The following is a 144,179-nucleotide window of genomic DNA, read 5'->3' on the forward strand; positions in this document are numbered from 1 at the left end:
AACAAGTGCTTACAGATTTTAACAACAAAGAATGAACACAACCACAGTTGTAAATTTCGTTTCGTTTCGTCCGAAATGGACGAAACGTTTCGGTTTCGTCCGAAAACCGGAACGAAATGACGAAAATTTTGTTTCGTTCGGGATTTCGGCCGAAATTGACCGAAATCGACCGGAATTGACTGAAATTTACAGAAATTTGACGAAATTTACAGAAAAGTTTCGAACGAAATTGTCCGAAATTTTCCGAAATTTTGTTTCAGTGGCCAAAACGAAATGGCCACCGAAACGAAATTTACAACTATGAACACAACTAAACAAAAGTATCGTTGAAATTTCATTAAAAAACCATATAACATTTTAAGCTTACACTGCATACATCAGGTATATATAAAACCATAGTTACCAGTTTGGGAATTAAATTCAGGAAGTGAAACGTGAAATAGAAGCGACATAGGGAAGAGAATAAAGAAATAGAAAAGCGATAGGAAATCATATGAGAAACATCTTAGGAAATGCATTAGAAACATTTAAAGATGATCAAGCACTAATTTTACAGATGATCAAACACGAAGTTAACCAATGCATGTAACATAGATTAATGAATAAAAAAGAGATAAATGATTGAATGAATATTCTTACTAATACTTGATATGATAAAGCATAAGAAATTTAAACATGGATAACGAAGTAAAATAAACAAATATGAAGGAACATGTAAAAGAAAGGTCGGATCTTCCCCAATCCTTGTGATTCCGCCGTTCTATCGTTGATCACGAATCCGACACAAATGGAGGAGAAGCGGGTGAGGGTAGGCCGTGTGAGCCCTGTATGATGTATGAAGTCGATGAAAAAACATTAAAATTGAGAGCTTGGTCTCCCTTTGTCTTTTTGCAAAAGGGGTGAGGTGAGAGAGAAGAAGATGCTTATCTTTTGAAAAGTTGGCGTATGAGAGATTAGAGCTTTTGTGAATAGTGATAGCCGTGTAGAAAGTGAGAGAAATGTGAGAGAATCATGATAAAAGAGATTTTTTTATCTCTTTTTGTAGAAAATGGGTGAGAGAAACGTTTGAGTGCTAAAGTTTCCTATCTTTTTGAATTTTGTGTCTTGTACTTCTAGGCATGAAAGAAAGATATTTTGGGTGCGCATCAATCAAGGGAAACATTCCCTTTTTAGCAACAAAATCATCTTTGTGTTGAACATCTCGGTGTTGGAAGTTCTTCACTGCACCCTCCCTCACAGAGAGAGCAGTTATCTTCTCTGCCTCGCATGACTGCACTAGGGTCTTCAACTCTCAAACCCTCACGTTCTTTGCCTTTTCTATGGCCTTAGGGCAGATGGTAGAAACCAAGATTCGTGTTACAAAAACCAAAATCAGAATGAGGAATAAAAAGAAATCGTATAGAGAGAGGTGAGATGATTTTGTTGATAAAAGGGAATATTTCCCTTGATTGATTTAATCTCAGAATATCTTTCTCTTACCCCCAAAAGGAAGAGAACACAAAATTCAAAAAAATACGAAACTTTAGCCTAAATATTAGCACTCCTCAAACGTCTCTCTTCTTCATTCTCTATAAAAAGAGAAAAAAATCTCTTTTCTGAAGATTCTCTCTCATATTTCTCTCACTTTCTACAAGGCTACCACTATTCACAAAAGCTCTCCTCTCTCATACAACCACTTTGCAAAAGATAAGAATCTTCTCTCTCACCTCACCCCTTTGCAAAAAGAAAAAGGGAGACCAAGCTCTCCATTTTTATACTTTTTCGTCTTCTTTACAATCTCATTGAGGCAACACATCAACCGCCGGCATCCGTTCCGATCTTCACACAAGGCTACGTGGCCCACCCTCACTCGCTTCTCCTCCATTTGCGTTGGATTCGTGATCAACAATCGAACAACGGAATCACAAGGATTAACGAATATCTAAACTTTCTTTTACCTATTCTTTCATATTTATTTATTTTACTTTATTATCCATGTTTAATTTTTTTTTAATGGTTCCATGTATAAATTTCATATGCTTTATCATATCAAGTATTAGTAAGAATATTCGTTCAAGCATTTATCTCTCGTTTATGCGTACTATATTACATCTACAATTCATGCTTGATCATCTTTAATTTTTGTTGCGCCTTTGGGTGGATCGCATTTCAGGACAAGATCCTAACGGTAGACCATCTTCGTAAGTGTAAAATGTGGATAGTGGATCATTGCACTTATGCTTGAAGAATGGCAAAACAGTAGACCATTTGTTCCTTCATTGCCCTTACGCTAGGGATGTTTGGCGACGCATTTTAAAAATGTTTGGGGTATCATGTGTTTTTCCTTATCAGTCGGACTTGTGACTCTTGAAGAATCCTTTCCAATTCTGTAAAATGAAATTTCAATAAAATAAGGAGTCTCTGTCTCGTTACCGAGGGTTTCGTTTCAAAAAAATACGTGATTTCTTGGGAAGCTGGTTCGCTATGCGTTGGCCTTCAAAAGGTTGTTTCTTACGGAGAGAATCTATGCTACCAACAATCTGGATCCTATGGAAGGAGAGAAATGCCAGGCTTTTAAGAAGTTGCACAAGAGGCCCTCTATTTTCATTCACTAATATCATTTCCCACGTCATATCTTGGGTGAGAATTATCCCTTTCTTCAAGTTTTATTCCAGCTCTATCTCAATATATGCTGGAAGGAGATCTGTTACAGTTCAGAGAGGGTTCTCCTATTTGATCACCTCCTGATTGTAGGTGGCTCAAGTTAAATTTTGATGGGTCTACCTTTGGCAATTCGAGCCCGACCGGGGTAGGAGGCCTTCTGAGGGACGAGGGAGGTGTGCCTATATGGGCTTAAAATGGTAACCAATTATATTAAAGATGATCTAACTTCTCGAGACAGATAAAGTCTATCCTCAATCCAACTCTACTAAATTCAGCTAAGTTTTTTTTTAACTTGAGATGAAATTTAACTTGAGCCACCTAAAGTGAGATAAATCATAGCTGAAATCAAATCTAACTTCTGAAGACAGATAAAGTCTATATCCTCAACCCAACTCTATTAAACTCCAATAGACTTTTCTAAAAATCATATGACAATCATGATACATGCCTTGGCAGACGTAAAAGTAAGTTAAATCATCAAATTATGAAATAAATATCAACCCACAAAAGAATTTGATGTAAATTTTTAACACATTATCACTCTCATATTCTACGTGTCTAAAACACATTATCACTCTCCCTCCCTCCCTCCCTCTCTCTCTCTCTCTCTCTCTCTCTCTCTCTCTCTCTCTCCTACGAAGATGGTTTTAAATTTCGACCGAAATCCAAAATTTCGGGTTTCGTTCGAGACCGAAATCGGGTATAACTGAAACGGTCGTTTATTTCGACCAAAATCTCAGAATTTCGATCGAAATTTCGGAATTTCTATGGAAATTCGTTTTTCCTGTCCGAAATTTATGGGATTTCATGCTTTAGACATCAAGATCCTTCTCATTCGTGAGCTATTCCTATCTTTTTCTCACCCACACGTAGCTAGATAACTTAACTATCCTATTTTTCCTCACTACTAACAATTAAATAAACCTCAATCTTTTTAACCAAATATGTACTGTTTTTATTTAACCGATAATAAACAGATGAACAATGCTAGATAAGCAATGCATAACAGTATAATCCGAATTTTTAGGTGAAATTTCGGTAATCTCACCCAAAAATCTGATCGTTAATTTTTGTTTTTTGAAATGGAAAGCTGATCGCTAATTATTTAATAGTTTCCTGGAATTTAGGCCGAATTTACCGAAATTTCAGTAATTTCGACCAAAACTATGTACGATATAAAATATTCTATTATTTGATTTTGTTGTATTTCGACTGCAAATCCGGCCAAAATTTTGGTTTCGGAGAGGACCGAAATGCATTCCGAAACTGAAATTTGAAACCATGCCTATGAAGCAATGTGTGAAGCAGACGCCTCAAAATTTCTTATAGGGGTGCAAGTTTGGCCCAGTCAGCCCTGACCCGCCCTGAGCCCGAACAGGGTCAGGGTTGGATTTTCCAACCCTGAGGGCGGGTCAGGGTTCATATTTTTAGACCCTGACTCGGGTCGGGTCGGGTTCTGGGTTAATGCCTCGGGTACCGTGACCCGGCCCGACCCTAAGTTTTCTATTATAGAATTGAACCATCTATGCATGTTTCTTTTGCTAATGTTTTCTATTATCTTGGATTGGTGTTTCTTTAGATTATTTTTATTAATTGTCTCTGTTGCCCGTCATGTTGTTGAATTCATATTGTCTTATTTTGTTCCCTTTCTTTGTTTATTGATCATTTTGTTCCATATGATAAGTGGTTGCTTTATTTTTGGCACTCTTAACAGGTGCACTAGGGTCAATTAGTGCCGGCCCGGCCCTGCCCAATCAGGGCGGGCCAGGGCCAGCACTGAGCCCTGTAGGGCGGGCCATGGGTTGAGGTTTTTCGGCCCTGACTCAGGGTCAGGGCCGAGATAATGGGATCCAGGATTGGGCTAGGGTTTTGAAAAACTCGAACCAACCCGACCCTGTTGCAGCCCTAATTTCTTATTTAATAGAACTAAATAGAAAATATAATAAATTACACAAAAAGAAAATAAAATGGAAAATATGCATACAGAAGTGTATAAACGAAAAGATAGCACCCACTAATACCATTTAAAAAAAATCAGCCATTAAGAGAAGTCTCGTCGACACTAGCACATGGGGCAATGATGGTCGGTCATACCATAGAATGCTACAGTTTACAGACAATCAAAACCATACTTGGTAAGGAGATGATATTTCCACTCCCCCTGCATTACTTGCATGCTCCCCTTATAACGTGATTTGACGTCAAAAAGCGTTAAAGTTGCCCACTTTTCAAGTCAAATCATGCTATAGGGGAGCGTGCGCGTAATGCAGGAGGAGTGAAAATATCATCGCCCTACTTGGTATTCCTTATATCCTTTTTTTTTTTTTAATAGTTGTATCCCTTAGATCCTAAACAATTTGTTTCTTCGTTAAAAAAAGATCTTCCGTAACACCAACTAGGATTTTATTAGCTAAATAAAGACAAATAGTAAACTAGAAAGAGATGTTGAATAATGTGGAAGAGTAGTTTAGGCATTACCTGTATGTTAAGAGGGTAATAGAGTCTTTGTACACATGTTGCCCTAGCTGAGCCTATCTATACATCATGTATATGAGAGAGCCCTTAGTGGAGACACTCCATATCTCCATTCCTCTTCTTCTTCCTCCCTAATTCTAGCCTCATTTCTAACATGATATCAGAGAAAAGGTCCTAGGGAAAGAAGGAAAGAAGGAAAGAAAGAAGAGTTCCACATCTCCATCTCTGCAAAACTTCCTCTATTTCGAATCTCACTTTGACGCCAATGCCAACCCATACGGCTTTGCCGTAATATCTTGTTGTAATCCCCATGATTTCTTTCATTCCCCACAAATCCCTCAAATATCTCTCCGTTAATCTCTATGTGTTGCCGTAATCACCCTCTCTTCCTCCTTATCCACTTTGCGCAATCTTGCACAATCTTGTGCATTGCGCACTACGTCAAACAGAGAAAAAACCTTCCATCGCCCTTTTCGAAATCTCTCTTTCATTCTTACTCTCTCGTATCTCTCTATTTTGTGCAAAAACCCTTCTCATCCCACAGCTGCGCCGTAAACCCAAAATGAAACAAAAACACACAAAAAAAATCTCATATTCCCTTCTGGGTAGCCGAAATCTCCCAAAAACCATTTTGGGTTACTGTAAATCCCTTGTTGGCGTGTCTTCCTCCCTTTATTCCCTCCCCAAAACCCTTTCCATCCCTAAATCTCCACCCCAAATCCCTTATTTTCTATTTTCTATATTTATATGGCCTTTGTCTTAATCTCCAAGGTACACCCCAAGTATTTGATAAAATGTCTGAGTGGGATTTTGTGCCTTGCGGTCTTCTCTTTTGGTTGCAAATTGAAGGCCTTTGGCCTCAACTTGAGGGGGAGTGTTGTCATGTAGTTCTTCGTGCTGTCTTTTTTCCTTAGTGTTGTCTTGTTGTCATCTCCGGTCTCATGTAGTCTCGCCCAAGGGGGAGTGTTGTTGGTGATTCCTTTATGTTCTTCATCCTCCTTGGTGTGGTTGGTTGGTGCTTGTATTCTTGTTGTGGTTGGTTGGTGGTTGTTCTTCCTCGTCTGTCGTGTTGTCTTCTCTAGCTGATGTATTTCATCATTGTTTGGTCGTTCAGTTTCTTCTTTGTATTGTAAATTCTTCGCATTATTCGTTGGTTTCTTCTTCCTGTTCTTGGCGTAGTTTTTACTCATTCATCGTGGTTTGCGTTGCAATACACTGCTTATTGTCCGGCTATATGCCCAGTCGTTCGCGTGGCTATAGACATTATCTCTTCATGCGACAAGCTGTCGTCGGCCTTGTCTTCAGACGACGGTGCCCCCCTGTCATTAGGGGTGTTCATTATTCGGTTATAACCAAATTGGTTTGGTTGATTCGGTTCGGTTTTTTTACTTTTCGGTTCGGTTTCGGGTTTTTTTTTTGGAAATTTGGTTATTCGGTTTCGGTTATCTCAAAAAAAAAATCGGTTAACTGAATAACCGAAATTATGATAAAAACCATTATTTTTTCAAAAGAAAGTGCTATATGGGCACTCTGTAGGATGATCAAAACCGTCCATTTGATTGATCACAACTTAATTAGGTTGTGCTCAAAAATCATTTCGATAGGATGATCCTAGCCCTCCGATCCAAACCGAGATTTTGCTTTTCCCCTCTTTTTCACCCACTATTCGGTTATAACCGAATTTTTAATCGGTTCGGTTTCGGTTCAGTTTTTAGAAATTTTGGTTCGGTTATCAAATTTCGGTCTATTCGGTTCGGTTATAACCAAATGAACACCCCTACCTGTCGTTGGTTGGTTATCTCTTCAGGCGACCTGCTGCCGTCGGACTTGTCTCAAGACGACGATGTACCCCGTCAATCATGTCTCTCCGGATGACGTTGTCCCCCATCTTTGGTCGGTTATATCTCCAGGCGACGATGTCCCCTGTCAACCATGTCTCTCCGGACGACGTGATGTCTACCATCTTCGGTCGGTTGTCTCTCCAGGCGATGGTGTCCCCCCAATCGTTGGCTGGTTATCTCTCTCCAGACGATGGTGTCCCCCAACGTTGGTTGGTTATCTTTCTCCATACGATCAAAAGCATTATGTTTGGTTTATGATATTCAAAATAATGGTGAGATATTCAGATTAACCACAATTTTTTCAATAAAAAAACAAATTGGGGCGACCAAAGATGAGTAAGTAACCTAACATTGGTTTTAGGTCCAGTATGTAAGATTGTAAGTCAAACCAGATGTTTTATCTTCCTATGTCATAAATTATGCTTCTGGAATATTACGTGGTATGCCATGGATATGACCCGAGTATGGATTTTACACCTAATTTTGAAGTTCCGGACACTGATTTGTTATGGATATTTTATACAAGAGCGGAAATTTTGCTTCCATAGTCACCAAATTTGGCTAGAATTTGAAAAAATCATGAATGATGAGCTATTTTTCACTGTCTTTATTGAAGAGCCCTCAAGAGTACTGAAAAATTCATAAAAATCTTCAATAAATAATGATTTTTTTATTGAAGCATGAGGTTTTCAAACAAATTGCAATTTATTCAAATGTCTAGTACAACTGACAACAATAAGCATGCAATTAAAATGAATTTCAATTGTAAACAGCATCGAATTCAGCCATAAATGGTATTATGATGTATTTTCATTTTAAGTTAACACCATCTTAAATAACTGTTGTAGGAACCAGTGGCAAGACAACAGTTAGTGGCACCAGGTCAAACAAGTTGTTCCACAGGTAAGGGATGTTCAACTAGCAGATTTCTAACAAATGGTATGAATCCCTAAAGTGAGGAAACTTTCAATTCAACAAAGAATTTAGATGATGGAACTCACATGGTCACCTAAAATAGCTCCCCACTACATGGTCATTCACCATACAATAAGACGGTCAGTTATCCGAATTGAAATACATTATGGAACTTTCATGGTAACTTCCATAGCATAAAAATGTTTTATCAGAAAAAATAACAATCCTAGTTTTTGCACATAGCATTACAGTCACATCAATGGTTTACTGGATTTTACCTGAGTACTGCTTGAGACAGGTCGAAGAAGTGCACCTGCACCTGCAACTCTTGCTCTAGCATTAGCTATGGATGGAAGACGAGATCCTAAAGCAGATGCAGAGCGGTAAACAACATTTAAGATTCTTGTGTGCTCAACTTGATCTCTTAGATCATTCAACCACGATGATGCTATCACCTGCATAGAATACTAGTAAGAATTTATAAGTTTCTCAAAGTAAAAGAAGGGGATAATTTTATTTCTATGTTTCCTCATCATTTTCCTTCCCACCACCAATTTCTGCAACAAAATTTGATTTTTTTTCCATATCTTTTGTGTTTGTTTGAGTTGTTTTGAAGTTGAGCTGTTTTGGTATTTGGAGTGTATCACAGTTATGGTGCACTGTACTATTGTCATTGATAAATGGCAGAAAGAAGGAATTTCACACGAACATATGCAATATATGGGTTATATTCGCTAATCTTAGTTGGCTGATGGTTGGAAAATGAAGCCCGTATAAATTCTGAAAATTTTGATAATTATCTTTATTTTTTAAAAACTACTAATTTTAGAATTCAGGAAACTTGAGAGGCTTACACCTCACATAACAAGAGGGGTGAATGCCTCGCCTCGCGCTTCCACTTTCATAAACACTGAAATAACGAATGCAATGCAGACATGTAGGTACCATTGATATTGGTACCTGCATCTCTTTACAATTATTGTAATGTTTAACAGGAAACATGAGGGTTTATACAAGTTTGTCAAAGTTTTGCTGTAAGCATATTAATATCTCCAAATTGTGACAAGTACATGGCAAGGGTGAGTTGTCTTCCGCAATTCCACTTAGGATGCGTTTGGGATGCCGGAATCGGAATTGTGACCGTGTTCCATTCCAATTCCTATCCCCCTGTCAATCGGAATCGTGATTCTGATTCTATGTTTGGGTAAATATTAAGAACAGGAATCCCGGAAACCAGATTAGGGATTAAGGTTCCAAACCCAGCCAATGGAAGAAAAAGCCCTGCATTTTTATTTTCAAAGGTAGGTTAGCAGAAATGAATGAAAAAAGCTTCAAATGGATGAAAAAAGCTTCAGCCAGTCTTCTATTTAATGTGCAATTGATTATGCAACCGAACATTCTCAACCCTATAGCCATTAACCCCATAAATGGATGAAAAAAACTTTAGCAAGTCTCCTCTAAGATGAACCCAACCGAGCATTCTCAACCCCATAGACATTAACCCCAAAAATCAATCTAAAAAATGAGTAGCCAATAACCTCCCCTCCCCCAAAAAAAATAAATCTCTCTAAAATCCGTAGCCATTAACATCTAAAATAAACCCAACCTAAGATTCTCAACCCTTCTTATGGTAGATGGCTACGCGAGGTCGTTTTGCGAAAATCTGCATTCAAATCGTCAATGACATCGAGGATGAGGTTGAAGGTCCTATAAAAAAAAAGGAATTCCAAGATCAACTTTTCAGCTCTCAAATCGGACTAACTGGAAGCGGCACAGAGGAGGAGTTTGTCAAAGATATGGAAAGGTCTCCTAATAGGGAGGAAGGTCCTTCAAGTGCTTACACCTCTCACCTATCGAAGTTCTGTTCAAAAACCTCATATCGGAACTTGTATAGAGAAGGATTTCCCGTGGCGAAGCAGTTCTTCCATACCTTTAGAGTCTGATAGGTCGCCAAAGGAAGCAGTGAAGCAAAGGGACCTGACAACCCATTCTCAACCCTTTCTCCAAATCATCTAAAACAATCATAGGAAGACCCAAATGCAGTGCTATTACGAAGGAAAATCTCAAAAATGGATAGCCATTAACCAGGTGAAAAAAAAAACCCTGACCATGGTTTGTGAGAATGGCCAGAAGTCTTATTGTTAAATGCTGGTGAAGGATTTGGGCGAGAGAGAGAGAGAGAGAGAGAGAGAGAGAGAGAGAGAGAGAGAGAGAGAGAGAGAGAGAGAAGAGAGAGGGAGAGATTTTCAGAACAAGGGCATTGATGAAAGAGGGAGAGGCATCTCAATTGGAAATATTGAGAGATTTTTGGGACAAGGGCGTGGAGAGAGAGAGAGAGAGAGAGAGAGAGAGAGAGAGAGAGAAGGGGGGAACCAAGAACACCATCTCCAAAGGGTAACAGTGGCCTTCTAGTACCCCTCTATTCGAGTTTCCGTTCAACCCCTAATCCCCTATGATGCAAAGTCTACACCTCGCAAGTGAGTTGTTCAATTATTCTTCACATCTTCAGCAGCTCACCTTGGGGGGCATGGTTTTGCCTTTCAACTCACAGGCACAGGTGATCATCACAAATCTAATAACTACTTCGGCTCAGATTGGCTCAGAGACCAACTCGACATAGCAGAAGTGAAGAACCATATTCAAGCTGATCTGATCTAGCATATTAAGGGGGGAAATTCAAAGAAAAATAGCGAGAGAGAGAGAGACCAAAATGGCGCTTGCTGTCTATACGACTAGCATGGGATGCAGAACCTCATTTTTCCTTGTTTTCTTCAATCTCCAATAATGATGCCTATTACAGCCATAAACTCCTTTTATACTAAAGTAACCCTAAAAGCAATCACAAACTTGAAACAATATATCTCAACCCGACAAAGCCCTCTTACATGAATAACTTAAAAGACTACAAAGTAATAACTTAAGTTGATGGTCCCCACCCCTTTAAGTTATTAAAAGACTGACTTATTACTTAAGTCAATTTAAAATATGGCCTAAGCTGATGGTCCCCACGATTATAACAGTACTCCTACATCATTATGATTTATGACTCGGATATACACAATAGAGAGTCTTAGTAGGAGGAAACCTAATACTGCAATCAAAAGGCAAATGTTACATGTAACTCTACCTAATCAGTTAAAGTAGATCAAGTAATCAGTCGAGAAAATTTTCAATGGCAACGTAAAGTGAAAGAAAAGAATTGCAGCACCTCGGAACGAAGATCATCAATAGAAGCAGTTGAGAATGTGGGGACCAGATCCGAACTATTGATGATAGTGGTAATGAAGTGTTTGCCTGATTCTGCTAAATCCCATGTCATACAGGCAGCTGCAGAAAGCCAACATCATTAGCATTTAATAAAGAACACACTGTCTACCAAAATAAAAAAATAAAGCACAGATAGTATTAGCATTGTGGCGGAAGGTTGCCATTCCAAATATCACTAGTAAATAGACAAGATTGTAGAAATGCCATTTGATCTGAGCCGAAAATATATATATATATATATATATATAAAAATATGCATTCTAAAACAAGAAAAGACTGCTTCCCGTTATAGCATCAGCGCAGGCCATGAACTGAAATGATGCAATGCAAAATTCAAGTCAAGCCTAGTTCAGACATACCTACGTTCCAGAGGGCATAACTTTGTGCTCAAGTATCCACTTTAAGCAAATTATCATTTTTATTTTTTTTGAATGGTAACAGATTTCATTAAAGAAAAGGATAAGACTGAGAATATCCACCCACAAATTACAAAGACAAGATTAAAGAAGCGAGGAAATACAATCCAACCACCAAGACCCTAATGGCCCATCAAGGTGGTAAAAATCAACTTTAAGCAAATTATCCTTTTTCAAATATCACTTTTAGGCCTCAAATCTCTACTTCCACATAATTTTCAAGATTCCACCATTCATACTGACCTTCCAGAGGGAAAAACTTTTTGCCCAAGTATCCACTGGAAGTAACTTATCCTTTTCCATATCACTTTGAGGCCTAAAATCTCTATGTCCACATAATTTTCAAGATTTCACCATTTCAAACTTTAAAATAATAAACAGATCCAAAATCCTTGTTTTTTAATTAGAGTTGTAGAAGTTAAGTAAAGGGTAATTCGAGTTAACATGAAGGGCTAGAATTAGACCATAGTGAAGGACTGAGATTAAAAGTGGCTTTAGGAGTTGTTTTGAAAGTACCTACATTATGTTTTGAGGGATTCTTAGTTATCCTATTATTATGTTTTCTGAATTAAAGTATTGAGAGGTTTGCTCCCTATTTGTGAACATTAATCATTACTTTTGTTGTTTTCTTTAATTTCATTACATGAAATTTAGCACAAATACACACTTACAAAGTATAAACCATCATATAAGAAGACGACCAACAATAATGGTTTAAGAACATCGAACACCAAGTGACATTATTTGTCACGAATGTCTAATAAATACATACACTACATTTAATATGTATGCATGGTACATAAACATCATATTTCCCATGTAATTCTTATAAATATAATTTTTTAACATATATCAGTATAGTACCACGTAATACAATAAATAGTAAAAAATGTCTTTATTATTTTTAAAAATTTTGCTAAAATTTGAAAGAAAAAAACAAATACTGAAAAAATATATTATTAATTTTATGTATAACTATAGCTAAATCTGCACATACCTTTTGTTTACTCTATTGAAAGTTCATATTCTTTATTTTTTAATAAAAATATGTTTTTGAATGGTGATAAATCTTATTAAAAAGAAACCAGGGAAGAACCCCGATGTCCGAGATGATCAGTACAGGAAACGGAAAAGATAGGAAGAGGATACATAAAATCACACTAAGATGTTCCCAAGTTTCTGCAAAAACTTCAATTTGCAAGGCTGAAATAAAACCGAAATGCACCAAAACTGCCAAAATTTAAACCAAAATTTTATACTTTGTAGAATACAAAGTAATTTTGTTTTGGGAAGTGATATTTACGCCCCTTTTGATCACCAGGGACACCCAGCGCCAGTGTACGGGGCAATCAAACCCACTGGATTTTTCTGACGTCAAGTACATTAGCCCCCCTTTACTCATTGATACACTAGCGCTGGGTGTCCCTAGTGATCAAAAGGGGCATAAATATCACTTCCCTTTTGTTTCATGACTCAGGGAAACCGAAATTTGGTACATGACTTATACAGGCTCCTATAGTTGATCATTTGAGTACAGTACGTCGTGTCCTGAGACATCTAAAGGCAGCACCAAGCCGAGGAATTATATTTAAGAAAAATAATATGAGTGAAAAGTTTTTCTTACGCCAATTGAGTAGGATCTCCCTTTGGCATACACTCGACTATACATTTGTTGGAAGGAATCATGCTTGGAAAGCAAGAAACAAGAGTAGTCGCACGCTCAAGTGTAAAGGCTAAGCAACGTGAGATGTTGCAAACTGCATGTGAGATGATGTGGTTGAAAACTCTTGAAGAAGAGATGGTTTGTAAGATCAATTTGCTAATGACAATATTTGTGGTAATCAAGCTGCCAGCTAAATAGCTAGTAATTCAATGTTCCATGAGAGAACCAGAAATATTGAAGTTGTCGCTGTCACTTAGAAAATGAGAAGCTTACTAGCAAGCTAATATTTATTTCATGAGTGAGGTCTAAAGATCAGTTGCAGTTGCAGACATACTTACGGAGGAGCCTCATGGTTGAAGCCAGTTTAGTATAATTGACTCCAAGTTGTGCATGAGAGGGCGAGCCTTGGCGCAACGGTAAGGTTGCTCCATTGTGACCTGGTGCTCAGGGGTTCGAATCACGGAAACAGCATCTCTGCAAAGCAGGGGTAAGGCTGCGTACATCTAGCCCTCCCTAGACCCCGCGCAATGGCGGTAGCCTCGTGCACTGGGCCGCCCTACTCCAAGTTGTGCATGGATGATATACATGCTCAAGCTTGAGGGGCTGTTAAGAATTAGGATATCTTTTCCGTTATATTTATGATGTATTATAATAGGGCCCATCGCAAAATGAAATTTTTGTAGGTAGCGAAGATTGAATAATGTAGAGACAGACTACAAAAGTACGGGGTTTACTTTAAACCACCCAACTTCTTATTTCCCCGTATTCTCTTCTTGTCAGTTTACTGTTTTCTTCTCCTCTTCTTCATATACATATCTGAGCTGATTACATCAAGATATTTTTCCACTTTTAGATTAACAAATATAAGAAATCCTTTTAGTGTTTCACAAGAAAATTTTCCGATGACCATGAGAATTTTATGGAGTAGAAACTTTCTAAGAAACTAAAATTTGATGAAGGTTTTCTCAGCATTGGAAATGTGATGATGTTGTTATTAACTCGGAATGATGAGAAAATAATGCGTAAGAACTAGAAACGAAATCACGTTAAAATTAGATTGGATCTCCATTTCAAGAATACAAATTGGTGCAAAAGATATTTTGCAACGTTTGTGCTCAAAATTAGTTTAAAAGAATATGAAAATCTCGGGTCTTTGAACTCAAAAATGACTTTCCAATCAAGAGGGAATGATGCAATGTAAAATCAAAGTCGATCGAATGCCAAACATTCTAACCTTCCAGAGGAAAAAACTTTGTGCTTGAGTATCTGTTATATGTGACCCCTATCTAGTTTCAAGGATCACTTTGAGCTATCCCTCTTCCCCCTCGTGGAGAACACCTGCAGCAAGACCATGTTTGAGGCCTAGTAAGCCATCCATGTGCGAATCTATTATTTCTTTTCTTTTCAGCCACAACCCATATCACCCTTTACTTTTCCCCTCAACCTTAACTCATTAGCCCTATATCATATTAGACTCCTTTTTGGTTATAGTTAGACCTTAATTAGTAGATTTGATTTGTTTGATAGATTGCTATTGAGATATGATTGCCATGATTAATTAGTTAATTTCATTTTTATTATAACATATTGTTGAACTTTTATTTGGATGAGTTGAATTCTACTAATGAATTAATTTTGAAGCTTTGGATCTTTAAAAATTCTAGCTGCATTGATTATATACGGATTTGTTTTAATTTTATTTTAACTTTAAAAAAAATTATATACGTGGATTTCTTTTTTGAATGATTGTGTATCATGTTTATTTTGATTTGGGAATGTAAGTTTTTTTTTGGTAGGTAAGCCGGGATTGAACCATAGTTCCCAAGACTAGGAAGCGAGTGCGAGAAGTGAAGCGGGAAGCGAAAGCAGGAAGCGAGGGGTTTAGAAAGAGAAAATGCGGGAAGTGAAAAGCTCTAAAGAAAGTCAAGAAAAAAATATGTACAAAGCGTCATTGAAAGTCAATATGAGGCTTGTAAGAAGCCTCATTGAAAGTACATACAAAATGTAGGATTGTCGTATGTTAGGGATGAAGGGTTCATAGAGGTAAGGATTACAAGTAGAAAAGAAGACTTCAAAACTAATTAGAATTACAAGTTTTAAGAATTTACAGTTTCACATGTTTTGTTCATGTATATTTAATGTTAAGTTTTTGGACAACGATCGACATAATTTGATTTGAAACTTAAGGTGAGTTTTCAAGTTTTAATGCATTCTTTTTTTAAGTACATTCCTTAGCATTATTATCAAAGGGGGAAATATTCTTTGAGGAAGATACAATCACCACAATAGGAAGCATACGCTTAATAAAGAGGAAACACGTAGGAAGCGTCTGGGAAGCGCACTTCCCCTAAATTAGGGATGAGAGAAGAACTTAGCTTTTGAAACCAGTTTCGGGAAAGCGAGCTTCCCATCCAACTAGGAAGTTTACGGTAACTAAGGATTGGACTTCAATTTGGGAAAGCAAGTTGCCATACAATCCCAACATGTGAACTTTATAGAAGACAATACATTATAAGTTGTTTTCATAAACAATAGGCCAGCCACATTTTAAACATAAATCTAGAAATATAAATATAAGCTCCCTAGTAACCCATGAGCATACCATCACCAAATTAGTGATTAAAACGGATAACCACTGTTCACCAAAACTTGAAGACATAGATGTCTCTTAACAAGAGTTAAAGTTTTCATCAATTAACTTCCTATTCCAGTTTTTTTTTTTTGAACGGCAACTTCCTATAAACAATATTCCACGTCATTGATGTAATAATGTAAAAGCTAACACCCTTTTTTTAAATGGGAAAAGCTAACACCCTATAGCATGCATATAAAAAGTTTGAATCCTATTTGGCTATTTTAATGCTTAAATACAGGCATAGATACTTTTCCACATAAACATCAAGACCTACATTACAAGTTCTTAAAAGTTCGAATGGCATCTATTCTAAAAGCTCATTTAAGAAATTAACAAGATCAAAGATATTGCTCTGTTTCAAATGGTTTGATAGAAGAAAATTCAGGAATAAGTTCTTCACACCCAGATTTGATACATAAAAGAAAGAGGAGTGCTAAGAGGACGGTGGGGAGGGCGGTATCCAAGGGACTGCCACCCCCTCCAGGCCCTGATGTGGCAGTCCATAGGGTGCCGCCCTCCCTAGGCATCCTCGAATCATTTTCCTAAAGAAAAGTACATGAAGTGCCGCTTTGTAAGCAAAACTTCCAAATTCCAGCTAGATTGGCAATGAAAGGTTAGAACAAAGAATATTTTAAGAGACATCACTTAAGATCAGCATTTTAACAGCATTTAAACCAAAATAAAAGCGCAACTCAAAGTGCACGTGCCTGGAGCAAATGCAACACAAGTGCTTGAAGAGAACTCTTTACGTTCTCGAAGAATATATGTCAGGAGTGCAGCAGTACCACCACCCAATGAATGCCCGACAATCTGAAAGTGAGAAAGCACATCATGAGTTACCTTATCCTATGCACAGAAACAAAATAAAATCATATTCTTTGAAAACTGTATGCAGAAATTATTGATTCAAATCAAAAATGCATAATTAGGATACAAAATTAATGAGAAAATGATAAGCATTAAGGCTGAGTTCATTTGAATCAATAACTTCATATTTCACCATCTTGAATTGTTTTGAACAAACTGATTCTACTAAGTTTACATATATAAAATAGACATTCATCTTCAGGATCTGAACGGCCTTCAAAGGAGTCGTCAAGGCCTAAATCGTGGCTACCGACCTCACCTGGCACACGTGGATGTGGTAGGAGTGTAGGACTAGGTGTCACAGTGCATCTGGGAGGTACCAGCCCTACATGCTCACTGATCTGGGTCAGTGCAGCTCTAATATCACCCAGCATGTTGGAGTGCAAATCCAATGTGGCGTCGTGGCCTCCGTGTTCTACTACTAGGCCTATCCGGGCTGGGCTCAATCTGGACCTTGATGTGTAGCATTGGCCCCATTAGTCATGGATGAAATGGTGTGACCCGACGTTCTAGAAACAACTGACTCCTAAATAGAGATTAAGACGATCCTAGACAATCAAGATAAATGGATGGAAATGGAAGGAGGGCAGCAAGGGCACTAGCTGTAACAGCAAGGTGGTTTGGAAGCGGGTGAACTGCTGTAGCAGCAGTTGCACACTTGCACTAGCTAGTGCAGGGTGCAGTGGCAGAAATTACAGGGATAGCAGCATGGAAAATGTGAGACGGAGGGGAAGAAAGGGAATAGGACCTGATGTTTTGCTGGTATACAGCAGAGATGGAAGACAGCAGCTACAACCGCCAGCTGTCACAAAAAAAGGGAGGTCAGATCAGCAAAGTTGCTGATCATAGAGTGCAGGGAGAAGAAAATAATGGTTGTCAGGTGCAGCTAGAGAGAAGTGCTAGCCGACAGCAGCTGGGTAGACCAAGGGAAAGGGAAAAGAGGTAAGCAAGGAGAAAAGATGAGAATGGTAACTGAGGATGTTGGCTGAAAATTAATGGGGGGACTGCCTGCCGACAGCAGGGCTGATGAAGAAAAAAGCACAGGACGGAAAGTGGAGGAAAGAAAGGAGAAAGAAGGGCAAAGAAAGAGAGGAAAGAGAAGAGAGGAAGGTCTAGGGAAGAAGAGGAGAGGGGGAAAAAAGAAAATGCTAGTGGGAGAGAGACAGATAGGAGAGCACCTTGCAGCTGGGTGGTGGTGGTGTGTGTGTGTGTGTGCGCATGTGGCTGCTCCATGATTCCAATAATTGGGTTTTTAGTGTCTGGGTTGGGGTTTTATAAGGGATGGTTGGATTTTAAGTGGTTGACCTTAAAGTCCATCAATGAGATAAAAGAACATTTTCAAAAAAAATGAGAAAAAAGAACTCACTTAATTGATTTAAGTGAGGGTATGTGTGGGCCATAATGAGTGACTTAAGAAAATGAATAAGGGGTGTGGGTAGGCCGCTGTGTGAGCTAGGGGATCAAACGGAAATAAGAGGGGAATGTGATGTGGGCCCTGGGTGATGTAAACAGCCCGACAGATAGAAATCCCAAAAATAGAAATAAACCAAAACTAATCAAGTTTCATATGATAAAATTTGTTGAGAGAAGGAGATGAAGAAGTGAATGAGTTGAGGGACTCTCCCCCTCACTCAAGTATTCAAAAAACATTACAAAATCTTACCTTGGTCTTGGAATTTCTTGGATCTTCAAAAAGAAGACTTTGTAAGTCCGTTTTAGGGATTGGCGACTTCCCCATTCAATGACTTTGGCACTGGACATTCCCAAAATGGGTACTATCGGGTCGGGTGAATTAGATAAAAGGCGAGCCCTACTAATACAATAGTCTACGGAACTAAACGAACTACTTACTCAGCTATTGAGAGACAAAAAAGATTCGGCTCGTAGGCCTAAGGGCATATCGGTTGAAGTATATTCTTCTTTTTTATCAATAAAAACTAGGGTTGCAACTCGGGTCGAGCGGGTCGGGTGAACCGTACCCTACGCATGAACTGATTCGGGTCGGGTCGGGTTTATTTTTTTTTAAACCTGAGATTCCTAAACCCGACCCTACCCGAGATAGTTTTTCGGGTCGGGCTGGGCCGGTTTTTTCTACAGTCAATACATGCATCCTAGAAATTTAGAAATAAAAAAAAAGGCATTCTTGAAGCCAAGAATCAATGTCCATGAAAGCATAATGTAAAGAAGAAATGATACCCCATACACTAAGGTAGTCCGATTATCTTGCTGCTGTAGATTGGATCGCTGGTAAAAGTTGCAACAGCAACACAACAAAGGCAAGGAGTAATACCTGCAAAGTTCAGAGACAAGGACTGATTCATGAAAGACTGATTAATGTCTAGCAAGAGGCAATATCAACCCTTTGTTTTTTTGAAGAGGAATATCAACCCTTTGTGTTATATCAATGATCTTTCTTTTTTTTTGTACAAATACCATTAACTCAAAGGGTGGGGAGATTTATAGAATTTCAGCCAGTGGGCATAGAGGTCAAAAGAACTACAAGTATTGGAGTCCATCCTGCATATTGTCCACGGTGATAAGCACCTTTCAGGGCTGCTAGATAGCCTTCGATAACATGCCAGATACCAGTGATAAAACTGTTGGAAACAGCTTCCACATCTCCACTCATAGATTGTGCCTTTGCTTGATGATCTTCAAAACAGAGTCTTCAGGCCAGTCAATTTTCAGACCATCTTTGTTCATCTTCATTCTATGAATTGTTTGCACTATAGAAGCAGATTTTCTAAATTATCAGAAGTTGAGAATATAAACCAAAATAGCTCTGAGAATCTATAGACCTCCTTCTAGCCCGAGTGAATGGCCACATTTGTGGCGCCAGTATGCATTGACCTAATCTACGCTGGGCTTGAACTAGGAGAAAAAACGAACTGAAGATTGAGAGAGAGAGATAGAGAGAGATGTTTCTAAGGCTTTCTGTGCATAATAGTGAGTTTTGGAGAGGAGACTAAATCGAAACGATGGGAGTCTTGTTCATGCATGTGGACCCCACTTGTCTATGGGAAATTGGGAAAGGCGAGAAAATGGTAATTTTGACACGTGAACAAGGAACTTTCCAATTTTCTAGGCTATATTTTGTAGTATTTTATAATAAAAAGACGGTAAAAAAGTAACATTGGATTCTCGGTTTTTCTGCCATTAAACCGGTACTCACGAATGCGGGATAAAAAATATAACTAATAACAAGATTTTCTCGGGTTTTCAGGTTTTTCCTTACTAAACCCGACCCAAACCGAAAAAACCTCTGGTTTTGAAATCTTATACCCGACCCAAGACCCACGCTCTTTAAACCCGGCCCATGCATTCTTTGGGTCGGGTTGATGCGGGTCGGGTAAAACCCGACCCAAGTTGCAACCCTAATAAAAACCCCTTCCCAAAATATTTTGAGTGGAGAACTCTAAATTTTTATCTTAGAAAAAATATCAATATACCTGGACCGATATGGATACTTGGGACCAATACCAATAAAAATACTAAGAATGGAATTAATGATTATGAAATAATTAGAGAAACATACAATGACCACTATGCACTTATGGCATTACACGCACAAAAACATACTTCTAACACTCCCCCTCAAGCTAGAATGTAGATATTATGCATTCTTAACTTGTTACAAATGCCATTGAACTTAGCTTTGCTCAAGGGTTTGGTGAAGGTATCAGCTAGCTGATCTGCTGATAGAGTGAAGATAGTGCATAATTCAACCTGATGGATCCTGTGACGAATGAAATGATAGGCCGCCTCGATGTGCTTGGTACGCTCATGAAACACCAGATTGTTTGCAATGTGGATAGCCGCTTTCTTGTCACATTACAACTGGGCTGGAGAAGGTGAAGGGAATCCAATCTCAGATAGGAGAGAGCGCAGCCAGATAAGCTCACTACAGGTATGTGACATAGCTTTGTATTCTGCTTTACCACTATACTTAGAAACATCATTTTGTTTCTTACTGCGTCGGGACACTAAGTTACCCCTAACAAAAGTGCAATAGCCAATAGTAGATCTCCTTTCAGTTGGTGACCAAGCCCAGTCAGCATCACAAAAGGCTTCCAACTTCATATTGCTATGTTTCTTGAAAAGTAGCCCTTTTCCTCAAGCATTTTTCAAGTATCGAAGAATCTGAATCACGGCTGCCCAGTGTGAAGTACGAGGGTGACTCATGAACTGACTAACAACCGTTACTACATATGAAGTAATAGGGCGAGTAACAATGAGAGATATGAGCTTCCCAGCAATTCTTCTAGATCTACCAGGGTCCCCTAATAAATCACTCACTTTAGAAAGAAGTTTTGTATTTGAATCCATTGAAGCATAAGCTGGTTTTATTCCTAAGGATCTAGTCTTATCTAGGAGATCCAACACATATTTCCTCTGTGATAGGGAGAGAGAAATACCCGAGTAGGACACATCAATCCTTCAAAAGTTTCGGAGGCGACCAAGTCCTTTGTATAGAATTCTTTTTGGAGAAAATTATTCAACTTTGTATGCCACATGAGTCACTCATTGTAATGATAATATCATCCACATACACTATGAGGAGAACATGGCCAGCATCTGACTTGTGACCAAGGTTCGGTTTCGAACCCTGCCGAAATCGATTTTTTTCTTTTACATTTCGGTCATTTAGGCAAAAATGACCAAATTTCAGCCGAAATTAAACCCGAAATCTGAAATTTAAAATTTTCGATCCAAACTGAAATCCGAAATTTCAGTCCGAAATTTTGGATTAAAGCCAAAATTTAAAACCATGCTTGTGACTAAACATTGAGTAATCAACCGCACATTGCTTCATGCCATATCTCATGAGGGCATCAATAAATTTCCCAAGCCAAGCTTGGGGGGATTGTTTTAGGCCACACAATGACTTGCGAAGGCGATAAACTGAGGTGGTCAACTTCCCATGAGAAACAGAACTAGGAGGTTGCTCCCTAAACACCTCCTCAACAAAATCACCATGGAGGAAAGCATACATTAGGTCAAGCTGGTATAATGGCCACCCACAGTTAATTGCCAAAGAGAAAAGGACACGCACAGATGGAATTTTGGCAACATGAGAAAATGTCTCAGTATAATCAATCCCATAAGTCTGAGTGTAGCTTTTTGCAACCAACCTCGCTTTAAGATGCTCAACCGTCCCATCAGGAAGGTATTTGAAGGCATAAATCCACCTGGAACCAAAACGATGGGTACCCAGCGGAGGAGTCCCTATATCCCAAGTGTGATTCGCCTAAAAGGCGGTCATCTCATCATCCATAGCAGCACGCCACCTAGGGTGAGCAAGAGCTTCCTGCAAGGACTTAGGCAAGAAAAAAGAAGACAATGATGACAAAAAGCTGTGAAATGTAGGTGCAAGATGGGTCATAAGAGACATAGAGGAGATCGGATGAGCCGTAGTACGCGAGCGTGTACGGGATACAATAGGGGAATCTAAATGGCTATGACATGAAGGAGGCAATACCTGAGAAGTGGACGCCGGGACCTCAGGTGGGACCAAGGTTTTAAATTTCGGTTTCGATGTCTGTTTCGGTCACCACCGAAACCGAAACGTTTCAGTTTGGGGCAGAAATTTCGACCGAAATCATGTAAAAATATAATTATGATTTCGTTTTTTTTTAATTTCGAAGTAAATTTAGGCTATTTTGACTGGAAATTTTGGCTATTTCGGTGAATATTTAATAAATTTCTGTCGGAATTATAACATTTGGGTGGACTTTTTTTAAATTTAGATGGAAATTGTGTAAAAAAGGCTAAAAACAAAATTTCAACCGATGACATTTCAGTGAAATTTCGGTGACATTTCAATGAAATTTCGTCTAAATCTTGTAAAGAAATGAATTCATGTACATTTTGTTTCGGTCGACCGAAATATTTCAGCCAAAACGTTTAATTTATAACCATAGGTGGGACGATATGGGCTCAGGAGTAGCTTGAGGAGTAGCTTGAGGAGCTGTAGGTCGAGATCGGCGCTGATATACCTGCAAGGGAGCAAAGACCTGAAGAGGAGCAGGAGAGGAAACCAAGGAAGCACGATTCGTTCCCTGGACTGGGGAATCGCGATACCGTGGAATGCGGATCCGATTCGGGAATCGGTTCGAATCCCCGAAAATTGGGAATCGGGGTTCGAATTCGTCGGAACCTCAATTCCCAATTTTGGGAACCCAAATTCCCAATTTATGTGAACCCCGATTCCCACTTTATGGGAACCCCGATTCCCAATTTTTAGAACCGTGATTCCCAGGCAATTCCCCGCGAATCCCCGACGAATCCCAACTCCCCAGCGACTCCCGACGAATCTCCGGCGAATCCACGATTCCCGCTCCCAACCATCCCCAGAGCCTTCGATTCCCGCTTTCGACTCCCGCCCTGGCAACCTTGGGGGAAACTGACTGATCCTGCAATGGGAGGGACAGAGGAGCGATCTGGTCAGGGAGGACAGGAAGAGGAAGCAGAACCGGTGACTTAGTAGTGGGAGGAACAGAACTAGTAAACTATGAGGCAGATTCGAAGAAGGTGACATCGACGGAGACAAAGATCCGACTAAGTTTATGACTGCAACGCTTGCAGCCATTCTGGGCACGAGAGTACCCCACGAAAACAAACATTGATGCACGTCAGTCTAATTTGTCCACACCTGGACCCGGGTTATGGACAAAGCAAACACACTCAAATAGCCGAGGAGTAATAGGAAAGGGTTCTCCCTGAGGTTGTAAGACCAAGAAGGAAGATTGGTTTCCTAGTACGGAAGAGGGAAGACGGTTAGCAAGGAACCAGGAGGTGAGAATGGCATCGGTCCGATACACTTTAGGAACATGCATCTGAAAGAGTAATCTGCGAGCCATGTCAGGAAGACATCTCAACTTCCTCTCGGCTACACCATTTTGTTAAGAGGTGTATGCACAAGAGGATTGATGAATGATGTCATCAGTGGCTAGGAAATCCTGAAACCCATTTGTCGTGGAAAAATACTCTCACAATATCAGTTCGCAAACACTTGAGAAGGAAGTCATATTGATTAGTAATTTCAGCATAAAAGGTGTGAAAGGCAGTAAAGACTTCAGATTGATTTTGAAGTAAATACACCCATGTCATTCGAGAAAAGTCATCCACAAAGATAATGAAATATGTATATCCAAAAAATGACTTGGTCCTCGAAGGACCCCATACATCAAAATGGACCAACTCAAATGGTCTCAAAGCTCTACTAACAAGCCTAGGAGGGAACGACACACGATGGTGTTTCCCAAGTTCACAGGACTCGCACTGAAATGGATGTAGGGTAGAGGAGACAATGGAGGTCTGCTGGAGTCGCTGGAGAGAAGGATGACCAAGACGACAATGCCACTTATAGGCATCGACGGAGCTACGCAAAATGGTGGGAGATGGATGGCACTGAAGGTGATAGAGGCCGTCCAACTCACGACCCAATCCAATCGTCGCCCCAGTCGAGAGATCCTGAAACAGACAGTAAGAAAGGAAAAATGAGACAGAGCAATTCAGGGCTTTAGTAGGCTGACTCACAGATAACAAGTTAAATGAAGATGTAGGAACACACAAGACCGAATATAAGGTAAGACCAGAGAAGCAGGATTCGTACCTGGAGTTGGGGATTCACGAATCCCCGAATCGCGAATCTGAATCGTGATTCGATTCGAATCCCCGATTCTGGGGAACCCCGATTCCCAATTTATGAAAACCCCGATTCCAAGGCGAATCCATGCGAATCCCAACTCCCCACGACTCTCAGCGATTCCCCGACAAATCCCCGTCGAATCTCTGGCAAACCCACGATTCCCGCTTCCAACCATCCCAGGAGCCTTCGATTCCCGCTTTCGATTCCCGCCTTGGCAACCTTGGGTAAGACCCTCATGGGGTGAAAGAGTACCAATACCAGAGATGTGGGCTTTAGTCCCATGGGCAAGAGTAACAGAACGAGAATGACAAGGGAATGACTGAAAAGGGGTACGGGGATGAAGAGTTACCAGTCACATGGTTGGATGCTCTAGAATCAATGAACCAGGTGATGGAGCTAGTGAGGAAGGAAGCAGGCGAACTACCTGACTAGGCAACACCCGCAGTGGGTGGGCAGCTGTTAAGGCAAAGGCGCTAGAGCTCCTCATAATCTGTTCTGGTGAAGTGAAAAGGATCATCTGGAAGGCCATGAGCAGAAGTGGCTGATGTGAAGTGAAAAGGATCATCTGTAAGGCCATGAGCAGAGGTGGCTGATGTGCCCTCAGGAGGGTCAGTAACAGAGAGATGCGCGGCCCAGGATGAACGGAGCTCAGGGTGATGGCCCTACCTCTGACAATGAGTGCAAAATGGGCGTCCACGGCCACCAGTACCACGACCACCGCAAAAAATACGGCCACGGCCTCGACAGCCGCGACCACGACCAAAGGAACCAGAGCCACGGATGGAGGTATCCCCATCATCATATGTAGCAAGGGTCAAGCCGTCACTAGGAAGAGTAGTAGACAAACAGGCAGGAAGACACTGCTGGACATACGAGTAAATCTCTGTGAGAGAGGGGAGGGAGCCCAAGCCGATCAGTTGCTGCCGAAAAGGTAAAAACTCCAGGCCCAAGGACTCGAGATAATGGACCGCTCTAAGCCGGTCCCTCTGACGAGCAGGTATGGCCAAATCAGAACTGAGGGGCATAAAGGCGTCCAACTGCTAGCAGAGAGGGAGACAAACCGGCAGTAGTGGGTGGAGAGAGATAAATCCCAGGCTCAAATTGAATCCACTCTCAATATGTGAGGCAAATACGAGTGAGGATATCAACCCCAGAGAAAAGAATAGGAATGTTGTCCCAAATATCCTTGGCCGTCGCCAAGTACATCATCGGTCAAGCTGGCGCCACCGGTCATAAGTCGGGTCAATGGAGAGGGGAGGACCACGCTAAATCAAAGAAACCCTACCCCGAACAAGGAGACATGTCTCAACAGCCCGACACCGGCCAAGATAATTGGAGCCGTCGAGGTGCTCTGAAGTTATCTGAGTAAACGACTACTAGAGAGAGTAAACAGTCGAAGTATAGCTCGAAGAAGGAGCCGATGGTGGAGCAGCAACACTGTCAGCCGCCGAGGGGCTGGCAGGAAGGTTCGAAATAACCGGAGGATCCATCTGACGAAGAGAGACTCACACCACACCGGAAAGGGAAAGAAAAAAATAAAAGATAAGGAAGTCACAGAGTGGACCTCAACATGATGCCACGGCTCCGATGAGAAAAGATAATGGCAAAGGCCATAAGAGGACCATCTAAAGGAAGGTGAAGAGAATGAGGCTGGGTCAAAAACACAATTCACACATCGGAGAAAAGGAACATAAACCGTGGAGGGAGCTTGAGGTGGAGGACGTGGTGGTAGGTTTAGAAGGTGAAGGAGGTGGAGAGAGAGAGAGAGAGAGAGAGAGAGAGAGAGGCGAACGATAGGGGAGAGGTGAGAGAGAGTGGGGCCAAGAAGAGAAAGAGAGAGCCGAGAGGGAGAGAGTGAGGGCAGAGAGAGAGAGAGAGAGTGAGGCGAGAGAGAGTGCTGAGAGAGAGGGTGAGGGCCGAGAGAGGGGGTGAGGGCCAAGAGTGCGAGAGGCGGGAGAGAGTGAGACGCGAGAGAGAGGGGGAGAGAGATAGGAAGGGGCTGCCGAGGGAGAGAGGGAGGGAGGGAGGAGAAGGAAGGGGACGGTGAGGTCTAGGGCATGGTTGGGGAAGATAGAAGGTGGAGGGGATGGGTCTTCAATGGAGGTCCCTAGGGCACACTAACCCTAGGGCTCTAATACCATGCTGATAGAATGAGATGAAGATGTGAATGAGTTGAGGGACTCTCCCCCTCACTCAAGTATTTATATTAAGAGAGAAAACATGCAATGACCACAATGCCATTATGGCATTACATACACTAAAACATACTTCTAACAAAAGTAATATGAGCTCCTCAAGTCTAGGTGAAAAAATATATCGATCAATCTTCGTGTGGTCATGTTCATTGTTCTCAAAGTAATTAATATGAATTATGAATTGATCCCATGGACCCCTGAATAGGATCCTTCACTAAAACGTGCAGTATGGAGAACCACAAAGAGAAGTCCTCCTCCATGAACTCATTGCAAGTTCTAACAATGAATTTCCCTATGGGAGAAATTGCAAAGAAATTCAACAAAGAGTCATCCTACAGGCGAAATCTTTCCAAAGAAGTTGAACAAATACTCTCCCAGGTGGATGCATTCCAAAGAAGGTCAATAAGAATCCTTCAAGTTGACTCTTTTTCAGAGAAGTTCAGATACCTCCTAAATTAGTATTAACATGCAACTGCAAAATCATCTTTAACATTCACAAAACCTAGAGCAAATACATACTAGAAAATGAATGAGAACTGCTACAGAAACTAAAGTGTGAAACAACCAATTACTCCAAAAGCTTAAGCTGATGGAGATGGAGTTATTTAATCTCACTCCCCCTCACGTGTAGCCCCTCTTTCTAGGGTTGGCCTACACATGGCACATGTAACCCCTCTTTTGGGTTTGGCCATTGCATTTGGATTTTTGCTATCCGTGAGTTTTGAACTCAGGACCTTTGGCTCTGATACCATGTGAAACAACAAGTTACTCCAAAAGCTTAAGCTGATGGAGATGGCATTATTCAATCTTTTATACTTGAACATAAAGTTAATCAATTTAAAGTGGCTTACAATTCCTAATGAACCTTTAACTAACATAAGACATATAAATCAAACTAACAAGTCTTCAACTGTATTTGATACCTAAAAGAGAAGCATAATTTCGTGAAACTAGGTCAACCGTCCAAAAGGGGGATCTTCGAAAGGGGTTCTTTCTCATAGAAGCTCATCGTTTAGTGCTAGTATATCGTTCGGCAACCAAAAACTCCTCTGAGCCACTTCTCCCGTATCTGCACCTAGCTAAAAGACTTTGGAATATGCCCCAAGTATCAAAACCTTTCCACAACTAGTCCTTTTCAACTTTGAGTCGGAACTCCAAGCAAATCGGATTCTTGATAGAGGAAGCAGCGCCCTCGGTGACTCCCTCTCTTCGTTGAAACCCTGGAACGCAATGCTCACCTCGACCATGGAGGCCAGATGGATTAAATTCTATGATATCCCGCTAAATGCATGGACCCCATCAACAATTGAGGCTCTAGGGAAGCAATTTGGGCAGGTAATCGAAGTTCAATTGACGAGTAACCATGACCATTTTTATTCTTAAAAAAAAAAAAAAAAAACCATGAAAATTGCATGAATTATGCTTCTGCAAATGTATTGTCCTCGGAATGGAAGTATCAAATTCCCTTCATCCACCTTAAGATAGGCTCAAGAAGCTTCTTAATAAGTACTGAGGACGTAGAAGAATGAATGATAGCCAATGATAACCAGTGCTCAGTAATCAACGAAGACATTTCCAGTTTCTCTAAAGTAGAGGAAGATAAACTCAGTTAAGGCAGACAACAGCCAGAGAAAAACCATTCCGCGAGAGCAAAGGAAAAGCTTTTCCGTAAATGGAGGAAGGGAGGAAAAAGAGCCGTTGGTGCAATCAAGGATCAAATCGCAGAAAACAGGGACTAGTACATCGAGTCAAAAAAGAAAAACAGTTAAATCTAAACGAATGGATTTTCATAACGTACTAATACCTCGAATAAATGTCTTACACTCGAAGGCTATCAGTATCGTACCTTGGAAAGAAAAGAACACGCAATCAAGACCTTTGATGGGCTCAAGGAAACCCACTGAGAGCCCCATAAAGATAATAAAGAAAATTAATAGGGCCAGGAAGGATATGCGTCAATACTGAAGGAAACATGTCTCCTAGCTGCAGAATTTGAATAGCTGCCGTAAAGGGGAAGTCTCAGTTTTGAGAAGTGGCGTTCAATCCCAAAAATATAATCATTGCCTCAAGCCTCCGACGCTTCGGGCCATTAATGGAGGTCTTTCAATCTTTAAAAGGATGCTCCTGGGTCGCAAGAAAACAAGAAAGAAAAAGAAGAAGAAATTTCCTTTTGAAGTTCTAAGTCACATGGAAAACCCAAACTCATCACGTAAAGGCAATGAAGATGACAAAATAAGGGAAGAGGAAGATTGAGTAGGACGAACTTACAGATGACTAAAAAATCACCCAAAGTTAAAGAGAGAAGACTTTATGAAGGGCCCCCAACTCCAAGGGAGCTTGAGATGGAAATCTTAAAGAAGGATTGGAAGCAATTCAAGGCCGACGCCAGAAAAAACATAGAATAGTTCTTTCTTCCAACTGGATCGAGACACGTAAAAGGAACCTGTATCCTAAAATACAAGCTACTGTTTTTTAAGCAGGAGAGAGAGAGAGAGGAAAGGAGATTGCAGTGGGAAGCCCGGCAAAGGGCGAGAGAGAGAGGGTTGACGTAATTCCTTCTGGGAAATTGTCGACATGTCAAGCTGAGGAGGAGGTCAGTTCATGGGATGAATCAGCCGACTTCCTGGCTTTAGGGGATGTGTTTGGGACTCGGCAGGAAGACCAACCAATAACGGAAAAAGACAAGGAAGAGGACGAGGACAAAAGTTGGGTCCAGGAAAAGGATGGGTTCCCTAATCCCAGTCCTGAGAGAATTTCTCCCCTCCTTTTGCTCTTGTAGATATCTTTTTGGTTTATTCTTTTGTGTTTCCTTTTTCTGCTTTCTGGTTTTTATGTCTTCTGGTGTGAAATCCTGGATAGGATCTTGACGAGTTTTTTTTATGGTTTCTGGATTTGGACGGCTTAGCTTTATGGTCTTAAGAGGCGTAGGAGTTTCAAGGGATTAGAGAGGAGTTTTATTATCTTGAAAGAATAGTTGTTTAGTTGGTTCATTATACTCTCCAGAAGAAGGTATTTTCTCAGGCTGTTAGGTGTTGTTGGGGCTTACTTTGTTGGGTCGCTACATTTTATTTGATAAACAGAATTTGTTAAGGGCAGGGTCCCGGCAGTTTTTCTTGAGCAATAGTTTTAATTGGAAGATAGTAAAGGGACATCAAAGTGGGCTTGAGGAACCTTGTTCTTCGTTGCTTGGGAAAGCTTTTCCTGGATGTATATTCTTCCATGTTCTGAGTTACTAGATGAGCAAGGTGTGTGTACGAAACAATGCAGACGCTCGACTAATTTCGAACCACTTATTAACTTGCCATTGCTGAAGGAGCCCTTTTGATATAGTATGCATTGTCTCATCTAATTGGAAGAAGTTGATGGAGATTGGGATGGGTAAAGTGGATTGATTGGGTTGGCACTATGATGGAGATGTATTCAAGATCCCTATTGGAGATTGCAAAGGAGTTAAGTGTTGGCTGTTAAGGAATGACCAGGAATTTGGACAGATAACATCTTTTGACTTTGTTTAAGGTTTTCTTTTCTGGACATTGGAGCTTGTTCCAATGTTTTTCATGCTTGTAATCATGGGGGACTCCTGATCCCTTTCTCATGTAATTATAAGTATGATTTATAAATATTAATGTCAATTTAAAAAGAAAGAAAAAGAAAAGAGAAGCATAATTTCCAGCGGGTGAGATGGTGATCTAAAGAACTGCAAAAAGTAGCAAGTTACAGGAAATTTATGGCCCTCATATTGATCAATAACATGACATTCACCTTGATTTTGTAGTCAGGATAATCACCAACAGCTTTAAGAAGGCAAGGAGTAGTAAGCTTTGCAATCCAACGAGCTGCAGCAACCATCCCACAATGTGCATAGCCCAAAATCAAATTGCTGACACCACCTTCATGTAAAAGTAAATGGTGGAAGGGAACAACTGCACCGGTTGCTGCCGTCAGTGTGTCCTTAATGCTGTGTGTGCCCCGAATCAATAAAAGAATACATTTTGAATGTCGATCACATAATATCGCGAAAGCAGGCTTCAGAAGCTGCACAAATGAGGACAATGATTTTCACAGCAGTACTGTAATTTTTATTTTTATTTTTGAACTGGTAAAAATCGACTTTTCATGGCAGTACTGTAGATGTAAGCACCAAATGATGCAACAAAGTGGTTTTATTACTAAATAAATCATGGATACTACCCCTATTTCAAGAGGAAGAATAAATCTAGACAAAGAGTGTTTCTAACAATACGTACCCCTGCCTTTGGTTCTTGAAGAAGAACATCTTCTTGGGAAAATCCAGCAGACTCCAAAAACACAGGAAATGGCTTCTTGGAGAACAGAATGCAAAGGGTCAACAACCTTACATGATGATTCAACTCGACAATAATTTCAGCGCCTTGAAGTTGTACACAACCACTTCCAGCATATACACTTGCAACTCTAAGGTTACCCTGCAACAGTGTGTAACTCAATCTTCAACATGGGCTCAATATAAAATTTAAGCAAATATCATTCCCCTAAAAAATATTGTAGCATTATAAATAAAAGATTTGGGCTACTTATTTTTTATTTTTTCCTAACCTCTTCATCATAGCAATCAGATTTGGGCTACTGATTGGCACTATGTTTTGATAATTGCACAAACTCAGCTTGTCTGTAACAAACTTTGACAGACGCTTAAACAATAAAGACAATATGGGTAAGTGAAATTATCAATTTTTAATTACTCTAAGTCTGTAACAAACTTTCGCAACTGCTTAAACCATAAAAGACAATATGGGTAAGTGAAATTATCAAAATATGGTATTGCCAACATCAGTAGTCAAGATTTATCTCCACTTTCTCGAGGAGGATTACAGACAAATAATACATGTAACTATCAAATCATTTATCTACCCATCATAAGCTATCCGCCAAGAAGAAACCTAACAAATTAAGCAGAAAAAGAGAACCAATGAATAAAAAAAAAGGAAATTTAACAATCAGAAAACACCCACATCAAAGACCATAACAAAATTCTATTACCTGCCTCCGCATGAGATAATTGATACCGAAAGCCAAGTCACCAATCGGCCATTTACCTAGGGTTTCAGAATAAGTAAACCGGAGAGTCTCCGACAACGTAGCCATAGATTCCAACCACGTTGCCGGAGCCTGTGCCGGTCTCCGGCCGATCTTCCTCCTCCCTGACCGACTCAATTTCGAAAAATCCCCTTCCCTCTCATCCTCTCCATCTTTCATCGATAATTTCTTATTCAAAACATAATACAGAAGCATCGCGGCACCAGCAGCAGTAGCCATGGTAGCTGTTGCCATCGAGAAACCCAAAATCCCCGATCTATCTCGATATCTCATGAAAAAACCCTAGAAAAAGCCCTAGAATCGGAGATCTTGAGAGGGAGAAGCATATGCGTAAGATAGGAGGCAGGAATAAGATCCATTTCCTGTAAAATTGACGGGAAATGGAATGGGAAATGGGAAATTTTCTGAGATTTGGGGATTCGGAAAACCTGAAATTGAGAATCGGAAAATCCACTATCGGTCATGAAAAAACCCTAGAAAAAACCCTAGAATCGACGATATTGAGAAGGAAAGGTATTTTTGTATGAGAATGGGGGGAAGAAGAACCATTTCCTGTAAAATTTTACTGTAAATGAAGATGAATCTTGGAAATTTTTTCCGAGATTTGGGGATTTGGAAAATCTGAAATTGGGATTTGAAGAGTCTGTGTTAAAATCGAAAGCGTTTTGGCTTATTTTCTTCTCTATTGAGATTCTGTTGCTTCTCCTTTTTACTATACGCGCTTATTCGATTGAGCAAGAAAGGTCAAATTACTAAAATATCCCTGACTTATAACTTATTGACGAAAGGATCCAATGATAACAAAGATGACTTTGGAATAAGAATGGGCCCGGATTAGTTAAGAATGCAGACCAGCCCAAGACCACTCTTGCTCCGTAATTTTATTTAAGAAAAAGTATTTTATTTTTTCTAGGGGAATTGCTAGAGTCCATAGCAAAAGGCATTTTGTGGCCGGTTTGTCGCATGTCAGACCAGCTACCTCGTGAATGGAGACAAAAGCACTTGTCTTTATTCACGAGGTGGCTGGTCTAACATGCGACAGACCAACTTCGAAATTTTGTGATGGACCCTAGCAAAACCCTTTTTTCTAGAGGCTGTTTCACTTCCACCACTAAGTGTGTCACTCAAAAATGAGTCTCCGGCTACTTTTCAAAGGGCTGAGATGAATCTTCATCTCACTGAACATTCTTTTAATCCCAATCATTCAAAAAATAGTGGAAGGCTCATTTTTGGACTGTGCTCTTTAGTTGCAACGGATTTCTCTAGGGCATGAGATATGCTTTAGTGGGGAGCATAGGGATCTTTCCTTGCCCTAGGTGGATTCCCCCTAATCTGGACTTGTTCAAGTTGGAACTTCAATGGATCGAACTTGGGTAATCCATGGTCATCGGGAGTTGGAGGCCTTTTCTTAGAGATGAGAGTGGTGCCAAAAAATGGGTTTTATTTGGTCTAATTGGTAGAGCTGATTCTAATGGAACGGAGCTTAAAGCAGTCCTCCAAGGTATAAGATTTGCCGATGAGAGTACCTCGTCTTCGTTTGGTTGCTCAAAAGCTCGGCGGCCGTCGGAATTTGGTTTGGATTTGGCATGTCATTCCACATTTGGTTGCCAAAATGCATTGGACTCCCATTGATTCCCTTGGATTTCTCTCATGTAATAATTGCTTGCCTCTTTCTTGTCCCCTTCTTCCAAAAGCAAAAAATTATGATTGAAGTTTCTAGGGAATAATGCTCTCTCTATCTCTCTCTACCCTCTCTCTCCTCTCTCCCTATTTTGATAATGACACCCCCTACTTTTTCTCCTACTCTCTTACTATTTGCCGTAAAACCAAACACTACTACACAATTTTCCGAGGTAATTCTAGGCAAATCCAAATGCTTGTCTCCTACCTTTGACTTCCTATTCCATTACTCTCTGGGCCACTCCAAGCAACCACACATGTTATTCAATGATTGATCAGAAGTCATCCCCTTCCTTGGAGGTTTTTTGCATCCGATGGATGAGATCCATTACATAGTTGGATCTCGTTCTATTACATATCGCCATGTTAGAAGAGCGGCAAATAGTGAGGCTAATTCTCTTGCTTGCTTGGGGGTGCATAGGCCCAGTTTGGAGATATTTGATTTCCTGTCCCAATGGTGCTAAAAGGTTTATTTTGATATATTTGTTTCCTTCCTTTCTATTCTAATTAAAAAAAACAGTTACAAGAAAGAAGTGGTATATTGAGCCCTTTTTCCCGTGGGTCAGCCCCCTCTAGTGTATTTATGACTCCTGTTTACACTACAAGCGGGTGGCCCAAGGAAGAAAATGGAGTGAATATATCATTTCACTTACAAAAGTTCACAATAAGTAGATAATAAGAAAGAGGAAAGTGTTCCAGCTCAGCTGTGCCGGGAGCTTCCTTGCGCTTAAGTGGCTTAAAAAGCCTCCCATCGGCTCGTTTAGTGGGTCCACCTTTGCGGGTCCACAAAAAGTGATCAATGGGAGATTTTATAAACCACTCATGCGCAGGGAGGGAGATCCCTGCCCACACTTTTCTCAATAAGAAGGCCAATTTTTTGTATTTTGCAAAATACAAATACAAAAGGGCAATTTGTGTTGATACAAGATTAGAAGGAGATAAGTTCAGCTGTTTAAGGTTTTATGAGGAATGCTAGCTGCAGATGCATCTCCTACAAACGTGTAGCTCACATAAATCACACACAATTATAGAAAATTAGTATATATGATTTATTTAGATAATAATACGCAGAAAGTCACTTTTATGCTTCTTCCAAAAAGACACTCCATTTCTACAAATTGGGGTTGGGATAACCTCAAGCGGATGATTCTACGCCCTCGATCTATCAAGCCTTAATATTTAGGGTTTCTCCAAGAAAATTTAAACCGTTGATTTTAATAAATATCTAATCCAACGCATGGGATGTTCGTTTGGATGTGATCAAGACCATGTTGGTCACCTCGTGATGTTATGGAAGATCAACGATCTCGATCTCACATACATGCCCCTTATGCCCCTCTTAAAACCTAAAAATTGCCATTTACCGTCGATCATAAAAGTGACTTTCTGCATATCATTATCTAAATAAAAATATCATGATATTGCAATAATGGTTGTGATTTACACCCGAAATATGGTCTCCATTCTGGTAGGTTTGCAAAGCTAAGGCCAACCTACTAGCTTATGGGCCACAACATAAAGTGTACAGGCCAAGCCCAACATGAAAGCCCCCATCCTTTACAAAAAATGGGCTGGGCCTTAACATTCAATTAATCTACCCAACTCCACCCTACTGAAAGCCCTAACTCATAAAAGGGTACTTTAGTGAACTAAGAAATTTATGGGTAGCCTGTGTGAATTTAAAATGGAGCTTTTGGTAAATACTTAGGACCATTTTGTAGAGAAGAAAGTTAGAAGTGGTAAAGTAAGGAACATAATAAGGGCTTGTCAAATAAAGACAAAATTAGGGAGTGTTTGGATCAAAAGTGCGAATATAAAATAAAACACCGGTCCTTTTGTGGATAGTCTAAGTGGACTCCCCATGTAGGGAAAGGGAAGGATAATAAAAAAAAAGCAACGTTCACATGTGAGGGATGACTGCAATGGGCTGATGGAGCCCACCCACATGACGTGGACTATTTATTGAGTGGGGCCCATTCTAGAGATGCCATAGCCAACAATCAAACTCGTTGGATGATCCTAGCCGTCAGTGGTTTCTGAATACCCCTTTGTGAGAATTATGGATCACCATCCTCTCCATAGTCCCTTGGATGCTAGGGAAAGAATGAGAAGACATTTTTGTTAGGATTAAACCTAACCTAAAGTGGCATTAGCAATGATCTTAGCCATTGATCTGTTAGTGGGCCAGCTCCAATTGGCCTCTCACTGAGGGAGATAAACATGATGTTTATCATGTTGGAAATGTGAGCGAAGGGAGAGTTTGAGAGGGAGGAATAGTCTCTCCTTACCACTTGCAAAGGTCCCCTGATCATGCACATTCATTTTGTTTATAAAGGAGAGAGGCAGTGAGATCTCCTCTTTCATTGTATCACGGGCCTTTTTCGTTTTCTCGTAGATAAATCCCCTATGCGCCCTAAATCTTAGAGAAAAACTCCTTTTTTTTTCCTGTTTTTCCTATCAGAGGCTTTAAAAAGTAAAAACCAACCATATTTTTTACGTCCTGCAAACCCAGAACCAAACCGAACTGAACCGATTAAATTCGGTTCTAGTTTTACCCCAGAACCGAACGAAACTGAACCATGTCCACCCCTAATCTAAACAGAGTATACACCCTCTAACATGATTGCTTTCTTGCCCATTTTATCACAACTTTCCCCACCTGTCATCTCCCCTGGCGCATGTGTCTTCTTTCGGTGCGACAATCTCTCTACTTCAGAAGACCACCTGTGACTTAGTTAGGACAGTTGCATAGGAAGAAACCCTACCTCCTTTCTCTTTTTCTTCATTGAGAGCATGGATTGCAGGATGTTGTAAAATTGGTTCCCATTGATTAGCAAAATAGGCCTCCTCGGTACAAGGAGGTCTACCCTACAAATAAGGTATGATTCTTTAAATATAACAAGCTTTTATCGATATTTTTGACATGTATAATAGGACCTAATAAGATTATTGACCTTTTTGAGGGATTTTTCTTATTGTGATAGTATAGCTAAGTATGTATATTAGATCTAGCATTTTTTTTAACTTCTTCCTATATCAGAACCTTTGTAGAGCCGAGTTTGATGGTTATTGTGATGGTGAACTAATCAAGGTACTCCTAAGGAGTTTGATGGTTATGCGAAGGTGAGCTAATCAAAGTATGCCTACGCCCATTATGTTTTGATCACGGCTTAAGATGTGAGTCAAGCAAATCAGATTGAGACCATACCTAGGTTTCCCAAACTTGGGAATTCCATGCTAAAAGAGCATTTATCTACATAGCCTAACATTTCTATCTTTAATAATTGTTCAACAATTCTTTTGTCAAGGTTTTTAATGTATCCTGAAAGACCCCGCAATTTGATCAGAGATTGAGGATGTATGTATGTTGAGATATTAGCGAAAAATATACTTAATCCCCAAAAGATCAACTGTGCCTGTTTTTCGAAATGAGCAAACTTCCTGATGATGGTAACCAGCTAATAATAAAATAAAAAAGATTATGAATGTCAGCGGTCGTAGACCTTGTAATTGAAACTGGTAGTTGCAGCTATTTCCTAAATCTTATGAGTGCAGCTATTTCCTAAATCTTCACTACGCGGCTAGTTATCTGGTCTTTGTTTAGCATTTACATGCATGCCATGCTATGATATTGAGAAGATGTCTAATGGAGCCTTATGTCGCAAAATACCTTAGTCGCAAGTGCAACATTTTTTACTACTAGACATAATTTCTAGCTAGCTTAACAATACAACCCAACAAAATCAAATCACTCAGATACTCCATACGAAAATTTGCAGACAGACATTCAATATGGCATCAGGTTCTTACCACAATACCACCCGCCTTTTTTTCTCATCACCAAGTTCATAATTACCTCAAGGGCCATTTCCACAAAGCAAAGATACAAGCTTAAGAGAAATGGTTTTAATCAGATAATTTGACTTAAGAATAAAAAACAACATGTTTATAAGTAGATGACTCTGGTTTTAATCACGATTAACAATCATAAGGGTTCAATTCAAATGATAGTCATAACAACAATTTTAGAAATTAATCACTCAAAGGACAGACTCAAAAACTATGAGTATATAAATTTTATCAATTAGAATGTGAAGAAATATAACATATTCTGAAGCAGAACAGAAGATGGCATCAGACAATATGCATAATTGCATTCCACATATGAAAGTTGTTGGATAAGATCATTTGCATCATCTGCCTTAACCAAAAGATAAGATTTTCATTCACATAATGCAAAATTATGAAATAATATATTTTTAACTAGACCTGGCAAACCGGGTGGGTCGGGTTACCCGCGGTTACGCGGGTGTGGGTCATGTGGGTTGTAGGTCCAAATGACCCGCATTCCTACGGGCCAGCAACCAGGTGACCCGTACCTAGTGCGGGTGGGTCAGGTCGACCCGCGGGTTACCCCCATTTTTTGCCAATTTTTTTTGCCAAAACAATGTTTTTTTTGGGCGGTGATAAATTCACCCCCTTCTATGTATGAATTCACCTCCTAATTTTCAAAATGGAAGGTAGAGCCTACACCATAGGATGATCCAAACAGTCCATTTGATAGGGCCACAACGTAAATAGATTATGCCCCAAAAATTATTGCCATAGGATGATCCCAACTGTCTGATCTATAGAAGTTTCCATATTGTGAGTCCCTCTTTAGATCGGAGGGTTAGAATCATCCTATGGTAATGATTTTTTGGCACAACCTATTTACATCATGGCCCATCAAATGCACGGTTTGGATCATCCTATGGTGTGGGATGTACCGTCTATTTTGAAAAATAGGGGGTATATTCAAGCTTAGTAATGCCCTCTTTTAAAATAAAATATTTAAAAAAAAATCCAAAAAACCCTCGGATGCCCGCAGGTTGACCCGACCCGATCCATGTTTTTGCGGGTTGGGTGACCCGAGGTTTGATTTTGACGGGACACTAAAACTCGGACCCATGCCCGCAAATTTCCGGGTGGGTTGGGTCGACCCACGGGCACGGGTCGCTTTTGCCAGGTCTATTTTTAAACCAGATGCATAAAAAAGTCTTTGGGTATATTAGAGTGTACACAATAAACTGGAATCCCGACCAAACACAGAAACTAGACACAAATCGCAACAAAAGGCACGATCAAAGCCATCATCTTCTTTCACAGTCACCATAGTTCTTCCATTCATCTTCACATCAAAGTCAAATTCACTGAAGCTATCGATCTGCGTGGTGTTTGTGACATGTAGTTTGAGATCATATATAAGTAGTTGGGGTTGGAGACCTATAGTGTGACGAAATGCAAGATTTCCTAAATAAAAATTTGGATAGAAAAATTCAGAAACAATTATTCATACCCTAACAAAATTGAAATTGCAGCAAAATAATTGTATAAATAGAAATGTATATAATTGTATTGAATGTTCACAATACAAACATGAAGAATGTTAATTACAGAAAAAGAAAAAAAGCTAATTAAGGCTCATTAGGCACCTTCGGTATTGGAACTAGACTTTTCTTGTATACTATGAAGTCTTCAAAAAAGTCATCTTCTTTGAAGAGACCAGGAATAGTTGTTGGGTATATATAATATAACCCATGTATGTTCTAATATAAGCCCAATAGGTAATGGACCAGGTGTAGTGGGCCCATTTGGATTGGAGCCCATTAACCTCTCATAACCCTAGTGTATCTCTATATATAGGGGCTGGAGGCAACAAACTTGGTATTCCAAACTAGATACCTTGGGTGTAATGCTTTAAGCATCCTTCCTTAAACCCTAATACTCTAACAATAGTCCCTATCAGGGAATTGGAACTCTCTTAACTCTCTTGTCTCCGGATCATAAGAGAAGATCATCAATCCAAACCAAGACAACAACACCTTTTCACCGAAAATTGCTGGTCTTCATTCATGACCCATACCTCTACAGCTTCGCTGCCTGTTATATAGTAGTGAAAGCAAGCTTACCTTCCCATTCTCCAATCGCATTCTTACCATATAAATTCATCGACCGGCACGATTTCCATCGGGTCGAACTCCACAATATTGGAATATCTAAGTTTCCAATACAAATGGCCTCCTATGTAAAATGATTGAGAATCAAAATAAAATGTCTCTGAGAAGAAGTTGATGCTCGCTCTAGATATCTCCCACTTGTTTGTCTCGGAAGAGAATACTATGAAGTGCATTTCAGTTGAGTTGTTATGACGATCGAATTTCTGAAATCTAAAGTAAATATGATCATGTATTTTGGGAAGTGATATATCCACCCTCATCTTGTTTTTGTGGAAAAATTGCCAAGAGGGGATGCCAAAATTCAAGAATTGCCGACGGGGGATAGAGAGGGAGAATTGCCCACTGTGTTTTTGGAAGTGTTTGGATTCGGGTAAGGGCCCACATTATTTGGATGATCTAGAACGTTCATTTGATGGGCCCTGACAAAGATAGGGTGTGCCCAAAAAATCAGCTCCATCGGATCATCCTAACCCTTCAATCTGTGGATTAACCGTCAACTAAGGAGGCCTACCTTATACAGTTAATTGAAACTAAAGTGTATTTGTCACGTTTTAAACTAGAGGAGTAGAAGTGGATGTGCCAAAAACTAGAGGGGGTGTAAATGTAAATTTCCCTTAAATAAAAAAATGTTTTTCTTACAAGAGATATGAGTTTTTTGCTCCCTGTAGGATTATAGGCTCCCGTGAATTGTGACCAGACTTTAATGCTTTTTGACGTCAAATCACTCTATAAAGGTGGCGCATAATCATAAAGGGGGTGAAAAAATTATCGCCCTTCTTATAATCGAATGAGAAAAATTAGTTTTGAGGAATGATAGAATGAAAGGCGCGCCCCCATTGGTCAGTTTTCAGCAGAGTTAAACCCAGTAGTATTGCAAAAAGTTTTCATGTCTTTCGATCGAGGGATGGGCTATATTGCATGTGAGTGCCTACTACACAGGCTCACTTTTCAACAGGTCTTATTCTCCGAGGTGGCTGCTCTCTCATGCAGCAACAGGCAGCAAAATGCCTTCTGCAATGGTCACTAGCAAATTGCAACATATAAAGTTAAAAATTGGGGAGTGATACCGGTGGGGACCGAAACCGAAAATTTCCGAAATTCAATTTTTCGCCATTTACCAAATTTCGGACCGAAATTTCGGACGGTTTAATGACATTATTTATTAAAAAAAAAAGGTGTTACAAAATTTCGTAATTTCAGTCCGAAATTTCAAAATTTGGGTCCGGAATTTGGAACCAAATTACCAAATTTCGGACCGAAATTTTGGTTTTTGGTGGGGTCTGAAACGGTTACCGAAACCGAAATTTTAAACCTTGGGGAAGAACGTAGGTTGTGTCCTAAAAATCATTTCCGTTGAATGATCCTAGCCCCTCCGATCTATTGAGGTTTCCATAGTGCACAGTCCCTCTCCTCTGGAAATGAGTTTTATGCCATAACTTGTGGCCCAACAAATGACGGTTTGGATCATCCTACAAATTGGGTCCTACTGGACTGAACGGCCACACCCATATAAAATCGTAAATACCAATTCTCATCCAACACGTATCACGCACACAGAGAGGGAGGAGGGTGGGAAGGAATAGCCGACAAGTGATCGGGGCTCATTTATTACCATTTTTATTTCTATTTTCTAGGTTTAAATATTTTGAACTTGAATTTTTATATGGTGTAAAGACCTTATAGTGCCGTATTTTTCAAAAAGTACTGTACGTACCACATTATAGGTTGATCGAGACCGTCCATGTGATGGACCACAACGTAAATAGGTTGTGCCCCAAAAATCATTTCCATAGGATGATCCTAGACCTCAGATCTATAGAGGATTCATAGTATATGGACCCAGGACTGGCACCTAATGGTGTTGGCATTTATGGGATGGTTATGAAAATTAGTGATCTGATCCGTTGATCCAAACATAAAGCATAAATGCCAACTAATTGGGGTTGGGATAACCTCAATTGGATGATACTGGGCCCTCGATCTATCAAGCCTTAATATTTAGGGTTTCTCCAAGAAAATTTAAACAGTTAATTCTAATAAATATCTAATCCTAAGCAAGGGATGTTCGTTTGGGATGAGATCAAAACCATGTTGGTCACTAATTTGTGATGTTACGGACGATCAACGTTCTCGATCTTACGTAGAAGCCGTCTATGACCCTCGTAAAACCTAAAACTTGTCTTTTGCCATCAATCATAAAAGTGACTTTCCGCAAATCATATATTCATATCTAAATAAAAATATCATTTTAGTAAAATAATGATTGGTCTTTAAACCCCAAATATGGCCTCCATTTTGGTGGGTTTGCAAAGCCAAGGCCAAGCCACTAGCTTATGGGCCACAACATAAAGCCCATCCTTTCCCGAAAATGGGCTGGGCTTAAAATTAAATTAGTCTACCCAACTCCACCCTATTGAAAGCCCAAACCCATAAGGGTGCTTTAGTGAGCTAAGAAATTTAGGGGTGGCCTGTGTGAATTTAGAATGGAGCTTATAGTAAATAATAATCACGAAAATGATATATTCAACCCCTTTTCTTCCCTGGACTACCAGCGGACCAGCCTGTACCTGTACGGCTGTACTGTAACAAGTGTAGTAATAAATACACTAAATAGGGTGGTTCGGAGAAGGAAAGGGGGCGAATAAATCAATTCCCAAGATTTATCATAGAAAAGGCAAAAGGTAGATGGGATTTGGTTTGAATTTAAGTGGGGTAGGCTAAAGGTGACAGGAAGAACACACGTTGGGCATCATTTGCCCTTTTTGACATTTTGAAGAGAAGAAGGAACTTATTAAAGGCTTGTCGAATACAGACAAAATTGGGGGGTGTTTGGATCAAAAGTGAGAATACAAAATAAAACACCTTAGTGTGGAACATCTACGTGGAGTCCATGTATGAAGGATAATTAAAGATTTCTGCGCCAGTGTTTTGATAAACATGCACTCCACTAGTTTGTCGTGTAGTATTTAAAGGGATGTCGAGGACACTACAGTACTCAAAAAGCTCTTAAAACCCTCTAAATACTACACCACAAACAAGTAAGCGCATGTTTATCAAAACATTGGAGCGCTGAAATTATTTCCCAAAAATAATAATAATAACCACTTTCAAATGGAGGAATAACGTCCGCTTGAGAGGGATGAACAACAATTGGCTGATGGAGCCCACTAGCATGACGTGGACTATTTATTGAGTGGGGCCTACTCTAAGGAACGTCATAGTCTCATAGCTAATGATCAAACTCGTCGGATGATCCTACCCGTCAGTTTTTCTTTGAATATCCCTTTTGTGAGTTATTATGGACATTGTTTTAAATTTCGACCGAAATCGGACTGAAATTTTGGATTTTGGTGGAGACCGACACCGAAATCACTCAAAAACTGAAACTGTATTTTATTTCGGCTGAAAATTTGAAATTTCAGGGGTCCTAAACCGAAATTTTAAACCATGATTATGGATCACCATCCTCTTCATAGTCACTTGGATGCGACGGAAATAATGAAAAGACATGACTGTTAGGATAAACCTAAGTTAAAGTGGCATTAGCAATGATCTTAGCCATTGATCTGTTAGTGGGCCAGGTCAATTGAGCTGTTACTAAGGGAGATAAACATATATTTATCATGTTGAAAACATGTGCAAAAGGGATAGAGTGAGATCTTCTCTTCACGGGCTTTTCTTTGTCTCGTAGATAAACTCATGTGACGACTCAAACATACGCATATGCTAAGTCCTGCCTTTTCCGTACAAGGCTCTGAAGGCCTTGCACGTCCAACACCACCTGATGCTTTATATATTCCTGCGTTCTTCAAGCCTTTCGTTGTGCTACTAAGCTGTTGGGTATATCATATAACCCATGTATGTTCTAATATAAGCCCAATAGGTAATGGACCAGGTGTAGTGGGCCCATTTGGGCTGGAGCCCATTAACCTCTTCTAACCCTAATGTATCTCTATATATAGGGGCTGGAGGCAACAAACTTGGTATTCCAAACTAGATACCTTGGGTGTAATGCTTTAAGCATCCTGCTTAAACCCTAATAACCCTAACAATCTTAAAGCATTAAGAGCCCTAATTTTCCATCGCTTGATTGGCCGTGGGTTTTCAAGATTGGGCGTGGGTTCTTCTCCAAAATCAGCCGCCGGAAGAATTTCTTATTTTTCGACGAAACAGACGAATCACGCTTTAATTTGGCAAGGGGATTCATCGCTTGACGTTTCACACAGAAACATAGATTGTTTTGGGTGTGAGCCTTTTGTAGGAAAGTAAAGATCATATACACCAAAAATCGGTGTGGCTTGCTACCTGCTTTCGGTATCCGCTTCCTGGTTGGGATTCTGAGAATTGATTTTGAGCCCAACTCGGTTTCCAACTTTATTTTCCAAGATCGTTTTGGGAGTGGGTTGATTCCTCCGGAAGTTAGTTTCTTGGGAAATCACCTGTGGACAAAAAAAAAAAAAAAACCTTAATTTTGGAACGTTTGTCTCTCTCCTACGCTCGTGGTTTTTTCTTCTCGCTTGTGGGTTTCTTCCATCCTCTGTCTGCCACTCTCTCGTAAGAGATTTTTTGATTGCCTAATCTTGTGATCAAACAGATCTCGCCTCTTTATTGAAGTTTTTGAGCGGATCCCCATTCCTTCTGTAATTACGATAACTGCCCTCAATCTTAGAAAATAGATTACTCACTCTCTCACCGCCTATTGGATGCATTGGTTGGAGAGGTGGGCAGAGCTTATACGGGATAGTAATTCCCAACTAGTCCTTCGGCAGCCTACTTGCCTAAGAAGGAGTTCTGAAGTGAAAATTTTGTCGGGGTAAACATCTTGGTGGTGGAAATTTTTTGGGCGTGGATCTGGGAAAATCTGCTCGAGCAAGAAGCGAGACAGATTTGGGTGTGGTTTTATTCCACACAGAGACAGATTCGGGCGTGGGTTGTTTTACCCACGGACACGATTTGCTAGTGGTTTCGTCTCAATCCAAATTCTGTTTTGGTCATGGGTGGTTGATTTTTTCACTCTCATCTTGGTGGTCGAAACCCATCTTGCAGTTACCCTCCTTTGCCGAATCCTTTGGGGTTGTTGGGTGCTGACATCAAGCCGTTTGGAGCTGAATTCCGTTGGGGCTGATTCCTTTGGTAATCGTTTCTCGATCGTTCTTCGCGGTTCGGTTCGATTCAGTTTTTTTTTGGATTGGGTTCTCGCGGTTCGTCAATCAGGTGCACTCTTTCCAATTTTTAATTTCACTGAAATATATAATGGAAAAGATTTCTATGCCTTTTGAGATGGTCAAACTTCACTCCTTTGGTGGATCTGAGTTTACCTCATGGAAGCGAAAGACTCAATTCAGTCTAAAATACATGAACTGTTTCTACACTGTTTTGAGTACCTTTGCTGAGACGGATGAAGACGTTGATGAATCTCAATGGCTTAGGAATGAGGATTTCTGCAAAGACTACCTATTGAATTGTCTTTCAGATCGTCTTGCAGAAACCTATAGTAAATTTAACACTGCTAAAGCAATATGGGACAACTTAGATGCTCAATTCAAGAAGGAGGAGGAATTGTCCAAGACCCATCTGGTGGACAAATTCATGGATTTCAAGTTTCAAGAAGACAAGGAAATCACTCCTCAAGTTACTGATCTAGAGAATTTGAGATCTAAGTTGAATAATGAAAAAATAGCAGTCTGTGATTCGTTTCTTGTGGGTGCAATTATATATAAATTACCATCTGCATGGCATTCTTTCAAAACCGAGATGTATCGGAAAAAGGTGCAAGTGGGACTGGATGATCTCAAACGATTCATTCGAATCGAAGATGAGAATCGAGCTAGGAATAACTTGGAGATGGTTAGACAGCAACAGTCTGCTGCTAACGCGGTAACATATCCCAAGAAATTTCCTCGGAAATCCAAGTCACCTAAAAGTGACCATCCCAAGTTGGAGGCCAAAAAGACTATCTTTCAGAAAAAGAAGGGCAAGTGCCACAACTGTGGGAAATGGGGTCACTTTGCTGCAGAGTGTAAACAACCTAAGAAGGCTAAATCTGACACACCACAAAAGGAAGCTCATATGATGGTGGGCAGTGCTGCGCCTAAGAGTTTTATTGCCATGTTAGGCAATGGTAAGGCCAGTACTTCTTCAGACTGGTGGTTAGATACAGGAGCCACCTGTCATGTTTGCAACTCGAAGAAACTACTTACGGATGCTGTTGGCGTGAGAGAGACCGTTACAGTGGCTAGTGGAGCTGAGGCAGAGGTGACTCACACTGGAACTGCGAACCTGGTCCTTTCTTCAGGTAAAATACTAACTTTAAAAAATGTTAAAGTAGTTCCTGCTATTCAAAAGAATTTAATTTCTATTAGTCTTTTAGACAATGCTGGCATGTGTTCATCTTTTTTAAGTGGTAGAGTAACTTTAACTGTTAACTCTTATTATTTTGGCTGTGCTTTCTTAATCGATGGTATGTATAGACTGAGTTTAGCAAATGAAACCGTTAGTCAGGTTAGTTCTACTTTGATTGATCCTAAGTTGTTACACACTAGATTGGGACATGTGAACTATAGGAAAATGGTCACACTTGCTAAAACTTATAATATACCTTTAGATACATCGATTAGATTTGACAGGTGTGAAGTGTGTGCACAAACCAAGATCACTAGAAAACCTTTTTGTTCGGTTTCTAGGAGCACACAACTTCTTGAGTTAATACATTCTGACCTCTGTGACTTTAAAAGTTTCACTACTCGAGGTGGTCGGAAGTATTTAATCACATTTATAGACGATTTTTCTAGATATTGTCATATTTATCTCCTAAAATCGAAAGATGAAGCTTTTGATAAATTTAAAATTTTCAAGAATCGTGTTGAAAATCAATTGAACTTGAAAAGTAAGCGATTTAGGAGTGATAGAGGAGGAGAATACACTTTGACAGAGTTCAAGGAATTCTGTGCCTCTAAGGGCATAATACTTGAAACTACTGCTCCTTACTCACCTCAATCTAATGGCATAGCTGAACGTAAGAACCGGACGTTAACTGAAATGTTAAACTCTATGTTATTGACAGCTGGCATGCCTACTAGCTATTGGGGAGAAGCAGCTTTAACTGCAAATCACATCCTGAATAGAGTACCACACTCTAAGTTGCCCTCTACTCCTTATGAGTTATGGCATAAACATCCTTGTAGATATGACACTCTTAAGACTTGGGGCTGTATTGCTTATGTGAGGATACAAGACCCTCGGAGACCTAAGGTAGGACCTAGAACCAACACTTGTGTTTATCTAGGTGGTGCAGAAGATAGTGCTGCTGATCGGTTTTTGGATCTATCTACCAATTTGGTTATAGAATCTAGAGATGCAGTATTCTTTGAGAATAAATTTCTCAGAGATCATGGCTTGAACCTACCTGGCGATACTGAAATGGTTACAGAATCGCATGTAGAGTTTGAACAGAATACTTCTGACACCTGTCCTACACTGATTTCTACATCAGAACCTTTAAGAGTTTCTACAAGAGATAGAGTACCCAAGAACTTTGGTGAGGATTTTGTGACCTACCATGTAGAGAATGATCCATCAACCTATAAGGAAGCGATGAGATCTAGGGACTCTTTGTTGTGGGCAGAAGCCATTGATGATGAAATGAGCTCTCTGTTACAAAATCAAACTTGGCAGCTAGTCGATTTGCCAAAAGGGGCTAAGACTGTAGGCTGTAAGTGGATTTTGAAGAAGAAACTTAATCCTGACGGATCCATAGCTCGGTATAAAGCACGTTTAGTAGCTAAGGGCTATACTCAAGTCAGTGGGATAGACTACTTTGATGTTTACTCACCCGTCTGTCATTTGGCAACGATAAGAATTCTTCTTGCTTTGGCTTCTATTGAGAAGTATGTTGTGCATCAAATGGATGTAAAAACGGATTTCCTTAATGGAGACCTCACTGAGGAAATCTACATGAACCAACCTGAAGGGTTTGTCATGGAAGGTTTCGAGAACAGAGTTTGTAAGTTACACAAATCTTTGTATGGTCTTAAACAAGCACCTAAATTGTGGCATCAAAAATTTGACAAGGTAGTAAAGAGCTTTGGTTTTCAGACCAGTTACTCAGATAAATCCCTTTACTATCGTTCTGTGTCGAATAAGGTTGCGATTATTTGTTTGTATGTAGACGATATGTTGATTCTTGGTTCCGATCTCTCTGTAGTGAGTGACGTGAAAACCACTTTGGCTCAAGAATTCGACATGAAAGATCTTGGTGTGGTTGACACCATTCTTGGTATGAAAGTAAGTTTTGAAAGGCAAGGGATTACTCTTAGCCAAGCCCATTATATTGAAAAACTACTTTCTACATGGGGATACAGTGAGTGTAAACCGATTGAGACACCATTTGATTATACCAAGAAGCTGATCTCTAATGGAGGAGACAGTGTGAATCAGTTAGATTATTCTAAACTGATTGGTAGTCTCATGTATGCTATGAGTTGCACTAGACCGGACATAGCATTTACAGTTGGCATGCTGAGTCGTTTCACTAGTAATCCTGGCCATGAGCACTGGGATGCCCTTATGAGGCTGATGAGATACCTTAAGGGTACTCAAGGATATGCTCTATGTTATACTGGCCATCCTCCTATCCTGGAAGGGTATTCTGATGCATCATGGGGATCAGAATTAGGAGACAGTAAATCTACCAGTGGTTATGTTTTTACACTGGGTGGAGCCGCTGTTGCATGGAAGTCAAAGAGACAGACTTGTATTGCTCTGTCATCTATGGAATCGGAACTTTATGCTTTAGCTTCTACAGGAGATGAAGCAGAGTGGATAAGAGATCTGATCCTGGACATTCCATTGACCCATTTAAAGATTAACTCTTTAAGTTTGTTCTGTGATAATCAAGCTACAATTACGATTGTGAAAAACTCACTCTTTAATGGTAAGCGGAGACATGTCAGGCTGAAACATGCCACGCTGAATTATCTTCTAGAACAAGGTATTATCACTTTGGTTGATGTGAGATCGAAGGATAATTTGGCCGATGCTCTTACGAAGGGACTGAACAAATATCGAATATTCAAAACTGTGGGGGAGATGGGGTTAAAGACAGTGTAGATGTGTCTTAACCTACATTCATATTATTTTGAATTTTTCGAATCTCCCTATCTTGGCCAAGATAAGCACTTGATATGTTTCAATGATGTTTACAGTTATCTTTATGTCATTCCACATTTGATGACATGTCCTTCTTGGGAAAGGTTGTTTCATTCCAAACTTGATGATACAACTTAACTCAATTTGGATATGATGCCTGTAACATTCCAAATGGAAACATGGAATGGTTCTTTGTAAAGAAACTGTTTAGGTCTGGTTCTTGATTGAAACTTGACATTGATGCTTATTGATATTGATATCTATTTTTCAGCCATTATGAAATTGTACTAAGTTCTTCTGGTAGAACTAGATACTTTTAGTAAAATACACAAATGATTGGATTCATTTTTTAATGAAATTCATATTTGATAATTTACAGGAATTGGCGAAAATGGAGGAGATTACCTCAATTTGGATCTTGATGAGGATGACTTACTTGATGAGTGAATCCTTATAGAGCAGTGGAAACTATTATTTTCTTTTCAGTTGATTAAATAGTTCACCTACATGTGAAACTGCTTATGTTTGAGTTTAGTTTATTTCTAAAACTCTTGGATATTCTTTAAAGTAATTTTGTTTTCAGTTGGATTACAAATCTTTATTGATATGGTGATATGAATGATTCAATAATTTTGTTTGGACATCACATTAAATATCTATTGGATTGTGCTATATGTAGAACATAGGAGGAGATTGTTGGGTATATCATATAACCCATGTATGTTCTAATATAAGCCCAATAGGTAATGGACCAGGTGTAGTGGGCCCATTTGGGCTGGAGCCCATTAACCTCTTCTAACCCTAATGTATCTCTATATATAGGGGCTGGAGGCAACAAACTTGGTATTCCAAACTAGATACCTTGGGTGTAATGCTTTAAGCATCCTGCTTAAACCCTAATAACCCTAACATAAGCTGCTCTCTTGTCATGGCCAATTCTTATGATCAGAATGCATCATAAGTCGATTGAACAAAAGGCCCTCAGGCCAAGTGCAAGTTCATCCAGTGCAGGGGTGGAGTTAGGAATTAACACTTTTGGTGGGGGTGCGGGGGTGGGGAGCAGACTAATTTACACTTGCCTGCATTGGTATTTTTTCTTTTTCTTTTTTTTTTGTTTTTGTTTTTTTGTTTTTTTGTTTTTTTTTTTTTTTGGGGGGGGGGGGGGGGGGGGGCATGGCGTCCCTGATGCTATATGTGCCTCCACCCCTGATCCAGTGTGAGGTATATCGATGTCACACACTAATCTGCCAAGTTTCATGGGTATATAGATGTCATACACTAACCCACCAAGTTTCACGGCCTGGCAACTCAAGGCATAGACCTATGTCAAGAACCAATCCACATGACTCAAGGGCAGCTACAACCATCTAGAGGCAAGGCCAGGTTCAACCACACTCCGCTCCACCAAACCCAAAGACGTAGGCGCTCACACCACAACATTGAAAGGTACGAGTCCACTCTTTAAAGCCCACTAAGGAACGAGTCATTGAGTTCACAACGTCCAAACCCGCAAAACCCGAAGGCATAGCCCTCTAAGGAACAAGCACACCCCATGGACCATGAACACATTGAAATCCTGGTCAACCCACACGACGTATCACAATGTAGAGGCAAAGTATAGTAGTAGGCTCACACATCGTCTGTTGATTGTGATATTAAATAACCGCAAGTGTATGGATCGAGTGTAGTCACGGGTCGAACTCAGGGAAGAGAAATCTTGTTTGTGAATCCTATTCTTGTATCACTTAGAATATAAACTCTGATATATGTTGTCTGGCATTTACTCAGGATTTTCGTGGACGTACCTCGGAGCCAACAATATCTATAAGTTTGTATTCTAAACAATCTAAGAATCGAACACAAATAAGATTGCGATTTGGAAAAAATTTATTTAGGCAAAGTGCACTAAAGTTCTAATGATCTCTTTTAACTACTTATCTAATCTAATTAGAAAACCAAAATTCTAAGGGCCTAAGTTACTTGAAAAATTACAAAAATAATTTGAAATAGTATAAAAACCTTAATTCAATATAAAAGATTACTTAGGGTTAGAATCCACCATGGTCTTGGATTAGATTATTAATCAAACCAATTTTTACATTGGATAGTGTATTTGATAAATCCAGTCAATGGGGAATAAGATCAATAGATGTCATTTCCCATGAGTGATTGATCAAATATATTACTCAATTTTATAGATTATATAAAAAATTATATTTGTTTATCGGCAATTACTTATACGACAGGGGAAAGCCAGTGACATAAGTGATTGGGATCCAACAAATACAAACCCTTACATAAGTTGTTATATAAGCCACTGGTTTTAACTACTTTTCTTTCTCCATGGTTTCATCTAAACCCTAAGTATAGTAGGTTTAGCTACTCATGGAGAAGGAGAAAGATACAAAGAAAAAGAAAAAAAATAGAGCAATTTAGGACTTAGAAAAGGAAAAAGAGACAAAAATAACTTATTCTCTAGTCTTGAATTATCAAAAAGTACACTGAATTGTAATTGAAATAGAAAAAAAAAAAATACTTATTCTTTTCTTTTTCTTAGCGATGGTTGAATCTTGATCGCCTTCCTTGAAGCCTTGATCTTGCTTTGGATCGAGCCTTGATTGAAGAGGAGAGCGAGCATGATGATGAAAAAGTAAATGAGAAAACTATAAAAGAAAGAGAAGAATAGTTGGCCGAAAATTTCAAGGTTAGAGAGTAAGATAGAACGAAAATTGGAAGAAAAACTAAGAGAAATTAAAATGTAACAAATAATGATGCGAGAAAAGGATGGGGGTGAGATGAGACAGAGAAAAAGAGAGATCTTCGTAAGTGAATGACAATAAAAATTGAAAAGATATAGAAACATGATATATAAATTAAGAAAGTGGGCTGTGAGAAATTTAGAGAGTGGAAAGATGAAAATTAGGAATGAAATCCAAACCGTTCTCCTTCTTTCATTATAGGCTGTCAGAGATGAAATTGGAATCAATTCCAACTTAAGCTGCTTGCTATTTCTAATTAATGATGGACCATGTATAACATGTGTATGAACCACCTCATATGTATTGCGTCACCATGGAGGGGGGGGAGAAAACATCATTCGGTCAATCATAAACCGATTTCTATTTGCACTTATACATTGATATTGGCACCACCATGGTAGAACTACACCATTAATGTAGGTCCCACTTGTTGTTCAAAGCTCATGCAAAAACCATTATTGGAAATTTGGGTAACCCCTACTTATTGCAGCCGACACCCCATCTTTGATTGATCCGAGCCATTCATTTAATTGGGCCACAACATAAATTGGTCGTTTCCCCAAAAGCTACTCATGGGCTTAATCCAAAAATTATTTTCAATGAATGGTTCTAACGGTCCAATTAGTGAGCTGTGAAACAAATTAGTTGTGGATCGAATAAAATTTCCATGGGATGATAACTATCCAATTTAGTGGTCCATCATGTAACTTGATTGCACCCCTTAAATAATTCCAATAAATGATCCAAACTGTTAAAATCAACCCAACTAATGCATCTTCAACTCGCCCACCAAGGTATTCGAATTTTCTTGGAAATTAGTTGTTTTTCTTTGATTTTTGATCTCTTTAGCTTATTTTCCTTGGAATTCTCAAAATATTTCTGAAACACCAAAAACACACAAAATACCTTAGTAGCACCGCTTTAATCAATAAAATATGCTTGTTTTTCCTACCTACAATTCACACATAAATATGCTCATCATCCGTACAGGCAATGACAGTGGTAACCCAACCTTGCATGCATTGTCTTTGGACCCCATCCTCAACCAAATAAACTAGACCATTTCTCTAGAAAACTCATAGTCTGCACCCAAAGCTCTCTTAGAGCACGCCTATAAGCTGCAAGATGATTTTTAGTTGTGCTTCACATGCAGGCGAGTCATCGCACAACTCTTCAACAAACCACAAAGATTTCGCCCCATAACCTGTCGGGCTTAGGGGGTTAGTATATCAGGGGAAGCCTAGTCCCATAGAATAGGGGCAACTCGCTTGCTTAGACAGGAGTGCCTACCAACCAGCTTTAATGCCAAACAGACATTTGTTAACATACCAACTTCTCCAAAAGCTTAGCTTAAGCTTAAGCTAAGCTTTTGGAGAAATTGGTAAGTTAACATGGTATCAGAGCCAAAGGCCTCAAGTTCAAACCTCCCGGATAGCAAAAATCCACATGCGATGGTCGGCCTAAAGTGGGACCACATGTGCCACGTGTTTGCCAAGTGGGCCACACGTGCGGGGGAGTGTTAAAGTATAAAAGATAAATAACGCCTTTCTCCAATAGCTTAAGCTTTTGGAGAAGTTGGTAAGTTAACAACATTAATCTTAAATCCGTGCAGACACCTTAAGCCCAAATTCTAGCCCATATATCTGAATTTGGAAACACTTTTACGAGCAATTTTATACAAAACGTTCCCATGCCAATTCCTTAATTTCAATAAAAGGATACCAATCAACGTTCTATATTAAATCTCACCAAACTTGTTCGTACATTGACCATTACATCTCGACCCTAGACTATAATGACTGAGAAAAATTAAAGCTCAAGTCACATGGATACTTGCAAGTTCATGTGCATACACTAACAATTATTCCCTAATTATAAATTGAAAATAATATTTCTACCCCCTTCCCAGCATTTTCAATCTCTTTTGCCTCTCCTTTTCTTAAAATATTATTGCATTAGGAGTAAAACTCTCATTTTTTTCATTTTAATTAGTTGATAAAATGGCAAATATTCCGAATAACTTCTTAATATAAGATTTTATATGGTTTGTGACCGTATTGTCCAATCTTTTTCAAGAAGTACTGGACGTCCCACTTTATAAGAATGATTCAAACCGTTCATTTGTTGGGCCACAACATAAATAGGTTATCCCGCAAAACTAATTTCTATAAGATGATCCAGACCCTTTGATCTATACAGAGACTCCACATTATGTAAATGATTTTTTGGGGAACAACCTATTTACATTGTGGCTCAACAAATGAACAGTTTGGATCATCCTATGAAGTGGGCCGTATAGTACTTTTTGAAAAATACTGGACCAAATGGTACACCATATAAAATATCTTATAAATAAAATATGAGGACTAAGACCCCTCTAGCCTCCTCTTCAAAAAAAAAAGACCCCTCTAGCCAAAAGGTGAAGTTTATTAAATTTCGATTACGGATTATCTAATTACTCACACGCTCATGCAGTTATGTTGTTAGAAACTTTTTTGCACATAATCTTTTCAAATTATATATATGGTACATTTGGCAACCATGACAAAATAATTCGTGGAATACTTGTTCCCTGGCGTAAGAGAGAAAGATTTGAGGAGGTGGTGTGACCGGTGAGCATGGTTTTCAAATTTCGGTTTCGGAATACGTTTCGGTCCTCACCAAAACCGAAATTTCGGGAAAATATTAAATAACTTAAAAAATTGAGATTTGTGGTTGATTTTCCGTAAATTTCGGGGAAAAAACCAATTTTCGACTGAAATTTCGGTCGAATCATGTAACGTTTCGGGTATTTGCGATTTCGGTTTCAGGGTTGAACGAACTGTCGAAATTTAAAACCATGCTTGTGAGTAAGAGACAGGAAACAGGAAACACAAAAAACCTCTTTTAAACAGAATTTTTTCTCTATTTTTCAACCCATCATATTATTATATCTTCACTCGCTGGCCTCAAAAGTTTCTCTCTCACCCATAGTTAGCAAAACATGAATAGGCGAAAAAAGAAGAAGAAAAGAAACGGGATGGGAAAAATTCAAGTTTAATACAGTTTTGGTTCAGAAAAAACATACTAAAAAACGGAAAGACAAAAAAAAAAAAAAAGGATTTAAAATTGAGAGATGATAAATTCGCACACGTCTAAAGTTAAAAGTGTTAAAGTCTGCCACATACTTTAACCTTAAAGGGGTGCAATCATCCTAAGGTGGGTGAGAATTTATCATCGCCCCTAAAATTTTGTCACTTAAAAAATATAGTGGGGGTAAAGTTGGAAAGTTGACCAAAAAATGCATTTTAAACGTTTTTCTAAAAAACAACGTTTTAAAACGGACTTTTGCTAACTATGCTCTCACCAGCCCTATCTATACTTTCTCTCACCTGGGTAAACAAATATTCCATGGCATATGCCAAACATGTCCACTCCTCCATTCCTTGATCAAACACTCAATAATGTAACATGTGTTGCTAGGGATGCAAGTTTGGCCTTATGAACCCAGCCTGCCCTAAGCCCGAATAGGGTCAGGGCGGGCTTGGGTTCTTTTTTTAGGCCCTGACTCAGGGTCAGGTCGGGCTCATGGTTGATACCTCTAGCCAACCCAACCAGACCCTATTTACACTTTACCTTGACCTGGCCCAACCCGACCCTATTTACACTTTACAGTATATGTGACTTACCAACCACAAATGGTCTTAACTTATGATCCTCCTATTTACATGACTTTAGGGGCATGCCCCATTTATATTGGGGCGAATGACTTGTATCTTCGAATAAGGTGGCCTCCACTACATTTTTATTTTTTTTGTACGGTTTGGCCTCCACTACCTATTTATGTTGTGGCCCAACAAATGAACAGTTTGAATCATCCTATGAAGTGGGTTGTACGGTACTTTTTAAAAAATACTGGACTATACAGTCACACACCTTATACAATTCCGCTTTTATATTTTGGACAGCAATGTATTTGCACTAGGGTCAATCCCGGCCAGGCCCAATCAGGGCGGGCCAGGGCCGCACTGAGCCCTGCAGGGCCGGGCATTAGGTTGAGGTCTTCTGACTCAGGATCAGGGAGGGTCAAGGCCAAGATAATGGGATCCAGGGTTGCACTAGGGTTTTGAAAGACCCGGCCCTGTTGCAGCCCTATGAGTTGCCATTGTATAATAGTAATAGAGTGCAAAGGGAACACATTGCTAGAAATTCGGCGCCACCTCATTTAATACAAAAGAAGAAAAGGTATACAGATTCTTTAGATTTTTAAGGAAATTCAAATCGTGCAAATTAGCTTGTACTTGGAAAATTGAAAGCCGACAAAGAGTGTCATGGCGACCATATAAAGCTAATAAATTCGCACCCCTGCAGGATAATTTGCACCCCTGAGTCACCCATATCATTGTCATTCGAAGTGGCTCAATCGATTGAAGTTGGCTTCACAACCAACGAATATCCGTCATTGTTGAGAAATCAAAGACTTCTCTAACATTGTAATTGGTCATCTAATTGATAATTATTATGCGACACAAGCCTACTCTTTTTATAACTTACTTATGAGTTGAGATATCAATCACTTCTTCAACAAACCCTACATATTGGAGTTTTATTAGTCACACCCATCAATAAGCGCGCCCCTTTTCATCAATTGGGACACTCAGCTGCAATGTACGTGGCAATCAGGTCCGTTCAATCTTTCAGATGTGAAGTACATCAGCCCCTTTGCAGTCATAGATACACTTCTGTACCTAGGTGTCCCAAATAATTAAAAAGGGTGCATTTATCATTTCCCAACTTCAAAATATATCAGATTTATCAAAATGTCATTCGAAGTGGCTCATTTGATTGAAGTTGGCTTCACAACCAACGAATATCCGTCATTGTTGAGAAATCAAAGACTTCTCTAACATTGTAATTGGTCATCTAATTGATAATTATTATGCGACACAAGCCTACCCTTTTTATAACCTACTTATGAGTTGAGATATCAATCACTTCTTCAACAAACCCTACATATTGGAGTTTTATTAGTCACACTGTGGACCCCGATCCCGAGGACGAATGGGCGAGGGACACGAGATCCCACGCCGATCCTCTAAGATCTCCACAATGTGAATGAGAGCTCTACCAAGGAACTCTCGAAATGATGCCACTCACAGCATGAGTGGCGATATAAATGAGATACCTCTCGATTCAAGGACCAGTCCGGAACCAAGATGTACCTATAACAAAGAAGAGTCTCCATCCAAGGAAGTAGGCCCTGGATCCCATGAAATACTCTGTTGCAACGGATAACCAGAGATACAAAAGTCCATGCCTGATGACGAATGGGGAAGGTATTAAGTGCCCCCAATTCGCCCAAGTGCAAGCACCTGGTCTCTTATGCCATTTTTAATTAATTTTGAAGAGTTTTGGGCTAAAATCATGTGAAATGGGAACGAGTACCCCCGAAGAAACGCCTATCTAAGCATGCATGACTCGGGGATGGGCAAAAAAAAAAACATCCAAATCCCAACTCACCGCATCTACTCCTAACCCATCACATCTAGGAAAGCAATAACATCCGCATGCACAGCTACAGCTAAGCAAGTAATAGCAGATATGATAAGCAGAAAAGCAGTAAATATCTACAACTAAGCATGTGAAACTAAACGCACAAGGAATAAGCAAGCTGAAAGTAAACACACAAGGAACCAAAGACAAACACACGATAAACTAAAAGATGCGAGGGAAGAAAGGAATAAGAAAATAGACGGTATGCGCAAACCCAAAATGCCAAGGAAAAGAAAATGGGACATACGATAGACTCAGGGAGCGATTCTAAAGGAATCGAGCTCAGTGATCCTGATCCGCTAAAGATCAGACAAGTCTCGCGATCGTCGTAGCCTATCGTTGGGCTCAGTGAGGACAATCCCTGTGAAGGGGCCACGCTACGTCGTCACCCATCCAAAACCCGATAAAACGTCGGAAAACCGATAAAACAGGCAAACCACGATCAAAATTGGAAATGAAATGAAAAGAAGGCTCCGAGTGACCTGGCAATCACCATCCTTGTCCATTTTGGTTTTTGTATTTTTGGGAAAAGCTTGAAAGATATTTTTAGATGCTGAAATGATTTTTTTGAAGGGTTTAAATGATTTTATTGAAAAGTTTGACTGAACTTGGGATGAAGATCCCAAGCTGCCTACGTACCCTGTAGAAAGGGATCAAGCCAACGTAGTTCGACTCAGCTTTTCGAAAAACGCTTTGAGAGCTTTTGAATTTTTGTTGTTTTTGTTATTTTTATCCCTTTTGATTGAAAGGGGGTTTTGGCTCAAGAGGTTGCCGTCTGTCATCGCCTAAAACCCGACAAGATGTTCCCAAAATCGATGGGATCCCGAAATGCAAAGAGTATCCCAAGGAACGTGCAAAGAATAATCCCGAAAAGAAAGGAAAACCCGTCAAACCCTGTAAAGACCCAAAGATAGGGAAAAAGATAGGAAGGGCAAGGGGTTGGCTCAAGAAAAATTCTGTCATCGCAAAACCCGACGAATTCCGAAAACCCAAATAAGATATTAAACATTGGTAACAAACCCGAACTCTAATGAATATCCCTAAGACAGGAGGGAGCTTTAGAGATCCAAAATGAAACCCAAACACTTGACACAAAAATCACTACAACCCTGTTTTCATCATGGCAAGGATTATAAACCATTGGATTCTCAGATCAAGTGCTCATTTTCTTTTATGTAATACCCAAGGTTACTTTCAAATATGACATGCAAGTAAAGAAGCTACTATACTGATCTCATTTCTTACTTGATTTCATTTACTCTAGACAAACAAACACAACTCAGGTGATCAATCAATGAAACTCTTAAACCAATCAATGAAAGTGATAATTGGTTGAATACCTGTCAAAAATCGTTGCCAAAATTGCTGACGGAAAATGCTCACTGAAGATGATCGACGGACCCGAAACCCGAAACGGCTGAGGGTGGTATTGGTTGCTATGAAGGAGGACCACATAGAAGGGAATTAAAATGGGCTTTAAAATTAGCAGAGATGAACAAGAGGAATGGGTTTGGGATCTAGAAAATGGTAGAAATGGGCTTATGGGTTAGGGATTGAGGTGACCGGAGTTGGGCGGAATCGCCAGATTTAATCGGGAGAAGAAAGGGCTGAAATTGTTCGGGTGGAGATGCGGGTGATGGTCAGTAATGGAGGTTGTGATGGAGACCTTGAAGATTTTAATGGCAAAGATGGTGGTGGCTTGTGGGTTTGGGAGTGGCTGCTACTGGGAGAAAATCCAAGTGGGTTTGGTGGGGGAGACGAAGGTAGAAGATGAGGAAAAGGGTAGATGAGGTGGCTGATGGTGGTGGTTATGATGGTGTTAGTGGCTGAAATGGAAGAGGGTTTGAGGGTTATAGACTTGGGTTTTAGAAATGGGTTTGGGGTGGAGATGGGTTTCGGTTTTGGAGGTGGTGGTTGGGAAAAATGAGGGTGGAAGAGGGTTTTCGAAGTGTGGAGATGGGTTTCGGTTTGGTGGTGGTTGGAGAAAACGAGGGTGGAAGAGGGTTTTGTGAAGGGTGGTGGTGGTGGTGGTTCGGTGGAGGTTGATTGCGGTAATGGAGGTGCAGAAAATGGGTTTAGGTTTTGGGGGTTGAGGAAGGTGGAGGTGGAGGAGGGTTTTGTGAAGGGTGGAGATGGGTTTCGGTTTGGTGGTGGTTGGATAAGATGAGGGTGGAAGAGGTGGGTTGCAGAGGTTGGAAAGGGAGATGGGTTTTGGTAGATGGTTTTAATGGTGGTTGGGGAGAGTAAGTATGTGGCGAGAATGGGGTTTTGAGGGAGGCCGGTGGTGGTGGTGGCAAGATGGAGATGGGTTTTGGGTTTCGGGTTTGAGGCCGGATTCCGGCAAGCTTGCCGGAATCAATGGAGATGGCGGTCTCTCCCTTGGTGGCTGCTGTTGGTGGAGGTGGAGGTGAAGAGAGGGGGTAGATGGATTTGTGAAGGGTGGTGGTGGATGACGGTGGTGGTGCCTCGGTTCCCTCTCTCCTCTTCCTCTGGATTTTTCTTGCGGCTGCCCTCCCAAAAAAAATCCCCCCTTTTTCTGAAAATGGGGCTCCTTTTCTAAACCCTAATTCGATCCCTTTTGTTAGGGAAATGATATATTCCACCCCCTTTTGCTCCTTGGACAACCCTCTTCAAGTGTATTTATGACTACTCTTTTTAACTACGAGGGGTCGTCTGGGTAAAAAATGGGGGGGGGGGGGGACATTTAGCTCTTATTTGTTTACTACCCATGGGGTTGGTATTAGCACACCCATATTGGATATTTCACCTCCCTCCTGCTTGATTTTGTGATTAAAAAAAATGGATTAGAGTGCAACTTGGGTTAAATTTTCTCAGAGTCGGGTTGGGCTATTAACTTAGGATCATGTCGGGTTCGGATATTTTGGGAAACTTTAAATTTGGTTCCGGACTTTAGGTTTCGGGAACTTGAGACTTGATTCGGGAAGACAGTGAGTTTGGTTTCGGACCTTAGGTTTCGGGATTTATTTAAATTTTATTTATTTATTTATTTATTTTTTTTGGGAAATTGGGGCTAGGTCAAAATGGGGTGTCTACACACACCCATCAATAAATGCGCCCCTTTTCATCACTTGGGACACTCAGTTGCAATGTACGTGGCAATCAGGTCCGTTCAATCCTTCAGATATGAAGTACAACAGCCCCTTTGCAGTCATAGATACACTTCTGTACCTAGGCGTCCCAAATAATTAAAAGGGGTGCATTTATCATTGGGAGGCGAGAAGATCGAGAAATGGAGCATTTAAAACCTTGGCCCCATTTGCAACAGCAATCGTCTAGCGATCTTTCAGACAGATTTAGGATCAAATTTAGCTTCCTCTCATGCATTATTGTACCGACTTCATGAAAGAAAACAACAAAAGAGGGCTCTACCAAGCTCAATGATTTGTGATAGAATGAGGAAATCGTTGAAAATTCAAGATGACAAACTAGAGCTATCCATACAACTGTTACTTTACATACCAAAAAAAGTTAATATGTTGTTCTCATCTTGATGAATGAAAATGACTGTTATCTAATAAACATGTGGCATATGTACCATCACAAGGTGACCTAGTAAGTCTAATCGGATGCAAAAGGGAGATCCCTCATTCGAAAGATTTGAGTCATGCAAGCAAAAATCAGTGTCTTTTTTCATCAAAAGTATAGAAATATTTGATGAGAATGGTATGAAGGCAATAAACCGAACTTGTGATGGTCAACAAACTATACAAATGGCAGTGGGTCTATGCCGTATATGTTCATTTTCATTCAGGATATGTTTCTTTCAACGTACAATGGGCGTAACAACAAAGTTTATGGGTATGGTCATTAGCCATTTTCATTGAGGCTTAAAAAAAAAGACAATGTACTTGGACCTGATCCCCATATATAATAAACATGGTAGTGGGTAAATGCATTTTCATTGAGGCTCCGTAAACTTTAGGCCTATTTCTAATCTTTCGAGGTAAAAATGGATGTAAAATTTGTTTTATATTGTAAAAACGAACATAAAACAAAAGTTTTATGTTCATTTTCACATCGAAAGAATCCGAGCCTAAATGAAAAATGGGCATATAATTTTGTTTATGCTATATCAAAAGAAGTGGAGCCTGAGGAAAAGAATGCTAGTAGTAAGAGATGATTATTTCCTTTCTCAATATATAGGGGGAAAAGTACAAGTGAGGACTACTTGATCAGTGATCCAAAACTTTTATCTGCAAGTAAGGGTGTTAATGGACCCACACGGTCCAATGGATCCAAAGGATCCGAATGTTAATAGACAAGAATTTAGGCAGAGCAAGTGGGTCTGATGGCGTCCATTGGATCCATATCCTAAGGTTTGAAATTATTTAGGATCATGACAGACAGGTCGAAGACTTAAATCAGGATTGGTGAAATGTCACCATGGTTGGGTCCTCTCAAAGGTATCCTTCCTGGCAAAGGTGCATGAGTCGATACTTGGAGGGAGTGGTCAAATAAAACGGCAGATCAAATTTAATAATAGGTGAATATGAGATTTTGCATTATAAGTGGGGCCCTCATGAATGGATGATCTAAACCATTCATTTCTTGGTCTCCGCCGTATCAACGGGTTGGATCCACATGCCAAATCCAAAATTTACCTTGTAGTCGGATCTGATTCAGATTCGGGCTTTTCATTCCCAAGATTGAATCCAATCAATTGACACAGCTAAGGATGCGTTTGGATTTGCACGAATCAGGAATCGGAATCGGCATCCTATTCTGATTCGCCAATAAATGAAATAGAAAAAAAATAGAAAAAAAATAAATAAAAATTTCATTCTATCCTGAGAGTAATCAGAATACCACATCTTAGGACATGAAATAGATTATGCTATTTTCCTCCCATTTAATTACGCCCCTGATTTCATCTTCGCCCTCTTGATTCCATCTATTTTTTAAACCAAATGCCTATACGGACTTGGAATGGGATGCTGATTCCAGTGCCTGATTCTGGCAACCCAAATGGCCAAATGCATCCTAATTGCAGTGGGACCCTATATCAATAAAAGAGAGTCCAATCACATTTACAATTTTCAACTTTTTAGACCGACATTTTAATGTGGAAAGCTACAGATTGTGCCGCGACACCAACTAGTTATGGCGTGTAGCTTAGTTTCCACGTGCAAAGGTCCTATCTCTTTCAAAGTACAATGGGGGTAAAACAAATTTTACACCCATTTTTACACTTAGGCTTCCTTTCTTTCAATGTAAAAATGGAAGTAAAATTTGTTTAATGTTCATTTTTACAACATAAAACAAAATTTACGTCCATTTTTACACTGAGGCTTCCTTTCTTCCAAGGTAAAAATGGAAGTAAAATTTGTTTAATGTTCATTTTTACAACATAAAACAAATTTTACGTCCATTTTTCCATCAAAAGAAAGAGCCTTAGGCTCTGTTCACTTGTTTTCTAGCAGCAGGAAAAGAAAGGAAAGGAAAAGAATCTGACGTGGAAAACTGGAAAAGAAAGGAAAAGAAACTGTGAGAAAATTCATTTTGTGAGAAAATTCCGTTGTTCACTTGGCCGAGAAAGGAAAAGAAAGTATGCAGGCAAAGTGGTTTTCTCAGGAAAGTGATTTTCTCACCTCTAAAGGGAAAGTGCAAGAAAGTTCGTTTTCCACGTCATTATTTATATTTTCTACTTATGTAATTATGCTTTCCCGAGAAAACAAGTGAACAGCAGAAAATGTCAAATCATGTCCAATCACGGGAAATTTTGGCTTACTTTCTTCTCCTTTCTTTCTCAAGAAGGCAAGTGAAGAGAGCCTTAACGTCTAAAGAAAATGGAGCTTAATAATAAGAACTTTGAACATATACTAAAAAACTTAAAATTCCAACCTTGAAGTTGCTTGATGAAGAAAGCAAGAGAGAAGGAAAAAAGGAAGACCAACTCCAACCACAGGCCAAAAGTCTTATCCAAAAATCAATCAATCAGCATACTAATAAGAGATTTATTCCATTATAAATCAGTAACCATAGGCTAAGAGCTTATCCGAAGCAATAATTAGATGGAGCCCATGCTATTGATATGTTCATTCAGCCTAAATCCCTATGAATCGTCCATAACTCTCAGCCATCAATATGCACACGGTTGGGTGGGTTTCAGTCAATCTCAATATGGTGGCTTTGAGTAGACTTCACCTTTGCAATTTGAATGCCAGGAGATTCACAACCTGGCATCCTTTCAGAGGCCTTTGTAAGCTCTGTTTTGGGTACAAAACAGATTTTACGCCCATTCCCATTGTCATTATGGCTATGTTCCTTTAGTTATTAGATTTATCACTGCCCATTTTAAATGGGTAAAATTTGTTTTACACCCATTTTACTTTGAAAGAAACAAAAGTTACACCCCTTTTAGTTTATTTTACTCCCATTTTACGTGGAAAGAAATGGAGCTTCCATAGCTTTCATGTCCTAGTAAATTCTATTTTCCATGGAATACATTGGGATCAGCTATCCCACTTTATTAAAAGCTATTTTTATGAGGATCGAGCCGAGCAATACAAAACTGTACAAACTTAGATAATCTGATGCAAGGGGAACACCCATCCTTGGTATAACCCACTATATCGATGGTTCTCAATCGCTGAACCATGGACCCAAGCTCTAGGATTTAGCTGGCCAGAGCATGTTAGGAACTCACTGTTTTAATTTCCGTCGTTTATTCCTCCATTAATTCTCTTGTCCTGAACTTGGGCCAGGTTGGCCAGATTGATATGCCACCCTCTTAGCATATTTGCCATAAATTATATGGGTAGGAAGAATATTGGTCTAGAAGATACATGTACCAATTCTGTATCCAAGAGGAGCCATTGGAAAACTATACATGGAAACTTAGTGTATATACTACCACCTCACTTTCATAATTAGTGGACACTCTATTGATCTGGATCCTCCAACAGCAGAGATCGACAAGTCAGGTGAGATCGATGGGAGAGATGGTTTATACACAAAGTTTCAGTGTATACTAGAAGACATTCCTCACTATTAAAATATTAATTAATGTCAATTTAGTGCAGTTTAGCATTTATATTGAATGACACCCCAATCATTGATACATCCATGAAAGTCGTCATGCTTTTCCTCATCTTCCATGTAGCTCTATACCCCCATTCCCATCACCCATTTATCTTGGACTCTAATAGTCAATGCCTCTCAAAAAGCCAACACCCTCTATAAAAGCCCAAGTTTACACCAAGAACACTACAATCAACTTTCTCACAAAAAAACCCAAATGAGAATGGCCAAGCTGTGTAGAACTAGACTCTTTTCCTTCATGACTATCCTTGCCTTGGCTATAACCCCATGGTCTCATGGGCTAAACCCACAACCAAAACAACCATCTTCCCTAGTTCCTAGCACTACCCAACTTCTATACCACAAGGGTCCTCTACTAACTGGACCTAGAAGCATCAACATCTACCTCATCTGGTATGGAGCCTTCTCACCATCTCATAAGACCACCATCTCCGATTTCTTCGCGTCCTTCAACCCCTTGACGGATTCCACTATCCGTGGAAAACCCACCGTCTTGACGTGGTGGAAAACCACCCAAGCATACAAAGACATGACCCGAAAACCAATTTCCGGCACAGTCAAACTCGCCGGCCAAGTCTACGATGCCGTATTTTCATTAGGGAAGAGTCTTAAGCGAACCCAGATGGCTACTCTAGTGAAAAACAACATAGCAAAACGAGCCTTCCCAATCGATCCCAATGGTGTTTACTTCGTATTAACAGCTTCTGATGTCACCGTAGAACGATTTTGCATGGACTCATGTGGTTTTCATGATACCATATCTGTCTCTCCAAGGCAGAGGGTGGCTCTAGCCCATGTGGGCGACCCGGGCACCCAGTGTCCAAGCCTTTGTGCATGGCCATATGCGGTTCCAGTATATGGACCGCCCGGACCAGCACTTATAGCACCCAATAGTGTTGGCATTGATGGGATGGTTATGAACATAGCGACGATTCTTGCAGGGACTGCTACAAACCCATTTAAGAATGGGTATTTCCAAGGTGATGCACTTGCACCATTAGAGGCTGTCACAGCATGTGCTGGAATATTTGGAGCTGATGCATATCCGGGGTATCCCGGAAAGTTGATGATTGATCAGAAGAGCAAGGCTAGCTATAATGTTTACAGTGTAAACAATAGGCTGTTCCTTCTCCCAGCTATGTGGGACCCTTTGAGTCGCATATGCAAAGTTGTTGCTTGATCATACAGTGAAATCAGAGGGGACAGAAATCTCTTCAAGTAGTTCTGTAATGGATGCTTTAGAATTTAGAACTAAGGTCAGGAGTTATATACTGTTTCTACTTGAAAGTTGGTGTTTTACACGGTTGTACGTTTATAGCTCTTGGTATATCATGCAAGGGTATATGGAATGAAGAAAATTAGAAATGTACAAGAAAAGGTTCAAATTCTTCTTTTATGTGGGAGATGGCTATCATCAGTCCCATGTTTTAATATTGCCAGAGTCCTGTTTTGGTCTGAATTTCTCTCTACGGATTATAGATAGCTTTTTTACCGCCCTACCCCTATCTCACCACTATGGAGTCACCGATTTGTCATAAAATAATTTCCTGGTGGCGAGACGTGCCATAAAACGAGGGAGGGCGAAAATACGTTGATTTGGTGGGTGGCCCGGGGAAGAAAGGGGGCGAATATATCACTTCCCTTTTTAATTCGTCCAATCACTTGCAGCCACAGATGCCCACTCTCAGCGGGGTCCACCAGATGAGCCTTCCAATATCCAAACACCGTACAGAGACTGCCAGCACAAGATAGGTTTCCCTGCACTCATAAAATCTCTGCACTAACAACTTGCTACGGTCCTAAGTGGGGGCCTGCCTAGGTATGGTACTAGGTGGTACCCATCCTAGTATGGGACATGTTTAAAGGACTAGCCTAACGTGTTCCATCAACTCTGGAGCTTTTGGTGTATTGGTCGGGTACCTAACACAACTTATCTCTTTATCTTCCCCACTTTTTTTTTTTTTTTTTTTGAAAAGTGACATATTTCATTAATATTCAGATAGCAATCGGGACCAGGGGTCCCAGCCTGCAATACAAAATATTAAGGTGAATTGGCACGGGCATACCCGAGACCAATTCAAAAAGTAATCAAAATAACCAAAAATTACAATAGAAACCAAGCATTCCTTTTCTCTATTCTGCTGAGTGCAATCTTTACATTTTCTATAACCATATTTAAAACTATCACCCATATCTTTTCGAGACTGCGAATAGTTAAAGAACTCCTAAACAAAACCTCTTAAAACTTCAAGCTGAATGGATCATCAGAAACTACCAAAACTTGCCTCCAGGATCTCAAAGAGTCCAGAAGAAAAGAGAAACTTTCAGGAAGATATAGCAAAGCTAAAATATTCAGATAGGAAAGCCTAAGCGAAAGAATGAATCTCTCAAACTATAGCTATGGAAAAATGACAATTTCTGGATAGTGACAGACAAATCACAGTGCTATTAAACGATAGAAATCTTGGAAGAATATGAAAGGGATTTAACCCTAGAAGACCTATAAACCCAATTTGAAACTCCCTGATGAGAAACGAACCTAAATACCACCAAACGCGCTAGATTGAAATTCTTACTGAATTTCCCTTTTGCCAACACTTCTCTGTCTATTCCATTACTGTTCTCTTCTTCCTCTTTTTCCTTTTTCCTTTTTTTTCTTTTCTCCTTCACGTTCTCGCCTTTTTTTTCCTGTGGCTGGAAGGCCTTTCATTCAGGGTTACTACCCTCGGCCCCCTTTTCCTCACCTTTCTTCTCAATACCAACCTCCCTTAGTTCTTTCAAATCCCCAATAGCCATTGACCGAAACAAATTCTTTGTGGCTTCCAAATCATCGTCAAAACCTATTCCGAAGACATCCCCTATAGCCAGCAGCTCATCCATTTCCTTAGAGGGAATAACTCTGTTTTCTTCTGATTCCACAAAATCTATCAACCTTGAATCCACCTCGTCTTTCCAGATCCTCTCCCATCCAAGTCCGAACCTCCATGCTGACTTCCCGATCCAAGGAATCCCGTGACTCCTGAGGTACATCAACTGAGTAACCATCAATTTCTCCAAACGCTCAATCTCTGCCGCTCTAACCTCCGCCCAACGTTGACGACGGGCTCTTCGCTCCTCTTCCAGGGCTTCCTTAAAGAAAGAAAGTTTATACATTTTGACAAATGTCTCTTTTGGGTCAGACTTCCTGATACCTTTAGAAGGCTATCCTTGTTGGCCAGTGCATCCTTCTTAAATTGTTTCCACTGCCTCTTCCAAATTCCCATGGAGATTTCCTTAGGTGTCGGACATAATTCTGCCGCTCTAACCTCCGCCCAACGTTGACGACGGGCTCTTCGCTCCTCTTCCAGGGCTTCCTTAAAGAAAGAAAGTTTATACATTTTGACAAATGTCTCTTTTGGGTCAGACTTCCTGATACCTTTAGAAGGCTATCCTTGTTGGCCAGTGCATCCTTCTTAAATTGTTTCCACTGCCTCTTCCAAATTCCCATGGAGATTTCCTTAGGTGTCGGACATAATTCTGCCGCCATCGCTTCATCATATTGCAAGGCCCTAAGAAACTGTAGATCATTTATCTCAAATGTGACCGCCTTCCTCTTCTTAGATGAAGAACCAGAGTCGGTTGACATAGCAACTTCTTATCAAAATCTTTGAGGAGGCGGCTAAACTTAAAAGCTAGGTTAGATTTTCTTGGCTCTTCTTTTCTTCGAGAACCCAAGAGGTCTTTTTATCTTCCCCACTGAATAAACCGGAGCTACATACATTTGTAGGAATGATAATGGACCCAAATCCGAACGTCAATGGACAGGATTTGGGCACAACAACTGGATCTGAACCTGTTGGATCTGAACCGTGCCCATTGAATCCATATCCTAAGGTCCAAAATTATTTTGGATCAATGCACAGCTGTAGCCAATAAATCTGACAGAGCATCCTAGATTCGAATGGAGGGCGCCTATGTAAGAAAATAACCTTTATATTTTCGTTCATTTATGTCTATTCATGAGGGGTATTTTTTGCAAGATTTAAAAATCCTACTCAAAGCAACAGACAATTATATTTTCTCACTTAATTTTGACCGAGTTTCTTCCCACCCTAACCGTCCTAACTGTGTAAAACATAAGTGGGAGCTAGGACAGCCCGATGAATGGTCCGATTTGAAATAGATTTTGGCCCAGACTTAGAAAGTAGGATCCAACAAAACCCTAAAATGATCCGATTGATAAGGGATTCAAATGGATCGTGAACAAGACATAGGTGGATTCGATCTGAAGTGGATCCATTGACACCCCTCGTCAGATGATTGCTAGCTTCAACCCTGTTAACCTTGTTATGGTTGAATTACAGCAGCAGAACACGAATTGTCTTCAAAATAAATCAGCAACACACAAAAGGTCGAGCCCTAGTACATTTTAAAGTTTCTAATAACCAAAATTCAAGTTAAACCATCAAACAGACGCAATGCTCTTTGTTATCAACTTTTTCTCCACTGTCCATTTTTGGGCTGATCCGATGGCTAATATAGTCTCTTCACGACAAGTTTTTGGATACGGGACACCCACATGGTGGATAATTGGATAATGATCCTCTGATTAGTAGACACATACTGTGTATGGTAGATATGGTATATGCAACAAGTCGTAGTATACAATGTCTTGCGCAAATTATGACAACGCAGATTGAAACCAGAAGGGTTGACATGGATGATTTAAACCTAGGTATCGAGGATAGCTTTTGACTGTGTTTTGATTGTGCTGAAGGCCTTTTGGTTTGTTTATGGGTATTGAAGTCATATCTCGAAGAAAAAATGTGTATTTTGGTAAATAGGCAAATGTTCCGTGGTATAGCATAAACCATCAGATCATGATCTAAAGGTGATAATACGGGGATGACGTATTTGCTAATTATGGCCCCACAAAGCAAGTCAGGAGAGCATCTGAACAGTCAGATTGTAATCATGCACATTACATTTACATATCATAATCAGTGTATATGTTTTTTCTTCTTCTTTGGAATGATAATAATCAGTATATATGTTATGCATTGGAACATTCTTCTTAGAGTGGAGAAAAAGAAATAAGTAAAATCATGTGCATATCAGCTTAATTGACAATATAAAATTAATCATTTCTCTGTGAATGATAATTATTTTACTGAGGCTACTTCATTGTTTGTTTCCCGTTAAAAGAAAGTGCTCTGTTATTTTCTGTTATTAACCAATCATACTGCTAAGATTATGGTTAATAAACTGGAATAAAATTAGACATACTCATTGTAAATGTCGCAGAATAATCATGAAAAAACATTGCCAAAGAAATCACACCTTTATTAGCTTCTGAGGATTCTTTGTTGCCGCCGAATGCGAAAATTCGGAGATGGGTGCAAAAATGGAAATACAGGGAGATTGGCTCTAGAGTAAGATAAACTGGGAAGCTGTGCTAATGAGCTCATTAATCGTTCTGCTTTCAGTCGGAGGGGCCAATCATCTTCTCAGGCACAACTAGTTCATCAAATTCTTGAGATGTGAGCACTTGAAGGTTTAATGCGGCTTCCTGAAAAAATGTTGATAGTCTTCGGATTATTGCATACTTAAGGATGGATTTGAATTTTGTTAAATTGAAACCCATATAAAGCAGAACACAAAATTGATGATTTAAACACCAATCACATAAAACATGAAAAACACCTTTTTTTGGTAGGTAAGCCGGGATTGAACCCACCCCGATCTCTAGGTCAAAGAACAAAGCCTTGAATACACAAGCAACACTTGTATAATTCTTAAGCTATTCACAAGTTCCTATCTTGGATAGTCCAATTTACAGACAAATACCAGTAATTTTCCTTTTCCATCTGCACACCACCTGGGATTTATTGAAGTTTCTGTAGCACCAGTTCAAGGATTTCCAGCAACATAAGATCAACTAGTGCAGAAAATGAAAACAAGCCATTCCTTGTTTTCTGTGCACTGCAATTGGAAACTCTCATACAAGTATACACCACTAAAGGAGAAGAGGAAGCGGGTGAAAAGTGCCATGGGAAGTGGACATGAGGCTTATAGAAAGCATTATTGAAAGTACACAATATATGTATAGGAAAGGATTGGATTACGGTCGTTTACGGAGGGTGGGTAAGTGTAGGTTACGATTACAAGCAAGTTAATGTGGATTTCACAGTTGATTAGGTTTACAAGTTTGGGGGATTTATAGTCTTAGAATATTGACCTTTTAGTCACCTAGCTTTAATGTTAAACTCTATTACAAAACTACCCTTAGGAGTTAGAAAAACATTTCACATAAGCTGTATTCAAACTTACAATGAGTTCTTTAAGTTTTAAACACTCCAACAGAGCTATGTAGGAGTATTTCTAGTTTTTAAAACACTATTTTGGCATACCAGGAGAAAAATACTCCTTCAGAAAAAAAAATTAATAATCCAAATAGGAAGTCGACTCTTAATTAAGATGAAACATGATGGAAGAGTGCTTCTGCTAAATTTTGGAACTAAGAAGAGATTCCAACCATTCTAAGGAGCTTCCGGTAACTAAAAACTATCAACATAACAATAAGCTGATAGGTTGGTCTATATTGCAACATGATGAACAGAATTATCATGCACTTTCATCTTTTCTTTTTTGTTTGCTGCATCACATGAGAGTCAAAAAAGACTATCGAAATGAACCCAACCTAACATGTTGGGCTACATTTCCACCTACTGGAGCAACACCAACACAACTTCTATAGACTAACGTTGTTCCAGAAATCATTTAAATTTCTAGTAGTCAAGGCAACCCAAGCTCAAAGCAAAAGAACATTGAAGATTTCCTAGAAACTGATTGATGACTAAATTACGGTGAAAGTTTTCATTTTTGAATGGCAAAGAAGCTTTATTCAGATAAGCAAAAAGAAGAAATAGAAGGGACCAAGACGTGAATAAATTCTAAAATGATATCATTTAGACAGAGACAGAGGCTCAAATTGGATCATCGAAAAGGTAAGGGTCACGAACAACAAGGTGTCCTCTATAACCCACCACCTTGGGCTAGACCATCGGCCTTCCTATTTGCTAACCTATAGGAATTATGAAAGTGAGGAGACTGCCAGTCAATATAGTCAAGAATCTCCTCGATTGTGGTGGAAAATCTCCAAGTGTATCGACCTCCCTTCATAAAACAATGGATGACATAAACTCATTAAGCGAGCACCTCTCCCACGGCCCCACCCCCTCTCTTCCCTCAACAATCAACTCATTGAGCTAAGCTCCGTTGACACAGGATGCTATTTTTAAGTGCCATAACTTCTACCATGTTAGAATTAGCAGACCGGTAACACCAGAAAAGAACCATCGCACAAATTGCCAATATCATAGAGATTCCTACCAATCCCAGTAGGATCTTTGTTTCTAAATGTTGGATATTTATGTGTATGCCATAAGGGCATAGTAGTCTTTTCCCTTTTCATCTTTAATATAAATACTTTGAGTGAAGGGGAAAGACCCTACCTCATTCTCATTTCCTCATCTCTTTCTCTCACAACATGGTATCAGAGCCCTAGGGTTTGTGTGCCCCAGGGACCTTCATTGGAGATTCATCTCCATCTTCTTCTCCCTCATTTCCTCCACCCATGCCCTAGACCCATCTCCAACTTCATCTTCCCCATGCCCTAATCCATCTCCATGGTCCCCAGAACCTCTCTCATCCCGTCTCACTCTCTCTAGCCCCCCAACTCTTCCTCTTGCCACCGCCCCCCTTCCCCAACCCCCACCTCCTCCTCTTGCCGCCGCTCCCCTTCGCCAGACCCCCTCCCACTCTTGCTCCAGCTCTTCCCTCACCCAAGCCACTCGCTCCCCCCGCCTCCCTCTCTACAGCCCCTACGCCTTCCTCTCTTGTCCCCGCCCCTCTTCCCCAGCCCCCCCACCTCTCTCGCTCCAGACCCTCTCTCCTCTCGCCCCTCTTTTCCAGCCCCTCCCTCCCTCTCTCGCTCCATTTCCTCTCTCTTCTCCAGCCATCCTCACACTCTCGCCCCTCACTCTCTCTCGCATCTTCCCTATCACCTTCTCCCCTAAATCTCTAAATCCCTCAACCCTATATCCCTCTCCTTTTTCTTCCTCTCAATGACCTAAACCCCTCTTTTCGTCATTTCTCCCTACTCCGCGGCTCCGATCTGTTCTCGCTCTTGGCCATAGCTTTCACTATATGCTTCCTTATTTGATTCGTCCTCCTATGGCTCTTCTCTTTATCTTTCATCATCGGAGCCGCGCCATTCAAATGGAGTCCATTCTGTGACTTCTCTTTGTCCTCATCTATATCATCTTTTTTCAGGTCTTAGTGAGCCACTTCTCTTCCTATGGATACCTCGACTACTTCGGATCTTCCTGCCTCAACCTCACCTACTGACAGTGTGACTTCCCCTCCATCGGCTCCTTCTTCTTCGAGCTACCATTCCATGATGTGTTCTCCATCTGTCGAGCAGTCCTTTCCCCAGATGACTTCGGAGCGCCTCGACGGCTCCAATTATCTTAGCTTGTGGAGAGCTGTTGAGAACTATCACCTCGCTCGAGGCAGAGTCTCTCTCATTGAGTGGGGTCCTCCACCCTCCTCTGATCCATCCTATGACCAGTGGCGTCAGGATGATGCGATGGTTCGCACGTTACTACGGCAGAGTATGACTCCTCATATTGCTCGCCTGATGATGGACTTGGTGGGGACTGCCAAGGATATTTGGAAGAATGCTGCTCTCATGTTCTCTGGGGTTGATAACCTTACTCGCATTTGTGCGACCTACTCAGAGTGGATTCGATTTGAGTGCGGTGACTTATCCATCACCGACCATTACAGCAGGTTCATCTCTCTATGCCAGCAGCTGGATGTGTTTATGCCCCACTTCAGATCTGACGGTTCTTGCTTGTCAGCGGGATCAGCTTCAGGCTTTCCACTATCTTGAGTTTTTGGGCCCGGAGTACTTACCCTTCCGTCAGCAGATGATTGGCTCAGGTGCCATACCCTCTCTCACGGAGATTTACTCTCGTGCTTAGCAGTGTGTCTCGGGCGGCTCCTCTACTACGCTTCCTTCGGAGGGTTCCTCCCTTGCTACTTATGATACTGGGACTTCTTCCAGACGTGGCACAGGCTCCTTTGGTCGCGGCACTGGTTCTTTTGGTCGTGACACTGGCTCCTTTGGTCGTGGTCGGGTGGTGGCCGTGGTACTGGTGGTCGTGGTCGGCCATATTGCACTCATTATCAGAGGGATGGTCATCGTGTTGAGACTTGCTTCGTGCTCGATCCGGAGCTCTACCACTCCTGCGCTACCCATCTCTCTGTTGCGTCCCCTACTGATTATGAGGAGGACCCTTTTGAGTTCACCAGAGCTGATTATGAGAAGCTTCAGTGTCTCCGCCTTAGCAGCCCCCACGCTCCGCCGGTGTTGCCCAGTCAAGTACTGCACCTGCTTCCCTACTCACTAGCTCTAGCTCCTAGATCATTGATTCTGGGGCATCCAATCATGTGATGGGTAACTCTCAATCCCTTACATCATTTCAGTCATTTCCTTCTCATTATCGTTTTGTCACTCTTGTTGATGGCACTAAAGCCGCAATTTCTTATATTGGTTCTCTTTCACCCCATGAGGTCCTTACTCTATCATCTGTCTTGAGTGTTCCTACATCTCCATTTAATTTGTTATCAGTCAGTCAGCTTACCAAAACTTTGCATTGTGTTGAGAGAGATAAAGAAAAGAGAGAAAGTAAAGAGTGAGAGAAAAGATTGAGTTAGGGTTCTCCCCCTCACTCACGTAATATAAATAATAAAGAGTAAAGTACAAAGACAAGTATGCCCTTGGGCATTACAATAAAGACCTAAAGACCTGTTAAATACTCCCCCTCAAGCTGGAATGTAGATATCTAACATTCCTAGCTTGTTACAATTATCAACTAACTTAGCTCTACTTAGAGGCTTCGTGAACATGTCTGCTAATTGATCTGTAGATCTGGTAAACACGGGAGATATGTAGCCTCGCTGAATCAAATCTCTAATGAAATGACAATCCACTTCAATATGTTTGGTCCTCTCATGGAAGACTGGATTCGTGGCAATGTAAATGGTGGATTTGTTGTCACAGTATAACTGAGCTGGAGAAGAAGGAGGAAATCCAATCTCTGAAAGTAAGGAACGTAGCCACATGTTCCCCACTCGTATGAGACATAGCTCTATATTCTGCCTCGGCACTGGATTTAGACACGACATCTTGTTTCTTACTTCTCCATGAAACAAGATTACCTCCAATAAAGGTGCAATATCCTGTAGTAGACCGCCTATCAGCCGGAGATCCTGCCCAGTCTGCATCAGTGTATCCTTCAATTCTCTGGTGCCCATGCCTCTGAAATAACAACCCTTTACCCGGCGAACTCTTCAGATATCTCAATATCTGGAGTACAGCAGCCCAGTGTGAAGTGCGAGGTGAGCTCATATGCTGGCTAACAACTGCAAAGGTAATATCTGGACGTGTAACAGTAAGATAAATGAGCTTACCAACTAACCGTCTGTATCGCCCTGGATCTTCTAACAAGACTCCCTCCTCAAGGAGTAATTTCATATTCTGGTTCATAGGAGTTGAGGCAGGCTTGACTCCCAAACAACCTGTCTCATCAAGAAGATCCAGAACATACTTCCTCTGTGAGAGGTAGATACCCTAGTCGAATAGGCAACCTCAATGCCTAGGAAATACCGAAGACGACCTAAATCCTTAATAGAGAACTCTGTCTGAAGGAAGGATTTGAGCCTCTGAATGCCACCTGTATTGCTACCAGTGATAATGATATCATCGACATATACTATCAACAGAACACAACCAGCCTGAGACTGAAAACTGAAGACGGAGTGATCAACTGCGCACTGCTTCATGCCAAAGCAAATAAGTGTAGCACTGAATTCCCAAACCAGGCTCTCAGAGATTGTTTGAGACCATAAATGAATTTCCTCAAACGGCAAATAAGAGAAGATCTCTCCCCCTGAGCAACATATCTAGGAGGTTGCTCCATATAGACCTCTTCCTCCAAATCACCATGAAGAAAGGCATTCTTTACATCCAACTGATGAAGATGCCAGCCATGATTCACAGCAAGGGATAGCAGAACACGAACAGAAGGAATTTTCGCAACTGGTGAAAAAGCCTCGCCATAATCAATCTCATATGTCTGCGTGTACCCTTTGGCAACAAGTCGAGCCTTAAGGCGCTCAACTATGCCATCAGGAAGGTGCTTGACTGCATAAACCCAGCGACAACCAACGGGGCGAGCACCATATGGTAGAGGGACCAAATCCCATGTCTGATTGGCCTGAAGGGCCTGCATCTCAAGATCCATAGCCGCCCGCCAGCCTTGATGATCAAGTGCCTCCTGTAGAGTCTTAGGAAGAGAAATAGAGGACAAAGACGAAAAAAAACTACGAAATACAGGGGTGAGAAAGTCATAAGACACAAAAGAGGAAATGGGATGAGCAGTACTGCGAGACCGAGTGCGAGAGGCAATGGGAGAGTCATAATGTACCTCAGAAGTGGGGATCTCCGGCTGAGATGATGATGGCTCGGGCGGGGCTGAATGAGCAACAGATTTGGTCCGACGCTGATACTACTTCAATGGTGGACGTAGAGGGGCTGCACAAGGCGCTGACGTCGGCATAACAGTAGAATCAACTGTAGGGGAGGAACTGGACACCGGAGGTGTAGAAACAGGGGTGGGATCAGGAACAACCGGAAGAGGAAGAATAGGAGTATGGAGGAATCCTCCTAAAGTGTAGAGGGGGAGGGATCCAACGAGATGGACGGACTAAAAAATGACTGAGTATCAAAGAATGTAACATCCTTAAAACTCCTCATCAAGCTGGAGCGTGGATAACACCATGCCCAGTTTGAAACAGATACTCTCAAGCTAACTTTGGATACTTTATTGAGTAGATATCACATGTGGCAGTCTCACCCTGACACAGCCACTTCTCTACCAAGAGAATCACTACACAACAATAATTCACACCAAGAAGACATAGGAAAGCACAACGACCAACATAAATGGTATATATATATATATATATATATATATATATATATATATATATATATATATATATATATATATTTTGGGTAGGTCACATAAATGGTATGATAGCCACACAAGAAATGGCACAAAAAGATGAATGGCTTGGCAGCCACAGTAATGGCTTGCAGCCATAGTATTGGCTTAGTAGTTAGCAGCCACATCCAACAACCAAGTCTTTGCAACAGCCCAAACAAAGGCTTCGCAACAGCCCACATAAAGGCTTCGCAATAACCCACATAAAGGCTTTATAACAACCCACAGAAAGGTTCCACAGCAGCCCATAAGAAGGCTCCAAAGGAGCCCACAATGGCCCAGTAGTCCAAAGCAACCCACATAAAGCAGCTCCATTGGATGTAGCAGGTTCACAAACAAGTTCTACAACACTCTATCGTACTTCACGCATCATTTCAAACAACGAGACAACAGATCGGATGAGATGTAGTAATCCTCACGCCAACGATCCAACGATCATGCAATCCTCACACCAACAGTACATCAATCATGAAATAGAGGATAGCAACCACATGAACAAAGAGTCCTTAGACAGGACGCATAACAGTCCACTCCTAAAAGACCGAAATAGTCCACACCTTATGAATGTGCAACAGTCCACATTGCGTACCGTCCACATTGCGCTTGCACACCAGTGACCAGTTCACTCTTCACAAGAATAGCATTACGAAAAGTCTTTGTAACACATCTTCCTCCTAGAATAATACTATAGGGGAAAACAGTTCAAGAATATCCCTGAAAGGTGTTTGTGCACAAAGGGAATAGATGAGGCCCAAGGATTTCAAGAACAATCATTCAAAGGAATAGTAGAGTAGGATTTCAAACAATTTGAATACAAGGGTTAAGGTTCCAAAAAGAACTAGTATTAGAGTTAAGAAAAGAAATAGGGTTAGGGTTTAAGGGAAGGATTTGTTTAAAGACTCGCCACGAATAGGATTTTGGAATACAAAGCTTTAGATATAGGGCACTAGGGTTTAGATCTTGAGTTGTAGTGTTTAGTAGTCAAATTTGGGGAAGCACGGTTTGAAAACCTAGGGTTAGAGAGCCATTTCGAACAGTCCAAGGGCAATTGCTTATGGATGGAATTTCAAATAGATTGGAGACTATACTTTTGAAAGAATTAGGGTTTTGAGCTGTGCTTTAAAATCTTCGAGCAAAACCTAGAGAGTTAGGGTTTCTAGTTGATACACATACCTTTGAATCTTGATCTTATGCCTCTTCTAGATCTTGGGCAAGATTTAGAATACTCATTTTGATAGCATTTTAAAGATGAAATCCCACATTAACATTCGTAGGGAGAAAGTGAGACTATGAGAGAATGAGAAGTGAAGGAAGAAGAAAGAGGAAGAAAGGGAAATCGTGGCCCATATCCATTTATATAAGCTACATAACAGAAATTAAATCATATGCCATTAGGAAGAACCTAATAATAGGCCATATCAAACTAAAGGAAATACTTAAGCAAAAAGACTGAAACATTAATACAATGGGGCCTACATTAATTTAACTACATCACTCTTCAATATCAAGGATAATGAGCTGAAGGTTTTCCACTTAATAGGATCTAGAAGAAACAAGTATCCATCACTTAGATCTTTAGAAGGACTTTGAAGCCCCCTAGAAGTCATGCCATTTTTTCTATTTGTCCATAATTCCATTGTTAATTCAGTTTATTACCTGTCTTCTCCTAGATTGGTCATTGCAACTAACAGAGCCAAAGGTGGCAGTCCAAATCCCCTAATCAAATTCCTTCTCAGCAAACATCTATGGCATATACTGTAAGTTCATGGCATAATAGAACCAGATGCAAGGTTATTTCCCAAGATACTTGACATTCACCGAAGGAAGGTTTGATGACTAATTGACCATAAATAGTACGAAATATCAGTCATACCGTGTTGTCGAACACACAGAGCATCAATGATAAAAAAGAGCATATGTCAATACAGGAATTCAAGTAAAACAATTTATGTTTTCCAATCTTGAAACATAACTTGTAAAAAAGTTAATCTCAACATGATGAGGCAACACTAGCCTCCAGATATCTCTACCAAACAGTGATATGTACCGTCAGTATTAGGGTTGCATCGGGACGGGTTTTCCATAACCCTACCCTACCCTACCCAAGATATTGTCTTGGGTCAGATTGGGTCGAGTCTTTATGGGAAAACCCGAGATTCGTAAACACGACCCTACCTGAGATCCTTTCTTGGGTTAGGTCGGGTCGGGTCGCTTTTTTAATGTTTAGCTTACTATTAGTGGTTAATTTCAAAGATCATAGAAAATAACAAATCCTCACACTAAAAATCTCTAAATTTAAGTTTTCAAGTGTGTAAATTTAAGAAAGAAACTACTTTTTCACATTAAAAGCCTTTTAAAACAATTATATTGAAATACTTGAAAATAATTTGGCATGTGATTTATGAGATATTAAAGAAAATCATAGCACGGTTTCGGGTTCTGGGTTTTCTCTTCTTTGAACCTGACCAGACTCGAGATTGGGTTGGGGATTTTTCAACCTGAAACCCTACCCGACCCAAGGCCCATGATTTCTAAACCCGACCCATGTTATTTTTGGTTCGGGTTGATGCGGGTAGGGTAAATTGGTAAAACCCGACCCAAGTTGCAACCTTAGTATGTGAAATAGCATGCTTAATAACTTAAAGGATCAAACTCATTGATCTTCGCATACAAAGAACATAAAATCTAGTCATTAGAACTCTTTGATTTAAAATGAATGTAAGGAATTCCATTATCAATATTCACGGAAGAGAAACAAGTCTGTGCATTATCATCACCTTCAGAGTAGTTCCCTCCTTATGCGCTTTTTTGGCAACTGCTGCAGCCTTATCATAACCAATTTTCTGTATAAAATGTTACATGTTCAGAATGATATCCTTGACATGATTACAAAAGGACTCCTGGAAGAAATATGCGATGAACTGACATTATCAACAACAACAAAAAATTATCAACAAAACTTACAGGGTTCAGGGATGTAACAAACATCAGGGACTGCAAGGTACCATAAAATTATCAAATTGTCTTATCTGATCGATTACTCCAAGAACTTTCACAATGAGGTACCAAAAAGTAGAATTCCAGTACAATTGAGTTTACCTCATGTAATAACTTTGAAATCCTTTGATGGTTGGCTTTAATTCCCCTTACACAGTTCTTCTCGAATGATGCAGAAGCATCCCCAAGTAACCTCAGTGACTGTCAATAAAATCTCAAATAAGTTATGCAATACATTTCTGGCCAACAACATAATGAGAAACGAACAACTAAAATAAATAACACAATTTCCCAGTACTCATTGAATATTGGCAATATTGTAGAAACGAACGTACTCGTAGAAGCCCGGCAGCAATAAGTGGCTTGTATACATTGAGTTCAAAATGGCCGTTCGATCCACCCACCGTAATGGCCACATGATTACCCATAACCTGGAAGTTGCTGACTAATCAATTTCAATTAACGAGGTGCAAAAGTATAAAAGATTAAATAACGCAACAGCTTAAGCTTTTGGAGTAACTGGTCGTTTCAGATGGTAGCAGAGCAAAGGTCCTGACTTCAAACCTCCCGGTTAGCAAAAAATCCACATGCAATGGTCAACCCAAAAGTGGGACCAAATGTGCCACATGTAGGCCAACCCAAAGAAAGAGGAGCCACACGTGAAGGGGAGTGACAAAGTATAAAAGATTAAACAACGCCTTCTCCAACAACTTAAGCTTTTGGAGTAACTGGTTGTTTCACACAAGGAAAATAATACAAATAAACAAAATACAGCACTCAAATAATATCAATATAAAAAAAAGAGAGCCATAATGATATATACAGCAAGATCAAAGGAGCTAAGAAAAGATGAAAAAGCCAAAATATACAAGCCAAATACCAACAAAGCAACATTGGCTTGAGCCTTGCTCTTTTTGTAACTGTTTTCTTGTTTTTATTTGTGGTGGTCATGTTTGGCTAAGGGCAGCAACCTCTGCCCCCACAACATCGTGGTTGTCATAAGAAGGACTTTCCAATTGAGATATAGGCTCAAGCCTCATGTTCTCTTTCTTTTAATAACCCTCTCAGTATTAACAACCCCCAATACGTCCACAAAACACCCACCACCCACAAGAGAAAAAAAATTTCTCAATACTCTATAGTCCATGGCATTCTAGTTTATCTACAATTGAATATGCCAGGCCTACAAGGGAGTCCTTAAAAAGAGTTCAACTAAATATAAAAATTCTGATCATTCAACAAAAATTAAAATAAAGAGGGCCCATAAGTTACCAATGGGGAAAAATTAGATGAAGTAAATCCAAACCCAATAGGTAGACTACAAAAACTCAATAGTCAAGAGGGATGCACTAGAAGAAACATCAAGAGGAAAAGAAAATCAATGAATGAGAAAGATCTAAATGACAGAACATCGGAGAGGTAGGTTATGTATGGTTGTTTTGGTAGGTAAGCTGGGATTGAACCTCTGACCTCCACGTTGAAGAACAAAGCCATGATCATTGAACTAGAGGCTCAATCCCGATTAGGTTATGTATGTTGATGGAGTTTACTTGAGCAAAAATAGGCAGTAATCACAGATGCCATAGTTAAAATATGGAATAGGTCAGGGGAATCCCATCTATAAGGAACAGTTCATATGAATAAAGAAAAGAGTTTTTGATGCAGATTGGGGGAGATTAGAGCCATTAAGTAGGGTACATGTCGAAAGAAGGAAAATAGAGTGGAAAGAGGGCCAACTTTTAGCAGGCATTGAGGCCTAAAAACAAGGAGAATAATATGTGGGGAATAACATGGAAGGGAAGTTTAGGTATTACTTGTAGTTTAGAGGGTATTGTAGTCATTGTACATTGGATGCCCTATTTGGGCATATATACATCATTTACATGAAGAGCTCCCTAGTGGAGACTCTCCATCCTTCACTCCTCTTCTTCTTCCTCTCCTCTAACCCTAATCTCATTTCTAACAATATGAATGGTAATTTAGCAAAAAGAGACAAGCAAGGGCAAGTTATAGCAAAAAGGCAAAGAGTGGGAGAATTTTGAAGAGAAATTAGCGTCCAACACAGTTACGTAAATTCTTGCCATCTTTACAAGAGAAGAATGGTCCGGGAAATAAGAAAATCCATCAAAGAAAATTAGCTCACAACATGGCTATATAAAGTCTCGATACTTTTGCAAGGTGGTAATGAAGATAAAGAACCTCAAACGCTTGACAATAAAAACATGAACTTGATTGGCTCAAAATTCACAATGTGTATCTTTTAACAGGTGTAAATAACGCATTGAATAAGGAAAACAAGAGTTTGAGTTTATTGATGATTTCCATGTCTTCATTTTTAAGCTGCTGCTTGATCCAAGATAGTCTCCTCTGCCACAAAATCAGTGTCAAGGATCATGGTTATTCTAATACATTTCTAATAGGGAATGAACCACAATGGTGCATACAATTCTGAAGTGGGGATGAGGGAAAGTGAGACTGATTTTTAGGATTAAATCAAGCAATTCATTCAGTGTCTACATATAATAAGTTTTGTGTTTATGTCAATGTCCTTAATTATTTTGATCAGTGTTTCAAAACGAGGATGCGAGGCAAGGAGAAAATTCTTGTCGACTCGGCGCGGACGCTGCCAAGAACGCTGTTGACATGGCTAAGTACTCGGATGACGCATTCATAACTAGGGAGAGTCAAAGGAGTTTTTATTGACTTTGGTGGTGGCAAAACGTGGAACGCGGCCAACGGAAAAAGGGAGTCGACTCGGGGAGTCCATGATGCCGGGGAGTTTTAAACTATGATTTTGACTATAAAGAAAAGGGCAGCCAAGGTAAATATGGAAAGACCGAACGGTCCAACCTCCAACCGTTTCTGCCCATTTTGCTGGAAAATCCAACAAGGTACCAAGAAGAGATCCAAGAAAGTTATCTAAATTTAAGCCTCTCTAGACGCAACATAATGAATAAAAGGAAGGTAGTACCAAGAAGAGATACAAGAAATGCGTTTAAATCTAAACCTCGCTAGACACCACATAATGAATAAAGGGATGATGCATAGATTTTTTGCTTGCCTTGCACACCATGCTAGTACTCACAGATCTCAACTTATGTTGCTGTCAATCAAAGTTATGATTTTGTCTCCCACCACCGCCCGATAAAGTGTATCTAGTATCTACTATAAGAGGAATCAAGGTTCCCACACTGTAATTCAAGGCAAGAGGTATCATCCTTCCTGGTCAAAACTTATGAGACTGAGTGGTGAAGATCCCTTGGTTATCCTACTCAAATTTCTTCCAACATTTCAATTTGACATTCTTCATGCAAATTCTCCAAGTTGACACCATTCATTGCCACTGTGCCAACCTCATTAGTCATTACTAGAAGCATTTGATTTTGAAACATTTCTTACATACTATTCTAAAGTTCAAGGATGCAACTGAGTAAATGTTACCTGAGCACAAACCATAGTCAGAGCTTCACACTGAGTAGGGTTAACCTTGCCCTGAAATAGAACAAGTCATGGTCACAACCGTGAGGAGAAAGTGTAAGTGACAACTAATTGAATTTACAATAAACAAATCATCATTTGAACAAGAAAATATCAATTTGAGACACTTAAACCATCATTTGAACAAGAAAATATAAAATGAAATGACAATGTGTGGGTTAAAAAAAAAGAACGTACAGGCATGATACTGCTGCCCGGCTCATTTTCGGGCAGAATAAGTTCCCCGAGACCACAGCGTGGACCACTGTATAGAGAAAAAAAAAAGTAAGTTTCCAAAATTATTTCCACACTAAGGAAAATTATTGCCACGCTAAGGAGGATATTTGCTGTTTCTCCACGCCCCAACCACCCCCTTCATCCTCCTCCCCCCCACCCCCCACGGCCGTTTCAAAAGATAACTGAGATTTTATTAGAGAGAAAGGAAAGCCTGGATTTAATCCCGGGACAAAGTACAAAGATACCCTTACCAAATTTCCATAATTCGTACTCAAACAAGAACTTGCCCCAGATAAAACTGAGTCGACTCGGGCGAGTAAATGAATTGAAATTGAGTTTTCTATTGACAACGGAAAGACTTTATAGGACCAAATTTGAGTTGACAATGGCGAATCAATGATTGACTCAAAGAGTTTTCAAACACTGAAACTTGGATTATGCCACAATCCAAGGGTATCACTGAACTAAATAACATAGTTACCTTCCCAAGAGACGTATGTCATTGGCAATCTTCATAAGAGAAGTCGAAACTGTGTTTAGGGCTCCACTAGTTTCAACAAACGCATCATGTGCTGCCTGGTGTAACATGATCAATAGGAGATTGAGAATACAGTACATTATAAATTAGAAGCACATACACATTCCCTTGCTACACCAACGAGAGAAATATGAAAACTATTGAGAGGTTTAAAAATTAACCAAAGCTTCAAACTTGTTTTCAGCTGTTACAAATGGCAGACTGGTTTCTTCAGCTACTGCAGCAGCAATTTTTACATCAAACCTACAATGAAATGCAAACATTTGACAATTTGAGACCAAACAGAAGTAAATATGTTTTATGTTAAAAGTACAATCTGCAGGTGTAAAAATTGACGCAACTAAATTTTCATTTATCATAAAAATGTGCATACAAAAGATACAAGGGGCATTTGATCAAAATGACTCTCAACTCAACTCAACTCAACTCAACTCAACTCAGCCTTCGTCCCAAACTAGTTGGGGTCGGCATATGATCAAAATGACTCTGAAACACAATAATAAAGCAAAAGCCTGCATGTATAAGAATATAAAATACAAATATACCTAAGAGAACTTTATCTGTAATTTTAATCCCTCAAGGCATATGGCCCAATTTGTTCAAACTATGGGCTGCAACAATAAGAGAATCTTGAATTACTGTAAATCTGGATTATTTTAAAAACAATACGATTGGCTATATCAATTGCATAATTGGTTGGTAAAAATCGGAAAAAGTAATACTTATTGTTGATACTAATATATCTAGGTATCCCTTCATTAAGAAATTTAAAAGAATAAGAATCAGGGAAGTTAAATAGATAGATCGAATGCAGCATTACATAGAACCACCATTAACATAAAGCATATGAAATCTAAAGCCCAAAAGAAGGGGGCTTCAGATATCAAGATCGTAAAAAACGATGAGCATCACAACCACCACAAAGGATCACACTATCAAGCAGAAAAATGGTAAAAGGCATACCCCTTTTTTGAGTTCAATCCAGTTCCTACAGCAGTACCACCCTGTGCAAGCTGCTCAAAGATAGTTTCAATACATTAGGACTCTAAAAAGAAGAAAAACAAATTGAATAAGGAAATTTGAGTTACCTACCTGATACATGCGTGGAAGAGTACACAACACTCGATCAATTCCATATTTTACCTGATACCAGAGTTCTTATATATCAACATAAGAAAAATAGTGTTGACTCGTTGATAGCCGTACCATGAAAGTATGTCTTCTGGCTAATCGAACAGCATGAATATTGAGTGAAAATGAAGTCCAAAAAGCTTACTTGTGTAGAATAGCCACTAAACTCTTGCCCAAGAGTTAAAGGCGTTGCATCTTGAGTATGTGTGCGTCCAATCTTAATAATATCCTTGAACTCAAGAGACTGGTAAAAAAGAAATTAGAAACAGGAAGGGTAAATGGCAAGTCTGCTGTAGCAAAAACGTGCAATCCTAGGTCAAACACCATCAAATGCAAAACAACACTGTTTGCCATGAACTTCAAATTGAAAAAGAGATGATCTAGCAATCATATTTCTCTTTGATCCTACCAGAAGAAGTAAATTAGCAAGCATTCCTTTTACTTCATATGACAGTAGCAGGCGCTAAAAGTGTTGATGTGATTCGCCTTCTGTACCAGCGAATAAGAATTCAGTGATTATTCATATTAATTTGGATTAAATGCTCCTCACACATCATTCTATACTCATGTATTCTGTGTTTCGCTTCTGAATTAGGAAAATTGAGGAAATTCAGGACCTGAATCTTAAAGTGAAATTTCCTTCTCAACACTATTCCATCACCAAAATTGCTTGCAACATATAGAAATTTATGAGAGAAATTTCTCCTTCCGTTCTGGAACATCTAGAAGGACTACAAAAGATGAAATTTCAACCGGAAATATCATCTCAAAGTCCTACCATCTTAAAATGAGTAAAATTGAGAAAGCAATCACATCTCAATGGATAAATATAAAATCTAACGAATTATTTGCTATTATAATAGCAATTAAGCATTAGAAATTTAGAATCCCAAAAAAAATAGCAGACCCTCTGCTTGTCCCCTAATGTCTCCCTCCAGCTACAAGTCTCAAAATCAAGACTTAATTTTACTAAAAGGGTTTGCTGAAAAAGATGGGCAACTGGACAATGTATAGTAAAGATTGGGGGCAAAACCAAACAAAAATGGAGATGAAAGGAACAAAACAAAATGTAAGAATTTCCTCATCTCATCTTATAGTTTTTTCCTTTTTTTCCTGTGTAATTTCTCAGTGTCTATTTGACCATCTGAGACGCCTTGTTCTTCTTTTTTCTCTTAGTGAATGAATTCTTGGCAATCAAAAAAAAATATTCACCTTTTGGAACCTTGTCAAATCACAAATAGTGGAGAAAATAATTCAATTCAATTGACTAGGAAAATTAGAATTAACTGGAATATATAAGAAATACTAAAAATGGGATGCATTTTAACTTTTATCAATAAAAATATTGAAAAGTGAAATAATAAAAATAATTGTTTTATTTATGAAGGTATACTAAGTTACAAATCCATGTGTTCCAATATATCTCATGCTCATGCAATGAAACCAACAGCTGCGATAAAAGAAATTGAAATAACAAATATCCAAAGTACTTTAATTAGTTACATAACCAAGTAATCATTCCGTTGAACCCAGGACTGGTAGCCATGCAAAACAGGTTTACATGTAATTAAGGTATCCCATGTAAGAAGTCTAACTTCAGTACAATCTGGCACAAGAATCCACAGTACGAGCACAAGCAAAGTGAGAAGGTTCCATCATGTGTTAGACATACAAAGATATAAAGAAACCTATGCATTATATCAGATTCAGATGTAAAAAAAAGGAACAAGCATTATCCAACCTTTGAATGCAGTGAAGTACGCAACTGTTTCAAGCTCGGTATAAACCTTGAATTTATTTCAACTGCTGCAGCAATGTGCATGACCTGGACCAAAGTAGCAATACACTCGTTAGCACCAAGATACAAGGACCCTCACCTTTTAGGAAATGCCACATCGACGCATATGTCAAACATGTCTGACATGACTCTTAGGAAGAAACCTTAAATTACCATTTGCCACATTTGAGGATAATTTACATACTATCTGTATTGTTTTAATACATTTCTATTAATTAAAATAGGTGTTCCTATATGAAAATCTTTTATGAATTAACATTAAGGATGTATCAGCATGTTGAGCTTCCAGGGTAGCTATGTCTGACATTTCACGTCCATGTCAAAAGATTAACTTACATAAGTAAGCATTTATTAGCAGCCTGACACTTCGTCAACAAGAAGCCATTAGAATATGAGAATAAATTCCGTCCCAAAAAAGAATATGAGAATAAAAAATATGCAACTCTGCAGCTCGTATTCCAAGTGCAAACACAGGGATTTAAGATTACTACATTGATCAGATGAAAGGATATACAGCAAAGTCTGCAATTAAGAAGTGAATACAGAAAACAAGATAAAAGTATTATTAAGCTGCTATTAGTATCCTGCAAAGCAAGCTGTAATGACCTTCCACAATTGTCTTTTTTTTTTTTGAATGGTTGACCTTCCACAATTTAAAAACAACTTTCTCTATGATGGGGAAATTGTTGCAGAAAGAGATTGGAGAGACAGAAGATGCATCATATCCAAGAAGTGGTTGTCTAGCAGTTGCCATAGTGGGAAGCTGAGTACGAGAAGCAATGCAGGAAGCGAAAGTGGGAAGTGAGGGGTTTAGAAAACAGAAAATGCGGGAAGCAAAAAGCAATAAGGCAAAAAACTCAAAATAAAGTAAAGAGACTGTGTGGGAAGCGTCATTGAAGGTCTACATTGAGCATGTAAAGCCTTTCTGAAGCATGTAAAGCCTCATTGAAAGCGAACAAGAAGTACATAAAAAGAGCAGTGAGGAAAGACTAATATAGGTAAAAATTATACGTAGAAGGGAAGACTTCGCAACTAATTAGAATTACAAGTTTTAGGAATCTACAGTTTCACATGTTTTTTTTTTTGAATGGCAAATCGATTTTCATTAATAAAACAGACCAAGAAGGTCCCTAAACAGGAGTACACCGAAAAAGCGATAAAGATTTTACAATAAAAATCTAGGGGGAAGAAAATCGAACTGCTCAAGGCTATCTTTGTGCACCCCTGCCCTCGCTAGACTATCCACATCACCATTTGCAGACCGCCTAACATGCTTGAATGTGACCGTTGCCATCACAATTCTATCAAGAATTTCATCAATACCAAAACGTGAAGTGTCTCTCTACTTTAGAAGACAATTAATGGGTTTGGAACAAAAGACTAGGCCATGCCCACATGGACCTTATTTCTAGCTTACTATCTAAAGAGATTGTTGATGGTTTGCCTAAATTAAAATTTGTAAATGATAGTATGTGTAAAAGTTGTCAATTGGGAAAACAATCCAAGAACTCATTTAAACCCAAGAACATTATTTCTTCATCTAGACCACTACAACTCTTGCATATGGATCTATTTGGTCCTATGAAAACATTTAGTCTGGGTGGTAAGAAATATGTATATGTCATTATAGATGATTTCTCTAGATATACTTTCGTATCATTCTTGGTTAATAAAGATGAAACATTTGAAAATTTCTATAAGATGTGTAATATGGTTCAAAAAGAAAAAGGTTTTGCAGTTAGTAAAATTAGAGGTGATCATGGAATTGAGTTTGAAAATGCTTCATTTGAAAACTATTGCATTGAAAAATGAATTGATCATAACTTTTCAACACCTACGGTTCCTCAACAAAAATGGTTTGGTTGAGAGGAAAAATAGAGTCCCAATTGAAATGGCTAGAACCATGCTTCAAGACAATAGCATTCCTAGACATTTTTGGGTTGAGGTGGTCAACACCGCATGCTATCTAATCAATAGAGTCATAATTAGGCCTCACACCATAAAGACACCCTATGAATTGTGGAACAATAGAAAACCAAACATAAGTCACCTTAGAATCTTTGGATGCAAGTGTTATATCTTGAACATAAAGGACAACTTACACAAATTTGATCCTAAATCAGATGAAGGAATCTTTTTAGGATACTCTTCTAGAAGTAAATCTTATATAGTATTCAACAAAAGAACCTTGATTGTGGAAGAAGCTATTCATGTAAAGTTTGATGAATATAATGAAGAAAACAAAAATATAATTGAAGATGAAGAAGAAGATCTAATTCCTCAAAGTATTGACAAGATTGAATGTGTTATTGATCCGTTAGAGAAACTTAGTATAGAAAGTGAGCCTAAAAATGAAGAACCAATTGAAGATCATGGAAAAGGAAAAAAGGATCCTAGTTAATCACCCAACTACCCAAATCATAGGTGATACAACACAAGGCGTGAAAACTAGATCCCAATATATAAATGTATGCAGATTCCTAGCATTCATATCTCAAGTAGAGCCAATATCAATTAAAGAAGCTGAAAATGATGAATTTTGGACGATTGCCATGCAAGAGGAGCTTAGCCAATTTGAAAGAAACAAAGTTTGGAAACTAGTTCCTAGACCTAGAGATCACCCGGTTATAGGAACAAGATGGGTATATACAAACAAACTAGATGAAAATAGTAATATCCAAAGGAACAAGGCAAGCCTAGTTGCCCAAGGTTCCAACCAAGAAGAAGGCATTGATTATGATGAGACATTTGCTCCCGTAGCTAGACAAGAGGCCATTATGATGCTTCTTGCATTTGCTTGTCATAAGGGATTCAAGCTATTTCAAATGGATGCCAAGAGTGCATTTCTAAATGGGTACATTATGGAGGAAGTATATGTTGAACAACCTCCCGATTTTGAAGATTTCACTTACCCCGATCACGTCTATAGGTTGGACAAAGCCTTATATGGATTGAAGCAAGCTCCTAGAGCTTGGTATGAAAGGCTTAGTTCATTCCTAATGGGGAAAGGATTTGAAATGGGAAGCTCCAAATCTCCAAGGTACCAGTTTTGATCCCCGAAGCCATCTGATTACGTTGAGCGAGTCCCCTTCCACCACTACCTTGTCCATGTCCACATTAAGAAGCATCTTGATGCCCTGATGGATTGCGCACACTTCGCCTCATTTGCATATGCAATACTAATGAGACCTCTAAAGGCCCAAATCACCTCTCCCTCTTCATTCCTTAACAATCCTCAAATGTTGGATGACCCAGGATTTCCCATACGAGATCCATCGAAATTAGTTTTAGCATTCCATGCACAGGAGGGACCCAAGCCTCAATCACTTTGGGTTCATTTTTGTCCCCCCCGCAGATCTCTCTCCAACCATGCCATAGATTATAGGCAGATACAAATCTAAAGCATGGTAATGTTTTCACTCATGATATAGTTAACGCAATTAGTTTATTGAAAACAAACCGTGCCCCTTGATGATAGGAGGATACTTGCCACAAAATCTTCCCTTTTCTCTTCCATGGTGCCATCACCCGACTCTCGAATAGTTCCAAGAATTTTTCTAGAACTACCCAAGCAATCCCGAAACAAACCTACCCCATACCTCTCTGGCTACTTTACAATGTACTAGTAGAAGATCCATCGACTCTCCCGATTCAATAATACAAAGAGCACAATAGTCGATAAACCATAAATTCCTATGTCTCAGGAAATCTATGGTTTGGATCCGCTCGAGAAGCGCAGCCCACCCACATGTTTTATTCCTTTATATTTAATGTTAAAATTTTTGGAAAAAAAGATTTTTATAATTTTCATTTGAAATTTAAGATGAGTTTTCAAGTTTTAAATGCTTCAATATCATCGTAAGAAGAAAATATACCTTTAGGAAGAAATAATAACCTAAATAGAAAGTGTAATCTTATTAAGAGGAAACGCGTAGGAAGCGCGCTTCCCCTAAATTTGGGAAGTGAGAAGAATTTAGTTTCCAAAGCGAGTTCTGAGGAAGCGAGCTTCCCATCCAACTATGAAGTTTCCAATAACTATACTCTACCTCATACCACCTAGGTATAATCTAGTTAATAAATATCTCTTCCATGTACAGCAGAACCTGCCAAAGTTGATAAGTTAATAACCTCCCTATCTTGACAGAAAATCGCCGATCCCAACTTCGGACTTCAACCTAAGTTAATAACCTCTATAAGTTGTCAGTTATTATTTATTAATATTTGCCCAGACCCAAAGTTTTTATATATTAACAAAAGAAATTTTACTTAAGATATAGGAGGATTATTATTTAAAGAACCTATCTAAGGTGTGGTTTCAATTGAGAGAAGTCTTATTAAAAGTGATTGAACCATTGATATGCCATCTTCCAACAAAACAACCATAGGTGGAGTGCCTCGTTTCATTGAAAGAGTTATTACACTTTTAATTTAAATTGGTAACATTTTTCCCAGCTTGGCCCTATTTTCTATATGCAATAAAGCTATTCGTTTCCTTTCAAATGTTGCCCGTGTCTTCTTTGGTTTTTGTATGTGTTTCTTTTGTAGTATTATTATGTGTGGTGCCACAATTGAATGACCTAGGGTGAAATGGTGGTATAGGGGTCCCAACTTGAGTTTGGCATGGGCAGATGCTTGAAACTGGGAATCTGTTACCATTGGGAAGTTTAGAACAAGTGGTGGAACAACTCCCACTAAGGTACATGTGGCACCACAATTTAATGACCTAGTTGTGTTATAGGGATGACATGGTGGTATAGGGTTCCTAGTTAAGTATGCCATGCATGCTTGAAATTGTGGATCTTAACCCATTAATGTCAATTAACCTTAAGGACTTCCTCCCTGGATACTTAAATTACCTGTCTATATTAATACTGTCCCACTGGTCCCTACAGTGTAGACAAATTCAACTTGTACTCTTAAAAGAAGTATCATAATTGACAGCAGAAACAAAAATGCAGTGGTTTCTAAGAAAAAATAAGGGATAAAATATCTATAAAACAGGAATGAATAGATAGAAAGCACATCAACGAAGTCCTTCAAGTGATCCTTGAAACCTGTAATAGGGTGTAAAAGTTTCACTCATGTGTCTATCCGTTTTTCTTTAGGAGATGCTTGCAAACAAATCAATCTTAGGAACAGATTCTGAACAAATATATTGAGTCCATAGACAATGAAAAGAGCAAAAGTCTTACAGTTGGGAATGTATCGTTTGAAGACTGAGCCCTATTGACATGGTCATTTGGATGCACAAACTTTTCACCGCGTTTGTGGCCAAGAATCTCAGCTGCTCTATTAGCAATCACCTGTAGATCACAAAGCAATACATAAATAAGAAATAAATCTAGAACAGAAGAAGCAACTTGAAAACCACCGAAAAAAAAAAAAGAGAGAACAGGATTATATTTGAAAAAAAAAACTTTCTGAACTACAAAGTCATGGTTTGAATGAGGGAAAAACTGTAGAAAGTAATACCGGCTAACTGAACAAACTGAATAAAATACACGTGAAAGGCAGCTATGTGAAGGAAGAATTTAGAATTCTAGTCTCGCCCAAAGGGATCATACTCATCTCGGGTGAAGTGTATTTGCATTGCTATAACATTATAAAGGGGTGACAGACACTAATGGCATCTACTGTCCACTGCATATCCACTGAATGAGAACGACTCAACCCTAAATAAGAAAAAACTGAATGTTTAAATAAATAGGATTTTCAGTTCTTTTTCTTTTTTTTCTTTTTTTTAAAATGGTAAAATAGAATTTTCAGTTCTAAGATTAAATTAAAAGGGAATCTAACCAGATAGATAGCATGCAAAGCTCCTATCTTACTACATCTTGTTGTTTCAAGGAGACAGATAAATGACTAAAGCATGTGTGGAGAATCCAATTTGCTGGCTTCCCCCTTATTTGCCTGCTCAACAGTTTTTAGCAGATGCTGAGAAAGATGGAAATCAGGTAACATGTCGTATCCCCAACTAGACATGTCTGCTTCGTTGTTTTTCTTTTTCTTTTTCCTTCTCTCACTTATGTAATCTCCAAAACCGCAATATTTATTGCTTCTACCACAGATTGCAATGGACTTTTATTTATAATATTTTTGGCATATTTTCTTTAAAGATATATGTTTCAATCATTTTAATGCAATTTATAATGTTTCTAGCGTGCTTGCGAGCCTGTTAGGATGTCTATTGTTTGTTTGATGTCTATTTTTCTGTATCCCAATTTTATATATTACTAGAACTAATAGTCTAGAAAAAAGTGAACGTATAAAGAAATGAATAATATAAGTATTTGTTATTAAGATATTAAGACACTAACGTAGACCCTCCTTGAGCCTACTTGACATTCCGTAGAGCCTACTTGACATTTTGTCCACTTGTACTTTTCAAACAACTCTTCAATATCATCAAAACATTGAGTTATACTTTTCCCTTATTAAAATATGTACATGGTTTTAAATTTTGGTTTCGGTCGGTTTCAGACCCCACCGAAATCGAAATTTCAAGATTTCGCTCGAAATCTGAGGGACTCATAAAAAGAATATTTTATTGGTTATCGAAATCCCTGAAATTTCGGTCAAAATTTCGGGGTAATTAAAAAATAGAAAAAAATGGTCGAAATAATGACACGTTTCGGGTATGTGCCATTTCGGTTTCGGTCTCCACCGAAACCCGAAATTTCGGATTTCGGTCGAAATTTAAAACCATGCATATGTAGTTTCTGTGAAAACTTTGGGTAGTTAAATAGGTTTTTAATTGCTTATAACGGAAACTAGAAGTGCATGAAGGTTTGTACTAACCTCATTGGCATTCATGTTACTTTGTGTCCCACTGCCAGTCTGCCATATGACAAGTGGAAATTGATCATTCAATTTCCCTTCAGCCACTTCTTGGGCAGCTTGCATAATTGCTTTCGCGATTGATGGGTCAAGACCATATTCCATGTTCACCTGCAATATAAAACATTTTTTTGTGCTTTACATCAGCTAATAAAGAACAGTGAAAAAAACATCACGATGTAATTAAAAACAGAACATTTGACAGACTTCAAAGCAAAATACGAATGATGAATGTAGCTATTAAATGCAAAGGATCAAGGAATACTATTTGAAATTCTTATGTTTCTTTAGAGAGTTCCAATCTAAGGATAATTGTCATACTAAAGGAAACTGCGAAACAACCAGTTACTCCAAAAGCTTAAGCTGTTGGAGATGGCGTTATTTAATCTTTTATACTTTAACACTCCCCCTCACATGTGGCCCCTCTTTTGGGTTTGGCCTACACGCGGCACATGTGGCTCCTCTTTTTGGTTTGGCTGTTGCATGTGGATTTTTGCTATCAAAGAGGTTTGAACTCAGGATTTCTAGCTCTGATACCATGTGACACTACCAGTTACTCCAAAAGCTTAAGCTATTGGAGAAGGAGTTATTTAATCTTTTATACTTTAACACTCCCCCTTACGTGTGGCCACTCTTTTTAGGGTTGGCCTACACGTGTGGCCACTCTTTTGGGTTTGGCCATTGCATGTGGATATCTACCATCAAGGAGGTTTGAACCCAGAACCTTTGCTCTGATACCATGTGAAACAACCAGTTACTCCAAAGCTTAAGTTGTTAGAGATGGCGTTATTTAATCTTTAATACTTTAACAGACACCAAGAAAGTAAAAATAACAACCCTCAAACGAAATTTGATAACCCTAAATAATGGCAGTAACAAGGTAGATGGGGATATATTGTTCAGAAAATCGCTCAGGAACTAAATCAGCTTCCTAAGTACATGGGAAACCATTGTTATTGGACATTCTACGGCGCAAATAATAGCATATGACTACAGTTGCGAAAGAGGGTCGTAACACATTAGTGATCCATATTGGAAATGTCCAAAACCCGACATGTTAGGAGAACCTACCAACTTATTGCTGCATCATTGGTAAAGGTCTTCCCCTTGAACCTTGATATTGTGGTAAAGGTCTAGGATTGGTAACCGAAGCCATATCTCGAAAAAATAGGGACAACCTCAGAGCCCAATTGTTGCATCTTCTAATGGCTTATTGAATCTTGCCAACAACTTTGGTCAGCATTAGTTAGATTACTAGACTTCTTGCCACCACATGTTTCCAAATGTAGGTGTCACTGAAACAATCAATTCAAGAAACGTACTTTTCCAATAACCTGATTTAAACCACAATTAATGTACTTTCCCACTAACATACATTTAAACCACAATTTATCAAACATGAAGTGACATAATTATGAATGTCACTAAAATCACGTCTTTCTTTTCTAGCGCAAAGTCCTGACACGGGTAATGAATTAATAATTCAACAATGTGGAATTCCTGGCAAATTTGACAACACGATATTTACCCCTAACAACTTGCTCAAGGCAGAGCCCTTTGGGAGGCCAAAACTGCTATGAAAACCAAATAAAAGTTAATGCACACGGTACTAACCACCACTCCATGAGTCAACACTTTTACCAATGACAGGACATTATGGAGATTATTAAAAGAGGAAAAAATGTATTTTCAAGGATATCACATGCACCACTTCAGCATGATGAGTTTGTTGTTAATTGAAATGAGTTATATTTTTAATTAACTATACACAAACTAAATTATTTACTAAAAAAGGCCCAACAGCAATGGCACTTCCATGGTGAAAAACACTGTTTCAAAATGTGGACTCGGACAATAAAATGTCCACAGTAAAAGGGAGTCGACGATTGACACAGGGAATTTTTAAACAGTGATGAAAAATTCACTTGATCATGTGGATGGTTGACACATTCAGGAAGCAAAGAAAAAAAAAAGCTTAAGAGAAGTATTTAGAACTTTGGGCTTCAACAAATATTAGAAGATGCATTCAGGGAGCAAAGAAAGAATAAACTTAGGAGAAGTATTTAGAACTTTGGACCTCAACAAATATTAGAAGAAATTTGAAGCACCAAAGTTTTCAACCAGGAGCCATGAACAACACTTTCGAGAAAATTAAACATTCAACCAATCTTATAGATCCTACATGTTATGGGGGAAAAAAGTTCGACTCTTATATTCTAGACTTGTATAATAACAATTTAATGTTGAGAATTTAAAAACAAATACTGTGTGCTCAACCATAGAAACACATAAACAACTCACTACAACCTAGTATTAGGTAAATATGACCTGGCCTAACCTATATATGAAATGAGACTAATACAAAAGAACCCCACCCTTTATAAAAATGATGCACACCATTTATCTACACATATAGGATACCCAGGCTCATCCTATGCAAGACCCCAACACTACATTTGCACATCATATTCAATGTGTCCACTCAAATGATCGGCACACCCATCCGACCCATTTTGATGGCAAAAACTGACTGACAATTCCAGGAAAACATCAAGGATGGCACTAGGAGTCCATAGTCATCCGTGTGTGTCCAGCAAAAAACCTCTAATGGGTCACACAGACCCTTCACACAAATGAAGCCCAAGCCTTCAATACTGAGATGTTAATAAAGGTGCATTAAAGTGAGATATGGAAATTGAACCACCCCGGATTTATAGAACTACAGTTGATTAATATGTGAGCTATCAAAAGGTATCATAACTAGCAACTTACTATATCATTTTGTCCAATCCTATCAATTACTTAGCAATGTGGAATTTTAGAACCTAATAAAACAAAAATAGAAAGAACAAAAATGAAGATTTTAAACATCCAAAAGTTACTTAATAAAAAACGAAATCAACCTTAGCTGCGCATTTCTTAAGGACACCAAAGGCACGAATGATGGGTTCAGGCATCTGCTCACGCTCTCCACCAATGTCAAAATTTTGCAATGACCTTTGTGTTTGAGCCCCCCATAGCCTAAAAATAGAAAATGACAACTGAGTTCAATCTTAGACAGCCGATAAAATGGAAATAGAACATTTTTTTTTTGAAATGGAAAATGGAGATGGAACATATTATCACATTGATGAGACGCAAAGAAAATCAGAGCGAACTTAGTAAGAAATATAATATTGGGCTACAACTACGGAACAATGACAAACAAACAGTGATCCTAATTGAAGTAGCCCTGCAGGTTCAATTGCTTAAAGCACGAGAGGAATCTACGTATCGTATCATTGTTAGCAGTTCACACTATGCCATTTTTTGTTTAAATGAATATATATGGGTGCAATTCACAATCAACTATACTAAATGCCTATGATTTAGCCGACACTTTGAATTTACTGCTGATACGCAATGTCGTGTTGTATTGTGTCGTGTTCGACACGACACCCGTGTCTACACGTGTCAACACTTCTTTAGACACTTTTAAATGTGCTGCTAGAAGTGTCAATAATTTTATATGCATGTACGTGTATGAGTGTGCTACTATTTCTAGATTTCTAAGGGTTGCAATGTCAGATACCTTGTATCCGTGTTGAAACTCGGCACACGAATCCCTATCCACAAATCATGATTATATGTACTTTCTATTTTAGCGGTGTCCCCGTTTCTAAATTTTGGGAGTTTGCCATGTCTGATACTCGTGTCCGGGTCCACAAATCATAGCTAAATGCTTACTCAGATGGTCAATTCAACCACCAATTGTACTCTTAACCTAATCTGATGTTATAGGAGATTGCATAGACCATGGCACTTAGAGAATCAGGGTTGGGGCCTTCTTCAAACAATCAATTTCATACTCTTTCAAAATGGAAAGCTAATCCATGACTTTGCAAAATGTGCAGCTAATGTGTCACCAAACATGAGTTACTTGTGAAGTGAATTGTGAGACAGCCAATTACTCCAAGAGCTTAAGCTTGTTAGAGTTGGTGTTATTTAACCATTTATACTTCAACACTCCCCCTCACATGTGGCTCCCTCAACTTTCACATTTTCAATGATAGCCCTGACTTTTCAAAGTCATCAACGACACCCCTTGACTCTTCACCCTATGTTCAAAATTCATCAAAGACACCCAACGACAATTTCGTCGTTCCCGTCCACCCTATCACTTAACAAGCATTATTGAAAACTAAGGGGGTGTCGTTGATGACTTCGAAAAGTTAGGGTTATCGTTGAAAATGTCCGAAAGTTGAGGCGGTGTATCTGTATTTTTCCCTTAATCATATGCACTTCAACACGAATCATGTATGACACAAAAAAATACATAATTTATAAACCTAACTCCCTACTCTTGAATTTCGCATTGATCGAGAAACTCCACCAATATAAACTCTTTCAAGCAATTAGCATTTTGCATACAAAATCGATAAAAAAATATGCAGAAAAATACCATATGAGAGAGAGAGAGAGAGAGAGAGAGAGAGAGAGAGAGAGAGAGAGAGAGTACTAACTTGTCAGAGGGTACGAGTATCGGCCCAAATGTATCTTTTTCTTCCCTAAACGAAGTCGAATACCACCTACAACCAGTTAAACGCAATTCTCCTACAAACATTGAGATGGTCGATAGACTCGAAATCCTGCGGGAAGCAGTAAACATTGCCATTTTCAATCCTGCAAAACAAAACGAAAAAAATTAAGAGAATAATAAATTTCAAGATCAATATTTCATTAGGAGTAAATTGATATTCAGATAAATGGAATCTTTTTAATAAGATTATAGGAATGAAAGAGACACGATATCAGTGATTTCAGCAAAAAAAAGAAGGAAAAGGATGAAGAGAAAATCAGCAGTGTATAAGAGAATAGAAGGAAAAAGGAAAATACAGAAATAGAGATGAGTAAGAGATGCGAATATGTGTAGGAAAAATTGAATATGATGAATACTGTCTCTCGAACTGACTGCCTGAGATCTCTAAGAAGAGAAGAAGGAAATTTTACCGGAAGTTGTGTACGTGACGGGAAGAACTTCGTCTTAGAATAAAATTAGTCCCGTTTGACGAGTAAAAGGGATTTTGCTACCGCAACGGCTGCTTAGAAGTTGTTCAATGATTGTCTTCCGAATGTGACAGCTGAGTGCTTGAATAAGGTTACAACTTGGGTCGGGCAACATGGGCCGGGTTTAGAAATCATGGGTCTTGGGTAGGATCTGGTTTTAGATTGAAAAATTAGGTTGGGCCGGTTTAAGTGAAAAAACACAAAACCCGAAACCCGACCCGACTCGTATTGGTGTACCATGACTTTCTTAAATAGCGATTGAATAACGTAGCTGATTATCTTCCAATATAATTGTTTTCATTGAGGTGATCACGTTTCGCTCCTGTGAGAAGAGGCGACTCGTGCTAGATTGATGGAGTAAAAAGAGGTAGGGGCAGACCGTAAACAACTTGGGTAGAGACAATGAGGAATGACTCGATAGCTAGGAACATAAGAGAAGACATGACCTTAGATAGGATAGAATGGAAGAAAATGATCCACGTAGAGGAACCCAACTAGAGCCAGGATTAGAGCCGGGTAGATTCCTTCTTCATAAAATTTTTCTAAAGGATTCATTTAGCCGACCCCAACTAGTTTGGGACAAAGGCTTTGTTGAGTTGAGTGAGTTGAGGTGAGGTGAGGTGAGGTGATCATGTTTGTGATGTAAAAATATAGTTTCATTCTTAAATTTATATGCTTGATGAGTGTGAAGATTTGTTGTTTTCTACAATCTTTAAAATTAGTCACTATCATACGCTAAAAATAAAAACCCGACCCGACCCGACCTGAGAAACTATCTTGGGTAGGATCAGGTTTACGAATCTTGGAGGTCCCCATAAAAAACTAGACATGGACTGACCCTTCCCAGTGTAATTTCCCATATGGGGTTGGTGTTAGGATTTTTCAAAATCCATAAAGTAATATTTCTGAAAAGTTGCAATCTTTAGTAAACAGTCATGATTCTATACGTAAGCATTGCAATCTTTGGTGAATAGTCATGATTTTATACCAACAATCACATTTGTTCTGAAATGGTGCATCTATTCGAATGAACAGGCACATCTGTTATGAAATTGTGCATCTATTCAAATGAACAGACACATCTATTCAAATGAACAGACACATCTGTTCTGAAATAATGCGTTGATTCTAATAGACATGTCTATTCATTGATGATCTTTCGGAAAAGACATGTCTCTAGAAAGTAAACAGACACATCTGTTCTATAAAAATGCATTGATTCGAATAAAAAGACAATAGACATGTCTATTCATTGATGATGTTTAGAAAAGACATGTCTATAGAAAGTGACTGTTGGTTGGTTATAAATATGTGGGCTAGGATTCAATTAAAAAAAAAACTTCTTCAGATTCGTTCTCTCTTCTCTATTACTTTTGTAGTTTTGCTTCAATTACAAAACTACAATTTTGTAACTGAAACAGATTAATTTCTGGGCCTAAATTATCTTGGGAGGCAGATTTGCTGATTACCTTTTGCAAATTTATAAGGGCAAATTCTGTCTTAAGGAGAGAACGAATTACGTTCGATTTAGGCATTAATTTTCTTCATTCAATAAATACAACAATCTTAAGACAGAATTCGACAATGGAGGAGATTAATGCAAAGTCGTCAATCCAAAATCAGATTGGCAAACTAGATAAGTTTGATGAAACCTTTTTCAAGCGTTGGAAAGGAAAATTGTTATTTTTCCTTACTAATATGAAGTTAGCGAATGTACTGACAGAAAATAAACATGAAGAGAAGGCAGAAGAGACATTTGATGAAACTGCAAAAAGGCTCAAATGGAGTGAAGATGATTTCATGTGCAAAGGGCACATTTTGAATGCACTGTTAAACATTCTCTATGATGTATATGCTGCAAAGTTCGCTGATGGAACGACAAGGCAGCTTTGGAAGGATCTAGACAACAAATACAAGTCTGAAGATGCTGGCCACAAAAAGTTCCGAGTAAGTCAATTATTTGAGTATAAAATAGTAAATAATAAGTCTGTTATGGCCCAAGTTCATGAACTACAGTTCATTATGAATCAATTAATATCTGAGGGCCGTAACATAGATGAAACTTTTCAAGTATCCACTATTATTTCTAAGTTACCTATGACTTGGAAAGATTGCCGTAATGAATTGAAACAAACGAAAGATGCAATAACTATGCAAGAGCTTATAGAATATCTTCAAATTGAAGAAAATTCTGCAATTTGGGTAATCTGGAATTAGAAGGAAATTACCAAAAGGCTCTTGTTATAGAAAATGCATCTCAACCTAAAGGTCACAAGAGGAAAAGAAATGGTTCAACAAATTCTTCATCCAAGAAATCTAAGAGTGATAAAGCTTGCTAGAAATGTGGGAAAACTGGACATTTCATGAAACAATGTCGAGTTTATCTCAAGGAAAAGGAAGCAAAGAATTAAGCAAACTTGGTGCAAAATGAAAACATTGTTGCGGTCATTTCGGAAGTAAATATGATCAATGATGATGTTGACTGGTGGGTAGATTCTGGAGCAACTAAACATGTTGCAAGGAACACGAATTTGTTTGAGACTTATGAACCTATTAAAGATTACTACAATCTATGCATGGAAAATTCTTCACTTGCAAAGGTAGTAGGCAAAGGCAAAGTGGTTCTCAAGCTCACATCCGAAAAGACTTTGACTTGAATGATGTTCATCATGTTCCTTTGATAACAAAGAATTTGATTTCTGTTAGTCTTTTAAGCAAACATGAACTTAAAGTCCTGTTTGAATCTGATTGTATGATCTTGTCCAAAGGTGGCATTTATGTTGGTCAAGGATATGTATCCAATGGCATGTACAAAGTTAAACACAATGAATAAATGCACATCTTCTGTTTATATCGTATCTTCAATTAATTTATGGCATTCTAGATTAGGACATGTGAATTATCGAAGTATGAAATGCATGAGTAAATTAAATTTATTGCCTACTTTAGATTATTCTGATATAGAAAAGTGTTCTATATGCATTCAATCGAAAATTGCTAAGAAAGCATTTAAAAGTGTGACTAGAAATTCATAATTGTTAGATTTGGTGAATTCTGATATATGTGAATTAGAGGGTCACTTGACTAGGGGGGTAAATGATATTTTATTACTTTTATAGATGATTGCTCAAAATATACACATGTTTATTTGCTTAGGACTAAAGATGAAGCTTTAGAAAAATTTAAAGTCTATAAGGCAGAAATTGAAAATCAATTGGATCGTAAGATTAAAATTCTTAGATCTGATAGAGGTAGAGAATACATCTCTTTTAATGATTTCTGTGAAACTTATGGAATAATACATCAAACACAGCCCCATATAGTCTTCAGCAAAATGGTGTGGCAGAAAGAAAAAATAGGACTTTGGTAGAAATGGTTAATTCTATGCTTAATACTTCTGGATTGCCCAAGAATTTATGGGGTGAAGCTTTAATGACGGCATGTTATATACTTAACCTTATACCTCGTAAAAAGACAAAAATGTCTCCATATGAAGTTTTGAAAAGAGACAGCCTTCCCTTGATCATTTCAAAGTATGGGGATGTAGAGCATTAGTTAGGCTCACTGATCCAAAACAATTAAAACTTGATAATCGGGCAATTGAATGTGTCTTCATTGGCTATGCTCAAAATAGCAAAGCATATAGATTTTTGACTATGGAATCTACGAATTCTGTTAGTCAAAATATAATTATGGATTCAAGAGATGCAAAATTCTTTGAGAATTCATTCTCAAAATTAAGGAAAACAAAACATTCAAGTGATGAAGGTAAAAATGAACTTGAACATCAACCCTTAATTGAACCGCATCCTCGTCCCATAATGGATGAAAACATTGAACCAATGAGAGGTAAACAAGCTAGAAAAGAAAAAAACTTTGGTCCAGATTTTCATATGTATCTTGTTGAAGGAAAAAGAGGAAATAGTTCTTTTAGTAAGATATATAATGTTGAGCAAGATTCTATAGATAGTAATGATAGAGATCCATTAACTTTTCGAGAAGCTATTACATCTCGAGATTCTGCTTTTAGGCAAGAAGCAATTAATGATGAAATTGATTCTATTATGACAAACAAAACCTGGATTTTGGTGGATTTACCTCAGGTAGTAAACCGATTGGTTGTAAATGGATTTTCAAACGAAAGCGTAAAGCCGACGGATCCATTGACAAGTACAAAGCAAGGCTTGTAGCCAAAGGTTTTAGACAAAAACGAGGAATTGATTATTTTGACACATGCACCGGTTGCTAGAATTAGCAGTATTAGAGTTATGCTTGCATTAGCATCCATCTATAAGTTAAAGATACATCAAATGGATGTTGAAACAACTTTTCTAAATGGTTATTTAGAAGAAGAAGTTTATATGGAGCAACCGGGGGGGTTTGTTATGGAAGGTCCTAAGCATTGCAATCTTTGGTGAATAGTCATGATTTTATACCAACAGTCACATTTGTTCTGAAATGATGCATCTATTCGAATGAACAAGCACATCTGTTATGAAATGGTGCATCTATTCAAATGAACAGACACATCTGTTCTGAAATAATGCGTTGATTCTAATAGACATGTCTATTCATTGATGATCTTTCGGAAAAGACATGTCTGTAGAAAGTAAACAGACACATCTGTTCTGTAAAGATGCATTGATTCGAATAAAAAGACAATAGACATGTCTATTCATTGATGATGTTTAGAAAAGATATGTTTATAGAAAGTGACTATTGGTTGGTTATAAATATGTGGGCTATGATTCAATTAAAAAAAAAACTTCTTCAGATTCGTTCTCTCTTCTCTATTACTTCTGTAGTTTTGCTTCAATTACAAAACTGCAATTTTGTAACTGAAACAGATTAATTTCTGGGCCTAAATTATCTTGTGAGGCAGATTTGATGATTACCTTTTGCAGATTTATAAGGGGCAAATTCTGTCTTAAGGAGAGAACAAATTACGTTCGATTTGGGCATTAATTTTCTTCATCCAATATATACAACAGTTGGTTTTTGGAAAATCCTATCACCCGACCTGAGTGGCAACCCGTAGCCTTTACTATGGTTGTTGTCAACTAACCCTTTTCACATTTGCCTCCCTTTATGTGGCTTCAAAACCAGAAATGCTGTATACTCTAATACCAAATGTTAGGTACCTACCACGGAACTCGTTAGTCTAGGTCCTTAAACCACCCAAGATGGTAACATTCCACCATGGTCCACAGTGGACGATCCTAATGAGCCACTCCTGGAGTGCTTTCGCTATGATTGTTCACCAAGTAACCCTTGTCACATGTCTCTTTTCAGTGACTCGAACAACAAATGTGGTGGTGTAAGTTCCGATACCAAATGTGAGGTACTTAACTAATACGTCAAAAGCCCTAGGACTGATTTAAGGCATTGGATTGAGCCACTGAAACGTGTTATATACGAAGTTGGGTGCCACATAGTCTCATACCTATGTATGCCCCTACTTAATTACCTAACCAGTATGCCTTTAGATTTTTTTGAAAATTGACATTTATTATTCCAAAAAGTGCCAAATGAGGGACAAGTTGTCCCCTAATAGGCTACAACATTATCACCTCCTACATACAGTAGAAGTTGCATACATATCTGTTATATGCTACCCATCCCCATTCCCCATTACATTACCAATAGCCTACTTGTATCAAATCCATCAAAAAATGCCATATTTGTGGGCCCCACCAAGTCATGAAATGTGTCCGCCATGCCACGCAGACTTCTCCACTTCATTCCAGCTAGCAATTTCGATTTAAAAAAATCCCACTCGAAGACCAAGAGCGATTGTGCGCCCCTAACCGTGCACGATAGCCATCTTCATCACCCGAAACCAATATGCCTTTTAGATTAAGCCCTTTAGGCTAGGTCCCACCCATTATGTCTGAAATTTACGTGAGAAAGGCAACATGAAAGAAGCCATGAAGATCCCATATTATCTCGTGTTGGTTATGTGTCCTTTAAAATCTCCTTTTCAATTTATTAACTAATCTTATTTGATCTTATCCCACTTGGTTAAGATTTTATCCCACAAGAATAAGGATTCAGTTCTTATCTCCTTTCCTCATCTCTAATGGGAGAGATATGGATTGGACCTAAACTATAAAAAGGAGGATCACACCTTGGCTTTTGGCATCGTGAGTTTTCACAATCTGCCCATTAGATTTGCCAACTTAGCCAAGGTGCTCTACCTCCTTAGGGTGAGTGTGTTTAAATTTTATTTATTTGTTTATTCATCTTTTATTAGAAAGAAAATTCCAACAATGGTATTAGAGCCATGGTTGAATTTGATTTTAGTTTTACCTACTTGAGAACAATAAAAGTGGGTTAAAATTAAAATCAAATACTTGGCTTGGGAGTTTTACCTACTTGAGAACGATAACAGTGGGTTAAAATTAACATCAAATACTTGGCTTGGGCACGGCTTGGTTTGCGGCTTTGTGCTGTTATAGAACCCACTGTTATAGGAGTAAAATGATATTAAGATAAATGGAATCTTTTTAACAAGGTTATAGATATGAAAGAGACACGGTATTAGTGATTTCAGCAAAAAAAGGCAAAAAGATGAAGATAAAATCAGCAGTGTATAAGAGACAAGAAGGAAAAGGAAAAATACAGAAATCGAGATCAGTAAGAGATGCGAATATATGTAGGAACAAAAGAATATGAGGAATACTGTTTCTCGAACTTAAGAGAAGCCAGAAATTGTACCGGAAGTTGTGTGCGTGACGGGAAGAACTTTGCCAGAGAAAGAGAAGGTTGTGTTTGAGAATAAAATTAGTCGGGTTTGACAAGTAAAAAGGGTTTTTGCTACCGCAATGGCTGCTTAGAAGTTGTTCTATAATTGTCTTTCAAATGTGAAATTAATCCTCGCTTGATCCACCTCAGGTTGGATCTCCTTCGGATTGGATCCACCTATGTCTTAGTCATGATCCATTTCAAATCGAACCGTCCATAAGAGGTTCTACTTACAACAAAACAAAAATCTCAGCTTTCTTTATTTGAAATGAACTCCAAAACTTCCTTGATTCAGAAAAGAATTAGTCACTATATCTAATAAGTGACGATAGAACTTTCTAGTAACTAATCCTTCTTGAGGGGTGAGTGGCAAGATTATAGAAAGAAAAGCCGATTGGGGAAAGGAAGAGAAAAGGGGGAAGTAAGCTGAGCAATATTTACTTCATTTTTATGAAAATACCCCTCCTTTAAGATTTTAGTAAAAGGACTTCGGATCATTAGTATCCATCGGATTTTGTTGTCATGTCTTGATCACAATCCAAAATTTTTCAAATCTTATGAAGAGGATCCAAAATATGTCCATGGATCCTTCTTATGTGCCTAGATCCTGTCTATTTAGGTTCGGGTTCGAACTATCCAATTGGACTGTCTGGGTCCATTGACACCCCTAATCAGGATTGATGAATCTAGATTAAGTTCTTTAAACCATATAATTCTCTCCACATGTGGTCGTCCCACTCCCATCCCTTACTACATGGTGACTGCCATGACACAAATGTTGAAAAAGTACCTAACCAATACACTAAAAACTGTTGGATTGTTAGGACGCATTAGGCTAAACCCTTAAACCGCTCTAGGATTGTAACATTCCACCATGCTCCACAACTGGCGGCCCTGATAGCTCACTTTGTGAGCACTTTTACTAAGGTTACAACTAACATTGGCCGGGTATAGAAATCATGTGTCTTGGGTAGGATCAGGTTTTAGATTGAAAAACCTACCTCAGTCTTAGGTAGGGCCGGGTTTAAAGGAAAAAAACCCAAAACCCGACCCGACTCATACAGGTGTACTATGACTTTCTTAAATAGCTATTGAATAAAGTAGCAAATTATCTTCCAATATAATGGTATAATCGTTTTCATTGAGGTGATAATATTTGTGACGCGAAAATATAGTTTCCTTCTTAAATTTACATGCCTATGAGTGTAAAGATTTGTTGCTTTCTACAATCATTAAAATTAGTCACGATCATATGCTAAAAATTATGGGTGCAACTTGGGTCGGGTTGAACCCGATTTTTGGGCCGGTTGGGTTGGGTTTGGGTCCGGGTTGGGATTTGGCAACCCGACTTAAATTCGGGTTGGGTTGGGTTGGGTACCAGGCAACCCGACCCGACCCGTGAACCCGCCAAAGATATACACAGTATGTCAATATACAAGTTTTTTTGTAGTTTTTGACATTTTGTTGACTTTTCTGTTTTTTTCTTTCCATCCTTACAAATATAATACTTATTTAATATTTCCTATTAACTTATACTAAAGTAAAAAGTAAAAACCCTAACCCTAGAAATCCATCCTTTTTTCCAAGTCACAGCAGCCTCATCTTCTATTCTTCTTCCACCTCCATCTTCGATTCTTCCCAACTTTGGAGTGTGCCTCTCAGCCGTGCCTCCTCCATCTTCCGCGGTTCCGCCACCTCCCGGCCCTTACTCCTGCTCAAGCACTCTCGTACTTAGACTTTCACATTCGGCCTCGTTACGGGACCCTCAAGCTCAAATATCTCAAGGTATTCGATCCATGATCTATCTCTTTGTATTTTTTAAAAATATGAAGGCATGATTTTTAAATTTTACCTCGATCAGATCAGATGAGATTGATTCAATTTGAGGTCTCGATTAAAATTTACCCAACTTGGGAAATCGGGTCGGGTTCGGATTAGGGAAAAATCAATTTGGGTTGGGTTGGGTTGGGTTAGCCAAGCCGGGTTGAAACTCGGGTTGGGTTGGGTTAGGGTTGGGGGTTGAAGTTTTCGGGTTGGGTTGGGTTGGCCTCATCCCAACCCGAGTTGCACCCCTACTAAAAATAAAAACCCAACCTGACCCAACCCGAGAAACTATCTCGAGTAGGGTCAGGTTTGCGAATCTTGGAGTTTCCCATAAAAAAATTAGACCCAACCTGGCCCAATATAATTTTCCAGATAGGGTAGATATTTGGAAAACCCTACTCGCGCGACCTGAGTTGCAACCCTAGCTTTTACCATGGTTGTTGTCAACTAACCCTTTTCACATGTGGCCCCGGGTGTCTCTAGTAATTAAAAAGGGGCGCATTTATCATTTCCCTAACTAATATATCAAAAGCCCGAGGAGTGATTTAAGGCATTGTCGAGCCACTTAAACGTGTCATATACCAGGTTGGGTCCCACATAATCTCGTACCAAGGCATGCCTCCACTTAATTACCTAACCAATATGCCTTTAGATTAAGCCCTTAGGTTGGGTCCCACCCATTATGTCTGAAATTTACGTCAGAAAGGCAACATGAAAGAAGCCGTGAAGATCTATTATCTCGGAACATGTGGAGTAAAACCAAGTTATCCATCTTACCTTCACTCCTGGGTAGTTGCAAAACCCTCAATGCATTAGGAGAAGCAAAAGCAGTCCATTCTCACAAGATGAGCACTGCAGTCTGCTTAGACGTCTCTCCAACCCTACTAAACAATTTGATCAAACCAATTATTAAATCAGATGGGCTTTCCAGTATGCACAAACTGTATGATAAAATGTCGGAATGGGATGTAGTTTCTTGGACTTCACTGATCTTGAAGCACTCACAAAGGGGTTTTGGTGATCAGTCCCTAACATATTTTTCGTTAATGCGAAGATTTGGTATTGAACCCAATGAGATAACATTCTCAACTTTAGTTGGGATTTGCTCTTCTTTGAGAAGGATCTATTTTGGTATGAGCTTGCATTGTTTGATATTAAAGAAAGGATCTTGCACGCAACTTTTTATTTCAAGTGCTTTAATCAAACTGTATTCTAAGTTTGATCAAATTAAAGAAGCTAGACAAGTGTTTGATGAAATGCCTGAAAAAGACGCCGTTTCGTGGAACTCAATGATTGCGGCTTACGCGCAAAATGAATTCTGTGGAGAAGCAATTAGTTTGTTCTCACTGATGTTGGAAAATAGCTTTAATCAGAAAAATTTCATGAATAGTTTTACACTTGCTAGTGTTCTCAAGGCTTGTGCTGGGTTTGGCTGCGTTAGGATTGGAAAGTCAATTCATAATTATGTGATTAAATTGGGTATTGATTTGGATGCGTTTGTTGTGGGGTCCGTGATTGATATGTATTCAAAATGTGGTAGTTCAGATCTAGCCCGTCGTGTTTTTGACCGAATGGGAAAACGAGATCTTATAGTTTGGAATGCCATGATTGCCGGGTATACACAAAATTCTTGTAGCAATGAAGCTATTGAATTATTTTATATGATGCAATATGAACAGTTTCCTCCCAATCATACTACATTTACCAGTGTTTTGAAAGCTCTATCTGAGGTAGCTGATGGTGTTTTAGGAAGAACATTCCATGCGAAAACCATAAAGGGTGGCTGCTTACTGGATGTGTTCGTGAGTACTGCACTTGTTGATATGTATTCAAAATGTTTAGATATGGAAGATGCATCAAGAGCTTTTGAGGAGATGCAGATGAAAAATTTGGAATCCTTCAACGCACTCATCACGGGCTACAGTCTGACTGGGAGATATACCGAATCCTTGAAAGCTTACATTGAGTTGCGAATTGAAAACATGGCACCAGACTCATTTACATTCTCAAGCCTTCTTTCTTCATGCCTCTTGTTGGGTGCTTTGTTTGAAGGAACTGAAATTCATGCTCATTCAATCAAATTTGGTTTGGATTCAGATATCTATGTTGGTAACTCACTAGTGAATTTGTATTCTAAGTGTGGTCTTATGGATAGAGCGTCCAAGGCTTTCGAGTATATTAATATGCCTAATGTGATATCTTGGGCTGGGATTATCTCTGGTTTCACAAACAATGGCGAGGGAGAGAATGCAGTAAAGTATTTCTGCAAAGGGCATAAATTGTCCCAAAAATTAGATGAATTCTCCTCCACTAGTGTTCTCAAAGCAATGGCTAATTGGGCAGCTATGGAACAGGGAAAACATATGCATGCCCATGTAATAAAAACAGGATTAGAATCAACTGTATTTGTAGGAAGTGCACTGGTTGATATGTATTCAAAATGTGGGATGGCAAAAGATTCATTTGAAGTATTTACAAACTTACCCGAGAAGAATGTTGTCTCATGGAATTCAATGATAGTCGGCTATGCTCAAAATGGTTTTAGTGAGAAATCTCTTTACCTTTTCGAGGAAATGAAGAACTCTGGTCTAATCCCTACATGTATTACCTTTATAGGGGTCCTATTTGCTTGCAGTCATGCAGGTTTAGTTGATGAAGGGAGACACTATTTTGATTTGATGATTTTCAACTATGGGATTTCACCCTCAGTAGAGCACTCTACATGCATGGTTGACCTCCTTGGACGCGCAGGGCATCTTGACGAGGCTGAAGCCTTTCTCATAAATTCCCCATTCTCATCAGAACCCACAATTTGGAGGACCCTTCTCTCTGCTTGTGGAGTTCATAAGGATATGGACGTCGGTGTTCGAGCTGCAGAGACTTGCTTGAGATTAGAACCTCATGTTTCTTCTACATATGTACTTTTATCTAATATTTATGCTTCGAAATACTTATGGTGCGAAGTCACAAGAATAAGGAATTTAATGAGAGACATGGGTGTTGAGAAAGAGCCTGGTTGTAGCTGGATTGAGATTAGAAACAAAGTGTATATTTTTGTTGCGGACAAACCACCCACTCCAAAAGACGAGATTGTGGAGACATTATTAATATTAATGGTACATTTGAAAACAGATGCCTATGTTACCGACACAAGCTTTATGCTACATGATGTTGCCAGTGCTCTTTGATGTCTTTAATTAACTGAGATCTGAGTGACCGTAGTTGTCTCTTTTGCTTCTTCCGAGGACACTTTTCGACATGCTTCCAAGCCGGTGCTCTTTGTGCTCTTTGTTGAAGTTGTCTAAAAGAAATGGCATATCAGAGATGGATGGCTTCAATACTTCTATCCGTCAATCAAAAGAACTGGTAATTTTGTTTTTAATTTTGTATCCATCGTTGAGAAAGCAGAGATCTAGGACGGTTTAAGATCTAATTATAAACTTAGAGAACATTAATTCCTAATTATTTTTATTAAGAGAAACAATGTTTTTTTTTTGCAGGATGCATATTGTGTGGAAGTGGGGAGTGGAAACAACAAAGAATCTGATAGCCTGATACAATGCAGTCTCGACTTCCAAAATTAGTAGTGGTATTTGTCTATCTTCTGAATCGATTTGGTCGATGAACATATTTTAGTATCGGGAGTGGAGACAACAAAGAGGTTGATACAATGCGGTCTTGACTTCCAAAATGAGTAGAGGTATTCGTCTATCTTCTGAATCGATTTGTCAATGAACACATTTTAGTATTAAGGTTTTGTTTGTTCACTGACTCATCTGTATATCTTGAAATGTAGACAAGTGTCTATTTTAACATTTTTAACCTTCTTCGGCGAATTCTGAGGCATGTAGAGACAAAATTGTTAACATCTTTACAAAATGCAATACTGAGCCATATTATCAACTAAAGAATAAAGAAAGGAGAATCTTGACATTGTAAACATTTTGTTTGCTTACAAAATTGTAATTTTCTTCCTTAGCACTTTTTTAACTTTCTTGCCTTGGCCTTTTCCAAATAGACTTGATCTGGTGACTGATCTCCTTAAGGAAACATTTTCCCTCTAACTTCAGTCATTTCAATCATTTCAGAGATATCTATTATTTGGTTAAAATATTTGCAATCTTTTTTATCAGGAGAATAGAACTTATGTACTTAACTCTGCTATTTTGACCATGCCTCGTGCTCTCATGTTCATTTCCATGTGTGTCCTAAATTTCTTAAGGGAACACGAGACATTGACAGGCCATTGTGCCTCTTCTTTAGTCTTTGTTATATCATTACATTGGTAATTAATTTCTCCAACTCTGTTAATAGACATGCGGTTTTGTGTTTAGGTGAGTCATGATTAACGAAACCAAAATCTTGACACTTCTAGATGAGAAGATTCAAAAGTTGAAGATTGGTCATGGTAACGTGACAAGCCTGCCATTTCTGTAGGTATTACTTCCTAATCAATTCTGCATTTTCATGTCAGTTTCTGAAATTTAATTTGATTAAATCCAGCCCTAAAACTATGAACAGCAGATGCTCCTAAATTTTAAAATTTAGCGTGGCAAACATGCCGTGTAGAGAATGTCTAGGAAGTCCTCTCTGATCCATGGTTTTAGGCTTCTGTATGTATTTTGGTTGTCATGGACAACCCCCCAACCCACCCACTCCCCCAACACACTCTCTTTCACACACCCAATCAATCAGAATGACACACTCTGACACAGATGCACGCGCACTCTCTCTCTCTCTCTCTCTCTCTCTCTCTCTCTCTCTCTTACACACACACACACACTCACTTACTGACAGAGAGAGTGCACGCACACATGTGTCTGTGAGTGTTTGTGTATAAGTCTGCGTGCGTGCGTGTGTGCGCGCGTGTGTGTGTGTGTGTGTGTGTGTGTGTGTGTGTGTGAGAGAGAGAGAGAGAGAGAGAGAGAGAGAGAGAGAGAGAGAGAGAGAGAGAGAGAGTGCGTGACTGTGTGTGTGTGTGTGTGTGTGTGTGTGACACACTCACTCACTCACTCACACAATATCAGTGAGGTTCTGGGTCAACCACGGATGTGGCAACTATCCAACTATCGACCACGAAGCTTACTCCCCAATGGGCGAAAGCCTATCTGGCCATAAGCACATCTCAACAAAAAGGGTTCCAACTTTTCCCAGCCATATATTCAACAATAACCCTCGACCAGCTCCATTGAGGGGTAAGATTATAGCTTCAAAAGGCCCGAACAGGTGCACCCCAAAAACCCCGATGCTGTTACTAGTGTGACCTAACCAGGTGGCCAGGCCCTGTGGTTATCCCATCCACCACTTAGCACATCCCATCTACCTTCTCTCTCCCCGGTGTTTTCTCCTTCATCATTCTCTTCCTCTTCACTTCTCAGGCTGAGTTCTTCGGTTCTTCCATAGAGATTTTCATATGTTTCGCCCAATTTTCCTTGGTACACAAATCATGTTTCAGAACACATTATTATAAAAAAGGATAATTTGAAAGAAAACTATAGGAACAAACTGCAATTTGAATCTCATCATAGTACGTTTGTGGAAATTGGTCTCTCCATGATTTTACTTCCATTATTTACAGGCTTTTGAATGCCTTCAGGACAATGCAAAAAGAACAGCCTTCAACTTTGATAGTCAAAGCAGCTTCTCCAAGGAATGCCACAGGAAACCCAAGTATCAAAGCCACAATTTTCATCACATTTTCAACACCAAAAGGCTGAACCAAAGAAATCCCACGGAACAGGCAAGATCACATAAAGTTTTGCAAGCTATGAAGAAGCTTGGTTGAGATTTAAGGAGGAGGCTGAGGTTATAGGAACTTTTTCAGGATCCTATCAACCATTTGGGAGGGGACATCCACTTTTCAATCCATCCAATCTTCCACTATCCCCACTAGAGGATTCAGATTCTCAACAAATCCAAGGACTTTATGTACTTGCATACAGGGCGGCCTAGTGCACGAGGCTAAAGCCATTGTGGGGTCTGGGGAGGGCTAGATGTACGCAGCCTTTCTCCTGCTTTGTAGAGAGGCTGTTTCCGTGACTTGAACTCGTGACCACCAGGTCACAATGGAGCAACCTTACCGTTTCCCAAGGCTCGACCTCATGTACTTTTATAAAGGGAATTCTCAAAATTACAGATGAAAGTTTGAATCACCACATCAAAATCAAATTGTGACCACAAGCAATCCAAACCAAGTCAACATTCTCAAAGCAGGATCCCCAAGTTCATAGATATGGTAATTCGTAGCAGCTGGGACTGGTAGATGAAAACAAACCAACAGAGATCTTTAAGGGAGATGGAATCTATGCCCTTTAGTTTTTTCATTTGCTGCCCTCTATTTATTTTAAACTTCCAGATTATTTTATGGATAAAAAAGTACCCAAAAAAAGAAGCATTAAAGGGGGGCTAATAATTCCCCTACAAAACCCATTGGAGTATAAATTGATCATGCAGCCAAGTTTTTGCCTCAGTATCAATTTATTGCAAGAAAGAAGAAACCAAGTTCATCCTCCTTGGAATGGCAATAATTTTTGTTTTTGTATATTTTCTCCAATAAATCTCTATTAATCCAGCAGAAAAGAAAGAGCAGAACAAATCATAAGCTATCTCTTGAGTAGAATTTAATCATGCTTTAAGTTTCTACCTCAGTATCAATCGATTTCAAGAAAGCAGAAACCAGGTTCATCCTCCTTGGAATGCCAATAATTTTTGTTAATTGTACATTTCCTCCAATAAATCTCTACTAATTCAGCAACAAAAGAAAGAGCAGAAGGTAGAAATGGCAAAGGAATAGACATATTTCTTTGAGATAAATCAGCACAAATTAACATATTTTCATCACTGTTCAAAATTTAACTGTCATTTGTAGTAGTTGGACGTAACTTGACATTCGTGCAATAATTTTAGGGTTCATGCACTTCCTATCAGACACCCTTTTAAATTTATTTTAAAGTGTACCCAACACTTTTATGAAGGGAAATGATTTCAGCGCTCCAATGGTTTGATAAATCACTTGTTTGTCGTGTAGCATTTAAAGGGCTTTAAGAGCTTTTTGAGAACCGTAATATCTTCTGACATCCCTTTAAATACTACACGACAAACAAGTGGAGCGCATGTTTATCAAAACACTGGAGCACATAAATCATTTCCCTTTTATGAATTTTGGAAGATTTTCTATGCTGTGCGCGTGAAGTTCAATTTTTTTTTTCAAAATGAACTATGAAGCTCACGTCATAAGTTGATCCAAACCGTTCATTTGTTGGGCCACAACATCGTAATTAGGCTGCACCAAATAAATCATCTACATAGGATGATCCTAACCCTTCGATGGGCCATGGGATTGCCCTCATAGAAATGTCTATAGATCCTCTATAGATTGGAGGGTTAGGATCATCCTATGGAGGTGGTTTCAAGTGGGCCCACAGTACTTTTAAAAATATACTGAATTCTGACGCACACAACATATAAAATATACTGGTTTCAAGTGGGCCCACATTTCAATTGATAAAGACACCCTTTAATCTATAATGACTATATTACCCTTAATTTTCTCGTTAATAGGTTTCTTCGTGATATTAGCGCTAATTTAGACCGTTCGATTAACTAAACAGTCCAGATTTATTAGAGTCTTTAATCAGTTGTTTAGGTAACCGTTAGAGCATCTTTTCCCTAATCCTAATATTTAGCGCTAATATCACGATCGTGCGTTCTGAAAGCTCGGACAAGCTCATTATTTTAGAACACTAAAACCCTAGCCAAACGAAGAAATCGTAGAGCCCAAGTAAAACCCTAACCCTAACTCTACTTCTGAGAGAGTTATTTTCACGTGCTCATTGATTTTCTCCACTTTCTCCCCTGCAAATATGATCTTAACGAGCTTCATTGGGCTTCCCTCTGTTTTCCGTCCTACGAATAGTGGTATGTCTTTTTCTCTGTATTTTTCTTCTCAATCAAGACTTTCCTACTCAAATACATCTCAATATAATCTTATTATGTTGGGAGGAAGAAGAAGAAACATGGAGAAGAATTCACTAGTACAATTCCTTCCAATGAAGCCTCTCGGCTTCAGATTCAAATCAGAATGCCCAAATCTTGTTTTCTATGATTATAGAGATTTCAATTTGGCATTCCTCAAAAACCCTATAGGCGAACCAATCCATTCTACTCCCCCAAACCTGTCTTCTATGACAAGATAAATCTAAATCTGAAATTCCTATCTGTTGAGGGAAATCTTGGACCTGATCTTTCGCTCGAACTCGTCCCCAAAACTGAAACTTGGGTCGTTGCATCTTGCAATGGATTGCTCGCTGTGTATAGTGGGAAACAACAGTACTTATATAATCCTGTAACTAGAGAAACCCATTTCATCCCTGACCCCCCTTTAAGGCATATCGCAGAAAAATTCGATGATGACCGAATAGAATTCTGCTATTACAAGGGATTGGCTTTCGACCCACTTTCGAAAGCCAATCCTTATTATAAACTAGTTTACCCTTTCGAAGATTTGGTGTATCACAGCAACGAACATGTACTTCGTTTCCTTGTATTTTCTTCCGAGACAAACGAGTGGGAGTTATCTAGAGCGAATATCATCTTCTCCTACGATTTGTATTTTGGTTCTCATTCATTTTACATATTGTATTGGAAAATTAAATTTTCCCATAGCATTGTGGAGTTCGACCCTGATGGAAATCATGCCACTCTCATCCCACTTCCACCTGAAATCTCCACTATCATCCCACTTCCACGTGAAATCTACTCTGATGGAAAACATGCCAATCTCATCCCACCTGAAATCCCACTTGAAAAGGGGGTGGATCGAGAATATGAGGTTGCGATTGGAGAATGGGAAGGTAGGCTTGCTTGCACTACTATAATTGGAGGCAGAGATAAAATAGAGTTATGGGTCATGAACGAAGACAAGAAATTTTCGAAGATGTATTCTATTAGATTGGAGACAATACTCGGAAAGAGGGGTGTAGACATTCTGCATTCATGGCCATTGCCCTGTGAGGGTGGAAAGGTTTTGCTGTTTTGTATGGGATCGGCGGTCTTCTCTTATGATCCGGAAACAGAAGAGTTGAGAGAGTTCCAAATGCCTGATGAGATGCCTGAATGGATTAGTCCTTGTGATTATTATTGCCCAAACTTCATGGTATACGAGAAAAGTCTAGTTCCATTACCAAAGACGCCTAACGAGCCTTAAAGGTAAAATCAGTTTAGAGCTGCTTGTTCTTTTTCTTTAATCGGTAAAATCAGTTTAGAGCTGCTGTAGTAATCATAAGCAAACTCTATTGACCTGTGGAACAGCTTCTCTATTGGAAAATCTGAGCTTTATATGTTCTGTAGTTAGAACTCTTGCTGTTTGTTGAAGTTCATTTGCATGTTCTATTTTGAATTCAAAACGTTTAAGTTGAAGTAGAAAGGTTGAATTAGGGATGCTTTATAGTTACAAATTATATAAGGGAGAAATTTAATCTTTTACCTGAGATTTGGATTAGTTTTCAGTTTTTATTTTTGTTCTGGAGTAATTCTAATTTGAGTTTTACTATTTTAGAACTGTTTTAAAGTTATAACGTGTGTAAGAAATGTATAGAGTGTATTTATGTGTAATGAGGAAAGTGGTTTGAGGTGAAAAGGGTATATTTATATGATCTAAGACTCTTTTTTGATTAGTTTTTTTTTTTTTTATCATGGAATTGAAATTTATGCAAGTAGCTTTGTCTTTTGCCTGTTGTTTTCTATTCGAGGCAACTCCATATCTTAATCTTTTCAAACATTGAGATATATTCGTGGTTTTGTTTTAGGTTAAATTTAGGCCTTTAACTTGTGATTGTTATTCTATTTCTGTTGCACTAACCCTAGGGTGGTAATTGACTCAACCCCGTAGCATGCAAAGAGATGTTATATAAACTTGATCAGAAAACTTGTAAGAGATTCTTTATGCAGAGGTTTACTGGCATAGTCTCAAGATAGGGCTGTTAGATTCCTCTTCCGAAATTTCAACTACCTTTTCAATTTGTATCATGCCTCACAGCTTTACTATTTTGCAGGTGGAAAATCTAATGGGCCAAATCATCAAATCTCTAACTGTCCTTACAACCCAGATAATTCCATGTGGTTTGCTTTCCTGCTGACCATTTTTTTAAAATATTTAGACTTCTATGCTATCTTTCGTTCTTTTACATGAATTAGATAAGAAGAATTTCCCCAACTTCTGTATACTTAGATGCTATTCGACAGGAAATGATGCTCAAGAGTCGTTATGCAGATTCATAGAGCTGTAGGTTCTAATGTGATGAATGTAAGTGTTTAGTACATTTTGCTAATAGGATGGCTACTTTCAGACATCAATATGAAAAAATTTTACTTCATAAATGCTTTCCCTTTTTAATGTTATTTACTATTAACATTCCCATCCTACTATTCACCAATAGTTTATCCTACAAAAGTCATTGGTTATGTTCTTATAAAAAGCAACAGCACTTAAATGCTAAGGCTCTGTTTGTTTTGCATTCAATAATTAGTTTTGGAATCATAATCAGTTCTCAAAATCCAAAACCAAGTATGATTATCTCATTTCTTGTATATTTTGGTCATAGAATGTTTTGCAATGCCAAAACCTACGCACTTATCGGCCAGGAAGTAGCTCTGTGTGTTAGTGCGGGGGGCTTGAGTAGTTGTATTTGATTTTTTTGTAGATATAGAATTATTAATTATTCTTATATTCACGCTCAAGTAATTTCTCATTAAATCTTCAATCGGTATGTAAAAGTGTGTCTATATTATATCACACTTTGGCTGCAGTTGTTTTCTTTCATTTGTTCATATTCATGTTTTCTGATGACATGTTTGGTTATGTTTTCATAAAGGCTGGATCGAGCTCCTATTATCAGATCAAGCATAGCAAAATCCCTGTTTCAATAGGAAAACATACCAAAATCATCAAATTATGATTTATACATATAAAATAATTAATCCCATTACTTAATCATTTGATTCTTTGTTTTTCGTTCGTGCAATGCACAAGTCTGCAACTAGTATAAAACAAAAAACTCAACGACCCCAGTATTTATGAAATTAAACGAATGTCTGTGGTTGGGTGTTGTCTGGTTTGGGTTGCCCTAGACCTCAACCAGTAATCAAACCTCAACCTGTAACCCAACTCGAAATCAGTTCGGATTCGCTTTTTCTCAACCTGAATCCAACCAGAGTTGCACCCTTAATTGAATAATTGTCTTTTGCCTTTCTGTCTTTCTAGTTTTGATATTCACAGGTTAGGAGAGGTTTTAGTTACTGGAGGGGTGAATATATTATTTCCAAGGAAATGATACTGGGAGAAGCTCTAATCATAGCACAGACAACATGGCTTGGATGCAACTGATACAGTATGAGTGGGCAAGGGGCAGCCAAAAATTTGCTCCAGGGGCAGAGAATGGATGCTATGGCATACATTTTTAATGCCCACCATTTTACAAGTCATGTTTTAATAGGCGCGGCCCACCATTTCCCCTAACCCATGCATAAGGTGGAGCCCACAATTTACACCTCATATTTTGATTCAGTAGGACCCATTATTTACACCTCATGTTATGATGAGAAAGTAGTCTTTCTGCTTTGAAAATCCTAGTAAATTTCACAAATGAACTATTCGGCCCACATCGTAGGATGATCCAAACCATTCATTTGTTGGGCCACAATGTAATTAGGCTGCACTGCATTAATCATCTCCATAGGATGATCCTAACCCTCCGATCTATAATGGGATTGCCCATGATAGAAACGTGTATAGATCCTTTATAGATTGGAGGGTTAGGATCATCCTATGGAGGTGGTTTCTATCGAGGAATGGTTTGGATCATCCTACGGAGGCGTACTTTTGCAAATGACACATAAAATCTCAGGGATTAGTTAAATTGAGTATTTATTTATTTATATTTAGGGAAGCTAAGCCACTAAATGATTATCCCAATTTCTACAAGTGCCTATTATAATTACAGCAAATACCTAAAATCTCCCCTTTTCCAGGCTAAATGAGCAATATGTTTTAAATCGCTGGCCACTCCAATTGATAAAGACACCCTTTTAATGAATGATACCATATAGCCCTTAGTTAATACGATTCTTTGTGTTAATGCATTTGTATTTAGACCAACCTTTGATCCAATTTATACCGTTTAAGCGCAAGCCTTCTATTTTTATTGCCCATGGCCTAAAAATTGCTTCAATAATAGATCAAAAGTGGACCCTATCTTTGAACTATGTGGACCATTGATTAGGTGGGCCCCACCATGGATTGCCCATGACCCACAATCTGACCAACAGTCCTGATCCCTACCCATCTTACCCATATATTTCAAGCATTCCTCACTTTTCATCTTCTCCATTTTCTTCCCGGCTATAATCCTTTAACTTTTCTCTGTACGTATTGGGGTATGGCTTATATGATGTTAAAGAGGTGCACTAATGGTAATGGTAGGTTGTCTCTTGGAGCTTTTGGAGATTGGGTTATGTCTCATTCTTTATATTTTTCACCTCAACCTACCCTCTCCTACTCAAATACATCTTTTAGTACATCCCAATATAATCTCATGAAATCACAAGGACAATTCCTTCCTCTGAAGTCTCTCTTCAGATTCAAATCCGACTGCCAAACGTGGGAAACACCAACCCCTCGTATGTTGCCAACTCCCCCAAACCTTGTTTTCTACAACTATAGAAATTCCAATTTAACATTCCTCTCGGCTAAGGGAAATCCCATGGGTGAACCTGACCTTTCTCCCGACTTCCTCCGCAACAAAACACATCCGGTCATTGCATCATGCAACGGATTGCTCGTCTTTTCAAATGGGGTTTACTATATATATATCCTATAACTGGAGAAGCGGATATGAGCCCCCCCCCCCGCCCCACCTCCAATTTGAGCTCTTCAATTTTGCAGGATTGGCTTTCGACCCGCTGAAAGCCAATCCTTGTTATAAACTAGTTATCCCTTATGTTACTGAAATCAATGCAACTAAAATGCACTTCATAGTATTTTCTTCCGAGACGAACAAGTGGGAGATATCTAGAGCGAACATCAACTTCTCCTCGGTCTCGGACAGATTTTATTTTGGTTCTCAATCATTTTACATAGGCAGTCGTTTGTATTGGAAACTTAACTATTCCAATAAAATTTATTGTGGAGTTTGACCCCGATGGAAATCATGCCAGTCTCATCCCATTTGATACAAAGGTGAGTGATTATTATGATGTTGCCATTGGAGAATGGGAAGGTAGGCTTACTTGCACTTTTATAATAGATGACAGAGATATAGAGGTATGGATCATGAATGAAGACCGGCAATTTTCGAAGATGTATTCGATTGGATTGGAGACAATACTTGGAGAGAGGGATATAGACATTAAGCGTTTATGGCCAGTGCCCTGTGAGGGTGGAAAGGTGTTGTTGTTTTGCTATGGATTGACGTTCTTCTCTTACGATCCGAAGAAAAGAGAGTTGCAAGAGTTTCAAATCAGAAGAAAAGATTGCGATTATATTCACCCCACTGAGATCATGGTATACAAGAAAAGTCTAGTTCCAATACCTAAGAGGCTTGAGGTGCTTTCGTTTTTTCTTTTTCTTTAATATTCTTGTTCTTAATGATTGTATTGTGACCATTCAATACAATTATATACATTTCATCACACTATAGGTCCCCAACCCCAACTAGAAACAGATGATTTCCTCAAACTACAGGTCAGAAACACCACCCAGATCAATAGCCTTAGTGAATTTGACTTGGATGTGATGATGAGTGAAAGAAGAGGATGGCTTTGATCGTGCCTTCTGTTGAGATTTGTGTCTTGTGTCTGTGTTTGGTCGGGATTCCAGTTTGTTGTGTATACTCTAATATACCCATAATCTCTTCTATGCATTTGGTTTAGAAACATATTATTTCATAATTTTGCATTATGTGAATGAAAATCAACTCATTTGGTTTAGGCAGATGATGCAAATGATCTTATCCTACAACTTTCATTTGTGGAATTGGAATACAATTATGTGTATTGTCTGATGCCATCTTCTTTTCTGCTTCAAAATCTCTTATATTTTTTCACATTCTAATTGATCAAGTTTATGTTTACATCGTTTTTTAGTCTGTCCTCTGAGTGATTAATTTCTAAAATTTCTTTTATGACCAGCATTTGAATTGATTGCTTATAATTGTTAATCGTGATTAAAACCGGAGTCCTCGATTTATAAACATGTTTCTTTTTATTCTTATGTAAAATTATCTGATTAAAACCATTTCTCTCAATTGCGTGACTAATAAGCTTGTATTTTGCTTTGTTGAAATGGTGTTTGAGGTAGTTCTAAACTAAATGATGAGAAAAAAGATGGGTGGTAAGAATCTGATGGCATATTGAATGCCTGCAAATTTCCATATGGAGTATCTGAATTATTTGATTTTGTTGGGTAGTATCATTAGGCTTCCACATAACATTCAATGTCTTCATAATTACTGGTGATGTTCAATCACTCCACTTTTATAACCATTATTGGTAATTTTTTTTAATTTTTTTATGGATTGGTGATGCAGGAGCATCCCTTATCCCATCGGCATCCGATGTTGCTCCAGTAGTGTAGGGCCTCCTATGTTTCTAGTTTACTTGTATCAGGAGAGTACCTTAGCCATTTTACCATTTTTCTATGTCCTTCTATGCCATTTCACTTACACTAGGCGTAGTTTGGTTATTTCCTTGTCATTCATGTTTTTTTAGTCATTTGATTTTAAGTAATGGTATTCTTGTCATTGGTTGTAATTGGGGAAGCAAGGCTCGATTCCCTCTCATTTTTCCGATTTCAGACTAGATTTTTGAATAAACATGGGGAATTTGTCTTTTTTGTGAGCTAGTCTAGTTTTGGAACGAAAACCTCTTACAAAGAGGATTTCTATGTAGCTTTGGCTTAATAAGCAACCTATGTTACTGATGACTGGAATAATTATGCAATAAACTCCAAGCTGAAGATTAGAAACAAACAATAGCAGGCCTAGTGAAATGCGTGTGATCTAATAATGCATGCCAATTGTTTGATGGAATATGAGTAAGATCTTCAGGAATTTGTCACCTTGATCCAAGACTAGTTGACAGTTCCTTCAGTTGATTGGTTGCAAGGAATTTCTTCTTTGAATTTTGGATCTCTTGAAGGACTTAACACTCGTTTTGTTTAAGCTCTCACTAGCTACAAGCATAGCCAAAATTAGCAGATCAGCCATATGATTCTGGTGATTGAGCCAAGACTTGTCCAAAAATTGAATTTCATGTTCCGCAACAGCTTGATTAGGTTCAACTTGGTACATAATTAGTTAGTTTAAACCAAAGTGTGTTTGTTGAGTTATGACAGCAAGATTCTATCCAATATTTGGTTTAATGGTCAGTCCAAGTTGAATTCTGCCATCATCTTTAAGTCGCATTTCCGCCAATTACATCAACTTGTTTTCAAAGCTCTCCTTACGAGATCTTACCCTGCATCAATAGGTAAGCTAGCTTGAAATTATGTTAACTAGTTTAAAATCTTGCACGCGTGACTAAGATATTTTGTGACATAAAGCTCCATCAGAAATCTTCTCAATATCATTGCATGGCATGCATGTAAAAATACTAAAGAAAGACTGGATAACCAGTCACCTAATGAAGATTTAGGAAATAACTGCACTGCACTCACAAGATGCAGACATTCATAATCTTTCTGATTTTATGATTAGCTGTCTACCATCATCAGGAAGTTTGCTCATTTTAGAAAACCAGGCGCAATTGTTCTTTTGGGGATTAAGTTTATTTTCTCTATTATCTCAGCATCCATCCATCCTCATTCTCTTACCAAATTGAGGGGTCTTACAGGATAAATACATGAAAAGACCTTGACAAAAGAATTGTTGAACAATTATTGAAGATAGAAATGTTAGGTTATCTATTCCCAAGTTTGGGAAACCTAGGCATGGTCCCAAATCTGATTTGCTTGAGTCACATCTTAAGCCATGATCAAAACATAATGGGCATAGGCATACTTTGATTAGCTCACATTTGCATAACCATTAAACTCCTTAGGAGTTCCTTGATTAGCTCAACATTACAATAACCATCAAACTCGACTCTGCGAAACAAAAAGAAACCCAAGCAAATGTTTCAAGGTTGTAACATAAAAGAAGTAAAAAAATGCTAGATCTAATATATACTCAGCAAGTTCTTTCTGTACCCGAACTGCTTCGACTTGGACATAAATTCTGCATATGTCCAAAAATCTCTGCCTATAATATGAATCTGAGAAATATAATGAGGTTAGCTTGCCTAACAATAGAAAATATTGTTTTACGCCTAACAGCCATAGATCGTCGGGCTCCACCTTTTGGAAATCTATTGCTTAGATCGTCCAACAGGCAAGCAATAGACGCCCAACAGGCTTAGATCGTCGGGCTGTAGGATCCCCACGATCTAAGCCTGGTGGGTTGGTTAAGCACATAATACCTCGGCTCCACCTTTTGGACATCTACTGCTTGCCTTCTGATGCCAATTCCATGCTTTGCTACTTCATCGCTCTCCCCACACAGCAACACAAACAATTAGTTGCTTAATTTAAGAGGAAGAGCAAGACTGATGTTCTTCAGTTAAACATTTATTAATTTGTTATGGAAATAATATTTTATTGTAGAATGTCATATATTCATTCCTATTACATTTCTCCACTCAACTTGATTGGACTCCTACGGAAAATTGACAATATGGGGTATTAAACCAGTTCATGGCACGGACTAAGCTAGTCAATGACTATCCCGATTTCTACAAGTCTAAGACCAGAAAATGTGTGTAGGGGTGTAAATGAGCCGCGTTAAGCTCAAGAGCTCGGCTCGGGCTAAAACAAGGCTCGAGCTCGGCCAGGCTTGCGAGCCTTAACGAGGTTTGATTATATAAAGGGCAATGATATATTCACACCCCTCATCTCCCCTGGACAGCCCTATCTAGTGTAATTTTACTACTCTTTTTAAACCACGGGGGGTGGTCCAAGTAACAAATGGGGTTCCAAAAAAAGAAGTGACATATTTTGCCTCCCCCTTTCACTCCTTGGACAACCCATTTAGTGTATATATTAGTATATAATATATATTTAAATGCATTAAATCCTTAACACGCCATAACGAGCTATAACGAGCCGAGCCTAGCTTAGCTTGGGCTTGGCTCGTTAAGGATTCGAGCTTTTACGGAGCCGAGCTCGAGGGAGCTTCCGAGCCCAAATTGACACCCCTACGTGTTGTGTGTGTGTGAGAGAGAGCAAGAGAGAGTTACGAAAAAATGGTATCTGCCAAAAAAATCACAGAAAAAACTAGTTAGACTGAAATCCCAAAAAATCGGCCACGTTTCCCCCCTTTATCGACTGATAATGAAGACAATTTCTGGAAGATACCACCAAGGACAATAGGACAGTCCCTCTTCCAAAAATAAAAAAAAATGGAAAATTAAAGGGGAGCGGGCAATTTTGGAAATTTCAATTGTAAGGTAAAGAGAATTAAACTTTTTAGAAATATATTTTCTTTGGAGACGGGCTGATATGATGGCACTCGTTAAGTTGCTATAGAAGGTAATTTTGCTCCTGTTTTGGGAAAGATGAGATTTTGATCCGCACTGAGGACGATAATTAAAGCGGAATCTTCTAAGCTGGGGTGTTGCCACGTGTCAGCCTCTCTTCCATCCCGCAATTTTAAAATGCCCTCTTTATCATGTTTTGGCAAATCTTCTATTATACGGAAGAAAGTTATTCGCAAGAAAAAAAACGTTTTCTCTCTATATTTATTCCAAACGTCCAAAACCCCCAAACGTTATGACTCTTCATTATCCAACGTTTCTCATATAAACTCTTTCTAAAACCCCCTCTAATTAGATATCTTCTCTTTCTAGCAAATAATTTTATTCTAATATGCAAGCGACAAAACTCTTTTCGAAGCACTCCAGTGCAACTATGGTAATTCTATTTTTCTTTTGTGTATATCTGTTATTCTTAAACATTTCTCTATTCATGTTTGTAGGCAAGCTTACATGGGTTTTATAGTGTAGTTAGTAATTTTCTTTTCATTTTAGATTGTGAAGGTTACATTAACATAGGGCAAGCTTTGCATACCGATTTGGTGTTGAGATTTTTTTTTTTTTTTTGAATTTCTCCATTTTCTTCCCCACTATAATCCTTGAGCTTTTCTCTGTACGTATTGGGGTATGGTTTACATGATGTTAAAGAGGGGCACCAAGGGTAGGTTGTCTCTTGGAGCTTTGTGAGATAGGTGTTATGAGATTTTCCTCTTAATATAAATAATATGGAGTACCTGTTTACTGATTTCTGTGAAAAACAGAAAGAATAGATGATTAGTATAACCTTTTCGATGCGGCGAGTTGAGGCACGGACTAGGTCGCTCTCTTTAAGGTGATTTTGCGCCTCTGCGGAAAACCCTCCGGTGCAACAGATCCGAACGCAATCACCCCGAGGATACAACAGCCCGATGCACCGTCGCTATCTATCTGAAGTGCACAATAAGATAGATCCGAACCAAACAGCGAACACTCCGAATGCCCAACAAATAAAACAGAACAGAGAAAAAAAAACAAAAAAAACAGAAAGGAAACTGTTCTGTTTTTGCAAACGACTCAATAGAGATGAAAAAAGAATCAGCAGAGATGAAAGGCTCGTCTATCTGTTCTTTTTTTTAAAACCAAAGAGAGATTCTAAAACAGATGTAAGAACTGTATTTCAAGACGTTGGAAACAATCTCTTTTTATAGAGAAAACGTGTCTGTTGAAGACACCTCTTTAAAACAGTAGAGACACCTTTTTAAAAACGTCATTTAAAAAATTGCCGTTTTTTTTTTTTAAACGTTACTTAAGAGGGTTGTAACGGTTGGATTAAGTTAAAACTAAAGAGACATGACCGTTGGATTTATAAATAAAAAAAAATCCGTTTAGAAAACCCAACCCAACACACACACACACACACGCACCCGCACCCGCGCCCCGACCCGACACGGCACGGCTCGGCGCGCGCGCGTGTGTGTGTTTTTTATTTATTTGATCTTGTTTTTTGTAAAACACCAAAGGCAAACAAATTGAATGCCCTTGAAAGGCCCAAGCCTTTGCTCAACACTCCCTCTTATATGGATGGGAGAATTTTTCTCAACTTCCCATCTTGGACTAAACTTTTAAGAGGTAAGAGAGCTACCTTCAAAAGTTTAAATGATTTTGGTGGGAAAGTTCAAAATTAAAAAGAAGCTTTTGCAAAAGCAAATGTCTTTTCATTTTAATTTTCTTTAGTATTAAAATACTAACAATCCCCCACTTATTTTAATAGAAAAAAACTCGTAAAACTTTACGCTGGGCAATCAGCAAAGTATCACGTATAATAAATGTGACTATGTCTTGAACCTTTACTTAGTGTTAGTGCATTCTAACTGTAAGGAATTGATAGTGACTATGTCTTGAACTACAATCCTTGGGTACAGAGAGACGTACACCACACACATGATACATAAAGTATTCAGTTGGTTCCAAAAAAGCTCGCACATTACGGCCATGTGCTACATCCCAGTTTTCATGTAAGCATAAGAGAACAAGCCCTTATTCTCTTTGGAAGCGGCCCACTTCCGCGCTAACATGTAGGTGAGTCTATCAAGGATGCTCTTGTAGCCTATACATCCCACTCATACGAGCTATAGATCTCATTAAGAGTAATAACTCAACCTTCCAAACGCTTCAAGATATCATGCTTGAGTTACACCATAGGGATGGACTTTGAGATAAACTTGAAAACAGCATGATCGTCCACAAGTTACACTATGACTCGTTTTTCCCATTGAAAACCTAGTTCTTGGGATCTCCAGTCCCTAGGTTGGGTATCCATCATAGGTAACTATTTATAAATGGGCTTTAGTCCCATCCCCCTCGATGTATTGTAGATTTTCTCCCTTGACAAGGCCTTAGTTAAGGGATCTGCCAAATTATCACCAGATCTCACAAAGTCAATGGTGATTGATCCATTAGAAATCAATTCTCTCACAGTACTATGTTTCCGGCGTATCTGTCGCGACTTTCCATTATAGTACTTATTATGTACTCTTCCAATAGCAGCTGTGCTGTCACAATGAATCAAAATAGCGGGAACAGGTCTTTCCCAAATAGGTATATCAGATAAAATATTTCTCAACCAACTAGCCTCTTCACATGCAGAGGTTAGTGCAATCAACTCAGATTCCATAGTGGACTGAGCAATAATAGTCTGTTTCTTGGATCTCCAAGAAACTGCACCACTACCAATAGTAAATACATATCCAGTGGTAGCCTTGGAATCTTCTGACAAAGTATTCCAATTGGCATCACTGAAACCCTCTAGAACAGCAGGAAACCTATGGTAGAGAATCCCATTATTAATGGTTCGTTTAAGGTATTTCATGACTCGTGATATAGCATTCCAATGTTCTATACTTGGATTACTAGTATATCTACATAATATGCCTACCGCATATGCTATATCAGGTCTGGTACAGTCTGTAGCATACCTTAAACTACCAATAATACTAGCATACTCTTTTTGATTAACACTATCACCTTCATTAGAATACAATCTAATACTAGGATCAAAAGGAGTACATACTGGATTACAATCAAAGTACTTATACTTTTTAAGTATCTTTTCTATATAATGGGACTGGTCTAAAGATATACCACTATCAGATCTTGTAATTTTAATCCCTAAAATTACATTTGCTTCTCCTAGATCTTTCATATCAAAGTTTTGCTTTAATAGATTTTTGGTTTGTTTAACTATTTCCAAGTTAGAACCAAAAATTAAAAGATCATCAACATACAAGCAAATAATAATACAATAAGTATTAATATACTTATAATATATACACTTATCACTTTCATTGATTTTAAAACCATTTGATATAATGACATTATCAAATTTTTCATGCCACTGTTTTGGTGCTTGTTTAAGTCCATACAGTGACTTCACCAACTTACATACTTTATTTTCTTGACCTGGAGATATGAAACCACTAGGTTGGTCCATATATATCTCCTCTTCTAGACTACCATTTAAGAAAGCAGTCTTTACATCCATTTGATGAATTACCAGATTATGGATTGCAGCCACTGCAATCAAAACTCTAATGGATGTAATCCTAGTAACCGGGGAGTAAGTATCAAAGAAATCTATATTTTCTTTTTGCCTAAAGCCTTTAGCAACAAGCCTAGCTTTATATTTGTCTATAGTTCCATCTGGTTTCAATTTTCTTCTAAGAATCCATTTACACCCTATGGTCTTAAATCCTGGTGGTAAATCTACTAATTTCCAAGTCTGGTTTGACATCAGAGACTCCATCTCATCATTGACAGCTTCTCTCCAAAAGTCAGCATCCGATGAGGACAAAGCTTCCTCTAAAGAAGAAGGATCTCCCTCCAAACTAAAGACATAGAAATCAGAGCCAAAATCCTTGGCTATTTTGGATCTTTTACTTCTCCTAGGTTCAATTTCTACTTCAGGGTTTACCTCAATCCTAGGCTCGGTGCCCCCACTATCTCCAATAGTCACGGTACCCCCACTATGTCTAGATTTAAAAGGAAATTTATCTTCAAAGAATTCAGCATCCACTGACTCTATTATTACACTGTTATTTAGGTCTAAAAACCTATATGTTTTGCTTGTAAGTGAGTAACCCATAAAGGCACACTCTATGGCTCTACTTCCTAATTTGGGTCTCTTAATATTAGGAAGTCTTACATAAGCTAAACATCCCCAAACTCTAAAGTAACTCACATTGGGTTTCTTATTTTTCCAAAATTCAAAAGGTGAGACTTTAGTTTTGTAATTAGGAATTCTATTAAGAACATAGCAGGAAGTTAGAATTGCTTCTCCCCATAAGTTAGAAGGGGCTCCTGAACTTAGGAGTAAAGCATTCGTAAGTTCCACTAGTGTTCTATTTTTCCTTTCTGCAACCCCATTTGAAGCGGGAGAGTAAGGAGCGGTTGTTTCATGTATAATTCCTAATGACTTAACAAAGTCAGTGAATTCTAATGATTCATATTCACCTCCTCTATCACTTCTTAGTCTCTTAATCTTCCTATTGAATTGGTTCTCTACTTCTAATAGGTATTCCTTAAACATTTTTAAGGCTTCACTCTTATGTCTAATTAAATAAATGATTGTATACTTAGAAAAATCATCTATAAAGGTTATAAAGTATCTTTTACCACTACGGGTCAAGATACCGTCTAACTCACAAATGTCACTATGAATTAAGTCTAAAAGTTCTGAATTCCTTTCAACACTTTTGAAAGGCTTTCTAGAAATTTTAGCCTTACTACATATTTCACATTTGTTAAATTCTTCTAAGACTACTTTAGGAATCATACCTAATACACTCATGTTATGTACATATTTTCTATTTATATGACACAACCTAGCATGCCATGAATTAACAGAAGAAAGCATGTAAACAGAAGAATCACTTTCATTCATTATTTCAACATTCAGTTTGAACATTCCATCACATGCATATCCTTTACCAACAAAGGATCCAAACTTGGTTACAACATACTGGTCAGACTCTATGGTTTGTTTAAAACCAGCCTTGTTAAGAAGAAAACCAGAAACTAAGTTCTTCCTCATGTCTGGAGTATGAAGAACATCCTTCAGTATCACTTTCCGCCCTGAAGTGAAGCAAAGTTCAACGTCCCCAACACCGAGTACCTTTATTGTATGCGAGTCCCCTAGAAGCACCTTCTTCTCATTATCTGCATAGTCGACCCATTACCCTTCAGATCCTCCAACGATATTCACTTCAGTGATCATAGCCACAAGTGGCTCTCCTATCACGTTGGCTTGAGGGATTGGTGCAGTCTTCTTACGTCGACACATCCGTGCAATATGACCCTTGAGCCCACAAATATAGCACACAATTTTGGAATAGTCATTCTTTCCAGAAGTTGTGTTTTGGTTCGGACGCTTGAAGGTACCTCGGTTTTGGTTCTGTTGCTTTTTCTTCAACTTCTTTTTGGGCTTCAGATTCACTTGCGGTTTCTGATTTTGGTTCTTAACTTCAGAAATGGCATTCACATTAGTTACAATTTCAGTATTCCCTTCTTTCTTATCTTGGTTACGGTTTTCTTCTTCGATCCGAAGACAAACAAGAAGACCTTCCATAGATAATTCCTTAGTTTTATGAAGAAGGGAATTTCTGAATTCTTTCCAAGAAGGGGGTAATTTGTCAATCACGGCTGCAACTTGAAATTGTTCACTTATGATCATTCCTTCTGCTAGAATGTCATGAACAAGTTTTTGCAACTCGTGAGTTTGAGAAATCACCGTCTTCTCATCTACCATGTAATATCGAAAATACTTACTTACAGCATATTTTTTAGACCCGGCCTCTTCCGTATCATACTTCTTCTGTAAGGCTTCCCAAAGTGTCATGGAATCCTTACAGTCACTATAAAAATCGTATAATTCGTCGGATAGGCAATTGAGAATAAAGTTTTGGCATAGGAAATCAGAATCTGTCCAGTTCTTTTTCAAAGTAGATCTAACTGGTTCAAGTTCTGATCGCCAAGGCTTTGGGTCTTCCAAAACATGGGCTACTTTCTTGGTGGATAAATAGAAAAACATTTTCTTCTTCCATCTCTTAAAATTAGCACCACTAAATTGAAAAGGCTTATTCGGATTTGAGGAATCCGATATAATCTCATCATGGGATGCCATATTTTAGAAAGAGGAAAACAGAAACGAAATTCACCTTAAAATTGTTATGAGATTTTCCTCTTAATATAAATAATATGGCGTACCTGTTTACTGATTTCTGTGAAAAACAGAAAGAATAGATGATTAGTATAACCTTTTCGATGCGGCGAGTTGAGGCACGGACCAGGTCGCTCTCTTTAAGGTGATTTTGCGCCTCTGCGGAAAACCCTCCGGTGCAACAGATCCGAACGCAATCACCCCCAGGATACAACAGCCCGACGCACCGTCGCTATCTATCTGAAGTGCACATTAAGATAGATCCGAACCAAACAGCGAACACTCCGAATGCCCAACAAATAAAACAGAACAGAGAAAAGAAAACAAAAATAACAGAAAGGAAACTGTTCTGTTTTTGCAAACGACTCAATAGAGATGAAAAAAGAATCAGCAGAGATGAAAGGCTCGTCTATCTGTTCTTTTTTTTAAAACCAAAGAGAGATTCTAAAACAGATGTAAGAACTGTATTTCAAGACGTTGGAAACAATCTCTTTTTATAGAGAAAACGTGTCTGTTGAAGACACCTCTTTAAAACAGTAGAGACACCTTTTTAAAAACGTCATTTAAAAAATTGCCGTTTTTTTTTTTAAACGTTACTTAAGAGGGTTGTAACGGTTGGATTAAGTTAAAACTAAAGAGACATGACCGTTGGATTTATAAATAAAAAAAAATCCGTTTAGAAAACCCAACCCAACACACACACCCGCACCCGCACCCGCGCCCACGCGTGTTTTTTATTTATTTGATCTTGTTTTTTGTAAAACACCAAAGGCAAACAAATTGAATGCCCTTGAAAGGCCCAAGCCTTTGCTCAACACTCCCTCTTATATGGATGGGAGAATTTTTCTCAACTTCCCATCTTGGACTAAACTTTTAAGAGGTAAGAGAGCTACCTTCAAAAGTTTAAATGATTTTGGTGGGAAAGTTCAAAATTAAAAAGAAGCTTTTGCAAAAGCAAATGTCTTTTCATTTTAATTTTCTTTAGTATTAAAATACTAACAATAGGGGTATGTCTCGTTCTTTATATTTTTCTCCTCAACCTACCCGCTCCTACTCAAATACATCTTTTACATCCCAATATAATCTTATATTGGGAGGAAGAAGTAGAAACATAGAGAAGAAATCACAAGGACAATTCCTTCCTCTGAAGTCTCTCTTGAGATTCAAATCCGAATGCCAAACGCAGGAAACACCAATCCCTTGTATGTTGCCAACTCCCCCAAACCTTGTTTTCTACAACTTTATAAATTCCAATTTGACATTCCTCTCCGTTAAGGGAAATCCCATCGGCGAACCTGACCTTTCTCCTGACTTCCTCTGCAACAAAAAACATATAGTCATTGCATCATGCAACGGATTGCTCGTCTTTTATGTAAGTGTCAATCTCTACATATATAATCCTGTAACTGGAGAAGCCCATTTGATCCCTCCTCGCCCTGACCACCGACGGAAAATTCAAAAATCTCCGATATGAGCTCCTCGAATATGCAGGATTGGCTTTTGACCCATCGAAAGCCAATCCTTGTTATAAACTAGTTATCCCTCTCAATGTTTTCTACCATAACGGAACAACTAAACTGAACTTCCTAGTATTCTCTTCTGAGACAAACAAGTGGGAGGTATCTAGAGCGAACATCAACTTCTTCGTGGACAGTTTATTTTGGTTCTCAATCAATTTATATAGGCGGCCATTTGTATTGGAAACTTAACCATTCCAATAACATTGTGGAGTTTGACCCATATGGAAATCATGCTAGCCTCATCCCATTATACACACTGGGGAATGATTATTATGATGTTGTGATAGGAGAATGGGACGGTAGGCTTACTTGCACTACTCTAATAGATGACAGAGATATAGAGGTATGGATCATGAATGAAGACCGGCAATTTTCGAAGATGTATTCGATTGGATTGGAGACAATACTCGGAGAGAGGGGTATAGACATTGAGCATTTATGGCCATTGCCCTGTGAAGGTGGGATTGACGATCTTCTCTTATGATCCGAAGAAAAGAGAGTTGCAAGAGTTTCATACCCCTAATGCGTTCAATAACGAAGATGACCTTTATGTTCACGCCACTAAGTTCACAGTATACAAGAAAAGTCTAGTTCCAATACCTAAGACGCCTAAGGAGTTTTTCTTTAATATTCTTCTCCTTCATGTTTGTATTGTGACCATTCAATACAATTATATACATTTCTATTTACACAACTATTTTGTTGCAATTTCAATTTTGTTAGGGTAAGAATAATTGTTTCAGAATTTTTCTATCCAAATTTTTATATAAGAAATCTTGTATTTTGTCACACTATAGGTCCCCAACCCCAAACACCACCCAAATCAACAGCCTTAGTGAATTTGAGTTGGATGCGATGGTGAGTGAAAGAAGTATGGTGACTCTGAAAGAAGAGGATGGCCGGCTTTGATGGTGCCTTCTGTAGACATTTGTCTTGTATCCGTGTTTCGTCGGGATTCCAGTTTGTTGTGTATACTCTACTATTACCATAGGATGCGCTTGTGGGTCCACATCATTTGATGATCTAAACCGTTCATTTGTTAGGCTCCTAATTAAATAGGTTGTTTCCCCAAAAATGATCTCCATAGGATGATCCTATCTATGGCCAGGACAAACAGAGAAACTGTTGAGATCATTGAAAGTGGTTTCTTTCTATGTTTTTGCCTGCTTGTAATTTTTGCTTTGAAAAATAGTCATACATCATATATTTTGTCCACTTGTACTTGTGTTTGCTCTTAGAAAAAAATATAGCAAAAATATCATATATGTATAATTTATTCTTGCAACTTCCTATTAGACACTCTTTTAAATTTACTTCCCTTGACATTTGTTTGTACAAAGGAAAAAAAAATCATTTTTACCCTTCTGCACCCATTCGACGAAAATTTGTTCTCTGAAATTGCAACCCAATCAACCTTTCTAAAACATTTTTGTAATATTTTATAATTTTGGTTTCTCTCTCACTGACCGATGAAGTTAATATTTAGAAACTAACTTATTTACAATTACTTAAAAATTGAAATATCATCATATAATGAAAAAATAATAATTTATAAATTTATATTTTTTATCATATAAATGAAAGATAAAGACTCTTAAAGTGTCCCCAACAATTTTTCTTTTTCCCAGCCTGAATCCAACCAGATTTTGCTTATGTTAAACCAGCTCGGCTGCAATTTGGGTTTAACCCGACCTGAGTTGCACCCTTAATCGTCTTTAGGCTAATGCCTTTTTCATTTTCTAGTTTTGATATTTACTGGTTAGGAGTTTTAGGTACTGGAGCCTTTGGAAATGATACCGGGAGAAGCTCTAATCACATCATACTGGTGATGTTCAATCACTCCACTTTCATAACCATTATTGGTAAGCTTTTTTATTTTATTCTTTTATGGATGGGTAAGCTAGCTTGAAATTTTGTTTACTGGTAGAAAATGTTGCATGTGTGACTAAGATATTTTGCGACATAAAGCTCCCTCAGACATCTTCTCAATATCATGGCATGGCATGCATGTAAATACTAAACAACCACGGGATAACCAGTTGCCTAGTGAAGCTTTAGGAAATAGATGCACTCATAAGATGTGACTGCAAATACCAGTTTCAATTGCAAGGTCTATGACTGCTGACATTCATGATCTTTCTGATTTTATGATTAGCTGGTAACCATCATCAAGAAGTTTCATAAAACCAGGCACAGTTGATCTTTTGAGGATTAAGTATATTTTCTCTAATATCTCAACATCCATCCATCCATCCTCAATCTCTAACCAAATTGAGGGGTCTTTCATGATAAATACATAAAAAAAACCTTAACAAAAGAATTTTTGAACAATTATTGAAGAGAGAAATGTTAGGCTATTGTAGATAAATGCTCTTTTAGCATGGCATTACCAAGTTTGGGAAACCTAGGCATGGACCCAAATCTGATTTGCTTGACTCACATCGTAAGCCGTGATTAAAACATAATGGGCATAGGCATACTTTGATTAGCTCACATTCGCATAACCACCGAACTCCTTAGGAGTACGTTGATTAGCTCACCGTCACAATAACCATCAAACTCGGCTCCACGAAAAAGAAGAAGAAATCCAGGCAAATGTTTCAAGGTTCTAACATAAAAAGAAGTCAATAAATGCTAGATCTAATATATACTCCGCAAGTTCTTTTGTACCTGAACTCTTCAACTTGGACAACCTTAACAGTCTCATAGATTTTGAATATTTCCAAAAATCCCTGCCTATAGTATGAATATGAGAAATATAATAAGGTTAGCTTGCCCAACAGACTTAGAAAATATTGTTTTACAGTCCATGTAAAAGGAATTAGAAAGATAAATACAAATGATTATGCAGATGTTCCAATCATTTTTTTTTGAAAAAAAAAACCTGGGGTTGAGCTCACCAGAAGACTCTCACACATCAACACTAACACACCACCTTAAAGCACCTCTTGCCAAAGAATCCGCCATATCATTTGGCAGCCCTTTGAATATGTCTAATGATTGTTTCAGCTCTACTTAGGCTGATAATTTCCAGCACTATACTCACCATCTGCATGTTAGAGTCAAGCAAGGTTGCTTGAAGCATTACACCCTAGGTATCTAGTTTGGAATACCAAGTTTGTTGCCTACATCCCTTATAAATAGGGATACAGAAGGGTTATTGACTGGTTAATGGACTGTAGCCCATGTAGGTCCACTACACCGGTCCATTATCTTATTGGGCTTATATTAGAACATATATGGGTTATATTGTATACCGAACAATCTCCTCCTATGTTCTACATATATCACAATCTAATAGATAGATAATGTGATGTCCAAACAAAATATTGAATCATCCATATCACCAGATCAAAAATGATCTGTAATCCAACTGAAAACAAGAATACTTTTAAGAATAACCAAGAGTTTTAGAAATAATCTAAATTCAAACAAAAGCAGTTTCACATGTAAGTGAACTATTTATTCAACTGAAAAGAAAATAATAGTCCCCACTGCTCTATAAGGATTCACTCATCAAGAAAGTCATCATCATCAAAATCCAAATCGAGACAAGTTCCTCCATTTTCGCCAATTCCTGTAAATTACCAAATATGAATATCATTAAAAATGAATCCAATCATTTGTGTAAATTACTAAAAGTATCTAGTTTTACTAGAAGAACTTAGTACAATTTCATAATGGTTGAAAAGCAAATATCAATAACCATCAATGTCAAGTTTCATTCAAGAACAAGACCTTAATAGTTTCTTTTGCAAAGAACCATTCCATGTTTCCATTTGGAATGTTACAACCATCATATCCAAATTGAGTTAAGTTGTATTATCAAGTTTGGAATGAAACAACCTTCCCAAGAAGGACATGTCATCAAATGTGGAATGCCATAAAGATAACTGTAAACATCATTGAAACATATCAAGTGCTTATCTTGGCTAAGAAAGGGAGATTCAAAAAATTCAAAATAACATGGATGTACGTTAAGACATGTCTACACAGTCTTTAACCCTATCTCCTCCACAGTTTTGAATATTCGATCTTTGTTCAGTCCCTTCGTAAGAGCATCGGCCATATTATCCTTCGATCTCACATAAATCAAAGTGATAATACCTTGTTCTATAAGATAATTCAGATGTGGCATGTTTCAGCCTGACACGTCTACTCTTACCATTAAAGAGTGAGTTCTTCACAATCGTAATTGTAGCTTGATTATCATAGAACAAACTTAAAGAGTTAATCTTTAAACGGGTCAATGGAATGTCCATGATCCATGATCAGATCTCTTATCCACTCTGCTTCATCTCTTGCAGAAGCTAGAGCATAAAGTTCCGATTCCATAGATGACATAGCAATATAAGCCTGTCTTTTTGACTTCCATGCAACAGCTGCTCCACCAAGTGTAAAAACATAACCACTGGTAGATTTATTGTCTCCTACTTCTAAGCCCCAAGATGCATCAGAATATCCTTTCAGAATAGGAGGATGGCCATTATAACATAGAGCATAACATTGAGTACCTTTAAGGTATCTCATTAGCCTCATAAGGGCATCCCAGTGCTCATGACCAGGATTACTGGTGAAACGACTCACTATGCTAACTGTAAAGACTATGTCTGGTCTAGTGCAACTCATTGCATACATGAGACTACCAATCAGTTTAGAATAATATAACTGATTCACGCTGGCTTCTTCATTAGGTGTTAGCTTTTTGGTATAATCAAATGGTGTCTCAATCGGTTTACACTCACTGTATCCCTATGTAGAAAGTAGTTTCTCAATATAATGGGCTTGGCTAAGAGTGATCCCTTGCTTATCAAAACTTACTTCATACCAAGAATGGTATCTACCACACCAAGATCTTTCATGTCGAATTCTTTAGCCAACATTGATTTCATGTCACTTACTACAGAGAGATAGGAACTAAGAATCAACATGTCGTCTACATACAAGCAAATAATTGCAACCTTATTCGACACATAACGAAAGTATAGGTATTTATCTGAGTAACTGGTCTGAAAACCAAAGCTCTTTACTACTTTGTCGAATTTTTGATGCCACATTTTAGGTGCTTGTTTAAGACCATACTGTAGACACCCCATTTTGACCGGACCCAAGTTCGTGTCGTTTGGGCAAGGCCTCGTCAAATCAGTGAGTTGAGATCTGAAATTAAACCCTGGGGTAGCTTAAGGTCTCCCGTAAGTCCCTGAAAAGTTTCGTCGTGATCTGAGCGTGTTATCCTAGCCAACGATCCAGGGCGGTGCGCGCAATGCGAATCCAAAAAGGGGGGGTGATTTATCTTGCAGCGGGCCAACCCAAGCTATAATAGGACAAATTGACGGGCGCGCCAATCAGATTTTGTGCGCCCATCAATTTGAGGGTGTGCCAATATCGGTAGTTTTTTTTTTTTGTGTTATATAAAAAAAAAATCACGAAGAAAAAAGGAGGGGATCTCATTTTTTTTTCGTAAAAACAGAAAACCAGAGAGAGAGAGAGGAGAAGAGAGAGAAATCGCACCCCCACCACCATTCTCCGGCCACCCCATCGGAGCTCCGGCCAAACCTCTACCTTCATCTCCTTCCCTTCTCAGCCACCACAACCTCTCTTCTCCGATCGTTTCCCCGGTTCAAGCTCCGGCCGAAACTCAGATCTGTAAAAATTTCGGCAAACCCCATGGATTCCGGTAAGTTCATCTTCCTTCTCTGATCTAGCTCCGAGAAGAGAAGATTCTCTTCATCTTCGTCAGAAAAATTTCGAGAGATCTGAGAGAGAAAAACCCATTTTCCCTTTTCCCGATCGTCTTCTCCGGTGAGATCTGACCGGAATCCGGTCGATCCTTCATCCATCCTATCATTCCTCATCGGAGCTCCGGGCAAGAGCCAGCCAACCATTGCTATCTCAGATTTGAGAAAAACAGAGGGAGGAAGAGATATTAGCAGAGAGAGGAGAAAAGGGGATCGGGGATTTTCTCATTTGCAGAAATCTCAGATCTAAGATCTCAGATCTGAGAAGAGAGGGAGAAGGATCTTCGTCTAAAAAAAAAAAAATTCAGAGAAAGAGAGAGAGAAAAGTAGAGATGAGGGAAGTGTTCATCGGCCATTCATCTTCTCCGGTCACACTTTGCGGATTCCGACCATTTTAATCTTCTGCCGGTCATTTGGATAAGATTTGGGCATTCCACTTGATTTTGAGCAAGGAGGCATCGTTTGCAAGTGGATCTGCATGTTGATTGAAATTTCATCTAAAGCAATTTCATGATCCCTGAGGAAAAGGTACAAATCGCCGAAGAGATAAGATCAAGAGATAAGGTTTATTTCATTTTTTTTTATTTTTTCTAAGCTAGTGTTTTTAGTGTAAGGAAAGGACATGGGAATTTTGCCCAATCGTGATTGAATTTTTCTCTCCCTTGACATGCTCTTAAGATTTTGTGATGGTCTGTTGTAAGGGATAAATTGGCTTTATACCTTTGTCGAGACAAGGGTGTCCATATCAGTTTTCATTTGCCTTTGTGGGTGTCAATGCAAGTATTTGAGCATGAAACTGTTGATATTATCTCCCTTATTTCTTTTAGGCTCTGATACAAATTCTTAATGATAAGAAGTTCTTATCGCAAGGAGTTTTCACTTAAACTAGCCCTGAATGTTGGCCCTTTGATAGTATTAATGTTTCTTTCAAGAGGGTGATACGACTAATCATATTGTGAGTTCTTTGATTCTCTATGAATAGTTCATTTGGTTTTGTATATCTGCATGTCTATTTTCTTGTGGGAATAATTGTCCTTGAGTTTCTGGTTAGTTACAAAAAGAAATGATGCTGATATTAGATGTGTGATTAAAGCATGCTTCAATTTATACGCTTTCATATCTTGTTTCAAGCGCCATCCTTTAATTTCAAACTAATTCAGCTATTGCACTTGTTGAAAATGATCTTGGCAGTCAATTTAGATGAAAATGGAGCTTAGGCTATACTGATTCGGTCTTAAATTTTTATAGTGTGAGGAATTATGTTGGGTGGTTTGCTTTGCTAATGATCAGGTCCATTTAGCTATTGCATCTGTTGATTTTTTTTTTGTCAATTTGATTAGATCATTTAGCTTCTAAAAGTTATTAATCGCCAGGGCGATGAAGGCGATAGCCCAAGCCCATCTTTAGAGGGCTCGCTCAATCCAAGTAGTGCTCCCCTCTTTTGTTTAGTAGGCCTACCCAACTTTTTGGATTTCTTTTAACCATTTTTTTAAAAAAGAACTCTTCTCTGGGCAATGATAAGGTTACTTGGAGCCCATCTTTGTGTTTTGTGGCTCACCGTTTTTTTTGCACTTGAATCTGCACAAGTTGATGCCCCCTGTTATGCACCAAAATTTATAAAAATCAGAAATATCATTGCATGCATTTGTATAATTTGTTGAAAATTTAAGATTCTTCTTTTATGTTAAGTTTTGAGTTAGGTTCTGAAGATGAATGGACTGTTCAGGTGAGACTATCTTGAAAGCTTATCATACTTATTTTTTATTTAAATAAATTGTTTAATTGAAGAAGGAAATCAGATGACTACTCTATTCAATTTTATCGACATGAGTACTGTTTGATTTCAAGGCGGTTTGTAGAAATATTATATGTGTATGAAATCAGATGATTACTTTGGCATCATCTGATTTCGTTGGAGTCCCCGTATTGGGGTTTGTGGTTGGCTTTGAAGTGTTTGATATTATTTTTACTTCATTAGGCTACCTAGCGGCTGGTCTGGGCTAATTAATGTTGTTTATTATGCTATGATTGCTATTATTACCAGGTTGTATACTCTTTAGTTATAAGTCTATCTTTGCTTAGTACTTGATTTGTTTATATAAGAATTGAATGGAAATTTGAGATTGCATAGTAGCTCTTTTCTGCTCTCTTGGTGGACTAACGCAGTCTTCTAGACTTCTTTAGATACTAGAACCTGTACTAGGAGGCATATTCGGTCTCATTAGAAAATCCTCCTTTGGAGGCAAACCTCTTTTTTAGCTTAACCTCAAGGAGGTTGCTTTGATTTTGATAAATGGTGTACCCATAGGAGGCATGCCTTGCCTCATTTAGAGAGCCTTTGAATCATTCGTTTGTGTGGTGATGTTATCGGGGGAGTCTTTGACTCATTTGATCTTTATTGATGTTATTAGGGAGTCATCTGTCTTGGTTTTGTAAGTAATTAGCCTTTTAAAGGCCTGCTTGGCCTCATTTGTAGAATCCTCTCAATTAGTTGTCTTAGCCTTGCTTATCTCCCCCCAGGGCAATGATAAGGTTACTTGGAGCCCATCTTTGTGTGTGTTTGGGAGACCCGCCCGGTCTCATTCTCTCGCTAGTTCTCCTCTTTGTGCGTCGTTTAGTTTTTGGGAGAACACCCTACTCGGCTTGGCTTCATACTCCTACCCTTATGGGGTACTGGGCGCACATTTGTTGCACCCTAGGGCTAAGTAGCTGTCCGGCCCGGCTGGGTGTTTTACCTCTGCCAAATGTGCAAATTCTTGTTCCTTTTCTTTTAGGGAGTCTCTGACTCATTTATCCTTTAGTTGGTGTTAGTGGAGTCTTTGACTCATGTCCCTTTTCTTTTAGGGAGTCTCTGACTCATTTATCCTTTAGTTGGTGTTAGTGGAGTCTTTGACTCATGTTCCTTTTCTTTTAGGGAGTCTCTGACTCATTTATCCTTTAGTTAGTGTTAGTGGAGTCTTTGACTCGTGTTTCCTTTTCTTTTAGAGAGTCTTTGACTCATCTATCTTTTAGTTGGTATTAGTGGAGTCTTTGACTCATGTTTCTTTCTCTTTTAAAGAGTCTTTGACTCATCTATCCTTTAGTTGGTATTAGTGGAGTATTTGACTAGTGTTTCCTTTTCTTTTAGAGAGTCTTTGACTCATCTATCCTTTAGTTAGTATTAGTGGAGTCTTTGACTCGTGTTTCCATTTCTTTTAGAGAGTCCTTGACTCATTTATCCTTTTAGTAGGTATTGTTGGAGTCTTTGACTCATATTCCTTTTCTTTCAGAGAGTCTTTGACTCGCTCGTCCTTTAGATAGCAGTATTAGAGAGTCTTTGACTCATTTCTCCTTTTTTCTATAGTTGTTTTTAGGAGCTTCTCCTTAGTGTTGTCGTTACTCTTGTTTGTTGGAGACTTGCCTAGTCTCATTGGAGCTTTACCTTCTGGGTCTTAGATCCTTTTGTCATCTTTGATAGTTAGCTTGCCTGGTTTAGGGGTTTCCCCTGTTTGCCCTAGGGTTTAGCCCTAGGGTTTTGCTTTGTGTGTTCCCTTAGGTCTTTGACCAAAAGGGTGAAATCAGAAATTAAAAATCTAAAAACATCAGAAATTCAAAATCCAAAAACATTTGAAAAGCTTTAAAACCCAAAAACATTAGAAATTTGAAACTCAAAAACATTGGAAAAACTTTAAAAACATCAAAAACATTAAAAAATATCAAAAATCTAAAGTGTTGAATGTTTTAGAGGTAGCAATTAGGAGAGTTCGTTTCGAACTACGTTGGCTTGATCCTCTTCCACGAGGTTCGTAGTGCAGCTTGAGATTCATGTCCCAAGTCCAGCCAAACTTTGTAAATAAATGTTTTAACCCTTTTTCTTCAAAACCTTGTTTTCAACAAGATCTTCCCCTAGAGTTAGGAGTTTGTCATAGATAGAGAGTTTTAGAGTTAGGAGTTTGTCTTTGATTTGTTGTGTGCTTGTTTGTGTTTGTTTTAGAGTTAGGGGTTTGTCCTAGAGTTATAGGAGCGCTTCCGTCCGGTCAGTTGGCGATCCACATCGCCGACTGATGACTAGAATATGATGCGTTAGTCAAACCCTTTGTTTTCCTTAGGAAATACAGCCTAGTTACACATAGGTTGTAGGAACCGCCTGCGTTAGCTTAGGGCTAATCTGCATTTAGTTAGGGCATATAGGGTGTCCTAAAATCCACAATTCACTGGAATTTAAATAATCATACAAGAAACTTTAATAACTAGTCCAGTCTTTTAGATCGAGTCTAGGATAGATGGCTAGGTGTCTTAGGCATTATAGCTTAGAATAGGCGCGAAGAACTACGTTGCCTTGATTCTCGTGGAGGCGGGGATACCTAGGCTTCTTTGGATGAATACCAGACCATCCGAGGACTCGGGCTAATAATTTAGAGTCTTAGGATTTGTTGTGTAGTCATCGTATGTTTTGATGTGTTTTCTTACTTTCTTGTACTGATCCTGTACCTTTAGCTATAGCTTGCATGTGTTTGCACATCAGAATTTAGACACCCATTAGGCATGTCACTCATAATCTAGCTATGCTTAGGTGACACATCTTTCATTTTATTTTATATGTGCTTATTATTTTATCCTCAGAAAATGCATGCTTAGGCAGACGACTCCTGAAGATTGTTCCCATTTCACATGATTTTTACCCAAACTTCTTTGGAGTTAATAATAAATGGCATAAGAGACCAAGTGCTTGCACTCGGACGAATTGGGGGTGCTCTCAGACCTTCCCCATTCGTAACCAGGCACGAACCCATATATATTTCTGGTTATCCATTGCACAGAGGATTTGATTTTAGGGTTCCATGGCATATCCATGGATGGCGACTCTGAGTTTATTTCAGGTATGTCTCGGTTTCGAACCTCGGTTCCGGATCGAGACATATCTCTTTCTTTTTATATCGCCACTTGTGCTATGCTATGAGGGTGGCATCCGTTTTGAGAGTTCCTTGGTAGAGCTCTCCTTCACACGTGGATGATCCAGAGAGTGGTAGGGACTCGTTCCCTCGTCGCCTATCTTCGGATCGGGGTCCACACATACAAAGATTTGTTTAATTTACAAACTTTGTTCTCTAAACCTTCCATGACAAACCCTTCACGTTGGTTCATGTAGACTTTCTCTATGAGGTCTCCATTAAAGAAAGCCGTCTTTACATCAATTTGATGCACAACATATTGCTCAATAGATGCCAAAGCAAAAAGAATTTGTAACGTGGATAAATGACAGACCGGTGAGTAGACGTCAAAGTAGTATATCCCACTGACTTGAGTATAGCCCTTAGCTACTAAACGTGCTTTATACCGAGCTATGGATCCGCCAGGATTAAGTTTCTTCTTCAAAATCCACTTACAACCCACAGTCTTAGCCCCTTTTGGCAAATCGACTAGCTGCCAAGTTTGATTTTGTAACAGATAGCTCATTTAATTATCAATGGCTTCCGTCCATAACAAAGAGTCCCTAGATCTCATCGCTTCCTTATACGATGATAGATCATTATCTAAATGGCAGGTCACAAAGTCCTCACCAAAATTCTTGGGTACTTTATCTCTTGGAGAAACTCTTAAAGGTTTTGATTTAGAAATCAGTGTAGGACGGGTGTCAGAAATATTCTGTTCAGACTCTACATGCAATTCTGTAACCATCTCAGTATCGCCAGGAATGGTCAAACCATGATCTCTGAGAAATTTATTCTTAAAGAATACTGCATCTCTAGATTCTATAACCATATTGGTAGATAGATAAAAAAACTGATCAACAACACTATCTTCTGTACCACTTACATAAATACAAGTGTTGGTTCTAAGTCCTACCTTAGGTCTCCTAGGGTCTTGTATCCTTATATACACAATACATCCCCAAGTTTTAATAGTGTCATATCTACAAGGATGTTTATGCCATAACTCAATAGAGGTCAACTTAGAGTGTGGTACTCTATTCAGGATGTGATTTGCAGTTAAAGCTGCTTCTCCCCAATAGCTAGTAGGCATGCCAGCTGTCAATAACATAGAGTTTAACATTTATGTTAACGTTCTGTTCTTACGTTCAGCTATGCCATTAGATTGAGGCGAGTAAGGAATAATAGTTTCAAGTATTATGCCCTGAGAGTCACAGAATTCTTTGAACTCTGTCATAGTGTATTCTCCTCCTCTATCACTCATAAATCGCTTAATTTTCAAGTTCAATTGATTTTCAACACGATCTTAAAAAATTTAAATTTATCAGAAGCTTCATCTTTTGATTTTAACAGATAAATATGACATTATCTAAAAAATTGTCTATAAAAGTGATTAAATACTTTCGACCACCTCTAGTAGTGAATCGAAAAATGTCCCACTTGCACATTTTTCCTATACATTTTAGTTTTAAAAGAGTGACATGCAGATGGTAGTTTATATATGATTACACCCACAAGAAACGGATCATAGACTACAATTTTCTCATTGTTCAACTTAGATCTCAAATTCTCAAGATCAGTCACTTGAGGATTGATTTCCTTGTCTTCTTGAAACTTGAAATCCATGAATTTGT

The 144,179-nt window shown here is 38.8% G+C and overlaps 7 protein-coding genes across 11 annotated transcripts in view; 4 read left to right on the plus strand and 3 right to left on the minus strand.

The window, feature by feature from the left end:
• Positions 1 to 32,348, minus strand: part of LOC143848149 (lipase class 3 family protein) — a 37,062-nt gene extending 4,714 nt beyond the window's left edge. The window contains exons 1-6 of the mRNA XM_077357034.1: positions 31,588 to 32,348; positions 30,816 to 31,013; positions 30,331 to 30,603; positions 16,563 to 16,665; positions 11,083 to 11,201; positions 8,153 to 8,329 (exon numbers count right to left, since the gene is read on the minus strand). Coding sequence (XP_077213149.1) covers positions 8,153 to 8,329; positions 11,083 to 11,201; positions 16,563 to 16,665; positions 30,331 to 30,603; positions 30,816 to 31,013; positions 31,588 to 31,917 — 1,200 coding nt within the window. The 5' untranslated portion in view covers positions 31,918 to 32,348. The remainder of the gene's footprint in view (positions 1 to 8,152; positions 8,330 to 11,082; positions 11,202 to 16,562; positions 16,666 to 30,330; positions 30,604 to 30,815; positions 31,014 to 31,587) is intronic.
• Positions 32,349 to 63,932: 31,584 nt separating this feature from the next.
• LOC143848226 (protein EXORDIUM-like 2) lies at positions 63,933 to 65,254 on the plus strand. Its single transcript, XM_077357151.1, has one exon. The coding sequence runs from the start codon at positions 64,020 to 64,022 to the stop codon at positions 65,001 to 65,003; it is 984 nt and encodes a 327-aa protein (XP_077213266.1). The 5' UTR covers positions 63,933 to 64,019; the 3' UTR covers positions 65,004 to 65,254.
• A 3,660-nt stretch (positions 65,255 to 68,914) lies between these two features.
• LOC143883244 (fumarate hydratase 1, mitochondrial-like) lies at positions 68,915 to 98,096 on the minus strand. 2 transcript variants are annotated; one of them, XM_077386593.1, is made up of 18 exons: positions 97,941 to 98,096; positions 97,454 to 97,613; positions 95,855 to 95,972; positions 92,913 to 93,062; positions 91,307 to 91,417; positions 86,058 to 86,141; positions 84,462 to 84,560; positions 84,278 to 84,328; positions 84,149 to 84,198; positions 83,347 to 83,428; positions 83,129 to 83,223; positions 82,609 to 82,675; positions 82,375 to 82,425; positions 79,269 to 79,364; positions 79,036 to 79,134; positions 78,901 to 78,930; positions 78,714 to 78,779; positions 68,915 to 69,371 (listed from the first exon to the last, which is right to left on the minus strand). In XM_077386593.1, the coding sequence occupies exons 2-18, from the start codon at positions 97,603 to 97,605 to the stop codon at positions 69,285 to 69,287; spliced, it is 1,488 nt and encodes a 495-aa protein (XP_077242708.1). In that variant the 5' UTR covers positions 97,606 to 97,613; positions 97,941 to 98,096; the 3' UTR covers positions 68,915 to 69,284. The 2 variants fall into 2 exon arrangements, with proteins under 2 accessions (XP_077242708.1, XP_077242712.1); XM_077386597.1 differs by lacking the exon at positions 97,941 to 98,096 and adding an exon at positions 97,827 to 97,940.
• A 1,485-nt stretch (positions 98,097 to 99,581) lies between these two features.
• On the plus strand, positions 99,582 to 100,214 carry LOC143890019 (uncharacterized). Its single transcript, XM_077394521.1, has one exon. It carries the CDS (start codon positions 99,582 to 99,584, stop codon positions 100,212 to 100,214), a length of 633 nt encoding a protein of 210 aa, XP_077250636.1.
• A 6,906-nt stretch (positions 100,215 to 107,120) lies between these two features.
• LOC143883258 (pentatricopeptide repeat-containing protein At2g27610-like) lies at positions 107,121 to 113,082 on the plus strand. 4 transcript variants are annotated; one of them, XM_077386605.1, is made up of 4 exons: positions 107,121 to 109,931; positions 110,066 to 110,265; positions 110,900 to 111,002; positions 112,144 to 113,082. In XM_077386605.1, exon 1 carries the CDS (start codon positions 107,312 to 107,314, stop codon positions 109,751 to 109,753), a length of 2,442 nt encoding a protein of 813 aa, XP_077242720.1. In that variant the 5' UTR covers positions 107,121 to 107,311; the 3' UTR covers positions 109,754 to 109,931; positions 110,066 to 110,265; positions 110,900 to 111,002; positions 112,144 to 113,082. The 4 variants fall into 4 exon arrangements, with proteins under 4 accessions (XP_077242720.1, XP_077242726.1, XP_077242733.1 ...); XM_077386611.1 differs by having other exon boundaries at positions 112,162 to 113,082; XM_077386618.1 differs by having other exon boundaries at positions 110,900 to 110,998.
• Positions 109,890 to 116,942, plus strand: LOC143890024 (uncharacterized). The gene is made up of 3 exons (XM_077394534.1): positions 109,890 to 109,931; positions 114,676 to 115,772; positions 116,618 to 116,942. Exons 1-2 carry the CDS (start codon positions 109,890 to 109,892, stop codon positions 115,768 to 115,770), a joined length of 1,137 nt encoding a protein of 378 aa, XP_077250649.1. The 3' UTR covers positions 115,771 to 115,772; positions 116,618 to 116,942.
• Positions 116,943 to 129,393: 12,451 nt separating this feature from the next.
• Positions 129,394 to 130,341, minus strand: LOC143890037 (uncharacterized). The gene has a single exon (XM_077394558.1). It carries the CDS (start codon positions 130,339 to 130,341, stop codon positions 129,394 to 129,396), a length of 948 nt encoding a protein of 315 aa, XP_077250673.1.
• Positions 130,342 to 144,179: the final 13,838 nt, after the last annotated feature.

The sequence above is a fragment of the Tasmannia lanceolata genome, unplaced genomic scaffold (assembly GCF_043159265.1).
Source record: "Tasmannia lanceolata isolate RefF3 unplaced genomic scaffold, GAP_Taslan_0.1 ptg000002l, whole genome shotgun sequence".
NCBI classification, from domain to species: domain Eukaryota; kingdom Viridiplantae; phylum Streptophyta; class Magnoliopsida; order Canellales; family Winteraceae; genus Tasmannia; species Tasmannia lanceolata.

Coding starts and splice junctions, on each gene's coding strand:
- LOC143883258 (XM_077386605.1), top strand. CDS start 107,312: ATGTGGAGTAAAACCAAGTTATCCATCTTACCTTCACTCCTGGGTAGT.
- LOC143890019 (XM_077394521.1), top strand. CDS start 99,582: ATGGAGGAGATTAATGCAAAGTCGTCAATCCAAAATCAGATTGGCAAA.
- LOC143890024 (XM_077394534.1), top strand. CDS start 109,890: ATGGATGGCTTCAATACTTCTATCCGTCAATCAAAAGAACTG. Junction 109,932..114,675: donor TCCGTCAATCAAAAGAACTG/GTAATTTTGTTT, acceptor CTATGATTATAG/AGATTTCAATTTGGCATTCC.
- LOC143890037 (XM_077394558.1), bottom strand. CDS start 130,341: ATGGCATCCCATGATGAGATTATATCGGATTCCTCAAATCCGAATAAG.
- LOC143883244 (XM_077386593.1), bottom strand. CDS start 97,605: ATGGCAATGTTTACTGCTTCCCGCAGGATTTCGAGTCTATCGACCATC. Junction 86,142..91,306: donor CAAACGATACATTCCCAACT/GTAAGACTTTTG, acceptor ACTTTGGTCCAG/GTCATGCACATTGCTGCAGC. Junction 79,365..82,374: donor TGACTATGGTTTGTGCTCAG/GTAACATTTACT, acceptor AGCAACTTCCAG/GTTATGGGTAATCATGTGGC.
- LOC143848226 (XM_077357151.1), top strand. CDS start 64,020: ATGAGAATGGCCAAGCTGTGTAGAACTAGACTCTTTTCCTTCATGACT.